The 144,179-nt window shown below is 36.6% G+C and overlaps 1 protein-coding gene across 7 annotated transcripts; it reads left to right on the top strand.

The window, feature by feature from the left end:
• Positions 1-37,849: 37,849 nt before the first annotated feature.
• Positions 37,850-124,669, top strand: TANK (TRAF family member associated NFKB activator). Of its 7 annotated transcripts, none has more exons than XM_078146999.1 (9): positions 45,734-45,817; positions 46,838-46,992; positions 71,675-71,824; positions 86,077-86,188; positions 87,635-87,765; positions 105,193-105,266; positions 105,981-106,096; positions 111,848-112,428; positions 121,127-124,669. In XM_078146999.1, exons 2-9 carry the CDS (start codon positions 46,948-46,950, stop codon positions 121,214-121,216), a joined length of 1,299 nt encoding a protein of 432 aa, XP_078003125.1. In that variant the 5' UTR covers positions 45,734-45,817; positions 46,838-46,947; the 3' UTR covers positions 121,217-124,669. The 7 variants fall into 7 exon arrangements, with proteins under 7 accessions (XP_020860539.1, XP_020860540.1, XP_078003125.1 ...); XM_021004879.2 differs by lacking the exon at positions 121,127-124,669 and adding an exon at positions 116,116-116,821 and having other exon boundaries at positions 45,737-45,817; positions 86,080-86,188; XM_078146998.1 differs by lacking the exon at positions 121,127-124,669 and adding an exon at positions 116,116-116,821 and having other exon boundaries at positions 45,737-45,817.
• Positions 124,670-144,179: the final 19,510 nt, after the last annotated feature.

Here is a 144,179-nt window from a genome sequence, read left to right as displayed (position 1 = left end):
AAAGAAAAACTTTACAGATAGTTTGGAAAAGAGGCCATGCTCATAGCCGAACAAAAGAGACTCTGAGCTTGACTGTAGCTCCCCTGAATACTTCTCCCAAGCAATGTCATCGTCATCCCGGAATAATCAGAGAATTATTCAGCTCTCAGATACAAGTCAAAATATACTTGGATCTCTTACTCACAAGGAGCCAACAGAAAATGGGTACAGAGCTGGGAGAACAGGTGTGTTTTCACTTGGAGGAAGCAGCGAGGGATATGAAAATGACTTAGCAGCTGGTGAAAAGAAGATTGAAGTTGTGCCAGGCAAAGGGTGGTGTTTTTCCCCTAATTATGCAAAAGCCTGCATTTCATTGATCATGTTGTTCTCTTCTTTCTCCTGCTACAGAATATGAAATCTGTGTAACATCATTTGGGAAGTCCAGGCAGATTACCAGGGCTTTTTAGTGAAGGACTGTGCATCCTTCTTTAAGGGCTAACCTTACCATTTTCTCAGGGTTTGTGAACTATGGGAAGCTTAATTAGAAAAAAATGGGAGAAAAACTGAGATGAGATCACTAATGAAGAATTACTCTTTAAATTTTGCTCTAGTATCATGGTAATAGTGAAGTGTCATAGATCTCAAGGTAAAAACCCATATAAAGGAACAGAGAAGTTGAAAGGCTACTTTTTATAAACGTGTTATGATAAGATAATTGGTATTGAGGTGTTACCTAGAAATTGAATTTAAGAGTTATTGGAGGGTGGCTGTTGTGTAGGCTTATACTCTACTCAGGTAAATCTGAACTTCTGTATTATCTGCAAATCTAATTTTATTTGCATTAAGGTAAACTCCAATTTCCCCAAAGTAACAGAGTCTGAATTTCAAAAGGAATCAGACAAAGGAGACAAATCTAATCAAAATGCATTCTTGGGACCCTGTGGGGCAGTATGCTAGGGTAATTGTTCCCTCTATTGCCAGCCTGGTGGTCCTCCTGCCTATCTGTAACCCAGTCATTGTAGTCTCTGTCATAACCAAATAAGCTGTAAGGGAGAGAATGAATGAAGTTCCCAAAGCAAAAGAAAAAAAGAGCAACTGTTTGAAAATATGTTAGTGATATCACTGGCCTCTCCATCAATCTTCTCCCACTCAGCAAGGCACAGACTGCTAAGTGGTGCCCCAGCCTTCAGGAAGACAGGTTACCTTTTGACTTTGCAGCTTCTGGTTGTGAACCAACATTACACATCTCTTGACACTGTCAGAAGCTGTATCAGCACTGGGAGCTGGGAACAGCAGCAGCAGTAAGAAGCTTCCATGTCTCCCTGTTTGACTCTGAAAACGTCAATCATTGTATAGTCTCAGATACACTGACTTGCACACTGTTTGGTAACATTGCTATGACAATGTGTTTTAAATATATGCTTAGAAGGACAATTTAAACATGACAGCAGTGAGAGTCAAGACAGACCATATTTTCCTTGCTGAATTGAGAATGCAAGGGAATCTGCACACATTGCCAGTATTTTATTGTCATTTCTGTAGTCTTCTATAGTGCAAGAGTTCAGTGGTGTATGAAATTGACATTGCAAGCTAAGCCGTTTGCTGTTGAATTTGTCCTTGAGATCAGTGTAACCAGGCTCGGAGCGTTGCTTAAAGAATAAATCTTAGTAGCAGAAAAAGATGAGAGAGTCTTATCTTCTAAGTGACCAAGCAACAAACCCCTCAGTTTTGTGTCTTCTCTCTACTATTTATTCCACCTACCCTAAATGATCATCTTTAAATCTGTCCACTCTGAAGTATTCCACAGAACACCCAGCTCACTTAAGCAATATCTGCTATATACATATGTCAGCGAATCAACAAGCATTTATTGTCCCAGCTATTCTACCACCATTTGGACCATTGTATCTCCAACCCCTAAGCAGGATCCCGCTCTTAGATCCCTCCACTCCAATAGGTCAGCTTTTATATATTTTGCTGGGGCTCGGGCCCCCAAATAGCTTTTCTCCTGCTCTATGCATTCCTCTTTGCACAAGCATCCACCCCCCTCCTCTAGTTTCCATCTCCCCTTATATGTAATCTTCACCCATTAGATTGTGAGTAACCAGAGAGCAGGGACTGTCTTGCTTGCTCGTGTTTTCATCCTCAGTGCTTAGCACTAATGCCTGCCACATAATAAGCTCTAATTATAAGTTCTTTGTCTATATATCTAGGTGATTATGCCATGTCAGTCCTGAAGTGTACTACCTTGACTATATTATCATGCTTTCATGACCCCAGGGCTGTCCTCCTCTTTTTCACCTCACCTGTTCCTTTTGCCTTCATTCACACACATTCATTGCACATTTAGCAAGAACCTTCTACATATAATGCACACTACTTCATCACATAGTAAACATTTAAGAAATGCTTGTGGACTTGTTGGCGTATCTAACTTTTCTTCACAACATCCTCATAAGATAGATAGGACAAGGATTTTTAACCCCAACTCAAAGGTGAAGAAAATAAGGATCAGAAAAGTTGTCACTTTTTCACAATCAGACAGCTAGCAGACGGCAAAAACTATGATTCATACCTAGGCCCATTGACTCTAAATCCAGTATTCTTTTCGTTATGCTCTGCTGCTTTCATGGAGACTAAGATCGAATAAGCTAGAGTTTTCCTTCTCTGTATCATCTGATTTCTTTCTTTCCATCCAAGTAACTTCCCCAAATCTCTCTTCCTCCTCTCCTTCCCTTTCTTTTCTTTTCCTTCCACCCTTATTCTTTCCATTTTCCTGTGTCTCTCCTTTTGATTAATGTAAGAGGAAGAGAAAAGGACAAAAAGAACAAAGAAGAAAGGAGATAAGAAAAAAATGAGCAAATACAACCTAAATGTAGGCAAGTCACTTCACTAAGTTTATTAGACCACTATTATAATTTGTACCTTTCTTGTTTACCTCACAAGTAGAGACTATTTGTACTGCTTCCTTATGTAGGTACATAGCACAACCCCCTGGGGTACCTGGGACAAGTAGAAAAAGTAGAAAAAGACAAAAATACCATGTTGGAGGTACAAGTTATCTGTTACATGACCAAAGGAAAATCGCTTAGCTCTCTATGAATCCTTTCCTGTGCTTATAGAATAGAAATAATAATACTTACATACTCCCTACTTATTGTAGCAGCTATAGCTACATAGCATAGCATATAGAATGCTGGGCCTAGAATCAGAAAGACCTGCATTGAAATCAGGCATCACTAGCTATGTGACCTTGGGCAAGTCATTTAACCTCTACCTACTCCAGTTTTCTCAATTGTAAAAAAAATGGAATTAATAACATCACCTACTCCCCAGGGTTATTGTGAGGATCAAATAAGATAATAGTTGTAAAAGTGTTCAGCACAGTGCCTGGCACATAGTAGGTATTATATAAATACTTATTCAACCTTCTTTTCATGGAGATATTTTGAAAATTAAAGGAAAAGGAATACTTTGAAAAACACTTTGGGCTTTTAGATGATAGGATCTCTAAAGCGTGCCTTTAAAAAAGTAGTGATCCTCCATGTGTACTATGCCTTTATTCATTGGTGTCTTTAGGGAAGGCTCATTAGATCTACAAAAATTTAAGGCATATATATAGATATAGAAATATTGTTATTTTGAATAAAGCAGTGAAACCTCTAGAACCAATGAACTTATATGTAGATTATAAGCAAGATGTTCTATCAGTAAAATGGGGATATTAACACTTACACTGCCAAACTCACAGAGATGTTAGAACCAAATGAGATAATAAATGTAAATTGTGTTGTAACTGCAAAATAATAGGAAAATGTAAAAAAAAATCTGATTATTAAACTTCCAAACTAACTGGACTTGTTTAATATGGATGGTTTGTATTATTTTTAAAATTATGTTTACTTTTTGGCATAGCCTTTAAACTGCATTTCAAATTGCAATTCAGAAAGGTCTGTACATTTTGTGCTACTTTCTAGTTGAAAGGGAACTTAGTTCATGACTTCCTGCTTTAACCCCTCTCTCTTACTAAGTAGTATCAAAGGGAAGGAGTTTCCTCACTACTGAAAGAAAAATGTTTTACTCCCTACCAGCATGGTACTTGTAGCATTAGACAAAGTTCCTTTTTTAAAAAAAATGGTATTAACCCACGAAGAGCTATTGATAAATTTTCAGTTTGAGCATTTGCATCTCAGAAATCAGAAAACTCTCCAAACAAGGGCTTAATCTGTTGTTTTGTTAATTGCCTAAGGGATGGAGAAAATGTTAACAATGAAGATTAAACTCAAAAGGGTGTCCTACATACATTTTTTTTTTAATGGAAAGCCAGTTGTTAAAAAAGAGTCTATAGCTGAACCTGGAATTGAAAATTTCTGCTCACACATAGCCAGGCTACTGAATGGAATCGCTATACTATAAAAGCCAGAATTGTTGAGAGGCAGCATGGTACAGCAGAAAGAGCACTGATATGAGTGAGAGGACCACTACCTGTGTGACCTTGGGCTTAATTTCCTTAAGTCTCAGTTTACTCATTTGCAAAAACAAAAGAGTTGGACTAGATTGTCTCTGAGGGCCTTTCAGCTCTAGTTCCATCATCCTAAGAAATAAGTATTGTTGGGAGGGATGACTCAATTTGTAAGTTTATCTTCCCTTTCTTGTTGTGTATTTAGATTGCTCACTCTTGGGGCAGTTAGGTGGCACAGTGGATAAGGCACCAGCCCTGGAGTCAGGAGGACCTGAGTTCAAGTCTGGCCTCAGACACTTGACACTTAGTAGCTATGTGACCCTAGGCAAGTTACTTAACCTCATTGCCTAACACCCCCCCAAAAAAAAAAGATTGTTCACTCTTACTGTCCTAGAATCTCTTTAACTTGAATTTTCAATTAATTTCTAGCTGTTCACTACCAAGTCTAAACAATAACAATCCTCAAACAATACAGAAGGCTTGGTAATCATCTCCTTTCTGATAGCTTTTATGTTCCCTGCCTAGATCTCCATAGTCTAGTAAAAGCTCAGTTAGATTCTCCATCTCTGGGAAGCCTGTACACCAGGGGTGCGCTGGGAAATGTTTAAAAGTACAAGCTCATGAATAAGGGTGAGAGGAAATGTAGCATGATACATCTTCAGTTTAATATGCATTATTAATATTTTTCCATCACTTCCTTAAGTCTAAACAATTTTAAAATACAATAAATCTAGACCCATTTTATCACTTTTATGGATTTCTGAGGTGTAAATGCTCACATTGAAAAAATTTAACAATTGGCTTTGAAGGGCTGGTTTGCTGTAACCCCTGCTACAGCCTATCATGTGAAGCCTCTTTCCTGGAAGATGTGGCAATTAAAAAGGTTTGGAAGACATAATTTCTGGGTAATTCAATCATTTTATTACAATGCCAACATTTTAATAAAAGGATGTTCATTTGGCCATCTCTCTTAAACCAAAGACAATCATGGAGGGTGGGCTCATGGCTTATATGTCCTTTTGGAAGAGCTGGTCCCAGTTACAGTGAGGAGCTGAGAGCCACAAAATGTCATCCTTGGAAAGAGAGACTATCAGACAGTCATTATCTCTAGACTCAGGTCGCCCCAACCTCAGGCAATCCAATTTAGATAAAAAGGTCTGTCTCCACCCAAGTTTGATTGAATGGTATTCACCTTAAACTAGAGATTCCTTGTAAAGTTGGGTGGGGTCGGATAGAAAAGAAGGTTAACTCAACCTTCAGAGACTAAGGTCTTGAAATAAAAAAAAAAATCCTTAGTTACTAATAATCATTTCTCTCACAGAGGAGAAAACATTGAGCTATTTGGTCCATCTTTCATGGTCTGAATATTTGTATCTTTTTAGGTTTTCAGGAAAAATAGAAAACTCCTGCTTAAATCTTAGACTAAAAGTTGGTCACATATACACCTACCTTCTCAGAAAGGAAAACCATTTTAATATGTAATGTTCTTCCTCAATCATTTTCCTCACTTTACTTTTTTTTGCATAGCCATTTTGTTTGATATTGAGTTTTCTTAGCAAAAAACGGTTGCTTTCATCTTTTTGCTTTGTCTCAGAAAATGCCTTCACAAAAAACATTTACTTGGTTCAGTGAACAGGCAATCACAGTTAGCTCCCACAAGAGCTCAGTTCTACAACCTTGACTGGACAGATACAGGGAGAATTGAAGAAGAAAAGGGAGAAGTCCTCTCCCACTTAGGGTGAACATTTAAGGGAAGGAAGATTGTCCAATTTTTACTTAAAGCCTCATGACTAAACCTATGTCTATCTAGTGTATTCCACTGAAACAAAAATGTCTCTCACAAGATAAAGAGACTCCACAAAAACCTTTAACATCAACAAACAGTTCTATCTAATTATTGCTAGACAACTTGTATCAGTATTTTATTTGGATTTTTTTTTTACCTTGTGAGATATAAAGAAAATAACCTCATGTTTGAACTGGAATACACTCTGTTAATTGTGTTAGTATAGGCCTCATGAACATATACACACATATACACATGCACACATGAACACATCTAAACAAAATATTGCTAAATTCTCATTCCAACTGAGGCAGTCTTACACTGAGCCCATATCAGTCTAACAGTACATAATCAGGCTCTAAGCACAATTTTAGCATAGCTATTTTTAAAAAATTATTATAGTGGCCTTATATATGACAAAGTTTCCTTCAGGGAAGAGAAAAGGGGTTCAGGATAACAATAACCAAGCATCTTCTACCTGCCCTGCAAACTAACTTTCTCTTTCTCTATTTTTCTTTGTTCCTCTTTCCTTCTCAATTTCCCTCTCAATTGATAGGAGTCAAACCTAAAGTTGGAGGTGGGAGATTCCAAGGTCACGAACCTTGGAATTCCAAGGTCTCAAACAGGCTACATCTTCCACCTAGCTGCTTCCTGTATCTCTTACCCTTCTCTCAGCTTAGTATGGAAAGCACAGCCTGTGACAGTCATATGTTTATGACGTTTATACAGTTGTCTTATAGAAAAGCATTACCTTTCTAATCCCTAAACCCTATGAACAAACATCTATTTCCCGTTTACAAGTGTTATTAGGACTGAACATTTTATTAACTCTCTGACCTGGTAAGGAACACATCTTTTAGCTGGTTGTTCATCACAGAGTAAACACAATATAAGGTGCTAATAAGGCAACTTTCCTTTGATTTCAGCATAATAACAATAGCTTATATTCATCTAGTGCTTCATGGATAATAAGACATTTTACATACTTTGTTCCATTTGATCCTTGCAACCATCTATGAAATAGATAGTGCAAGTGTTATTCTATCCCTTTTAAAGATGCATTAACCTCTTAACTTTCCAGTAGGCATTATTCCTAATCAGGAACTAAATAAATGATCTCCAATATGAAACATACTTTTTAATGTACATTTGTTTTATTTGGTCTTATTGTTTAGGAAGCTTTTCTTCTTGTCGATATCACATGATGCTCAGCTGGAAATTACAATGTAATTACATGAACAACCTTCTCAACATTATGTATTGTTTCTATAAATTCCCTGAAAATAATACATAGCTATTGACATATGAAGGAAATAGCAGTATAATGGAAGCCCAGACAACTTGGTTTTAATTTCTGCTTCTACAAGTTACTAGTGATATGAATCATCAGCAAGCCATTCCATTTCTCAGGGCCAAATGATTATTAAGCAAAATAATACCAATGCTCTAGTTTCTTGAATCATGTCTTTTACCTGTCTTAATTATGGATGCATCACTGACATCATTTGGGTATTTTACTATCATCTATTATCTATTTACCCAGCTCAGTGGAATTGGCTACCCAAGATCTTGATGTTAGTGAGGGAAATTCTAAGGTTCAATATCTGTGTCTACTGAAATCCATTCTTTTCCTTCAAGGAAGAGCTTAGGCCTTGAAACCTTACTAATTCTTTCAAATGATTATAATCTCTCCCTCCCCAGATTTTCTTCTAGTACTTTATCCAGATCTTTCCTTTGCTCTCACCCTTATCACAATCTATCTTGTATCATATTCATTTATGTATGTGTCTTACCTTTCTTACTAGCATGTAATTATCTCGAGGGCAGGAGCCATATTATTTTTCTTTTTTTTCTTTTTTTGGCTAAGCAATAGGGTTAAGTGACTTGCCCAAGGTCACACAGCTAGTAAGTGTTATGTGTCTGAGGCCAGATTTGAACTCAGGTCCTCCTAAATCCAGGGCCAGTGTTCTATTCACTGCACCACCTAGCTGCCCCCATGTTATTTTTCATAAGAAAAATGTAAGCACATATGATAGAAGAAAATGCATAATTAACAATAATAGTGATGAAGATAAATGGAATTAACTCGGCAATATAGAAGATTGTAGAATGAATTAGAAAGTAGAATCCAACCACATGGCATTGATAAGAAACACACTAAAAACATTAAGATTTACATAGAGTTAAAATGAGGGATACTGTAAATTGATCATTCTTCAGATGAACTAAAAAACACAAGGGTGGCAATTATCTTCTCAGATAAGGCAACTATAAAAATAGACATGGTTATCAGAAATAAACAAGGAAACAACATTATACTTCAAGGTACTAGAAACAGTTAAATTATATCAATATTTAACATATTTGTAGCAATTGGCACAGTAACTAAGATCTTGAAGGAAAATTTCAATTGAATTATAGGAAGAAATAGGTTAGCCAAACTATAATACTTGGGGATGTCAATGTGCCTCTTTCAGATTTAGAGAAAAATAACAAATAATAATAATAAGTTAAAAATCTGAATAGAATTTTAGAAAAGCTAGATGTGATAGATCTCTGGTGATTGTGATGTGGGAATAAAAGTGAATAAAATATTTTTCAACAACACATGTCATCTTTACAAAAATTGACCATATGTTAGGGTATAAAAACCCCATAAATAAGCACAGAAAAAAAATTATTAAAGACATTCCTTACTGACCACAATGCAATAAAAATTACACACAGTAAAAAATCTTTGAAGGAAGGATTCAAACTTAAATGGAAACTAAATAATTCCATCATAAAAAACTATTAGATCAAAGAGTAAATCATAAATACAACAGATGGAAAAGACAACAATGAATAATATGCCAAAACTTTTGGGATGCAAACAAAACAGTCTAGAGAGGAAGTTTTGCCTCTCTAAAAACATTCATCAACAAAAGGGAGGAATAATAAATCAATGAAGTGGGTGTGCAGCTAAAACCACCACCACCACCAAGAAAAGTAATAATTCAAAAAACCCTAAGTAAACTAGAAAATGGAAATTGTGAGAATCAAAGACAAAAAAACCAAAATTGAAAACAATAAACCTTTTGAATTGGTCAATAAAACTAAGATTTGGGTTTTTTTTAATTAATAAAAGAGACAAGCCATTAGTTAATAAAAAAGTAAAACCAAATCACCAATATGTAATATGAAAAAAAATACATCTTAACAAATGAGGAGAAAAAATTATATTATTAAAAACTCTCTTACCAATTATATTATATGCCAACAAAAATGGTAGCTTAAATGTTATAGATGAATATTTATAACAACATAAAATATCCAGATTATCAAAACAAGAAATAGAGAATTTAAGTAACTCAAGCACAGAAAAAGAAATTGGGGGTACCTAGGTGGTACAATAGATAGAGCATTGGCTCTGGAGTCAGGAGGACCTGGGTTCAAATCCAGCCTCAGACACTTGACACTAGCTGTGTGACCCTGGGCAGGTTACTCAAACCCAATTGCCTCGCGGAAAAAAAAGAAAAAAAGAAATCAAAGATACACAGGGAAACTAGTTTAAATACAATAATAATAATAGCAATAGCCATTCCTCAATAGATAGCTGGCCAAAGGATACAACTAGGTATTTCCAAGAAAAGAAATTCAAGGTAGGGGACAGAGGTGAGATGGCAGATTAGAGACAACCCAGCTGAAATCTCTTAATGTTCCCTTCAGACAATAATACCTCAAATCATACTTCAGAGCAACAGAGCCAACAAAAGATTGAGGTGAGATATTTTTCCAGTGTAAGAAAACTGAAGAGGTTGGCAGGACATGTTTGTGGCACCAGGGGGGAAGACTGTCTACAGCCCACACATGCAGCAGCAGCAACAGCCACCACAGCAGCAGCTTTAGGGACTCTCAATTTATAGACAGTAAAAGGGTCAGAAAACGAGGCAGAGAGAGAATACAGGGAAACTTTGTCAGCGCTAGATATAGCTGGCACTGACTGACAACTTTATTGCACATTAGCATTGCTGGGTTGAAGTTCCAGAGTGGAGAGGAGTGCTGACAGTTGGTCACAAGGGAGCAGGGGTCCTGGTCAAAGTTCCAAGGCAAAAAGAGGGCTAGCACTTTTGGCTACAGAGAACCAAGTACCCTTGCTGGGTAAAGATCAGAGTGCAGAGCATGAGAACAGTGACCACACCATTCCCTGTATCACACCACCTTGGAAACACCAAGAACTCACAGAGTCCAAAAATTAGCTCAGAAAACAGCAGCACCAAAAAAGCCTGAAGCTTGGCATAGCACTTTCTCACCCCAAGGTGAGCAGAGCCCAACTTTAACATAAGGTTCAAAGTAAAAAAAATAGGATGGGAAAATTAGCAAACACCAACCAAAAAATATTATTTGATCATAAAAAACTACTATGGTGGCAGGGAAGACTAAGACATAAACTCAGAAGAAGACAACAATTTGTAAACAAAGCCTCAAAGAAAAATGCTAATTAGACCAAACCCAGTAAGAATTCCCAGAAGGTAAAGAAAGAGATAATAGTGGTAGAGAAAAACTGGGAAAAGAAATGAAAGTGGTGGGAGAAAATTATGAAAAGAGAATTAACACACTGATAAAAGAGGTGCAAAAAGATACTGAAGGAAATAACACTTTAAAAAACAGAATTGGCCTAATAGCAAAATAGGTACAAAAATTTATCAGGAAAAAAGAAATCCTTAAGAAGCAGAATAGGTCAAATGGAAAAAGAGGCACATTAAATTCATTGAAAAAAAGAACTCCTTTTTAAAAAATTGGCCAAACAGAAAAAGAGAGAGGAGGAGTAAGAGAGACAGTCAATTGTGTATAGAAATGTAACTTACCCAAAAAGGAAATAGGAAATAGGAAGGGAAGGGGATAAGAGAAAGTGGGGGGGGTGATAAAAGGAGGACAGGAGGCAGTGATTAAAAAGCAAAATAGACATTTGGGGGAACAAGATAAAAAGAAAGAGAGAGGAATAAACAGAAGAAAATGAGATGGAGGGAAATACACAGCTAGTAATCATAACTGTAAATGTGAATAGGATGAGCTTACCTACAAAACAGAAGCAGATAGCAGAATGGACTAGAAACCTGAACCCAACAACATGTTGTTTACAAGAGACATGCTTGAAACAGAAGGACACACACAAAGTTAAAATAAAGTGCTAGAGGACAATCTAATATGCTGTTCAGCTGAACTAAAAAAAAAAAGGCAAGGGTAGCAAACACAATATCAGACAAAGCAAAAGCAAAAATAAACCTAATTAAAAGGGATAATTAGGGAAATTAAATTTTGCTAAAAGGTATCATAGACAATGAAGTAATATCCAAGATTTGTACAGCAAGTTTCCCTGATAAATATTTCTCAAATATATGCTGAGTATAGAACCAAGTCAAATTTATAAATAAAATTCACTGAATATTTATTTAAAAACAAAAGCCATTCCCCAATTGATAAGATGTCAAAGAATATAAACAGACAGTTTTCAGAAGAAAACATCAAAGCTATTTACAATCATGTGGAAAACTGCTCTAAATCACTATTGATTAGAGAAATGCAAATAAAAACAACTCTGAGGTATTACCTCACACCTGTCAGAAATGACAAATGCTGGAGAGGATGAGGGAATAATAGGTATACTAACAAACTGTTGGTAGAATAGTGAACTGGTCCAACCATTCCGGAGAGCAAGTTGGGACTAGGCCCAAAAGGCTATAAAATTGTGCATACCATTTGACCTAGCAATACCACTACTAGGTCTGTATTCAAAAAAAAGATCAAAGCAAAGGAAAAGGACCTATATGTACAAAAATATTAATAGCAGGTCTTTTTTGGTGGCAAAGAATTAGAAATCAAGGGGATAATCATCAATTGAGGAATGGCTGAATAAGGTGTGGCACATGATTTTATGGAATACTATTGTGCTGTAAGAAATGACAAGGGTGGGGCGGTTTCAGAAAAACATAGCAAGACCTATATGAACTGATGCAAGGTGAAATAAGAAAAACCAGGAGATCATTGTGCACAGTAAGAGCAATGTTGTAATGATGATCAACTGTGAAAGGCTTTGCTGCTCTGATCAATACAATGATCCAAGACATTTCCAAAGGACTTATGATGAAAAAATGCTGTCCACATCCAGAGAGAGAATTGAACTATGAGTACAAATTGAAATATAATTTTCTCACTTTCTTTTTCCTGCTTTGAAAAAATATGGCTAACATGGAGATATGTTTTACATTATTTCATATGTATAATTTATATCATATTACTTGCCTTTTCAGTGGGTAGGGAAGGAAAAGGAGGGAGGGACAAAATGTGGAGATCAAAATTTAAAAAGAATTTAAAATAAATGAATAAATAATAGGTTGAAGAAAATATTTTAAAATAAAAGAAATCCAAGCCATTAATAAGCACATGGAAAATGTTCCACATCTCTAATAATCAGAGAAATGAAAAATAAAAGAATTCTGTGGTTCTGCTTCATACCCATGAGGTTGGCAAAGATGACAAAGAAGAAAAAAATGATTGTTGGAGGTGCTATGAGAGGACAAGCACAATAATGCACTATTGGTAAACCTTTTTTGATTCTGTTAATTATTAGGGCTCTTTCCCTCCTCAAATTACCACATGTGTGTGTGTGTGTGTGTGTGTGTGCGTGTGTGTGTGTTGTGTGTGTGTGTGTGTGTGTGTCCATTTACAAGTTGTTTAACTCCAATAGAATTAAGTTCCTTAAGGACAGGGTGAACTTTTCATTTTGCCTTTTTATACCCTAAAATTTTATTGAATTGGACTGAATTTGGTTAACCTTATACATATATATTAATCTAACCTAAAAGCATAAAAAAAGCAGTTCAAATATATCTTCTAACATCCCTGAATGAGTACATTACCTCCTTTTCTGTCTGTTATAGTAATGCTAGGCTACAGACAAATGGAGCTTTAAATCTATTCCACTAGTCATTCTAGCATTTGGACAGGTAGCTTTCCATTAGGTTGGCACATCCAGTTTTAAATTACTCAGATTGCTTTTATAAACCTGTATTCAGCAACTAAAATAGATATAGGTTTTTAAAGTCTCTGTAAAGAATTTTATTCTTCCACATTTGTAAGAAATTATGTTGTTGACTTTTGACAGAGTGCAAAAATGTGGTTTACTCTATGCTTTTAAAATTGGCTGTATTGTCAGTGCTAATAAAATCACAGGAAAGGGCTTGGGAAGCACGTTGTATGTTGATTGGCTCTTGAATCCTTGATTGTCTAAAAGCTATAGGAGGTCCTTTGAAAGACAAAAATATTTCAGGGGAAAAATATTTCAGGCTCACTCAGTCCTTCCTGCAGAGTCACTATGGCTAAGTAGTCTTGATCTTTGTCTAGGGTCGAGGATGTCAAAACTCAAATATCAAGCAAGGGACCAATCAGGAATTGGAATCAGGTTATCAAACTTTGATTAGAAAAAAAAATCAGGTCCTGCAGTGAAACAGAAGCAAAAAGTATGAAGTCAGAAGCACAAGAGGGGAAGACAAAGGGAATAAGCATTTATATAGCTTCTACTATGTATGTGCCAGGCCCTGTGTTAAATGCTTTACAAATATTATCTCATTTTATCTAGAAGGTAGGTGCTATTATTATCTTCAATTTACAGTTGAAGACACCAAAACAAGTAGAGGTTAAGTGACCTGACCAGGCTAGATTTGAACCCAGGCCAAACTCAGACAAGAGGTCTGAGTCAGGTTGTTAAGCTAAAGTCTAGATCATAAGACGATAGATTTGGAGCTGGAAGTTAGCATAGACAATATCTAGTCCAATGCCCTCATTTAAGAAATGAGAGAACTAAGGCCCAGATAGCTTATATAACTTGCCTGATGTTGGATAGGTAGTAGTAGTAACCGGCTGAGTTAAATTCGGAACCCAGGTTCTCTGACTTTAAATCTAGTGCTCTTCTCACTCTATGAACTCACACTACCCCTTACTGAAGGTCAGAGAGAAGAAAAGTTTATAGGTTAAGGTCTGGAAGGCAGTGTAACTGGACAATCTTAAGCACCTAGTGGCAGCTGGTGTTATTTGCTCTTCCCCAGGACATTAAAATACAGGATTATTTCTCTTTTGCTGTTATCTACACACATAACTGGCTCAATCACTTGACTATATTAGTGAATTCATTAGAAACAAAAATCAGATAAATCAGTCTATAATTTGATTGAGAGACAACCTAAATGTACTTGTTGGATTATTTTATGTGGGATTATTTTTATATTTCCAGTGCAAGTGGAAATTACAATAAAAGCTTTCATGGAAAAATAAAATACTTCAGAGAAAATAAAATTCCAATTAAGTTCTATAATTTCAATATGGAATATCTTGTTGTTCTTAAAAGATTCTTTAAGCAAAATCTTATACTTAATATATTTATATACATGCACACACACACACACACACACACCACACATATATATATATATATATATATATATATATATATATATAGAGAGAGAGAGAGAGAGAGAGAGAGAGAGAGAGAGAGAGAGAGAGAGAGAGAGAGGCAGCTAGGTAGTGCAATGGACAGAGCACTGGGCCTGAAGTCAGGAAGACCTGAATTCAAATCTAGCCTCAGACACTAACAAGCTGTGTGACCCTGGGACTTAACTGCTATTTACCTCAGTTTCTTCATCTGTAAAATGAAGATAATGATAGCATCTACCTCTATGGGTGGTGTGAGGATAAAATGAGATAATAATTATAAAGTGCTTAGTGCAGTATCTAGAATATTGTAAGTATATAAGTGTTAGCTATTATTATTATTATGTACATATTATGCATATATATATATATAAAACCTGAGTTCATATTCAACCTCAGACACTAGCTGTGTGATCCTGAGGAAGTCACTTAATGTTTGCCTGCCTCAGTTTCCTCAACTGTAAAATGGAGATAATAATAGTACCTACTTCACAGGGTTGTTATGAGAATCAAATGAGGTATTTGCAAAGTATTTATTAGCACAATGCCTTACATATAGTAGGACCTTAATAAATGCTTGTTCCTTTAGCACCACAGCCCCTTATTGAATGAAAATCTAATCTAATAAGGCTAGTAAGCATTCAGCTTTGTTTTTAAAAACAACAATGTTTCCCATCTCTTTGCACATCTTCTCTTGGCCACATAATATCTAAAAATATTTGTATCCTCGTTTTGAGTCTTAACACATGTCAAATAATTAGTAATTTTGACTACATAAAGATAATTAAATTATTCTCATTAACATCAACATATGTTTAGATAGCAGCAGCAACTCTGAAGATTTCAGCCATGTTTCTATCACCAGAAAGAGATACTTTCTCTCAGAACTCACTTTGACAACATTTGTCAATAAATTTTAAAGGAAAATACAAATACAGCATTTTAGTTAAACAAGCCTCTTATTAGACCTAAAGTCTTATTCTGAGGCCCTGTTATGATGGGAAGGTAATCCAGGGTATTTAAAAGCTAGGCCATCAGAGTTCAAGCTCCCCTGCTCAGGCTGCCCCAGATCAGTGAACCAGAATTGGTAGTAATCAACAAAGCTACTAATTGACACTTGTTACCACACCTTGTACAGCATACATACCCTAGTGTGGGTCTGAGATCCTTTGTTGCCTGGTGCACAATCTCTCACTGAGTGCTTCATGAGGTCTCGACCAGACCTCATCCTCAGTGGCAATCAGCCTTCTTGTCTATCTCCCTCCGATAATCTGGGCTGGAAAAAAGACTCACTGTGACTTTTTAATGGATTTTGTTTAGATCCAGTCTGCTGTGTGTTTCAGGTCTTTCTGAAGGACTTTTGAGGGGCAGCTCACAGTACCATGTCCTGCTACTCTGCCATCTTGGTGGCACTGATGCTCCAATTAATTTTTAATCCTTTTTCAATAACCCTTTACTGAAAATAATTTTTATTTCACTGTAGCTAATAAAGATATATTTGATAGTTCTGCTTTTTACATTCATTTGTCAGATTTTTATGTACCAATATATTATCAGTTTAAGTGATATGCAATGCTGAGAAAGATGTCTATTTCTTTCTTATCTCATTCAGAAATGAGACCATATCTAACTTTTTAAAAATTCTCATCTGGTCCTTAATTTCTTTCTTGTTTATATTTTAATTAAGTTTATCTAGGTCTGAAAAGGGTACAACGAAATCTCTCCCTATTGATATGAACAAGCAATTTTCAAAAGAAGAAATAAAAGCTATCAATAGTCACATGGAAAAATGCTCTAAATCACTATTGATTAGAGAAATGCAAATTAAAATGACTCTGAGGTACCACCTCACACCCATCAAATTGGCTAATATGACAAAAAAGGAAAATGATAAATCCTGGAGAAGATGCAGAAAAATAAGTACATCAATGCACTGTTGGTAGATCCAACCATACTGAAGAACACTTTGGAACTACACCCACAGGGCTATAAAACTCAGTATGTAGTCACTGACTCATTGAGTCATCAATACTAGTACTAGATCTGTATCCCAAAGAAATCAAAGAAAAGGTAAAAGGACCTACACGTATAAAAATATTTGTATCAGCTCTTCTTGTGATGGTGAAGAATTGGAAATTAAGGTGATGCCCATTAAGTGGGACTGGCTGAACAAGTTGTGGTATATGATTGTGATGAAATACTACAATGCAATAAGAAATGACGAACAAGATAGTATCAGAAAAACCTTGAAAGACTTACATGAACTGATGCAAAGTGAAGGGAGCAGAACCAGGAGAACATTGTACAAAGTAATAGCAATATTGAAATGGTGATTAACTGTGAAAAACTTAGCTACTCTGATCAGTATATGATCAAGATAATTCCAAAAGACTCATGATGAAAAATGCTACCCATCTCCAGAGAAAAAACTGATGAACTCCGAATGTATATTCAAGTATACTTTTTTCACTTTCTTTATATTTCTTGATTTTTCTTGATTTTTCTTTTTTTTGCAACATGACTAATATGGAAATATGTTTTGCATGACTTCACATTATAATTGATATCATATTGCTTGCCTTTTCAATGGATAGAGGAGGGAGGGCCATAATTTAGAAGTCAAGTTTTTTAAATGAATGCTAAAAATAAATTAACCATTTTAAAACAAAAAAAAAATCCTTCCCTATTATAATTCTGTATTTCTGTTCCCTTGTGATTCATCTAATATTTCTTTTACATTTTTAGATGCTATGCTATTTGGTGCATATATGTTAAACATTGATATTATCTTATTGTCTATTTTAACTTTCAGTATAACATAGTTTCCCTGTTTTTCTCTTTTAATAAGTCTATTTTTTTTTCTATTTTCTTGTCTGAAATAATGATTTGCTGCCCCCTAAATTTCTGAGTTCAGCTAAGGCACTCTAGATCTAGTCCCTTATTTTAACTCTGTATGAATCTATATGTTTCAAGTCTTTCTTGTAAGCAACATATTGTTAGATTCTGCTTTCTAATTCATTTTATGAGTGAGTCCATTTCATTCACAATCATGGCAATAATAATTAATTGTGTATGTCTCTCCATCCTACTAAGGGATTATACTACTCCTTCCTTTATCTACCATCCCTCTAACTTCCCCTCTTCCTTCTTCCCTTTTCCTCCTATTTCCCTGTTGAGTAAAATGTATTCCTGTACCCCAACACAGGCTAGAATTCTACCTGAGATAATAAAGTAAGCGACTATGACTACATAGGTTTTGGGAAGATTGCTAATTTGTAGGTATTATAATTTCCTATGTGCTCTGATATAATCCCTTTTTAATGTTATTTAACCTGTAAATAAATTATTAATTCTTTTAGTCTTTGAGCTATACACTTGCAAGAGGGGATAGTAACAGCACAATGGGTGATATCAGACGGGAAACTTCCAGACTTTCAGAGTGATGACAGTAAAAAAAAAAAAGTAAGAAATCCCCCAAATTTTACCTAGGCCCTTCATATCAAGAGAAAGTTTCTGTTACAAGAGTAACATTTCACCTGGGACAGTTTTGTTAGTATTATTCACATTACCTAGGGGTACATGCAAAGCACTTTGGTGACCAAGGGGCTAAACAGTGCCTAGGTATTACTGCAGAATGGGGAGAGAAATATTTGTAGTTCCCACTACATATAGAAGGGACAATTTCACCATGGAAAAAGTCTAAAGGCTGAGGAAAATTTTTTCAAAACATTAGTTTCTGAAACCAAAGTAGTCAGAAGAACTAAAGAGCTGGTTTGACTTTCTGCCAAGATAAACAATTGCCAATGAGCCTGATGTCTTGGTTGCAATCAAATGAGACAGAAAAAAGCAGTAAATGCTCAAATTCTAGAGAAACAGATTTTCATTTTGAACCTGCTTCAAATAAACCTCAAAGAACTTAAAAATTTTAAAGTAGATTTGCTGGAGCCATAATCAAAAAGCAAATTCCAACACAGTTGTTCACAAGCTAATGTGCCCATTTTAGTCATCTAACTCAAAAAATAAGTTTGGCTTGAGAAGGGGAATAAAGGCAAAGTTCCTTGTCTATTATTTGCATGGCAGAGAGTTTAGTTGAGTTGCAACATAAAAATTTTTTGAGAATTGAAAATTTAAAAGGACTTAACAAATTCTATATTTACAAATTGTAAGGGCGGTGTCAAATTATTTGATCCAAGTAGTTTTTTCATTGGACTGAAAATTTGGCAGAAACTAAGTTTTGACTAGCACCTTATACTATATACCACAATAAGTTCTAAACTGATATCCGACCTAAACACAAAAAGTCACATCATGAAAAAAAGATTCCTTTCAGAACTCTAAGAAAAAATCTTAACCAAGCAAGGAATAGAAGTAACTATAAAATATAAAGTAGACAATTTTTGGTTACATAAAATTAAAAAGATCTTGCTCAGATGAAATCAATATAGCTAGAATATAAGAAACTGTTGAGTAGGGGAAATACCTTTACATCGAATATCTCTGACCAGAAGCATGGCACAGTAAAAAGTAAGCTGACCTTGAAGCTAGGAGACCTGGATTCAAGTCATACCTCTTATACGTACTGACTCTGTAAAATTGGCAAGTCACATCTCAGTGCATTAGACCAGAAGTGTCAAATATACTATCTGGGGGCTGCATGCAGCCCCTAATATTTCCAAGTACAGTAGAACATTAAAATGTAATAAGGAAATATTTTAAAAATAAAAATGTAACATAGATAATGTTAATGGGTGGTTTTCTAAGTCAAAAAGTATCTGCAAGGATCCTCATGTATGGTTTAGTGTTCCCCATTTCTATTTTGAGTTTGATACCACCGCTCTAGGCAACTCAATAAAAGTATAAGGTACAGAGAAGGTACCGGCCTATTTCCCTATACCAGTGAAACCACAGACTCAGACCTAGCCCTATCTCAGATCAATGTCTATTATCCAAAATTCCAAGGGAACTGATACAAATACATAAGACCAAGAGTTATGCCCTAAAAAATAAGAGGTCAAAGGATATGCACAGTACTCTAAAAGAAATGCAAATGATCAAAAACAGATGCTGAAACACAGTTGCCCCCTCTCCAGAGAGAGATGGGAAAAATAAAGAGAAAAGATAAGTATAGAATGTTGCATCCTCTGTTAGACACAGTATCAGTGTTGGCTGTTTTTTGTTTTGTTTTTTTTTTCCATTTTCTCTTCGTTACAAAGGAGGATTCATTGAGGGACAGGAACATATTAGAAAGTGACTGTGACATTAAAAAAAAAGGTAATAATACAACTTTTTTTAAATGGACAAAACACAGACAACATTAACAGTATGGACACTGCAACAAGGGCAATTTATAATAATAAACTTAATTTAATAAAGCAATGGTACTTTACAATTACTAAAGTCCAAAGGCAAAGAAATAAAAAAATAGATAGGCAGATCTAGGTTTTATTTCTGACTTTATGATGGCTCATTGTGTTTTCTTTGTTCAAAGCATTAATTTTTTTGTCTTATTTTCTTGAAACTAAGATAAAATTAATAATTCCTACAGCAATTCTTTATAGGGATTCAGTAAGAAGTGATAGGAAAAACAAAAATTTAAGTTACTTCGAGTTCTCTGAAACCCTTTTGTTGAGTTGGACTAGTCCTTGAATGTTTTTGTTGAGATGTACTATCAAACTTCTATAATACAAGTATAAGGATAGATAACTTATAGGCAGTTGACCCTAGGCTGACATTGTTATTGGAACAGGGTACAGCTGTATGAAGCAGACCCAAATGGTAGTAGAGGCACAGAAGCAAAAGACAAGGGAAAAATAAATAAATTAATAAGAAAAATAATAAGAAAAGAAATAATAGAAATAATGATAATAATAAAAAGAAATAAAAACAGGAAACCATGCAGCAGATGGGCAAGGTGAGGAAAGGCCAGAGCTATTCCAGTGATCAATACACAATTTTTGAGATTTGTAGCCATATACATGCAAATGGCCTAAGAATATAGCAGCAATTATTTTTTTCTTTTTAAAAAATATTTTAATCTATCTTATATTTATTTTAAACATTCTTTTCTTTTTAAAATTTTGAGCTCCAAATTCTCTCTCATCCTCCCACTCCTTTCCCTACTCACTCAGAATGCAAGCAATATGATATCAATTACACATGTGAAATCATGTAAATCATATTTCCACATTGGCTATCCATATTTCAAAAAAAAAGCAAGAAAAATAAAGAAAGTGACAAAATTATATTTCAATTTGCACTAAGAGTGTATCTGTTCCTTTTTTGGAGGTGGATAGCATTTTTTCATCATAACTCCTTTGGAAATGTCTTGAATCATTTTATTGATTAGAATAGCTAAGCCTTTCACAGTTGATCATCATTACATTGCTGCTACTGTGCACAATGATCTGGTTCTTCTCATTTCATTTTGCATCAGTTCATATAGGTCTTGCCATGTATTTCTGAAACCACCCTGTCTTCATCATTTCTTATGTGCAACAATTTATTGAGCCATTCCCCAAATGATGAGCATCCCCTCAATTTCTAATTCTTTGCCACCAAAAAAAGACCTGTTACCAATATTTTTGTACATATACATCCTTTTCCTTTTTCTTTGATCTAGACCTAGTAGTGGTATTGCTGGGTGAAAGAGTATGCACAGTTTTATAGGCTTTTTTGGGCCTAGTTCCAAATTGCTCTCCAGATGATTGAACTAGTTCACTACTCCACCAACAATTCATCAGTGTTCTTATTTTTCCCTTATCCCCTCCAGCATTCATCATTTCTGATAGGCATAAGATTGTACCTCAGAGTTGTTTTAATTTGCATTTTTCTAATCAATAGTGATTTAGAGCATTTTTTTTCATATAACTATAGATAGATTTGATTTTTTTTCTTCTGAAAATTGTCTCTTTATAGTCTTTGACCATTTATCAATTGGGGAATGGCTCTTATTTTTATAAAGTTGAATCAGTTCTATACTCAGTACATATTTGAGAAATGAGGTCTTTAGTAGAGAAAACTACTGTAAAAATTTTTTATATTATTTCACTGTCTGTGGTACCTTTTAGTATAATTTAGTTTCCCTGATTATCTCTTTTAATTAGGCCTATTTTTGTTTTTGCTTTGTCTGAGATGGTGATTGCTACCCTTGCCTTTTTTACTTCAACTGAAATCCAGCCTTTTATTTTAACTCTCTGTGTGTATCCTTCTGTTTCAAGTGTCACTTGTAAACAACATGTTGTCAGATTCAGGTTTCTAATCCATTCTGCTATCTGTTTCTGTTTTATGGGTGAGCTCATCCCATTCACATTCACAGTTATGATTATGAACTATGTATTTCCCCTCCATTGCATTGTCTTCTGTTTCTTCCCTCTCTTTCTATCCTGCCCCTTCTCAAAAGTCTACTTTGCTTCTATCTATTGCCTCCCTTAATCTGCCCTCTCTTTATATTATCTTCCCCTTTCTCTTATCTGCTTCCCTTCCTATTTCCCTATTATCTAAGATACATTTATATACACAACTGAGTGCATATGTATGTATATATACATATGTATACATTCTTCTCTCTTTGAACCATTTCTAATTAGAGTAAGGTTCAAGCACTGCCTACCACTTCTCTCCCCATTTCCTCCTCCATTGTAAAACCTCGTCCTTACATACCTCTTTTATATGAGAAAAATTTTCCCTATTCTTTTTCTTCCTTCCCCTTTCTCTCAGTGCATCCCTCTTTTTCACCTCTTCATTTTTTTTCAGAGATCATTCCAATGTAATCAATTCATATCCATGCCTTCTGTCTGTGCAGACTCTTTTTAACTGCCCTAATAATGATGAAGTTCTTAGAAGTCACATATATCATCTTCCCATAAAGGAATATAAACAGTTTAACTTTATTGAATCCTTATGATTATTCTTTCATGTTTACCTTTTTATGCTTCTCTTAAGTCTCAGGTTTGAATGTCAAATTTTTTATTCAGCTCTGATCTTTTCATCAGGAATGCTTGAAAGTCCTCTATTTCATTAAATATCAATTTTTTTTCCCTGAAAGATTACACTCAGTTTTGATGGGTGGGTTATTCTTGATTGTAACAGTAGTTCTTTTGCCCTCCAAATATCATAAGATCTCCACTCCTTTAATGTGGAAAGAACTAAATCTTGGGTGATCATGATTGTAGTTTCACATTATTAAATTGTTTCTTTCTGGCTGCCCACAATATTTTCTCTTTGCTTGGGACCTCTAGAATTTGGCCATGATATTCCTGAGAGTTTTGATTTAAGGATCTCTTTCAGAAGCTGATTGGTAGATTCTTTCAATGTCTATTTTACCCTCTGGACCCAAAATATACAGGCACTTTTTTCCTGATAATTTATTAAAATATGATGTCTAGGCTCTTTCCCTGACCATGACTTTCAGATAGTCCAATAATTCTTAAATTATCTCTCATTGATCTATTTTCCAGGTCTGTTGCTTTTCTGATGAGATATTTCATATTTTCTTCTATTTTTTTCATTCTTTTGATTTTATTTTATTGTTTCTTGATGTCTTGTGGTGTCTTTAGCTTCCACTTGCCCAATTCTAATTTTTAAGGAACTATTTTCTTCAGTGAGATTTTGTATCTCTTTTTCATTTGGCCAATTCTGCTTTTTTGTAAGTAGTTCTTTTCTTCAAAGAATTTTGTACCTTCTTTTCCATTTGGCCAATTCTGCTTTTTATGGTGTTATTTTCTTCAGTATTTTTTGTGCCTCTTTTGCCAAGCTGTTAATTATCTTTTCATCATTTCTAGTATTGTTTTCATTTCTTTTCCCAATTTTTCCTCTACCACTCATCTCTTTCTTTAACTCTTCTGGGAATTCTTATTGGGTTTGTATCCAATTGGCATTTTTTTCTCTGAGGCTTTATTTGTAGCTGTTTTCACACTGTCTTATTCTGAGTTTATGTACTGGTCTTCCCTGCCACCATAGTAGTTTTTCAAATTATTTTTTGTTGTTGTTGTTTGCTCATTTTTCCAGCCTGTTTTTTGACTTTGAACTTTATGTTAAAGTTGGGCTCTACTCACCTGGGGGTGGGGAAACACAGGCTTTTTTTGTGCTGCTGTTTTCAGAGCTAGTTCTGGGGGTCTGCAAGTTTTTGGTGTTTCCAAAGTGGTGTGATCCAGGGAGAGGCATGGTCATTGCACTCATGATCTGCACTCCAGCCTTTACCCAGCAAGGGCACCTAGTTCCCTGTAGCCAAAAATGCTAGCATTCCTCTTTGTTTTGGTACTGTGGCCAGGGCCCCTCCTCCCTTGTGACCAACCAATCAATACTCCCCTCCACTCTGGAACTGCAATCCAGAGCTGCATATGGACAATAGAGGTGCCAGTCAGTGCCAACTATACCCAGTGCCAGCAAAGGGTTCCCTGTAATCTCTTTCTGACCAGTTGTCCGACCCCCTAAAGATCTCTAGACTGAGAGCTCCCAAAGCTGCTACTGCAGCCACTGTTGCTACTATATGTGTGGGATTGGGACAGACCTCCAGCCCAGTACCATAAATTTCTCCTGTCAATCTCTTAAGTTTTCTTAGGCCAGAAAAATGTCTCACGTTGACCTTTTGTTGGCTTTTCTGCTCCAAAATTTTATTTGAGTGTTATTTTAAAGTTGATTGGAGGGAAATATTGGGAGAGTTAATCTGGACGGCTGCCCCTAATCCACCATCTTGGCTCAAAGCCACAGTAATAGGGGTAACTAGGTAGTGCAATGGATAGAGCTCTGGCCTTAGAGTCAGGAGGACTTGAGCCTCTGACACTTGACACTTATTAGCTATGTGACCCTGAGCAAGTCACCTAACCCAGATTGCCTCACCAAAAAGCAAAAATAAATAAAGCCTAGCAGTAATTATCAAGGGTTGGGAAAGCTAGATTTAGCCAATGCACAATTTGTTTTCACCAAATCACACTACAACATGTCTAATAATTAAAAAAAAAAAAAGCTTAAGCAGGGGCAGTAAGGTGCATTGGATAGACCACTAGCCCTGGATTCAGGAGGACCTGAGTTCAAATCCAGCCTCAAACACTTAACACTTACTAGCTGTGTGACCATGGGCAAGTCACTTAATCCAATTGCCTAACCAAAAAAAAATAGAAAAAGCTTAAGCAAAGAAAGTCTGCCTCTTTTGGGGTCCATTTCTGTTCTGTGGAATTCTCGGTATTGAAAGCTGGAGAGTAAACATTCCCTTATCTGTAGACTTCCAGGGTTATCTCTGTAGTGCTATGAGAAGAAAGAAAAATTTTCAGCCATCATCAGGAAGGGAACAATGAGCACTAGAGTTACGACTTTACCTAAGGGCAATGTGACCCCAGTTCTGAACAAAACCTTGTTCTTGCTCCTTGCTAGGTGAGTTTCTTGAGGAAATGTTTGTTAAGATCCAGGCTACAACATGAAATGTGCATGTAGACAGGGAATTACAAGTCATTTTTAGAGAATACTCAACAGTCCAGTTTGGAAGTAGTCTAGGAAAGGTTCCCAAGTGTTGTGGAAAGACCACTGCACTATAAATCCTAGGTTCTAGTCCTAGTTCTGCCATTAACCAATTCCATGACCTTAGCCAAGTCACTTAACAAATCTGAGCCTCAGTTTCCTTATCTGAAAAATTGGGAAATTGGACCAGATAAGAGATTCTTAACTTTTTTGTGTGTTGTGGACTATTTGGCATTCTGGTGAAACTTATGGATCCCTTTTTAGAATAATGTTTATTGTCTACTTTCCTAACTGAAGGAAATTTTAAATTTCAGATGTAAATAAGATATAAATTTTCCCATCTATGTTCACAGATGCCCTGAAATCTATCCATAGATCTGTTGGAGGCCCACAGACCTCAGATTAAGAACTCCTAGAGTAGATGATTACAAAGGTCCCTTCTAGCCCTAAAAATATGAGTAAATGATTTTTCTAGGAACCATGTGCCTATTAGCAACATATAGCCTCAGAGGGAAAAATACAACTTTAGAAAAGGAGCTGTGGACTACCAAATTGTAAGTTACCCAGGAGTTTAGGCTGGAAATAAAAACAAGCATTCATTCTATTGTACCTGTTCAGCCCAGGAGGAGAAATTGGGAGCTATAAGTCCTGCTTCCCTGCCCTCCTAACCTCTAATATCTGAAGCTCTTGGAGGAACCTCCATCTTTAAAAGTGGTAGGGGGTGGGGCAGTGCAACAGGTGGTCAGAAGCACATCCCTGTTTAGGGCCACAAGGATGACCTTCCATTATTCAAGATATCATTATATGAAGAAAAAGGTAAAGTTCAGTGAGATGAAACAATTAGCTCAAGATTACAGTCAGTTAAGTGTCAAAGGCAGGCCTGTCTTAATATAAAACTCAATGTTCTTTCCACCCTATCACACTGGCTCATAGTAGGTAATCAACATTTGTTAAGCAATGAATGTATGTCATAACTGTTCTAACCTTCCTTTAGCTCTAGTGCAAGAAAGTATGTCAAATGTTGTATTCCCACATGATACAAGGTATTCATACAATCATCGATTGAGATCTTTGAAGGGATTTCAAAGATCACCTAATCCAAACCCCTTATTTTACAGAGGATCATGCAGGCAGTAGATGGCAAAGACTAAATTTGAATTCTAACTCCAAATCAGGAGTTAGAAAGATAATAATCTCTAAAGTCCCTCTCAACTCTAAGATTCTATGATTCTAAGAGGAGAATTAAAGTCACTATATTTTCCTTAGAGTTATTATTTGAGAATTTCAAAATAATTACTATCTATGTCCTAATTTATCCTCACAGATCACTGAGAGAAAAATAATGGACCAGAATAACTGATATCATTTTACAGAACAGAGATTCCATAGATTCAAATTTAAATATCTTCTCCTTCTCCTCCTTCTTTCTTTCTTTCTTTCTTTCTTTCTTTCTTTCTTTCTTTCTTTCTTTCTTTCTTTCTTTCTTTCTTTCTTTCTTTTTCTGCTCCTCCTCATCCCTTTCCTCCTCTTTCTTCTTCCTTCCTTCTTCCTATTATTATTACTAGTTGCTATGGAATGGAATTGCAAAGACAATAAATGTCATTGTCCTTGGTAAAGCCTATTCAATGTCACTCTACATAAAGCTCCTACAAAGTGAAAAGACAGAACACTGACAGAGCTGGTAACTGGTACCCAAAGGATTTCAGAACTTTCAGTGTGGAGGGAAGATTATTGTATAATACTCCTTCCCCAAAACAATTCATGAGGAAAATATAAATAGTAGGAATCCAGAAAGAAGCAAGTTCTAATCAAACTGACAATGCCTTCTGTAAAACTGTTTTTGCTCTCTCAGGAGGATTGTGTCATCAGTGAAAATAGAGGCTGTACACAAAATATATCCCCAGAAATTGTGCTTCTGTCACAGTGGATAAATTGCTGGGTGTGAAGTCAAAAAGACCTGAGTTTGAGTTCTGCCTCAGACACTTCTTAGCTGTGAGACCCCAGGTAAATTGCTTAACTTCCATCTGCCTCAATTTCCTCATCTGTAAAACTGGGATAATATAGCACCTACATTCCCCCCCCCCATTGCTGTAAGGATAAAGCAAGATAACATTTATAAAGTGCTTTGCAAATCTTAAAATGTTATAAAAACGCTAGCTATTATTATTATTGTTACCCAGCCAGAGGGAGCATCCACTCTCCTAAGGTCCTGAAAATTCACTAATACAGTGCTCTACACATCGTCAGAGCTGGGTAAAAATATTTGTTCCTTTGTTGACTAAATGACAGGCTGAAAAGGAAAATCAGACCTCAGATTTTCTTTTCTGGTTCAGCAATGGTATAAAACCTCTACCTAATGAAAAGGGAGGAAAAAGAAGGTGAGCACAAGTTGTTGTCTCATAAATAGTCAATATAGACTGTTCCTTCACCACACTCATCTAGACTGCAAACCCTAATCATTCCCTCTGCTTAAATACAAACCTGCAACATATATACATACTCATCTAACACTACCTGAATTCACTCACTCTCATAAGAAGCAACTTGTGATTTAGCTTGGAATCTATGACAAAAAGAAGTTCCTCATGTGTTCTGTTCTTTGAGTCTACTGAATCTTATCTTATCCTTGAGTTGGGACTTTCTGGCATCTTCTAAAAAGTGATCAAATTAAAGACTTAACTGCTGAACCTATGGCAAACAGAATACCTGCAAGCCTTAACAATTCTCTTAAAAAAACATAGGCAAGCTTGTCCTAAAAACTCCCCTGGAGCTAACTGAGCAGTTTCCATTAGAATAAATGTAGCAGAAATGTTAAATGATCTTTTCAACATCCTAGAAAAGAGCTGGTTTCAAAGCCTAGATTAAGAATAAAGGAACTGTTTCACCAAATCATTTTCTCACCCCACCCCCCACCAATTTCTTTCTTCTCTCAGATTTGTCTATCTTGTTTTCATTGTCTCTCAAAGGTGAGAGATAAAGCTAATTTAGTTTCTCATTCCTTTATTCCTAGAGAACTATATAACTGCTTTATTAATCCTGTTAATATTAGAAACTGTGCCAGCACTAAATTATGGTGCCGCTTTTTTTTTCTATCTAAAGAGACAGGAAATGCTTGCGTTTCACAGCAGTTTGAGTTTCAAGAACTTACTGTGCTGAAATAAATATCTCCCAACTAATGCAGATTTGTTTTCAACCACATAAAAATTGTGGAGTACCATGAAAGGAGCCAGATTATTTCTATTTCCCTTCATCTGAGATCCAAACCATTCAGAAAGAATATGCCTGCCAGACTCATTCTTTTGGTTAGTGCCTCTCATTAACCTTAAGACAGACGGAATTTCCAGTACATAGATCAAAGTGAGAAGGTTATTTGGCAATAAACTAAGTGTATTGCTATCTTAACCACTAAAAAAGAAAGTAAAATATATAATGCCCCAAATGTACCCTTTCTATATTAGACTGAACTCATCCTCTGATGAAATTCTTTCACCTTAGAAAGGCTTTATAAGGAATTAGTTCACCTTCTACCTTGAAGAAAAATACCATGAACAATTGTATGAGTCTTGCAACTCTATACATTATAAATGAGAAAAGAAGAAATTGAAATATGAGTAAATCTGCAGGAAACAAAATGTGCAATGTCATCCTTCTTTAAATACTAGCACACAAGTTACAAGGCCAAACTTTCCACTCACTAGTTCTTAAGGAAGAAGAGAAAATAAGCAGTGCTTCATTTCTAATTCTATTCCTTCCATTTCCTAACAAGAGAAACCTTCTTTTTTTCTCTTTCCTCCCCTCCACTCCTGCTATTCTTTTAGTTGGCCCCATCTCCTTGACACTCATAATTAAAATAGTAAGAATGGAAGAATATGACCCAAAGGGTGGGGGTTGGGGCATAACCAGAAAAGATATGGTCAGGGAAAAACTACAACAGAGGGGGTGGAAAATGGTTAAGAACAGTCACTCTTGAATCTCCCCTTTCCCTCAGACCCCATACTCCATTGATTGCCAAGCCATGCCCATCCTACCTTCATAGTATCTAGCCTATCTGCTCTTTTCACCCCTTGCACACTGACACTGGCCTGGTTCAGCCCCTCATAACCTTTTACTTCCTAGTCGATCTTCCTGCCTCCAGTCTCTCCCCTCTCCAATCCATCCTGCTAAAGCGATACTTCTAAAACATAGAGCAGACCATGTCATCTTGGCTATACAAAGATCTGTAGTGGTTTTCTAATTCCCTAGGGTAACACACAAACTCCTTAGTCTAGTATTTTAAAATATATTAAAATCCCCTCACAAGCTGATTTCCATCTGCCTTTTCAATGGTATTTCATCTTACTCCTTCCTGCTCTCTCCATCCCAGTCGAACTGGTCTACTAGATGACATTACATGTCCTGACTCCCTGTCTTTGCTCAGGTGGTCCTTCATGTAAGGTATACACTTCCACTTCATAGTGGTCAAAGCACATAGTTTATGTGCCACCTCCTAATAAGGCCTTTTCTAAACTCCTGCCGTAGTTGGTTGCTCAGTAAAAAGTCAGCTCCTTGAGAGCAAGGGCTATTTCTTTCTTCTTGTCATATTTCAGTGCCTAGCATATAGTAGGCAATTAACAAGAATTTGTTCAGTTAAATTGAGAGGAAGAGAAAATGGAGGGAGAGGAATAATTTCAATTTTCCACGTCCTACCCAACACACACTTTTAGCTTTATTCTGAATATTTCATTTTCTTTAACAGAACAAAGTTCTATAATGATAGGTCCAAAACCTTAGAAAATCTAAAGTTCTAGTTGATATTTCTCTTCTCAAAAACAATCAGCCTGAGAAGTCTCTCATATATACCTAGTCTTGGTACTTCAGGTATTTATATCTGAAGTGTTATTTTCTAAAGAATTTGTAGAGTGTAATTTTTAGGAAAAATGCCAAGGAAACTAAATCTAGGTTCATTTAACTAATAGCAAGAATATAAATTATCCTTCTATCCTCAGAAAAATGAAAATCTGTAGCTTTAAGGGCAAACATTGGGTTATTAAGAGAAATGTTACTAATAAAGCTAAGAAAACAAGCATTAACCCACTTGCCCAGAAACCAAAGGAAATCAGAGTAGGTCAAGTGAGAATCAGACAGCTGGCCTGAAATAAATTTGATATAATTTCTTTCTTTATGTATAATATTTGATTTTCATGGGCTTAGGATGGAAACTCATGATGTCATTCATGTGATCTGCCTAACTCACAGACAAAGCTGGCATTAACTTAGGTGATATGGTTTTAGGCCTAGAATAAGAAACTAGGCTATCTGCTGAAAATCTGTACTCACCTGTGCCCTGAAATCTGAAATTATTTTAACAGGGGACAAAAAAAGTGTTTCATTATGATAAGGTTTAAAATGCAGATACCTCTGTTTTGACTTAAATTCATATTCTATTATTAATGACTAATCCCTTCTAGATAGAATTTTGTTTTTTATGGGGGAGAGGAAGGAGATAAGGAAAAACAAAGGTGGAGGCCATGGGAAAGAAAATGCTCTGGGAAGCCATAAGCAATGCTATAAGTTTAAATTCTAGGCCCTTCAAGAGAAAATTGGCAAGAGAGAGTTTTTTCTTTCCCATCCTCAGCCAATGGCCCTTGGAAATAATCTCAATTAACTCAAGGAAGGTCTCAGGCACTACAGAGGCTGCTTCAAACAATCGGAACTTGTGGAAAAAAGATGGTTTACCATTTTCTCAATATAATTATGTAAGGAAAAGAGCAAGGAGCAAAGGAAGTAGAAACCTAAGCATTTTTGAAACCCATCTGCAAGGCTAAACTAATGTGTGAAAATGATTACGTGTAATATTAAAATCATTGTCTATGCTGATAACCAATGACTTTCTTCTTAGAGAATGACAGAAGGAATAAAATTTATTTCATTCCTTTGGATCAAATGAGATTTTAAAAAAACCTTACTTCTATAAAATATATAGGCCCAAACAAAAAATAATTTCTTTCCTACTTGGCTGGGGAGATTTTGTTTTACTGCTTGCTTTATTTTCTATACCATAAAGAAAAATTACAAGTTTTATACCCTAATTTTTCATGAGAAGTATCTGTAAAATTAGCAATCCAGAAGGAGCCTAAATCAAAACATGGCTCACTGTATTTCAGGTAAAAAATAATATATATTCTACTGTAGATTAATTTAGCATTTTACTATGCTTCATGTACTATTGCATTTTGTAATTGGCAAAGTCACAAAGTAGTAACAGTTTAGTCTTATATAGTGTGGAATATATATATATATATATATATATATATATAGTAGAAGGAACACTGGTTGTATTGGGTAATAATAACTCACATTTACATAAGACTTTAAAGTTTAGAAGACTATTATTTTGGTAGGAATTGAGGATCCCAGGCTCTAATCCTTGTTTTGTTAACTATGTGACTGTGGCCAAGTTACTTTATCTCTTTAAGCTCAGAAATTAGAAGGCTGGAGTGCATAATGTCTAAGGTTCTTTCTACATCTATGAGTCTATGAAAAGCAATATACGTATATGTCTGCATATATGTATGTATATGTATTCTATGTACATGTGTGTATGTATATATGTATGCATATATGTATACTTGCATACATATATACATATATATATATAAAATATATATACTTCTTATCACCCGATTTTAAAATGTGTTTCTCTAAAGCCACTTGCAATTGAATGCAAAATTTTACAATATATTTTTCTAGGATATTAGCATATTTATTAATCTATCTTAATAATTTGTTGCAGTTACCCCAAAGTTATAAGAATGCCTCCCAAGATATAGGCTAAAGGTACTAGAAACCATCCTTCACTCTTACTAAGTTCAGTTGAGGTCAAACTGCCAAACCCACAGTTCAAAGCTAGAAGAAAAAAAGAAAAATATACGAGATAAAAATAAAATGACTCCATCCTAAATTATTTAAACAAATAACTAATGAAAATGAGATATTGAAAATAAAAGGGATATAGAAATAGACTAAGAGTTTCATATAAAAGTTTAACTAAATGTTAAAGAATAAAAAAGCTGGACCTCAGTTGGCAAACATTGAACTTACTTGCCAAGCAGAGAAATAGGGCAGCAAAGTAAGGTTGCTTGTAAATTCTTAGGAGGGAGTATTATGGAAATTTGTGAGTGATGATTCTCTCATAAAAGAGAGAAGCAGTGAAAGGGAAAATGAGTACAAAGCAAATTTAGCAAGAGACCCAACTAAGTAGTCATCCTAAGTTCATATAAGGATGAAAATAGACAAGGGACAGCAAACTAAAGAAAAATACAAAGATTTTTATAATGAGCTTCATAACAGCATCAGGGACAGGAGGGCTATCACAATCAATCAATCAATCAATCAAACATTTATTTAAGCACCTACTAAGTGAAAGATGCAGGGGATATAAGTACAAAGAAGGAAACAATCCCTACTCAAAACCAGCTTACATTCTAACAGAGGAGACAAGTACATATATAAATATACACAGCATAAATATAAAGTAAACAAGTACAAATATAGACTAATTAGATAAAACATAGTTTGGGACTCAGTTGGGGGACTCAGAAATGGCTTCATGCAAAAGATACTGTTTCAGCTGCCTCTTAAAGGAAGACAGGGACTCTGAGGTAGCAGGAAAGGAGGAGTGCATTCTAGGCATGCAGGAAAGCCAGTGCAAAGGAATGGAGATGAGGGATGGAGCGTCATGTGAGAGGAACATAGAAAAGGCCAGTTTGACCAAATTGCAACTGTAAGATATCTTACTCCTTATGCAAGTTATAGAGGAGGTAAAAATAGTACTAACTAGAACAGACAGCAAAATCAGATGAATTTTGCTGTAGGGAATACATGTTGGATGCAACACAATTATGAAGGAATTGAGAGATCAGTTCACAAGGTATATATATTTACATTTCACAAGGTATGCATCAATTCACCAACTCTCTAGGCTGACTTCTGGACTTTCTCCACCATGCCCCAGAGTCCTCCTCTTCCTAGAAGCTCTCTCAAGCCTTGGAATTCACACATTGAAAGTACCCTCATCTCTTCCTCCTCAAGGGCCACACCTTCTGAATGGATGACTTCTCTGAGAAGCTCCATTTAGGAAGGCTCCCAGACCAGCCGCATCTTCTTCCTCTCCAAGTTGAACTACTTGCTTTCTCTACCATTCGCTGATGTTTGGTGCCAACTCCCCTTCATCTTCAGTTTCCTTTTATTGTGTTGCCTTCCCCCTTAGAATGTAAGCTCCTGGAGGATTTTCCTTGTTTTAGCATTCCTGGTGTTTAGCACACTGGGTCTGGCACACAGTAAAAGCAGTTAGGTGATGCAGTGGACAAAGTACTAGGCCTAAAGTCAGGAAGAACTGAGTTCAAATCAGTGTCAAACACTTACTAGCTGTACAACCCTAGGCAAGTCAGTTAACCCTGTTTGCCTCAGTTTCCCCATCTGTAAAATTACCTGGAGAAGGAAATGTCAAACCACTCTAATATCTTTGCCAAGAAAATCCCAAACGGGGTCACAGAGTTGGATACAATTGAAAAATGTCTCAGCAACAACAACCTCCTGGGATTACTGTGAAGATCCAATAAAATGATATTTGTAAAGCACTTGGCAGAGTGCCTGCCAGATAGGAGGCTTAATACATGCTCATTTCCTTGCTTCCTTCCTTTCTTTTTTCTATACTTGCTAGGTGCTTGTTGACTGACTGAGATATGATACCAAAGGTATATGCAAAAAAAATCTCATACCCTACTGATACCAAAAAAGGCAAATGCAAGGACATTAATGACTACCAACCTATATAACTACTTTTCCACTTACATACAATATTTTTATGCAAATAAACTACATTTGCATTGAAGACATCCTCAGTGAGGGTATTGTCTTGCAATAGGCAGACTTTCATAAGCAACATTCTATAACAAACCACATGTTCATCATCACACAACTGGCCAAAGGATACATAGAATACAAGATCCCACTGTGCTTATTTTCAGTTGATAATGATGCCTTGCTGATTCTTTTTTAAAATTTTTAACTTTATTAATTTATTTTGATTTATCAACAATCACTTCCATAAGCTTTTGAGTTTTAAATTTTTCTCCCCCTCTATCCCCACCTCCATCCCCAAGACGGCACGCAATCTGATATAGGCTATACATATACATTCCTATTAAACATATTTTCACATTAGTGATGTTTTACATAAGAATTAGAACCAATAGGAGGAACCACCAGAAAGAGGAAACAAAACACAACAGAAGAAAAAAAAAGCAAATAGTATGCTTCAATCTGCATTCAAACTCCATAGTTCTTTCTTTGGTTGTGGATAGCGTTTTCCATCATGAGGCCTTTGGAGATGTCTTAGATCCTTGCATTACTGAGAAGGGTTAATTGCTAATTCTTTTCTGACAAATTTTCTCATATCCATAGATCAAAATGATTTAAGATATTACTCTCCAATCATTACTATCAGGCATGACATAAAAGATGAAGCCAAATGTTTACCAAAGGTATTTGCTACTATAACAGAGGATATTTAGCACATAGTCCAAATTGAAGAGGGCTTTCCTACATATGTTGAGGGCTCATAGATGCTCCTGTCTGCAAATGATTGTGCTGCTTGCTTTAAGCCCTGGACTAGTGCAGAGCTTCCTGGAAGACATATATAATCACCTGAAAAAGGTTGGTCTAATCAGTCATAGGAAAAAACAAATGATGAATACATACCTAGTGCTCACATTATGACATGTAATGAGAAGAACAATCTATAGGATCTATCACATCTATCTATCTATACATACATATCTATCAATATATGTGTGTGTGTGTATGTGTGTGTGTGTGTGTGTGTGTGTGTGTGTGTGTGTGTGTGTGTGTGCATTCTCCATCAAAGGCAGTAGGGCCCTCAGAATCAGTCAACAAACATTCATTAAGCACTTACCATGTGAAAGCTATTGTGCTTGGCCCTGGCATACAAAGAAAACCATCCCTACACAGAGGCAGCTTGCATTCTAATGGAGAATTATAAATTTATATGTGTAATAGCCAATGAGAGCCCAGTCCTTGAAGCATGTGCAGATATTCTCTACAAAGATTCAGTCCTTAATGCATGTGCAGATATTTCCCTGCCTAGTTCCAGCATAAGTAACCATGTGGAAAGTTGGGGAGAATCTATTTCCAGTCATGTGTAACTGAGAAGTCAGTACTATGTGATGATGAAAAATCTTCTAATTAGCTGAGGAATTAGAAGGATGGATGACTCAGGAAGTGCTGAGTTGGAACTGATTTCTCATGCAGAAGGAATAACCTGATAATCTCTCAGTTTCTTTTCCTTCCTTGTGGCAAGAGCTTCCAGGTTGGGGGTTGGGGAGAAAGAGGTGGCTGCCATATTTCCCCACTAACTACTGTGGGTCCATGAGCATATGGAACCTCTGTTTCTTTAGTTTATTCTACTGGAGCTTTTGCAAATGACTATCCCAAGATTAAATTATCCAAGCAGCAACTTTCTAAGTTCAAGAGATTCTGAGGTTCCACCCAGAAGTTCTATCAGAGGTTCTAGCTGTGATCAGAGTCAGCAGAAGAGTCCATTAGAGCAATAGTGGCTGATTAAAGAGAAAGTACCTACAGAAGAATATGGAAAGATGTAGTCACCAGAGTACAGTGACAACTTCAAGGATTGTGCTCCATTGAGATGGAGAAAAGTGTCAGCTATGCACTCTAGAAAGGCACTGAGCCTCAAGACCAGTAGAGAGCTACACCTAAAGGGAGTCCAGCTACAAAGAAAGAAAAGATTCTCAGTAAACAGGAACTGTGAGTTATTTCCTTGTCACCTATATTCCCCTGCACAGGTGCCTCAATATCTCTGTACTTTAGATTTGAACCCCACCCCCTCCATGGAGATCTTATGTATAAAAGGGGAGAGGTACCCATGACACACTTTAAAGTCTAATCTGTATTATTAACATTTTCAATTGTATCCATGACACACTTTAAAGTTTAATCTGTATTATTAACATTTCTAATTGTCACTTTAAGTCTAGACAATCAGCAAATCAAAACCTGATTTGTAGTGTTTACTGATACGTTCACACTGAAAATCTAACAATCAGCTCTAGCTGAGCAACTACAAGTGGGCTCCAGAGCATGTATGTCTTTATATTGGTTTTCATGCATACATGTAAAGTGTGTTCAAAAGTCTAATTGTAGTTTAAATGTTTAATATCTTTGTTTTTTTGGTTAGGCAATGGGGTTAAGTGACTTGCCCAGGGTCACACAGCTAGTAAGTGTTATGTGTCTGAGGCCACATTTGAACTCAGGTCCTCCTGAATCCAGGGCTGGTGCTCTATCCACTGCGCCACCTAGCTGCCCCTAAATGTTTAATATCTTAAAACTGCATGAGACTTTTGGGATATCCTGTATATATATATATATATATATGTGTGTGTGTGTGTGTGTGTGTGTGTGTTACACATGTAAAATCTTGTATAGACATTGCAAATGATTTGGGCTCAGAATTAGGAGGAAAGCAAGATGGACTGTATTGGGGAAATTGCAAAGTTCCTTTATGACTCCAAACTTTTCCAGAAACAATGGCCTATCTTTTTAATAACAATATTCCACTGGTATCGTTGTATGTTAATGAGACATGAACTATCCTATAGTCTCTGAAGAATAACTACTCAGAGGACAGTGGGAAAGTGCTTGCTAAATGTGAGCAGGCTGTAACACAAACTACAAAGAACTAGAGTGAAGGATTCCACCAAAGAAATCTGTTACTGAAAATGATGATGAGCTGGTCTGTGAGACAGAGGAGTAGCCAGCAAACAACCTCTATGCTGCACAGGGGTTTTCTTAATGTCAGCAGAAAGCAAAGAAGGCATGTTAGGTGGACCCCACCACCACCACCATGGCAAACTCACAGAAAATACGAGCAAGAGTTGAACAAGATGCACAGTGTTCTGCATCACTGAAGGGAACATCTACATCAGAAAGCTCATTTGGGTAGTTGAGTCCAAAGGAATGGCCCAGATTCTCTGAAACTGGTAATAAATCAAATCGTCATTCTTCAGGTGATGCCAGTAGGAAAAGAGTAAGGCAAAGTCAGATCATTTCCCATCCAAGGAGACACCAATGTTGGAACAAAGTCCCAAACAGGGTACTAATAGGAAAGTTTATCCTCTAGGTAGGCAGGCATCTCCAACGCCAGAAGAGAGACAAACTAACCTTTTAATGCCTCTTAGTAAATTAATCTTTACTGGGCTCCTTCTGGACATACTTTCTATATTCAGGATGAAGAAACAAAAGTCCAAGACAATTTTGGCTACTATTTTAATCTTTGCTAACTACTTTCTGCCCTGCCTTGAATGCTGAATTCACTACTCTAATTATTTCTGGAAATAATGGCTTAGAACTGATTGAAAAAGGATGTTTTACCTAAAAAAATTTTTGATTTGCAACTTTTTTGAAATTTTGTGAAATAACCTAATTGTACAAGAATAAGTTTTAGTCATGATAAATGTCTTTTGAATTGAAGAAGGAAGTCAGCTAGAGCTACAGGCAGGGTGCTTTGCAAAATATCTTCTGGTAGACTTTGTTCATTTCAATATTTTGCAGGGATTGGCTGTTAGTAGCTGCAAATAAGGAAGTCTTCAAGTTAGGGGATTTCTCAGTGGAAGTTCCCAGATAAGATACTTGTTAGACTCAGGGCAGTTTCACTGTGGGCTGCATTTTGAAAACCTGGTGACAAAGCTTTCAGACTACATAATTGCCTAAATATTTAAAGAAGAATAATCTATGACTCAGAAGTAATCAAGAGATTTCTAATAAGGTAATGAAAAGCTTTTGTGCCTGTTGATTGTCAATTACTAAATTAGTATATAAAATTAAATTGCAGTATATCCATTTTAACTACCCTCTAGCTGGTGTTAAAAGCATAATGTATGGTCTAAACCTACAGTCCCTCAGTTTCTGAGAGACTCCCTTGCCATCGAAGGGAATTTGGCTAGTGTAAGGAATGAAAGAAGAAATGAAAATAAAAAGATGTTATTATTTTTAAAATTGTTCATTCTAACTTTCCAGGGAGTAAAACCAAGAGTATCTATGGTCCTTTTTAAAACTATTTCTCTTTAGCTCAACTTTTGAATGTAGGCCTTTTCTAGTATTAAAGTTTATTATAAAATATTTCGGGAGTTGATTAGGTTGCTTTTTCTTCTTGGGATAATAAACTAAATATGGTTTGCAGTTTTTCTTTTCTGTTTTCTTTTTTGCTGAAATTTAATGGATTAATTCTAAACTGATACAGAATTTCCATTCCACTGTGAGCTTGGGTTTGCTATTTTCCATTTTATGAGAAGCATATGCTTGTTAACCTTACTTTACTATGAAGTATTATCACAATAGTCAGCTAGACTCTTTTTAGTTATCTTAGATTATTTTAATTTTCTTCATTGTAATATACTAGCCTGATTCTGGTAAAGTTCACCTTTTTATCTTCATAATCAAATGTTAATGCTATAGATTGTACTAGAACCATGGAAGTTCTATGGTTCTATGGAAGTGTTGTTTTTTTTTTTTTGCTGGGACAAGTTTATAGATCAAGAAACAAATGAAGCATCAGATGTAGGCCACCTAGTGTTTGAAGACATGGCTATAGTAAAAGGTTGAGACAAATATTTAGCTTTTTTTTTAAAGTATCCCTCATTATTTTATACGAGTGACCATACATGTAAAGCAGACTAATTATTACCAGGCTTACTGGTAATTAATATTATCTTTTCTGAGTCATATAAAGCTTCAAAGCATGAATAGTTTTGATATTTTATTACTTAGTATTGTACTAAATATAGTGCCATATTACCCACTAAGAGCTCAAAATAGATAGGCTGATGATGAATGACCAAAAGCTTAGTTAATGATTCCTTATCTTCCTCTTATACAATTAAATTTCCCCCAGACATTTCTGGGAAAGATTAGCAGGGGCCAGATTAATTGAACAAATTACATGCTATTGTTATCTAGAAGAAGACAATGTAAAGATGAAATTGGTAAATAATAGCTCAACAAAGAACAGAGGGCTCCTCTTGGAGAACATGATGTGTGCTTGCTCTGGCAGCACATAATAAAATTGGATAGTCTGATGTTTATCACAGGAAGGCAGAGCTGGTTAATGAAGGAAGGGGAGAATGATACAAAGGAGCTTTAGAAAAGGAAGACATTCTAACAGGAGTCCTGTTTTTCCTGTGTCAGCTACATTAAGCTCACCTGAAGCTTTGACAGCTAATCATGAGCAATATACAAGTGTATGATTCATCATTCATTGAATATATGTTCATTGCTGCCCTATATGCTGTTTTGAATTTGCAATGCTTTACTTCACAATAGTGAAAGATGAGGTGGACTTTAAATTACATACATGGACAGTCGTCCCATTTTTTAGAAAAGGGATGGAAATCTGAATTTAGAAAAGAACAGGGGAGTTTAGAAAAAAACTAGGGAAACTATTACTCATTTGCATAATAAAAGGAGTCTGCACTTTACGAAATCAGTTAGCAAAGCATTACTCTATTTTGACTTTTAAATATGTATCTCTTTCTATATGCCTATGTACATATGTATGTATACATGGGCATGTATACACACAAACACACTCACAAATGTATTCCTCAAAAAACAAAGTAGGCTGTTAAGGCCTACAAAAGGCCTACACAAACAATCCCAAACAAAAACAAAGAACAAAGTAGTCCCACTTAAGGGGATGGGAAAGGGAGAATGAAGGAGACGGAAAAACTTACAAGCCATTGCTATTTAAAGAGCAAACTGAAATTAGGCTAAAACATTAGCTAAAATTACAATGAAAGTAATGGTCAAATACATTATTTCACTTGCAAAAAAAATGGCAAAAGCCATTTTTCAGGAGAATAGATACAAAATTGTCCCTTGAAATGTTATTTACACATGACAATTTGGCTGTAAGAACAAATGTGTCATCCATATTCCTTTCAATTCTGCAACTACAGCAGATGTTTATGAACTGATGTTTCCTTGCCTCCAAACTCACGTTGAGATCACCAAATAAATTATCAATTAGTCTTGTAAATGAGTACCTTCTCCAAAAATTATCAGCCCAAATATTATTTTAACAGGCCTGAAGTCATCTCCAGAAAACAAAATAATTCTACTCACTAACCTGAGTAGGGCTGTACAGTGGAAACTAGTCATATTTCTAAATGTAGGTCATCAAGAATGTCTGGTTTAGGTAAGAAAGAACTTGTTATACAACTCTGTGTTACAACATCAATTATGAGAAAGTTGGATTTTTATCTGTTACAACCTTTTTCTGAGGTAGCCTGTTTAAAAAATATGTAATTCTTTTGAACCCCAGATGATGGCCTCACTAGCCCAATTCCTGGCCCATGGTGAAGAAGACCATATATGAACGTCCCAAGAAGGCGCTGAACTCCATTTTTTAAAGGGCTTGATTGGATTGAGAATAGTTGACACTTGAAATACCTCTGGAGATCTGTGGGGGAATGGATTTAGGCATAGGACGTTTTAAAAAACTGCTGTATAACATATTACATCATCATGGAGGGGCAAGGGAAAATTTGTTTCCATTGCTCCAATATTACTTAAGACTCTACAATTACCCAAGAGTAGAGGTATGTTGGTAAATGTATAACAACCAGATGCAGATGGGGGAGGGGAGAAGAGGGAACCATTAGCTTAACACACTTCTAAATTTAACCTGCATTGTAAATACTTTCTTAGGTCTACAGCCAAATAACAAAACAAGGAATCAAGCCCCAGGTTGTTACAGTTTGCTGTTTTCTAAGGTGTAAATGCTCGCTGAAAAATTAACAGGCTCTCAGCTCTACCGAGCTAGTTAGAACTGGCTTCAGCATACCCATGCCCAAGTACTTTGCTTCGCCCAAGGGTGACCCATTTAAACAGGCCACCCAATAATAAAGATATAAGGAATCTATTGATTAATTTACATTCTGCTAGTAGAATATAAACTTCCTAAGAGGAGAAACTTTTCAATTTTTTTTTGTATCATCTGAACCTAAAGAAGTGTCAAGCACATAGTTTTTATACACACACACACACACACACACACACACACATATATATGTTGAATTATTTAAAACATATAACTCCTAACATAACTTTAAATTTGGTTAGAAAAGGTTTGCTTTATTTCAGAAGGCAAATTTAGTAAAAAAAAAAAAAAGATTCAGATGAAGCTCTATAAATAACCAGGCAAGAATTGGAGAAAAGGTTGTAAAATGTATATAGCCTTTTCATGAGTGAGTATGCTGATAACATTGAATTACCTGAAAGTCTATGATAAAGCTGAAAGATGAAGAGATGGGAGGCAACTTCTAGCAAGGTTATCCTCATTTTATTGGGAAAAGATTGTTATAGAAAAAGAGTCAAGGCAACCCCCTTACCAGAATCACAATTTCTGACGTGGAAGGTACTTCAGAAAGAGGCCAACCTAGTCCAAGGACCAAACAGCCATAAAAGAAGGTGGGTAGGAGCTTTTCAGTTTGAAGAGATAAACAAAAACATCATTTTAGGGCCTCTTCAGACCTCCTCAGCAAAAGAGGAAGATTTGTAGTCTAAATAAGACTTTTTGCCATGGTGTGCCAACTAGTAAGGATTTGGCCCTGGTTAAACTGAACTAGAATATAAGAGAACATTGCTCTGGAAATGAAAAACCTCATTTTACACTTGATGAAACTGAAACCCAGGGAGGTTAGGGGACTTGTTAAATGTCACACAAGTTGTAAGTAGAGTGAAGATTTGACCCCAGATCTCTGACTAGGAGGAAGTAATTCACTTTAGGATTGTACTTAAATAGAGGAAGGGAAATTCCAGAAATTCAGTAAACAAAGAAAAGGCTAAATTTTCAGGCAAGCCCTCCCAGTTACATAATTTCCAGTTACATTGATCCATGTAAATATATTTTTTCTTAATATAACATGACCACTATATTAATTTAAGGACTAGGTAATCTCTTGACCTACTTGGTATTTACCCTACTTCAACAGGGAGATAAAAGGTGGCACCAAGATAATTTTCAGAGGTATAAAAACCATTTCTACCACTAGGCAAAATGAAAGGTAGATGAAGTTGCCTCCCATATGCTTTCTCTTGGCTGTTCCCCATAACTTCCCAAAACTCTCCATTTTAGTGCCCAACCTATCACTCCCCTTCACACACTACCCCAGGCTCTCAAATCACCTCATTATCCTCTTACACACACACACACACACACACAAAAACATCTCTCATTTTGACAAGTGTCTAGTTTTAGACTCTCCACTTTTCTAAATAAGTTAATTTTTATTAAGTTGTGCCTGGACAATAGCTTAACCTTCTCAATGTTTTTTTAATTTAAAAAGAAGTTGCTAACCTGGTAGAATTTCTAATTGATCTAGCAGAAAGAGTGGACTGGGAGCCAGGAATTCTGGATTCTGTCACTAATCAGCTTTGTGACTCTGAGTAAATCATAAAACATCTTTGAGCCCCAGTTGAATCATCTGTGAAATGAGGGTTCTTAATCTTTTAGTAGGTCATGGATCCCTTTGGTAGATTGGTGAAGCACCATAGGTCATAGAATAATGTAATACACAAAATGAAATATGTAAGAGTACAAAAGAAACCAATTCTATTGAAATAATTATCAAAATACTTTTTTTTAAAGTTCATGGACCTTACATTATTAATAGGGATGTTGTTGTTTAGTTGTGTCCAACTCTTCATGACCATGTTTGGGGTTTTCTTGGCAAAGACACTAGAGTGATTTGCCATTTCCTTCTTCAGCTCATTTTGCAGATGAGGAAATTGAGGCAAACAGGGTTCAGTGACTTGCCCACAGACAAACAGCTAGTAAGTGTCTGAGGCTGGATTTGAACTCAGGTCTTCCTTGACTCCAGGCTCATTGCTCTATCTACTGTACAACCTAGCTGCCTCCAATAATCTTGGTAGACAACCTCTAAGGCTTCTTGAAACTCTAACATTCCATGATTCTCTGAATGTAAATAAGTCATGGCTATCAGCGCCTTCTGCAAATAGCTTGATATTTTAACTCTGTAATTCCAAGGTCATACAATATATAGGATATGAGACACTAGAGGTCATCTAGTCCAATTATCATTTTATACTTGAGGAGACCTGCTCAGACCTCAATGTCACACAGGTGATAAGTGACAAGGAATAGAATACGACACAGGATTCCAAATGGTTTTTTCCATTTTCCTCTTTCCATTGTAACATGCTGCTTCTCTTCAGAGCAGGAATTTTTTAAAAAACAGAACAGAGTTCACAAAGAGAGGCTCCCCTCCCCCTTGGACTACATTTTATCGGACAATTTCTAGACAACATTATGAAGTAAACTCTTTTCTATGCCCCCACACCCTGATTTCTGTCTTTCTCCCTGATCCTTTTGTCCATATGTTTTGGCTCTAATCTGTGAATAAAGGTTTTTATAAGACCATTAAATTCCACCCCAGCTGCTCCCTGGAACCTCCATGTGAGAAAGGGCCCAAGCCAATGTCACTCACTCCTTCAGTCCTCTCTCTACTCTGCTCTGGATTCTCAGGATCTCTCCACCATGAATCTCCCTCTTCCACCAAGGCCTGAGAGATTTCTTCTCCCTTTTATGTGTTGTATTCCTCCATTATAAGCCTCTTGAGGTCTAGGACTGTTTCTCTTTTTGTTTGCATAGTGTTCTAAAAGTCTTAAAAGCTTAATTTTTTAAGTATCTAGCAGATAGTAGGGACTTAATCAATGCTCTATCTGCAATACTTTGCACTTAAGAACTTATTTTTTAAGAAATAAAAATCTTGACCATAGTCCCCTATCCTCCAAATTTACATAATGAAACCTCCATCAAAATGATTCAATTTTCCTGGTGCTTTTCTTCTGCTCTGTATCTCAGGGTGTGTCTCAAAACACTATGAGAGGATACCTTTAAAGTGGTTTGATATCAATTAACAAATACATGTTAAGGGTACCATGCAAGAGACACTGTGCTATGTAACTTAGGGAAGAAAAAGAATTTCTCACTCCTTTCCACCCACCCTTCCAACAACTTCATTTACTTAGAGAAATAAGGTACTTCAACGTAAATAGCTATAAGACAAAGAACTAAGTTTCACGTCAGTGGTACGGACAAATGCAATAGGAATTTGGAGAATCAGGGGAAGAGTGGAATGACTTCGGAAAAGATGGCATTTGAATTGGGCCCTGAAGAACCAGCAGGATTTGGATAAACAGAAAAGAGCATGGGACTTTTCAAGTCATAGATATCCCTATTTAAAAATCAGCTACCACTCCATAATCTCTCTGAAGGCATAATAGAGTAGTCTCTTTGATGGCAAGCAGCTTCTGTGTGAAGTATGTGTCTAATAAAATGAGCTCATTCTAGCAATTACAGAGAAGAGAGCAATTGCCCTTTGTAACATCAGATGACCCACTAGTTTTTCCACTTTCCTGAAGCAAATTCAAGGCAAGGGTAAAGATGGGCCTTGTTGGGAACAACCTACATAGAGCGTAGTATCTGCTGCTCAGGGAGCCTGGACTTAAAAGCATAATCCATCTTCCTCATAGGAGTGGGCCCCCCTCTTTACCTCATAACTCTAAAACCAAAAAAATTCATAATCATTTGGTGCTATATGGTTTACAAGGTGTTTTTCACATATCTGCTCATTTGATCTTCCTCACAATGACTTTGTGAGATATGTAGTATAGATATTATTATCTCCATTTCTGAGCTGAGGAAACCTCAGTTGTGAAACCACTTACCCAAGGTCACACAGCTAGCTAGTGTTAGATCTGGGACTCAAATTTATATTGTCTACTCCTTCATGTTCCAATCTTCCTTCCACCTCATCTTGGCTCCTATAGCTTAGAGAGACACTCAAGGACCATCAGGTAGTAAGTAGAATGAGGTCAGTTACCTCCCCTTTTCACTGTGTACATTTTGTATGTAAATATTTATTTGAATGTTTGCCTCCCCCATCAGACCGTAAGCTCCTTGGGAGCAAGAGCATAATTTTTGCATTTCTTTGAATCCCCAGAGCTTCCACAAGTGCCCGGCACATAATGATTAACAAATGCTTGTGGACTTTCTGCCTTGTGAACTCTCTTCTAGCCATAGTCGGGGAGGGCAAAGTTTTATTATCAAAAGTATTACAGGCTGTAAAATTATTAGATGCCATGTAATGCCAAAATGCCCCAACTTAGGATGTTTTTCAACAAATCTACAAGGACTTTTAGGAATGCTCAAGGACCCCAGTTTGAACTCCACCTCGGCCATTTACATTACGCTGTAGTATAATGAGCAGACATATGAATATATCTGGGCCTCAGTTTCCTTATCCGTAAAACGAGGGACCGGACTCTGTAAAGACCCTCTGGTCCTAGTAAGCTTTAGGCTTACTAGGCGCTGCCTTGCCTGTATCACCAGGAAGGGCTGCCTCAGCTGTCGTTTCCCTTGGCTCCTCCTGGAGAGGAAAGAGGTGTTCACAAGGGGTTAATGATTCCGCGCGCAGGAGCTGCCCTCTGAACTGGAACCGAAAGCAACTTCCGGTTAGAGTCCCTGGTTTGGGTGCTGCCAAGCTTATAAAGTTGGGGCTCTGAATTCCTGAACTGTGAGTAACGAGCTGCATTCCTCTCAGAGTGGCCGCTCCGGCCCTCCCCGCTGCGGTGCCGGGGGTCTGAGGTTGTGGGGGGAGGAGTGCGGGGGGGGCACAGGCAGGGGACCGGAGCGACGGGCAGGGGCGGGGGCGGGCCGAGGGGAGCCTGGAGTTTGTACACGAGCCTTTGTGGCCGCCCTTGCTCCCCGGGGGAAGGAGCCGAGTGATGGCACCCCGGTCCCCCAACACCCCCCCCATGTATCTCACGCACACTATCACCGCCTCTCCATCTGACACACACACAGTGTCTCCTAAACACTTGCACACTCACACACATTCTCACACACTCACAGTGTCTCACTCACACACCCACCCTGTCTCTCACAACTTCTATATCTCAAACACACTATCTCACAGACTCATACACACCTTCTTGCACACACAGTCTCATGCAAAGTGAAACTTTTAAATACACACTCCCATTCTCTGACATACACTCACACTCATTTTCTCACACTATTTCATACACTCATTCAGTATCACACACTATTATTTACATACTATCACAATCACTCTCAAACTCACTGTCTCACACTCACACACTTTCACAATACACTCACACACTCACATACTCTGTCTCAGACTTTCACACACTCATTCTGTCACACATACTAACTTACCCATCACACTCATACATTCTCACACACAGTCTCTTTCTCATACACTATCATATGTTGTCTTTCACACATTGTCTCATACACATTATCTCCCACAATCACACTGTCACACACACACACACAGCAGGAAGGAGGAGAGATTTTCCAATTAAACTTTAAGCAGGTCACTCTTCTAACTAACCTCTTTGTTAGTTTCTCCACCTCGTAATGGGCATACGGATGAATGATGGGAGAAATGAGATCCATCATTTTTTACTTCCCCTGGCTTCCTTCAGTGGCAGTGGAGGCATAGGAAAAGCAATGTATTGTTGAAATAGAGATGTGACTTATTAATTTACTGTCTGATTTCATTTAACAGATCCTACCTCACAGAGTTATTGTGAAGATCAAATGAGATAGTATTTGTAAAAAGTGCTTAGTACAGTATCTGGCACATGCTTATTTCTCCCACCCATCTCAATATTAAATATGATTTTGCAGTTAAAGAAATCACTGTTACAAGAGATTTCAAATGTGAGTATAAAAGTTTCTAGGTGTTCTGTGGAACCGTTAGGGATAGAGATAGACCTACGATTTCATTAATATAGGAAACTTTCTGATGAAGGAATGCTCTCCAACAATGAAGGTTTGGCACATTGTAGACGATTTTGTCTTAGAGAGCTGCTTAGAGCAGGTGTCAAACCCATGGCAGCCTATATTGAAGGAACCAGATTAAAATCTAACAGGAAATACTTAACAAAATAATACAATAGAATCTAGATAATGTTAATATGTGGTTTTCTAAATTAATATATTCAGCCCACAGGGATCTTTATGTACTGGATTAGTAGCCCATGTTTCTATTTGAGTTTGAATCCACTGGCCTAAAGCTCAGGAGAAGTTAAATGACAGATGATCACACAGCCAATATTTGTTAGAATTGGGACTTGAAAACAGATTTCTGGCTCCTAGGACAGCTCTTGTCCACTATACCATGCCAACCCTCTGCAATTAATATATTCTGAACCTTAATAGGTTTTGAAATATTGTGAATATACTTGCTACCATATTGCCTTTTCTTGGCCTTTACACAGTTCTTGTGAGGTGTCACCACAACTTAAATGGTAAAGAGAAACTCACCAAAGGTTGAATCAGTGTACCATTCCATAATATTTCCCCTTGGTCTGTAAAATTCACTATTAGCCTAGAATTTAACAGAGTAAAAACAGTAGTAGTCAAGGGTTAAAGAAATCTGTGAACATAATTAAACTGAAGAAAAATTAACTGTCCCCTAATGGCACATTTTAATTACCAAAAAGTACAAAAACATTGCTACTTAAAAGTTTCCTTTATCTCATAGGAGAAGCTTTTGACAGCATGTCACATGTAAGGAAGGAGGTGTAATAAGTGCCAAGCAAAATTTACAATGAGGAAGAATAAGATGGTTCTCTTTCTCAGCACAGATCAGAGATTTCAAGGGGGAAATGACAAGAAAGAATTCTCATTAATACATAGAAAAGTTATTTATCAAAAACATGAGCATAATTTATAAAAATGACAAAGTTCTCTTGAGTAAATCTAAATTAGTGAGGAAGTGATTTCCACGGTACAGCGGCAGTGGAATAACAGGAAGAAAAATGTGAGGGGTCTGGATCATTTTCATTCCTCTTGAGGATGGCTGGGAAAGGACTTTGAATATATTATTGAGAGAGCTGATGATTCTTGGCTAAATAGTCTTTCTTTTCTTCTTTAGCAACATTATAAAGGTATAACTTCTGTCAAGAATTGTTCCTCTATAGTATGACCCAAAAGAAACCAAGAACGAAACTCCTGGTAAAAGCGTCAGTTTCATTCTTTTGTCACTTGCTTCATAATATTATAAAGGAAATTTTATCATAAGGATCATTGCTAAGACTTTCCACCATAGCAGTAAATTACCATAGTAGATTTTCGAAATGTATGATAGAGAAAACACCCTATAAAGGCCATGCATTATCTCATATCCACCATGGCACTGTAATCTTGACATTCTGAAACACCAAGGTAGGACTGGGGATTGAAAAGCGTCCAACCAGGAAGATTTTTCTTCATTCAAGAGTGTGAAAACTCCTTGAGGGCAGGAATTATTTGCTTTTTTGCCTCCATATCCCCTCCCCCCAGCACTTAATAGAGGCTTAATGCAAGCTTTCTTATTGATTGATTAGACAGTCAACTGACATTTATAAAGCAATTACTATGTGCCAGTCACTGTGCTGAAAGATGGGAATACAAACAGCCCCTGCCCTCAAGGAGCTAACATTAGACCCTGTTGTACTTTGGTTTGGTTTTATACGGGGTAGAAGCATATCTTGGGAAGAGAAAAGTTTGTGAGAAAACTTCTTTTTGACTTTCACAAATGATTAATCTAAATTTTTGCTCACTTTGAAAATCATCGCCTGAAAACAGGGTGCATAACTCAGCAATTGACATCTCTAGTGAACTCTGGAGAGTATCAGAATGAAGTCAGAGGGAAGCATTGACTATAGAAAGTGAAGTTATTATTCATATTAATAGCTAAAAGAAGTTGGCTGTTGGCTAAGCAGACCATTTGGATAGTTTTCTTTATGGTATAGTAATATAATACATATGCTTTTGCTGACATGACTGAATGGTAGTCCTTTTATAAAAGAGAAACACCTGACAGCCTATTTTTATTTTTCATCACATGCATTAACCACAATCAAATGTAAAGATGGATGTGTATAGTAAAAAACCTATTAACCAAACTTGACATTATAAAAGCTCTTACTTGTTCCCATTCTGATTACTTCCGTGTGGGTTTATTGGGAATGATTCTTGTTTCTGCTTTTGTTTTCTAACTTAGACTTGCAGGATTCAGAGCTGGAAGGGACCTTAGAAGTCACTTATTTTACAAATGAGGAAACTGAGATACCACTTACCTCCCAGGGCTATTGTGAAGAAAGTCCTTTGTTAAAGCACTAAATGACAATGAGTTGTTGTCTTTATTATCTGGATTGGTTGTTTCAGTTGACTAAATTCAGTACCCTTCCTATTTTATTTGCATAGATAACTTTTTTAGTAGATACCTTTTTGTAGGTGGTTGTGAGGAGTGTTAGTTGTAAAAGACATCTAGTTCTTCACTAAGAACTGGGGCAGATTGACTTAATTGCTTCTCATAAGGAAGTGTTTCTTGGTAAAAGTTGAAGTGATGGTGTATGTTTTGATTTTGCATGCTCAGTTCCACAGAAAGTAGTAATCATATTTGCAGCCGCACAGTAGGCACTAGGATAAGGGGTGAAGCTTTTTGGTTTAGGAAGATCTGTAAAGAAGGAAATAGGTTTTGAGAACAGTATGATGTAGTGGCAACTCAACAGATATTTATTAATCACTTACTATGTATCAGGCACTATGAATGGATGAATCATTTATTTAGCATTTACTGTGTGCAAAACACTATATGTTAAATTTTGGGGAGAAAGAAAAGTAACACAACCTCCTCTTAAGGAGCTCACAATCTAATGGGGAAATAACATATAGAAGATTCAGCTGCAAGTCAGATAGAAAAGTCCCATGATTCTTAGGGTGCAGTGGCAAGCAGATGGTAATGCCTTCTTAATGTCATTTCCACTGATAAAATCATTTCAGTTTCTAATGCTGAACCATTTGACAGTGCCAAAGACTTCAGTGACATCTTCACAGATGCAGCCTGGCAACCCTATTCTACACCTTCCTTTTTCCCCTAAATTGATGCTTTTGTTTTTATATTACATGCATTTATAGATTATTCTCACTTCTTGAGAAGTCTTTTGTAACGTAAAACAGTTAAGTAAAACTAATAATAGTGACCTCATATGACATTTCATATCTGTATCACCCACACACACAGACCTGTTTTTAAAAAATTAACAGAAATCTATTTTCTCCCCCTCCAAGAAAAGAAAAATAAATTTCTTGTAATATCCCCACAGTGTAATATCTCCCACAGTGACTATATACGAAAACATGTATGTCTTATTCTGTGCCCTAAATCTGTTACATGTCTATGAAAGATGGCATGTTTCATCAGTGGTCTCCTGGAATCATGAATGGTCAGTCTATTGATAATAGTTCTTATCCCGATTCTGCTTATTTCATTCTTAAGTAGTTTATAAAAGTCCTTAGAATTGTTCATTTTATAATACTGATGTTATAGTATAAATTATTCTTCTGATTCTGCTCACTTCATTCTCTAGCAATAGCATTTAAATTTTTTCATGTCTTTCTGAAATCATCTCTTTCTTCATTTCTTACAGCACAAAAGTATTCCATCATATTCATATAACTACAACTTATTGAGGCAGTTGTTGGGCATCTTCTTAGTTTTTTTTCCCATTTTTTCTTTTGCCACCACAGAAAAGGCTGCACTTATATATGTTGTTGTTGTTTAGTCCTATCTGACTTTGTGATCCTATTTAGAATTTTCTTGGCTAAGATACTGGAGTAGTTTACTTTCCAATACTCCAGCTTATTTTACAGATAAAGAAACAGGCACACAGGGTTAAGTGATTTGTTCTGGGTCACACAGCTAGGAAAGTATCTGAGGCCACAGTTGAACTCTCCACCTTCTTGATTCCATGCCCTGTGCTCTATCCACTTACACGCACCCACTCAGCCACCTACCACTTTTCCTCTTTCTTTAATCTCTTTTAGATGTAAGACTTACTGTGGTATAACTGGGTCAAAGGCCACATAGTTTAGTAACCTTTTGTATATAATTCCAAATAGCTTTCCACATGGGAAAGGTACATTCTCAGGTTCACCAACAGTGTGTCAATATGCCTGTTTTTTCACAGCCTCTCCAACATTATTATTTTCCTTATTTTATCATTTTTTTTCCCTCTCTGAATATGAGGGGGAATTTCAGAATTGTTAATTTGCATTTTTCTAATTAGTAGTGATTTGGAACATCTTTTCATATGGCTATAGATAGTCTGGATTCCTTCCTTAGAGAACTATTTGTTCTTGTCCTGAGACCATTTATCAATTGGATATTAGCCCTTTTTCTTGTAAATTTGATTCATTCCTTATTTATCTTTTCTAGCAGGTTTTTTTTTTAACAAATAACAAGTCCTTATCCCAGTAATTTCAATCTTTGTTTTTATCAAATACCACACTATACTTCTAGATACATTTGCTTCTCTATGTTGCATACCTAATTTGTTCTACTGATCAATCTATTTTTTTTAACCAATATCAGATGGTTTTTAATAATTACAACTTTGTAATCTAGTTTGAGGTCTGGCACTCGGGCCCCATTTGTTCCCATTTCTTTTCATTATTTCTCTTGAGATTCCTGACTATTTTTTCCTTTATATAAATTTTGTTATTTTTTCTATGAAGTACTCCTTTTGTAGTTTGGTATGGTGTTGAATAAATAAATTAAGTGGTATTGTTATTTTATTATATTGGCTTGAGCATGAGCAATTAATAGTTTTCTGGTTATGTCTGTATTTTTTAAAAGTTATATATAGTTGTATTTATATAGCTCTGTGTCTCTTGGAAGATAGATTCCCAAATATTTTAACATTCTGTAGTAATTTTTAGTGGAATTTCTCTTTATGTTTCTTCTTGCTGGGTTTTATTGGTATTATATATAAATGTTGGTGATTTGTGGTTTAATTTTGTGTCCTGCAAGTTTGCTGAAATTATTAATTGTTCCACTTGGTTTTTAACTGACTCTTTTTTTCTTTTTTTTTTTTAGTTTTTTTAAATTAATTTATTTTGATTTATCAACAATCACTTCCATATGCTTTTGAGTTGAAAATTTTTCTCCCCCTTCCTCCCCCCCATCCTCCCCAAGACAGCACACAATCTGATATAGGCTTTACATTTACATACCCATTAAACATATTTTCACATTAGTGAAATTGTAAAAAAATTAAAACCAATAGTAGGAACCATCAGAAAGATGAAACAAAACCCAACAGAAGGTAAAAATAAGTGATAGCGATTCGACTTCCATAGCTCTTTCTTTGGATGTGGACAGCATTTTCCATCCCGAGGCCTCTGGAGATGTCTTAGATCCTCGTAATGCTGAGAAGGGTTCAGTTTAACAATCTTAGTCATTGCATAACGTGGCTGTTATTGTGTACAAAGTCCTCTTGGTTCTGCTCACTTCACTCAGCATCAGACCATATGAGTCTTTCCAGGTTTTTCTGAAAGTCAGCCTGTTCATCATTTCTTATAGCACAATAGCAGTCCATTACATTCATATATCACAACTTGCTCAGCCATTCCCCAATTGATGGGGCATCCTCTCAATTTCCAATTCCTTGCCACCACAAAAAGAGCTGCTATGAATATTTTTGTACATGTGGGTCCTTTTCCCATTTGTTTGATCTCTTTGGGATATAGCCCTAGAAGTGCTATTGCTGGATCAAAGGGTATGCACATTTTTGTAGTCCTTTGGGCATAGTTCCAAATTGTTCTCCAAAATGGCTGGATCATTTCACAACTCCACCAACAATGTATTAGTGTTTAACTGACTCTTTAAGTTCTTTAAGTACACCATCAAGTCATCTGAAAGAAATTATAATTTTGTTTCTTCTTTACCTACATTTACCTAAAGATGATGACTGAAAGCACTTGTTTGGAAACATTGCCATTCCCCAGACTCTTAGTTTTATGGTCTTGGGCTCACTGTCTCTTGGGGTCTGAGAAGAGATGACAGCTAAGGTTTTGGAAGATTTTGGAGGTGGCCTGAGCTGCCCAGCACTGTCTCTCCCCAGATATGTCTCACTGCTTAGTCTGGCTCCTTTGCCCCAGGGGTGGTAGTCAGCTGGCTGACCATATGCTATGAGCGAGGCATACAAGGAAAGGCAAAAAGTCTCTGCCCTTAAGGAACTTAAAATCTAATGGAAGGAGATAACATGCTGACAACTATGTGCAGTTATGTGTGGGTGTGTATGTAGATTAGATATGGAGAGTAACTGTTATATACATATACACTATATACAACATATGGAAAGAGAGTAACACCTGTTTGGGGCAAAATTCTTTGGTGTGATGTTTAAGAGGATTCTTCTGCCAGCAGGTGGAATTAGTTCCATGTGCCCCTACACTGTCATTAGTTTCTTGGATCTTGCTGCTTACAATGACTTTCCCCACTCACACAACAGGTGTTCTCTCTAACCCCTTTCTGCTTGGACCACCAGTCTGGTTTTCAGATACGTATAAGGAGAAAAGCCAAGATGCTGATTCTTCTCAAAACAAAATAAACAGCTACTAAAATGAGCCTTCATTGGACCTTAAAATTGTGCTATATCCTACTCTAATATATTTTTAGTCCTTTCTCTCCTCAAAATAATTTCACATGTGAACTAACCTGTCAGTAAAGTGAAGAAAATCTACCCACTCCAAATCAGTAAAATTCCCAATTATAAATGTTTTGCTTTCATCTACATCTGATTTCAGCTTTTGGAATGACCTTTTAAATGGCCTTCCTGCTTCAAGTCTTCAATCCACCCTTAACTCAGATGTCAAAAAAAAATCTTCCTAGGTTACAGGACTTACCATGTCATGCCCCTTGTACAATGTCTTACTACTAGTAGATGCTTAAGAGATTTCATGGATTGAATTGAATAAAGAGAAACAAGGATTAAAAGTTGAAGACCAAAGGTAGAGCCTTCTAGAAGACTCAAGTTACCAAGAGCAGACTCCTAAAGAAACAGTCTGGAATATGGAATAGTTGGAAGAAGAGCCAGAAAAGGGAGACTCAGCAAAGAGATTAAGAGAAAAGAGTGGAGGGAAAACAATTCCTAGGAGCAGTTACATTTATCTGTGTACATGTATCCTTTCCTTCCAGCTTCCCAAGTTCCCCCAATCTCTCCTCGTAAGTTCCTTATGGACAGGGCAGTGCCATTTTGTATCTGTAACCTGCCCTAGTCACTAACACAGAGTCTTATACATAATAAATGCTTTATTACTGTTAGATGAAATAATCTTTAAATTTTTTTTACTTTTTTAAAGCTTCTATTTAATGATTTTTTTCCCAGTTACATGTAAAAACATTTTTTAACATTCATTTTTAAAACTTTGAGTTCCAAATTCTCTCCCTTCCTCCCTCCCCCACCCCCCTCATTGAGAAGGCAAGCAATTCAATATAGGTTATACATGTGTAATCATGCAAAACATATCCATAATAGTCATGTTGTGGGAAAAAAAAAAAACATAGACCAAAAAACAAAACCTCAAGAAAAATAAAGTTAAAAAAGTATGCTTCAATCTGTGTTCAGACACCATCAGTTCTTTCTCTGAGGATGGATAGCATTTTTCGTCATAAGTTCTTCAGAGTTATCTTGGATCTTTTATTGCTGAGAATAGCTAAGTCATTCATAGCTGATCATCTGATAATATTGCTTTGTACATAGTACATTTCACTTTTCATCAGCCCATGCAAGTCTTTCCAGGTTTTTCTGAGAGCATCCTGCTCATCATTTCTTATAGTATAATAGTATTGCATTGTAATTACATACTACAACTTGTTCAGCCATTCCCCAGTTGATGGGCTCCCCCTCAGCTTCTAATTCTTTACCCCCAGGAAAGAGCTGCTATAAATATTTTTTGCACATATAGGTCCTTTTCATTTTTGTTTTTTTTATCTCTTTTGGGATACAGACCTAGTGGTGGTATTGGCTAGGTCAAAGAGTATTCATGGTTTTATAGCCCTTTGGGCCTAGTTCCAAATTGCTCTACAGAATGGTTGAATCAGTTCACAACTCTACCAACAATGCATTAAAGTCTCATTTTCCCCCACATACCCTCCAAACATTTGTCATTTACCTTTTCTGTCCTATCAGCCAATCTAATAGGTGTAAGATAGTACCTCCATTTTAATTAGCATTTCTCCAATCACTAGTGAGAGCATTTTTTCATATGGCTATAGATAGCTTTGATTACTTTATCTGAAAACTGATCATATCTTTTGACCATTTATCTGTTGGGGAATGGCTCTTATTTTTATGTCTCTATATGTTTGAGAATGAGGTCTTTATCAGAGAAACTTGTTTCAGAATGTTTTTTTTCCACAGTTACTGTTGCTAACTGTATTTCCCTCCATTCTATTCCTGCCTCCATTTATTCTATTTTCTCTCCTTTTACTCTTTCCATCCTCAAAAGTGTTTTGCTTCTAACCCCTTTCCCAATCTGCCCTCTCTTCTATCACCCTTTTCCCCTTTTTCTTATCCGCTTCCCCTCCTGCTTAAGATACATTTCTATACCTAATTGAGTGTGTCTGTTATTCCCTCTTTGAGCCAGTTCTGATAAGAGTAAGGTTCAGTTGCTTCCCCTCACCTCCCCCCTCTTTTCCTCTACTGTAAAAGCTTTTTCTTACCTCTTTTATCTGAGATAATTTACTCCATTTTATCTCTCCCTTTTTCTTTCTCCCAGTATGTTCCTCTCTCTCTCTCCCCTTAATTTTATTTTTTAGATCATCACTTCATATTCAACTCACACCTGTGCCCTCTATCTGTATAATCTTCGTCTAACTACCTTAGTAATGCGAAAGGTCTTATGAGTTGCAAATATCATTTTCCCATGTAGGAATATAATCAGGTTAAAATGACTAAATCCCTTATGATTTCCCTTTCTTGTTTACCATTTTATGTTTCTTTTGAGTCTTGTATTTGAATGTCAAATTTTCTATTCAGCTCTTGTCTTTTCATCAAGAATGCTTTGAAAGTCCTCCATCTCATTGAATATCCATTTTCCCCCCTGAAGGATTATACTCAGTTTTGCTGGGTAGGTGATTCGATTCTTGGTTATAATCCTATCTCCTTTGCCCTCTGGAATATCATATTCCAAGTCCTCTGATCCTTTAATGTAGAAGCCACTAAATCTCGACTGTTCCACGATACTTGAATTGTTTCTTTCTGTCTACTTGTAATACTTTCTCCTTGACTTGGGAACTCTGGAATTTGCCTCCAATATTCATGGCAGTTTTCATTTTTCTCCTTTAGGAGGTGATCAGTGGGTTCTTTTAATTTCTATTTTACCCTCTGGTCCTAGAATATCAGGGCAGTTTTCTTTGATAATTTCTTGAAAGATGATGTCTAAGCTCTTTTTTTGATCATGGCTTTCAGGAAGTCCAATAATTTTTAAATTCTCTCTCTTGGATCTATTTTCCAGGTCATTTGTTTTTCCAATGAGATATTTCACATTGTCTTCTATTTTTTTTTTCATTCTTTTGGTTTTGTTTTACTGTTTCTTGATTTCTCATAAAGTCATTAGCTTACATTTGTCTCCATTCTAATTTTTAAGGAATTATTTTCTTCAGTGAGCATTTGGACCTCTAATCATTTGGCCTAGTCTGTTTTTTAAGATGTTATTTTCTTCAGTATTTTTTTGTGTCTCCTTTACAAGACTCTTTCTTCGTGATTTTCTTGTATCACTTTAATTTCTCTTCCCAAGTTTTCCTCTGACTCTCTTACTTGATTTTCAAAATTCTTTTTGAGCTCTTCCATGGCCTGAGACCAATTCATATTTTTCTTGGAGGCTTTGGATGTAGGAGCTTTGACTTTGTTGTCTTCTGGGTGTGTGTTTTGATATTCTTAGTCACCATAGTAATTTTCAATATTCATCGTTTTGATTTTTTTTCCTGTTGTTTGCTCATTTTCCTAGCCTGTCAGTTGACTTTTAACTGTTTGTTTAAGTAGGGCTCTGCTTCCAGGGTGAAGGGTGCATTGTCCTAAACATCAGGGGTTTTGTGCAGAATGAGGATTGTTTTACAGTGTTCCAATGGTATCTTTATTGAAGGCCTCTAGCATAGAAAGTGGACGTCTATTTCCCTCAACCAACCATGGATTACAGTCTTCATTTCTAAAGAGTATCAAATGACAGACTCTTGGGAGTATCTGAGTCCTCTGCCATCGATGTTTCAAGACTTTGGACAAGTTGATTCACCACTCTGGGCCTCAGTTTTCTTCTCTGTAAAATGAGGGGACTGGATGGGATGACATTCCAGTTCTAACATTTCCCTTTTTGTTTAATTTTCATGTTAATTTGTGTTGTGAAGAAACTTAATGTGTCAAGGCAGATACTTAGATTCTCTTAATGCAATACTAGAGTGTAGTTGTTTAAAAAATGTGTTAACACTTGGGAAGCCAATGCTTTGGAGAAAGCACATTTTCAGTGGAAATACTGAGAAGACTCTTATTAGGTGCCTACTGTTAGATTATGAGGATTGGGGGGGGGGATTGGATTTGGCAATTAAGAGACCATTGGTAACTTTGGAGAGGGCAGTTTCAGTGGAATGATGAGATTGGAAGCTGGGTTATAAGAGGTTAAAGAAGAGAATGAGAGGAGAGAAAGTGGAAGCTCCTATTATTGTATCTGACCTTTTCAAGGAATTTATCCACAAAGGGCAGAAGTGATACAGGATGATAGTTATGTGGGATGAATCAATATAGGGTTTTTTGAGGATGAAGGAGACATGGGCATGTTTGTAGACAGTAGGAAAGGAGCCAATAAGGAGAAATTGAAGAGGGGGAAAGACAGAAGGGCAATTAATTGGAAAAGATGGGGATGGAAAGATTTGTTTTGCAGGCAGCAGAGTTAGCTTTGGGATAGAATAAAGCTATCTCTTTGTGTGTGAGGAGGAGATCGTGGTATAAGGCATCTGAATAATATGAGATGAGGAAAGAGGAAGCTCAAGGCAAATGGCCTCAATGTTTTCTATAAAATGCAAGGCAAGGTTCTCAGTTTGAGGAGGGATGAAAAGGTTTAGAAGAGCCACTTTGAAGAGTGAGATAGAGAGTTGATAAGGGAAGTGTTGAATGATTACATAACAGCAGTGAAGGCCCAGTTGACATTATACAAAATAAATTGGTTGTGAACCCAGTCAGAATGGTTACATGATTTTCTCTGCTTTCTTTCAACAGTGCATGTATGTGGACAGCTTGATGGTGTAGGGGTCAGTTAGGTGGTGTAGTAGATAGAGCAATGGCCCTGGAGTCAGGAGGACTTGAGTTCAACTTTGGCCTCAGACACTCACTAACTGTGTGACTCTGGGCAAGTCAATTAATCATGATTGCCTCCACAAACAAACAAAAACACGTGTTAAAGCAAAAGTGGCAGAAGTTGGGAATGATCCAAGACTGGGAATTATATGATATACATATATTGATATGATAGAGGGACAGTGGAGGAGGACCCAAGAAAAGAGGACAGTATAGAGTTGAATTGATTCAGCAAAGGATTAAGATAGGGAAAAGAGGAGAGAATGGCTGTGCAGGGGTGATGAGAGAAGTGAAGGGCTCAGGGATTAGAGTTCTAGGTGTGGATGAAGAGTAGGGGTTGGTAAGAGATGGCCGAGGGAAAGGCAGAAAGCCAATATGTTATGGTCAGATAAGGGGATTTCGGAATTCTCGAGCCTGGAGGTGGGTGGTAAGATCAAGGGTGTTACCATCTTTGTGTGTACCTGAGGTTGGGTGGAGGAGTAGATCATGGGAAATTAGTAGGTGGAGGAAGTGAGTGGTTAGGGTGTTTGAGGGAGAGTCACTATGTATGTTGAAGTCCCTAGTATGAGGGCAGGAGTTGTGGGGAGGAGAGAACAATTGTGAGCCAGGTACTAAACTCAGTGAGAAAGAACAGGGAGTGATATGGAGGTCTGTAGATAACAACTACCATGATTTTGATTGGGTGGTAGATATGAATAGCATGAACCTCAAAGGAGGAAAGGTAAAGTGGCAGTGGGGAGCATGGAGTATTCCAACTCCCCCACCTCAACCAGTAAGCTGAGGGGAGTGAGTGAAATTGCAGCTAGTACCAGAAAGGGCCAGGGAGGCTGTGTGGAGACCCCAGGTCTCAGTGATTGCTAGCAGATGGGAGGAGTGGGAAATGAAAAGATCGAGGATGAAGGAACATCAGTTGTCTGTGGAACCAGTACTCCAGAGGGTACACTGGAAGGAGTGTGTAGGATTTGCTCCTGACTTTGGGGTGGGAGGGTTGAGGGGAATGGGAATAAGGAATCAAGTGGTGGGGGATGGATAATGGGGTTTGGAGGATGACCTACAGAATTCCAGAATAACTGGGATGTGTAGAATATGACTAGATGTTCATCATTGAGTAGAAGGAGACACTCTTCTTTCCAGAGGAGGCTGGAGATCAGACAGGAGAAGCTAAGCACAGGGTGGGAAGTAAAGGGTCAGATGGCAGAGCCCATTTCACTTATCTTCCTTCTGAAAACTGGGGGCAGAATTTGAACCTCACTTCTGGAGATGGAAGTTCTGCTCTCACCAGCCTTCCTCTTCCTCTTCCCTCAGGGAACAGGTGTAGGAGATGAAAGAGGCAGGCTAATACAAAGGTAAAAACAGTTCCTACCCTCTGGAAAAAAGCTCCTGGCTCAAAAAGGAAAATCTTTTATAAACTTCCTTAAGAACTAAGAATGAAAACAAGATGGTTATTATTTTAAGGTAGAAGAAGGAGAGTGACAGCTGTCCCCCTTCCACTGAACCACTTCCAGAATTAAGTCCTAAGTGGAATTGACATCACCGTCTACAACTCAACCTTACCACTTTCTGGCTTTAAAGAGCTTTATTGTAATTCAGAGCATCATTATTCAGATATCTTAAACTGAAAGTCATTATGCTAATTAGAGTTGAAGAGCTTTAGTATGGGCATACTGCCATAGGGCAGCTAGATGGTGACATGGGTAGAACAGGAGGCCTAGAGTCAGGAAGACCTGAGTTCAAATCCAGCCTCAGGCACTGCTGTGTGACCCTGGGTTGGTCACTTAACCCTGTTTGCCTCAGTTTCCTCATCTGTAAAATGATCTGGAGAAGGAAGTGGCAAACCACTCCAGTATCTTTGCCAGGAAAACCCCAAATCAGCTCATGAAAAGTCAGAAACAACTGAATAATAGCAACAACAGTATGGAAGAGGGGTGGTCTGGTCAGACATAATAGGAGGAAAGGAAAGGGGACTGGGTTAGGAGGGCACTGATGACAGACCTTTATTTACCTACTTTCACTTTTGCTGAGGGCTGCCAGTACTAATTAGCTAATACCTAGAATACTGCCAGACTGCCCTTTGGCACAGATATCTGTAGTGTGCTGCCCCTTGTTGTGTATCTTCTTGAGTTTTATTTTAGTGGCTGGTATAGTAAAGAAGTAAGGCTGACTTACTCTTTCAAATTGGGCCTCACTGGATATCTGCCCTTTGGGGTTATTCTAATTAAGGGTCTGGCCTTTTGCAGCTTTGAAAAGTCTTCTTTCTTTCTTCTTTTTTTTTTTCTAAAAGTTCAGCCATAGGTGATAAAACTCTGGAGGCATATTCACACTAACCAAATTCACTAGGGACATACAAACAAGAATCCAGTTTGTTCATTTATAATGAATGCTATTTTAGGCATGAGCACTTAGACTGGTTGTCTGTACAGCAGATTCCAACCTGGGAAAAATGTCAGCTCAAGACCAGATAATGGAACCAAAGATGGCATGCTGAGCCCAGAATTAGGGCTGAGAGAGCTGGCTCTTACCAGGGGCTGTTTCTGTCAAACTGCTATGGCCTGAACTGACCCTTTCCCCTCCGGGGATAGACATTTCTTAGTCATCTGGAACTGGTGTCCCCTGTCCCCCTGTAGGATGCCTTATTCTAAAGGAGACAGGCTGCATCCTTGACAAATATTTTCTCCAGCTGCCCTTCAGGACTCACAAACAAAGTGTTAGTCTAATTTGTCATTGTAATATCACCTGTTGTCATATAAAATGTTAAAATTTTCAGTCATTGGGTTAACAAGCATTTATTAACTACCTACTATGTGTCAGACACTGAGCTAGTATAAGTGCAAAGAATGAAACAATACTTTCTTACAAGGAGGTTACATTCTAATGGAGGGGACAACAAGTACATACCAAAAATATAGTATAAACATACATAATAACAATAATAGCTAACATTTATATAATACTATATACCAGGCACTATGCTAAATGCTTTACAGTTATTATCTCGTTAAATCCTCACAAAAATCTGGGGAGGTAGCTGCTATTATTATCCCCATTCTACTGATGAGGAAACTGAGTCAGATGTTAAGTGACTTGCCCGGGTTCGCACAGCTAGCGGGCATCTGAGGCCAGACTTGAATCAGGTCTTCCCGACTTCAGGTCCAGGCTCAGCTTCACAGAGTAGATAAACAAAAGGTAGTTTGGGAGGGACATGATATTTGAGCAGGGACTCTTTTCAGCAGAGGTGAGGAGGAAGTGTAATACAATTATAATTTAGGGTGGTGGCTTCCTGATAACACTGTGAGGCCCTTTTGAATTCTTATCTCCAAAGGAAGTTGCTCTTTTGAGTCTCTGTCCTCTTTCCTAATCCTCAGGCTTTAGTTTTGCTGTATAGAAGTCCTAAGAGTCCAAGTGGGATGGAGGTGATTGGGCAAATTGAATTGAGGAAATTGCTGCTTCTTTGAGGAACAAGTGAATTGTCCATCATACACCAAAAACATTTTTCTTAAAAGAGAACTGGTGTCCGCAGACAAACTGAAGACAAATATTTGTTGTACAAGGTGATGAACTGTGTATCATTCATTATAAGCAGACCAACAAGGCACAATTACTATGGGCCATCTGCTGGGATATGAAAGTAGCTTTGTTTTAGTGATATTTTTTCTGGGCAGTATAATGGATATCACGATTTTTAACTTCTGTGTGCTACTTTTGTAACAATGTAAGATTTTACTTCTTGTTACAGTACATTATGATGCTAAATGAAATTTTTTTCAGGGCAGGTTAGCTTTTCATGAGTCAGATACGACTGAAACAGCACAGCGTCTTGTGTGTACATAGTTGTTTGCATGTTGTTTCTCCCTTAGATTTGTGAGTTCCTTGAGAACAAGGATTGTTTAAGGGTTTTTTTGTTTTGGTTTGGTTTTGGTTTTGGCCTTTCCTTATATCCGCAGTACTTAGTCCAGTGCCCGGCACATAGTAGCCCCTTAATAAATGCTTGTTGATGACTTCCTGACTTCAGATCCACTGAGCCATCTACTGTGCCAGCTTTCTCTTATCATGTATCACTTTGATAGTTCAGGAATAGGTTAAAGATATAAAAGGAACTCCTAATGCCAAATTTCCTGCTTTTCTACAGACCAAGTGAGCAAAATTTGATGGATCTCTTAAATTTAAGAAACTCACCCATCTCCACTGTTAAAAAGGATAATTGCTGTTTGCTAGAAGAGCAATAGAACTCCGACTAGCCCAGCTTGAATTTTCATAGCCTGTTGATAAAATAATGGATATGAATTGGAGAGTGATTGTGGCCTTTCACTTAGAAATGTCTACCATATTATTCCAAATGTTTAACAACATAAGTAATTTCATTGAGCGTAGCAGTAAAATTATATCTGATTTTTAAACTTTTGTTAAAAACGTTTGTAGTTAAACATTAAACGTCTTTGCTGGAAATGGAGCTGTGGAAATCTTGGAAACCTCATTTAGTCTCTCATTGGACTCATCACAATTACTTTTAATGAAACGAGTTGTAACTTGCAAACGTTTTCCTAACAACCTATAGGTGTCCTCAGGGAAATTAAAAGCAGGACAATTAGAAACAACTTCACAGTCCTGTGCCAGTGATCGGAGTACACAGTACATCTTCATAATTATGCAGGATTTTGCTAGTTCCCATTTATAGCTGGAAAGATTCACAAAGCTAAATGACTACTCAGAAATTTTTAAATTGTAACTTAAAGTCTTTCTGTGGAAATCTCCCTGACTTCTGTCTGTCCCTCTTTCTTCTTCCTTCCATCAGCTACTCTTTACAAATAAGCTTTTCCTCCTCTAGTATGTATTGCCTCTAAGAGGTTAAAAAACTGCAAGGATGCCAGGGGTAGGAATGAGCTAGTAAGTGAGGGGACAAAATTTACAGCTACTTTAATTTCACTCGGGTTTTGCAAGTTAAAAGCTGGGAGGAGACAATCCCCAATTTTACTGATGAAGAAACTGAGGTTATTTACCCCAGAGAAGAAGTGACTCGTGCAAAGTTACACACAGGTAACAAGTAGCAGAGCCAGGATTTGAACTCTGGATCTTCTAACTCAAAATTTAGTATTCATTCACAATGCAATAAAGCAATGTTTTATCTATTCTACCTCCACAATATCATCTGTAGAATGGAGGATGATTATACTCAAAAGTACTTTACTTTTAAAGCATTATAGAAATAATAATAGCTAACATTCATATAGCACTTATGTGCCAAGCACTGTGCTAAGAGCTTTACAATTATTATCTGAAAGTTAATGATCACAGATCTTATTAATAACCAAGTCATTGTGGTGGTTTGGGGTTTTTTTTTAGTGATATGGGGTGACATACTAGAAATAAAATGTAATAGTACAATGCAGAAAATGTATTTACTAGTTTATTTAAAAATTCATATTTAACTAAAGCTAAAGAGGGCCTTGTAGGATGGCTGAAATTACTTTCCCAAGTTGTGCTTAAGCCAAGAACAGATGCTGACACATTTACCCTAGTAAAAGGTCTAACAGCCTTAGTCGACTTAGCATCCAGTCTCTGGAAAGAAAAAGCAAAACTAAACCTCCAGTAACCTGGTTGTATTATTTTCCTAATTATTTTAATTCAGTTCAGCTAACAGTCACAGAGCTACAGAGATTTGGGAAACTGGTTAGGGAGAATAATCACATTTCTGTAGTAAGTACTTTAAGGTTTATAATGCCCTTTCCACCCATCAGTCTTCTGTACTAGGCAGTAAGGTTGCAGGCATTTATTGAACAGTATAAGGTTTCACTGAATAGAGAATTAAGTCATGTTCCTAACTATTGGGTTCGTGATCTTTTTAGCCCAGGATTAAAAAAAAAAAGCCATAAAGACCCTTTTTGATAAATGCCCATAGCACTTCCAGCTCCACTTTTCTTCTATCTTCCAAACAATAAGTAGGCCTAGCCCTTTGTGTGGTTTATGATATCTGAAAAAATAAAAGGGAGGGACATCCTGTGGCAGTAGGTTGTGAGACAATGAGTACTTATTTAATCTCTGTTATTTCCGTTTTTTACATAGCATGTTTCAGCATTTATTGCTGAAAGATTTGGGGGATTTTACCAGAGTTAAAGATTCCCCCTGAGTACATTCAGTGTTAGAAATAGAAGGGAAGTTCCTGATGATGCTTAGTCAGTGTTATCACTTCCTCCTTTAGGAGCTATTGTTTATAAGCTCTCAAAAATAATAGTAATAGCTAACATAGTGCCTACTATGTGCTGTGTTAAGTGCTGTACAATTATTATCAAATTCTTCACAATCTCCCTGGGAGGTAGGTGCTAATTATTATCTACATTTTACAGATGAGGAAACTGAGGCAAACAAGTAAGTGGCTTTCCCAGGGTCATACAGATAGTATCTGAGGCTAGATCTCAACTCAGGGCAGGCCCAGTGCTTTATCCACTGCTTAACCTAGCTGCCCAGCATATGCTGCCTTCTCTGGTTATTTCTTTCTCTCTCCCTCCCTGTCTCTCTCTCTCTCTCTCTCTCTCTCTCTCTCTCTCTCTCTCTCTCTCTCTCTCCTCCCCCCTCTCCTCTCTCTCTCTCTCTCTCTCTCTCTCTCTCTCTCTCTCTCTCTCTCTCTCTCTCTCCATATATATATATATGCGCCATCTTCCCAATTAGAATATAAGCTCCTGAAGAGCAGAGACTAAGCCTCATGCCTCTTTGTATATCAGCATTTAAGAAAGCACTCTAGTTACAGCAGGTGCTCAATAAACATTTTAGTATTGTGAGTTTAGCGCAGTGCTAGAAATTGCAGGGGGAAGAGGAGCAGCATCCAGGAAGGCACTGCATGCCATTAGGCAAATATCCAAATGGCTGTACTTATTTCTGTAAATTCCAATTAAAGAAAGTTTGGGGTACAACCAGAGTCATCCTTACTTACTCTGTGACCAACACCAAGAATTACATGGGGTAGATATAGGTATGATGATGCAGGTCAGAGCATCATACAGGTGGAAGAGATCATTTGATCCAAACCCTTCATTTTACACATAACAGAACAGGCCCAAAGATAACATGACTTGTCCACTGTCATACAAGCTTTAAGTGTTTGAGACAGGATTCTAACCACAGGCTTTCTGACACCAAATCAAGAACTTTTTATACTATTATTTGGAAACCTCACTTGTGATCCATGTTTTGCCCATGGATCTTGCACTAATTTCCTACACTAATCTTAGATCAGACTCTCTAAGCCCTGGTTGACCACAGACCTGGACCAGATTCTTATAAATAACCTATTGTTAATTAGTTTCTATGCCAGTAAAAAGTCTACTTGAATTGAAATCCTAAATCCCCTACAGAAACCATAAATCTGTAATATCCAGGAATGGAAAGACAAGACTGGAATGCCCATGGTGGCATTTGACCCATTCACTATTAGGAATTCTTGAGAAGAGAGCAGCAGTATGATATTGAGCAGTAGTGTTTAACTCAAATAGAAATGGAGGCCCTAATCCATATGTGAGGATCCTTGTGGGCCACACATATTGACAGCTTTAATTTTATTGCATTTACTTTTATTTTATTAAATATTTCCTAATTACATTTTAATATGGTCCCAGCCACATCCAGGAGTATTGTGGACTGTGGGCCAAAGTACTAGACTTCAGAAGAGCTAGGTTCAAACAATGGCTTTGCCATTTCCTACTTCCAGATCTTAAGGCAGTCACTTTCCCTGTTGGGACCTCAGAGGTTGAACCAGATGATCTCTAAAGCAATTTTCAGTTTTAAATCTATGCTCACATTTCTAAGGAAATCCTTCTGGACCCTTTACCCTCCTTTCCTCCCCGTGTCTTTGACCCTCTTCTGGTATTCCCTTTCAGTTGGGAAAAGACAAGACAGTTTTGAATATGAAACTAAAACAAAAGGAAATGAAAATGAGTTTTTAATCTTCCTGTCATTGTTATGGGGAATGGTGCATCTTCATATTTGTAAAACAATAATGCATCCTATATTTCTGTTTGGAAATTCCATGTTAGACTGTTTTTCTGCCATTTTTTCAGACACAGCCACTAGTCTTATTATCTAATCATTTCTACAGCAACCTTAATTGTTGTATTTCAGTACGTTCATAATGCTAGTTTGTCATGGACAACAAAATCAAAAAGGATACCATATATCCAGTACTATACTTTGTCCAGTGTGTAAGACCCCACCCCACCCCTTTTGGGAGAAAACATTTGAAAGACCTGATGTCACCTCCTAAATGTCTTTTTCTTTTTCCCTGTGATATGTTCTTAACTTTATTCAGAATATAACAAATGGTTACTTTCTTATAAGAAATAACACGTATTCTTTAGGTCTTGTCTATTTAACCCTCCATGTAAAAATCACATACTTGAAATTCATTGTGTTCCAAATAGACAATTTTGGGCAGAATGCTGTAGTGGAAAGAGTACTGTCACACTGGGAGTTAGGAGACCTGGGATCAATCCCAACTCTGCCACTGATTAGATGAGTGAATTTCAACAAGTTACTTCACTTCTCTTGGCTGCATCCTGTTCTGTAAAAAAAAAAAAGTCTCCTAGTACTAGTTGATCATTAATGTCCCTTCATGCAATAAAATTCTGAGGATATGTTAAGTGCCAGTAGTAGCTATCCATAGTAGGACCTGATATACTAACAATAATAGCTACCACTTATATAATGCTTTAAGGTTAATAAAGATCCTTACAAAAATTATCTCATAGGGCAACCAGGTGGTGAAGTGGATAGAGCTTTGTCCTTGGTGTCAGGAAGACCTGAGTTCAAATTTGGCCTCAGACACTTAACACTTCCTAGCTGTGTAACCAAGGGCAAGTCACTTAACCCTGATTGTCTCACCAAAAAAAAAAAACCCAAAATGATCTCATCTTCATAACAACCCTATGAGGTAGGTGCTATTATTTTTCTGATTTAACAGATGAAAAAGTGAAGGCAGAAGTTTAGTGACCTGTTTAGAGTCACAGAGCTGGCTAGTGTCTGATATGAAATTCTCTGACAGTGTCTCCATTTGTTTGTCTCCATTAGATTAAAAATGTACTTTCAATGGCCTGTGAAATTTAACCCAAACCTGCCTTCTTCTTCGGATCTAGTGATAGAGAAGTGACTTGGTGATCAAGAGATTTAGGATCTAGTTGGTCTCCCAACTGGCTTGTATGAGATTGGGCAGTGAAATTTTGCCTTTCTGGGCCCTAGTTTTTCATCTGAAACAAAAAGGGTGTTGGACTTCAGGGGTGGGGAACCTGAGGCCTGCAGGCCACGTTATGGCCCCCTAGGTCCTCAAGTGTGGCCCTTTGACTGAATCCAAACTTCACAGAACAAATCCCCTTAATAAAAGGATTTGTTCTGTAAAACTGGGACTCAGTCAAAAGGCTGTACCCAAGCACCTAGAAGGCCACATGGGGCCTTGAGGCTGCAGGTTCCCCACCCTATCTTTCCAGGCCTTGGAGGAGGGAGCAAAGGGGAGATTTTCCATTAATTCTAAGCAACTTGTTGCTTATCCTTCATAATGACATGTGACTACAGTGACATTAATGCTAGGTAAGTGGCAGAAAATCCACTTAGTATTTAAAGTTAAAGATCTTTACTCTTCACTTTTGGGGGGAGGCAGAGTAGTGCAATCAATGGAAGGCACCCAGGATTTGGACTTGGAGGATCCCCATTTAAATCCGGGCTCAGGCAATTCACTCACTTCTTTCTCTGGGACTTATTTTTTTCCTCTTCCATAAAATGTAGGGGTTGGACAGTATGAACTCTGAGGTCCCTTCCTGCTCTAAATCTGTCCTCTCATTCAAGTGTTTTGGTGGTACGATCATAGCATTCTGCTATTTAGAGCCATAAAGTAGCTTAGAGAAGCCTCCTGCAAATCTCCACCCACTCATCCCTATCTTACATTTGAGGAAAGGAAGGCCCAGATGTCTTTGCTGAAGTCTAAGCCATAGGGGTGGTCTGTGTACTTATGGAAGATCTTGCCTCTGAAATGATAAATTAGAAGAATGAGTTCCTGCACCATTGAATTTCTGCTTCAAAAATAAAACTACAGTTGAAGGAGCACCATCACCCTGGGTCAGGAGAACTTTCTATGCGTGCGTGTGTGTGTGTGTGTGTGTGTGTGTGTGTGTGTGTGTGTGTGTTACTAACAGAGAGGTTGGCTCAAACACTTGAACGACCTGTTTTAGTGTGCCTGGGAAACGGGCAGAACAGGATTGAGTCATAGGATACTGGGGCTGCTTTCCCCGCCGGTGACAGGGCCCTACCTAGAATGGGGAGGGAGGCCCCAATCCTCCGGTTACTGCTGAGAACACGGAACTGCAGACCTCTCTGCCTCGGACGCCTCCCCCTCTCCTTCACTTCGCAGGGTTTCCTTTTCAAGCTGGTGTAGGGGAAGAGGAAGCACACGGCGACCGAGGGCGGCTATTTTCCTTGCGCTTCTTCCTCGCCTCACCTGTTGGAGCTGGGGAAACCAGGCGGGCAGGTGGGCGGCCTCCCGCCCCATCCTCCCCCGGGGTGGCCGGGCCCCGCGCCAGCTGTGCACGGGCCAGAGCCCGCCCCTCCCGGAGCCGCGGGAGCCTGGGGAGGCCGGACGGGCCACCCAGAAGTCCGCAGCCCTCTCAGCTCTCTCTTCCTTCGCCCTCGGGGAAGAGAAGCAGCCACGCAGCCGAAGAGACTGGGAACGTTTGCTGTCATTTCCTAGCCGGGCTGCGAAGTGGGTCGAGGTGTCCGTCGGCCCAGACGGTCCAGGTCTGAGCTCCGAAGGCGCGCGGCCCAGGCCTGAAGTCGGTTTCGCTTCCTCTGCTTGGGCCAGGGGTCCATCCTAGTTGCTCGCTGGTTCCCTGTAGAAATAAGCCCCTGAGGACACTCCTTTCCGGGGGGAGGAGGGAGACCCTGCAAATCGCGAATGTGTGAATTTGAGCAGCGAATAACTCTTTAAAAAACAAACAAAACTTGGTGATTTAATAAAGAGTAAGCCCACATTCTGGCCTGTGACTGACTACTCGCAGAGGGTCTTTATACCTGTAAGGCAGAGGAAGCCAGAGTTCGTTAATCCTGCTGGGCCTTAGGGTTTTCCATCCCAACATTGAAAAAGCAAAAGCCCGATTGAGCCTTCAAAATTGTGGGGAAAGCTGACCAAAATGCAGTGGAAATATGTTTCTTAAATTGTGAAATTAATTTTGCACTTAGCAAATGTAAAACAACAAAAAAATTGAAGGACCGGTGGCATTAAAGTTCAGGGTGTTAGTATTTGAATTTTGTCCAATTTAATTAGCTGCATCCTGGAGACAGTTTTTTTGTTTTGTTTTTTTTTTTTAATGTCAGTGTCACTGATACAACACCCAATTCTTTTTCCTGGCTTGAGATAGGAATTAAATATATAATTTGTTTAGTTGCATTGACCTGAAGTTTGTTTCCACAGCATTTTTTTCCATTTGGGGAAATGGGATGCATCCATGAGGAAATTGTTCAATGGCTTTCTTCTTGAAGTGGAATTTGTATGATACAGTTCAAAGACTACCTATCCCCAGGCTCCCTAGAATGTTCTTGTGGATGATTTGTCAGTTTTAGCATGTACTTTGAATTTTATAGTCAATGTGAGCCTTGCTTAAGGAATGACTGGATTTTTTGATCTGATATATAATTTTAGGACATGTATTTCAATCAATATCACATTTGCAGTAATATTTAGACTAAACGGTGGATATTTGTTTTTTACATGCCTCTTGCCAGTCTTCAGGACATGTAGTAGTCAGGGACTCTTTAGAGTAATTATCACAAATTTTGCTCTAACGACCTAAGAATTCACATTCATATAGATAAGAATAGCTAGCATTCTACAGCACTTTAAAGTCTGCAAAATGCTTTACAAATATCTTACTTTATCCTCAGAACAATCCTGAGTGTTTTTTTTTACTGATGAGGAAACTGAGGCAGAGGTTAAATGATTTGCCCAAAGTCACACAGTGAGTAGGATTAGAACAGCATTATAACCATTTTGCCACCAAGCTGCTTATAGATGTTTTAGGGTTTTCAAGGCCACTTTCTACCAGCTTGACCCTGCTAAAGACAGTGATTCTTGAAATGTTTCAGTTAAAAAAGAACCACCTTCTGTGAATCATTAGATAAACAGGATAAATGAGTTGATATTAAGGGGCCTTCAGTTACTTGGGTGGGAGTGAAATAATAATGATGTACAAATCTTACTCTTACTGCTGTTAGGAAACAGCTGATTGGTCACTTAACTATTTGACACTTGATATCCTGAAGTGAGATGGCATTTTTTCCCTAAGATTGGAATGTTCCATGTAGGAAAATATTTATAAAGGACTGATGTTAGGATAAAATGGAAAATCTTGTGCCCTATCAGAACCTGAGATAATGGAGGGTTTCTAAAGAGGTAAAATAATTTGACTTTGACAGTGACAGCTATGGCTAATAGAGGACTCCTTCCCCCTCATTGTGCCCTTCCCAACTGGAAAGGAGAATCATCCCTTAGGTGGGCCTCTACCAAGGAAGGCAGGCAGCTGGAGCTGTTATACCAACTGATAGTATAAAACAAGGGCATTCTCAAATTACCTCTACCAACCATATAACCTGTAGTTCAGAAGCAGCAGGGAGGTTGGAGAGCTACTATGGGAAGAGGACTGAAGGGATGTATTTTTTTTTTAATGTACTATCTGACAACAGCTCTCCCTAGGTTTTGTGCTAAAATAAGAGCATTTTCACACATTTTAATTGCTCTGAGATAACAACAGTATGAACTCCATCTACAAACATTTATTATCTATTTAATTTTGCTCCAATTTCAATGTAGCAAGAATTTACCTTATAAGTGGAAGTAACTGTCCGTTTAGTAAGAGATATTCCTCCCCACATTGCTACCACAGTTGTGCTTTTTTTTTTCTTCTAATGAAATGCACCGTAATGTGAATAAAATAGCCCAGCACATTTCTATAGGTTCAGGTGGCCTGGTCAGTTACCATTTTAAAAATGATGTCTTTGTGAATGTGAATGCCCCTTGTTTCTTGGACGTTTGTGAAATGAAAATGCATGGTTTCTCAAATACTGCTGGCCACATTTCTAGACTATAACTACTACATACATAACAGAATACTCATTAAGTCTTATTAGATCTATAAAGTGCACAATAAAGTTGTGTTTATTCAATAATGATGCCATTCTTTCTTGATTTCTCCCCCCTTTAGATCTTTGTTATTGACACTATCCTTTTCAGTGATGCTACAGGACAGAGAGGAATGGATAAAAACATGGGAGAGCAGCTCAATAAAGCTTATGAAGCCTTCCGTCAGGCATGCATGGACAGAGATTCTGCTGTAAAAGAACTACAACAAAAGGTATGTGATGCTGGTTTGGAAACTTATCTCTTGAAAATCTTGATATACTATTTGCTACTGAACTATTGGTACAAGTAGAAATCACTGAGAAAAACAGTTCGAAATACCAAAGAGGCACATTAATCGATGCATGAAATTTGACATTTTTGCATAGTATGTTAAAAAAAATTGAATCATGTGGAATGTTTATGGGTTAATTAAAAGTTACATGTTTATGAATGACCAAAAATGTGGTCTCTCTTAAATCTAGGAATGGAAATGTTAGTGCTACCATCGTATATGCCACATAGATGAAATGTAAAACAAGATTTTTTTTTAAAAAGAGAGTCAAGAAGTATCAGTGCCTTAACTGACTTTTTATTTATTTACATTGTTGTTTGCTTGGCAGAAAGACCATACAAACCTTAAAATAGCATGTAGTTTAATTTATTATGAATTTCTGTTTATAGACCTCAATAACAGTGTATATAATAAGGGTAAACTGCTTAAGGGGACACTTCACTAATTAATGAAAGTTTAGGTATTTTTGCTTCTTTTAAGTATTCTGATAAGAGTAGGGAAATCACATTCTTTAACACATTTACCAAAAAAGAGTTGTGTTATTGTGGAAGGAGCTCTGAACTAGTGGTTTGAAGACCTGGGTTGTAGCCTAAGCTCTTCTAACAAACCTTTTTTTGGAGTAGTGAAGGCAAGCTCCCTGGACCTCAGTTTTCCTGTCTGTCAAATGAAGATTGGATTAGATGAAGACTATTCCTTCCAGCTCTGATATATACTTCTTTTTCCTGTATACTTCTGATATATGCTTCCGTTTTCATTCTAAAATGGAGTGTTGTTCAAGTATCCTAGTTATCCAAGTATGCCTGCCACTCATTAACAATATTTGAAAGACTTATTTTCATTTACAAAAGAATAGTCAGTGGCAAAATTAATTGGAATTGACATCTCTTAACATTAAAGAAAATGTGAGCTCTAAGAGAAAAAGTATATTATTTGTAAAATGATTGGAAGATGATGTTTAAATTTAAGTTTACATTTTAAATTGCAGTCTTAAATCAGTTTTAGTACTGGGGAAGAAAATCTTGACAACTACACACGCACATGCACACACACACACACTCTCACACACTCTTCCTGTGTTTACTTTGCACAGAATTGTATGTACAGTTAAGAAATCTGACAGCCTGATCTTGATCCACTTGAGGTGAGAGCAAGAAAGGATGAGAAAGGAGGGTAAAGTTGGAACAGGATAGAGGAGTTAGGTTTCTGGACTTTCCTCCCCAGCTAGATACAGTGCTAAGCAACTGTCTACTCCTTTAATTTATTCCCTTATCTGCCATGAAACTAGCCTCAGATAAAGTTGTAGGCTTTAGTGTTCAGAAGTTCTGGACTTTAAGTCAAGAGGTTATTTGAATACTGGCTTCGGCACTTACAGCTTATGTGATCACCAATAAATCATTTAATCTCTTTGAATGTTATTTTCCTCATATGTAAAATTGAAATATTTTCAATACCTACCTCAAAGTGCTGTTATAGGCAATTTGTAAGTGTTTCCTAAAACTTAGATTATAAAAATGAGCTGTAGTCAGTAGGTACTGTTTCAGAAGAGGAAGGAAGAAGATAAAATAAGCGGAATTTTTTTTTTCTGATTTTCCTCTAAAAGCTGGGAGGTATCAAATACTCAAATATATAATAAAGAAAAATATAAGTAAATATAATGTTCGTTATTTTTATCGCCTTATAGTCCTAGCATTAAAAATACCTCCTAACACATTTGGATAAAGGTATTATTATTCCCATTTTACATACTGCGCACATTAATTTTCAGTCATTTTTCAAGTAATAAAACAATAACAAAACTGTTATGTTCTCAAATATGCACACAGTCTTTAGGCATTCTCATGAAGTTTTTTTGTTGTTCTGTTGTGAAATGAAAAGATTTCTTAAGGACATTTTTTGTTGTATCCTCTTAGGTTCTGATTTAATCAATACACATCTGTTGTTGCAATAATAGAATTGAAGTTACCAAATTGTAATGACTGAGTTTTCATCAAACTTTGGAGAACAAAGCATTGACTGAGAAAAAGTAGGGTCAATACTCCTTTCACTACAAATATCTTTTTTTAAAGGGATAGGATAGAGGGGAATGTGTAATAATTAACTCAGATTTGTAGGGTGCTTAAATCTTCCATTCTACTTTCTGTCTTGAATTATATTTAGTGGTAGATAAGATTACCTATTTTAAAGTTTTTTTACATTAAAAATAGTGCCATACAGCAGAGTATGCTTTTTGTAGTCAATCACTTTTATAGATTGTTATGATTTTATGGTAAATAAGGTATAATTATAGCTACTTTGAGCAACACAAAAAAGGTATAACATGGGCTCTGCCCTTTGAGAGCTTGATATCTCCTTAGAGAGAGATAAGACAGAATCTAATCATGGTAGAGCCAGATGTTCTTTTTATTTCTGAGAAATACTTACTTTTAAAGGTGATTCCTTAAAAAAAAAAATCTTATAAACTGTTAAAAAAAAAGTAATGCAAAGACCATTATACTGTTTTCTCTCATCTAGTAAGAAAATGTTTATTTGTTGTTTTTTTTCTTGCTTGAACTATTCCTTTGTAAAATTATTACTGTGTCTGAGACTGGATTTTTAAAAGTTTTATAATCATATATTATTTAAGTCAAGAGCTTCTTTTATTTAAGGTTTGAGTAGCAAAGAAAAAAAAAGAAGCATAAGCAAGTTTATCTAGTGTACTGATTCTTAGCCTTTTTTGGTGACTGGATCCTTTCAGCAACTAGCTGAAGGCTTTGACCCCTTTTCAAAATGTTTTTAAATGCATCAAATACAATTTATAGAATTGCAAAAGAAGAAAATACTGAAGTACAATTATCAAAATGTTTTTTAAAAACCATTCGCAGACCCACTGAAATCTATTTATTACCCTTTGGGAGTCCATGGAGCCCAGGTTAAGAATCCCCACTAATATCTGCCTCAGTACTGCTCAGTGATAGCAAAGCCATAGGTTGGCTTCCTGTGCCAGAGGTGATGCTGAAATATCATGTAGAAAATAAGGCAACTGTAGTGAAAATCATGCTAAACTAAAACAGGATACCCAAGTTCAAATCTCACTTCCAAAACTTTAAAAGCAGTACCCCAGAACCGGAGTTTCAGTTTACTTATCTGTCAAAAGGGGGTAGCACACTACCTATCACACCAGGTTGTGGTAGGGAAAGCAGTTTGCAAATATTGAGGAATAATATAAATGTAAATTGTTAATGATAATATATTGATATCTTACCTAATAGTAATTACTAACTGTATGTGCAACTTTGTTGAAAAGACTTCTCAACAAGTGGTCTTGTCCACTGGATATGCCGAAGAACCTCATTTTCTTCATTTGCCAGATAAAAAGATTGGACTAAATCAATTAACAAGCTCTTAGTAAAGCACCTGTGTGTCAAATACTACACTAGGAACTGAGGATACAAATACAAAATGAAATAATCTCTACTCTCAAAGAATTTCTGTTCTGTTGAGTGTGGACAGCTTTACACATATAAGTATGGAAAAGCATATACAAAGTACATCCAAGGTGATTTTGGAGGGGATACCCTAGCAGCTGAAAGGATCAGGAAAAGCCTCACGTAGGCAGTGGATTAGGCCACGTAAATTGAAATCTGAAGGAAACAAGGAATTCTAAGAGGTAGTGGTGAGGTGCATTCTAGGGGGACAGCTTATTCAAAGTCAGAAAGATGGAAGATGGGGTGTCCTCCACCTTCCATCAGGAGCAGCAGGAAGGCCAGTTTGGTGAGTTAGTGTCTGTCAAGGAACATAACAAATAGTAAGGCAGGCCCTTCCAGCTCTAAATCTGTGATAGTGTGATCTCTGTTCTTTGTTTCATGGCACCAATAAGCATGAGTCAAGAAAAGTAGGAGTACTTATTGGCCAATGTACTCCTCTCACTGAACCGGGCTTAGAACGTCTGATGTATTGCTGGAAGAGCTGATTCAGAACTCCATTTGATGACACCACAAATTAGAAGGAATGCAGTTTAGCGTTTTCTCATTTGTAAAATGAAAGAATTAGACTACAAAGCCTCCGAGGTCCCTTTCAGTTCTACAGCCATGATCCTATGATCATATATCCCCTCCTAAATCTCTTCAGGGTAAACAAACCTTGTTCCTTTAACCAACCTTATGGCATGATTGTAAGACCCTTCATCACCCTAGTCATTTGTCAATGTCCTTCCTACGATGTGATGCCTAAAATTGGATACAATACTCCAGATGTGGTCTGATCAGGGCAAAGTACAGCATAACAGATGCTTCCCTCTTTCTGGACACTATATCTGTCATAATGCAGCCCAAGAGTCTACTATTTTTTTTGGCTGCATTATTGTACTGTGGCATAGCTTATTGGATCAAGAATAGGATTTGGAATCCCAAACTAAATTCATTTCTCTCACCCAAACTTTTTGCTCTTCCTAACTTCTCTATTACTCTTGAGAGTACTTCTATTTTCCTGGTCACCCAGGCTCACAACCTTGATATCATCCTTGATTTCTCATCTCTCTTACCCCTTACCATATCCAATGAGTTGCCAAGTCCTGCCATTTCTACCTTCATAATATACCTCATATATTCTTCCTTCTTTCTTCTGACTACTTCGGACTGCTGCCACCGTAGTGCAAGCCTTCTTTACCTTATGCCTGGAATGTCGCAATAGATGATCCCTGTCTCTTCCCCCCATCCTCACCCCCATCTCAGTCTCTTCCACTCCAATTCATCTTCCATTCAGCTGTCAAACTGATCTTCCTAAAGTGCAAGTCTGATCATGTCACTTCCTTAGTCAATAAATTCCTTATTCCCTCCAGAATCAAATATAAAATCCTCTCTCAGTCCTCAATCCTAGTTTTCCCTCTGAGATTCCCGCCAATTTATCCTGTTTGTGTCTTGTTTGTACATAATTGTTTGTTGTCTCTTTTCCCTCCTGTTAGACTGTGAGCTTCTTGAGAGCAGGGCTTGTTTTATTTCTTGTCTTTCTTTGTGTTCCCAGTGTTAGCGAGATGTTTTGGCACAGAGTTAATACCAATTGTCTTGACTTGGCAGACTTAGGTTCAAATATCACCTCTGACACTTGCCAGCTGTGTGATCTTAATTAAGCCACTTAATCTCACTGGTCTCGGTTTCATCATCAGTAAAAGTGGGAGTTGGAATAGTTGGTCTCTAAGGGTCTTTTCTAGCTGCAGAAATGTGATCCTGTGATTCCTGGTGAGCTTGGGGTCCAGTAAAATCCCCAGATCTTTTACAGATGAACTGCTGTCCAGCCATGCCTTCACCATCTTGAATCAATCAGTATTATAATTGTGAAAATAAATTCCTTCAATTTATGTGTAAGGCTATATGTTTATCCTTATTCCTTTACATCTTGTTAAATTCTAGTCTGTCAAGATCATTTTTGATCCTGATTCTGTCATCCTGTATATTCATTTATGCCTATTCAGATTTGGAAGGATACCAGGTATATCTTTATCCTAGCCCCAGATAAAAATGTTAAATTAATACAAGGCCAAGGCCAAATCCTAGCGGCACCCTCCTAGAGACCTTCTAAGTTGACATTTAACCATTAATGATTACTCTTTTGCACGCACTACTTAACCAGTCCCAAGTCTATTTCATTGTACTATAAACAAGTTCACATTTATAAGATGGTATATGTGCCCTGATTTATGGCAACCTTGGAGGACAGGTGAATTTCAGCTTCTCTTAGTAGCCTGGGTGACTGGGAGGATGGTGGTATGGACAACAGTAATGGAGAAGTTAGAAGGGATGGTTTGGGTAGAAAGATAAATTCAGTTTTGGACATTTTGAGTTTAAATTATCAATGGGACATCCAGTTTGAGAAGTCCAAAAAGCATTTGGAAATGCAAGCCTATAGCTCAGGAACAAGTTAGGGCTAGATAAATACATCTGAGAATCATTTGCATTGAGACAACTGAACCTATGAGATCATTAAATGAGAGAGTACAGAAGAAAAGAAGAGAGCCTAGGAAAGAGCCTTGGGATACCTACAGTTATTATGGGCGGGAGGAAGAGGAGGAGGAATGATTGGTGTCAGGAAGGTGGGAGGAGAACCAGGAGAGGGAAGTGGGATGGAGCCCTAGAGAGGGAAGAGTATCCAGAAGCAGGTGATCAGCAGTGTCAAAGACTGTGGAGAGTTCCAGGATGAGGATTGAGAATAAGCCATCAGATTTGGCATTAAAAGGATTATTGGTAACTTTGGATAGAGCAGTTTCAGTAGAATGATGAGGACAAAAGCCAGACTAAAGAAGGTTTAGAATCAAGCAGGAGGAGAGAAAGTGGAGGTGATAAGTATAAATGCCTTTCTCAAGGAGTTTACCAGAGAAGAGCAGGAGAAATGTGGATAGACCAAGTGAGGGTTTTTAATGATGAGTGAGACATGGACATGTTGACAACAGGGAAGTAACAGTTAGGGAGAAATTGAAGAATGGTGAGAGAGTGGGTAATTTGCCAGAGAAGACAGGATAGAATGTGGATTCTATATGGACTGTTTTGTCTTGGCAAGAAGGTCCACTTCTTCCAATGAGAGGGGTAAAAGAGGAGATAGTGGGGGAAGTAAGCAAAGGGCTCAATAATATAAAACATAACAAGAATTCTGGGTTGTTTTTTCCCCCTTACACCATCCTGGTCATTAATGTGGGGAAAAGCAGAATTCAGATAAATCCTACTACTTTTTCCTAATGTCTTTTTGACAGTGGAATCAGGGACCCAATGGGAAAAAAAAATCCTTAAATTCTAAAATAAGGACACATGTTTCTAAAGGATACAATTAGCATTTTAGAGGTTCACATCCAACAGAAATATGGGTTGCTTGGTAAAGCAAAAAGGTTTTATTTTAAAAGAAATAGAACATTTTGACAGATTAAGGAGAGATACTCATAGCTACTGGTCTCTCTCTCTCTCTCACACACACACACACACACACACACACACACACACACACTCTTGCCCAATGACTTTCCTTACAATAAAGATAAAGCTAAAGAACTAGCTTTCTTCATCCAGTTTCCTAGTGTAAACTTTACTTAGCCATATTTTACCATATATTCAGTCCTCAATCCTATTTGGCTCCCTCACCAAGCTTTGAACATCCATATTTCTTTGATGGAACACCCTTGGTTAAGTGAAGGTGTCACACTGGCCCTTTAAACAAAGATTTCTGGATCTCAGATTTCACTAAACTAGAGAGGGATGAATGAGAAAAGATATGATGTAAACTGAGGACATTCAGAAAGGGAAAGACTAGAGGTGCTTTGTGTTCAGTGACAGTCATCAACTTTTGTTGAGTACTCATAGCATTTGCTATCTAGAGTAGATGATAATTGATGCCATATGAATAGTAAAACTTTTAAAATTAATTATTGAAATTAATTGAAATTGAGTAAATTATTGAAAGTTAGAATGAATTAGCAAATTATTTGTAAGATAAAATTAGTTTGTCAGAATACCAATTTGACATGTGGAGAAAGTGTGATCACTCTAATATTGTATAGGTGGTTTGTGATCAAATTTCAGGTATTTTCTTATGTAATTCCCCAGTCTTCCAAAGTGAGTTTTCTAAAGCACAGGGCTGGCTTTGTTACTCCTCTGCTCAAAAAACTTTGGTTTTAATATTTGGAATCAAATATGGACTTCTCTAACATTTAAAGCCCTTCTTAACCTGGCTCCCACCTCCCTTTCCAACCTTATACTGTCCTTCACATTCTCTGTAGTCCAGCCAAAATAGCTTTCTTGCTGTTGCTGCTACATTCCATCCTGACTTCCATCCCCATGCCTTTGCATAGCTGCTCCCCCACCACTGTGCCTAGAATGCTTTCTTTCCTTACCTCTGCCTCTCAGAATTCCCTAGTTTACCTCAGAGTTCAGCTCAAGAGCTGTTTTCTACATGAGCCTTTCTTAATTCCCCCAGCTGCTAGTGCCTCCTCCTAAAAAATTACAGTATGCTTATTGTGTGTACACATATATATATGTGTGTGTATATAAACATAGATGTTCGGTCCCCTGATAAATTCTTTGACAACAGGCACTATTTCATTTTTATTTTTAGTCTTTTATCCACAGCACTTGGCAGATTTTTAAAAATCAGATTGGTGATTGTATTGGTATAGGGAACTCCCACTGAGGAATTGCCTCTACCAATGAAAATCAGCATCTGCTATGCAACTTAGTCTTAGAGAAGTACCTGCCTGGGAGACTGAGAGATGTTAGGTGAGTTGCTCAGGGTCACACAGAAAGTAACTGTCAGAGGCGGCAATACTTGAAAGTAGGTTTTCCCAATCCTGAGCCTAGATTATCATCCATTATAAAACACTGTCTCTCACCTATCACATAGAAGGCATTTAAATAAATGCTTATTGATTTATTGGGGGCACACTGGTGGTACAGTAGATAGAGTACCCTGCTTGGAGTCAAGAAGACTCATATTCCTGAGTTCAAATCTGGCCTCAGATGCTTACTAGCTATGGAATCCTGGGCAAGTCACTTAACCCTGTTTGCCTCGGTTTCCTCATCTGTAAAATGAGAAGGAAGTGGCAAACCTCTTCAGTATCTTTGCCAAGAAAACCCTAATGGGGCCATGAAGAGTCGGACATGACTGAAAAATGACTGAACAACAACTGATATTGATGTATTGATTAATAAGACGAGGGGCATGGTAAGAAGCTGAAAATAATTGTCTGCTATAGACCTGCATAGCCAGAAGCACTAGAGTAGTAATCTTGGTTTGGATGATCTCTTACCATTTTTCTTCTCTTCAGTTTGCTCATCTGTAAAATTCAACATGATGCTTAGCTCACTGAAGTGTCAAGATGAGACACTTAGTTAATTAGTTGATATGTCTAACATGCTATGCAATAAGATAATTACTATTTAATTATGTTCCTTCATGAGCCATGGAGCTTCATATTGTGGGTCCCTATAGTAGCTAAGCAAATCTTATAATGAAGATTCAGCTCCCTTTGTTAATGGGTGGCCAATTTTCTAATAATTTAAAAGATTCTGAAATTTAAAGTCAGTTTTGGGAAGAGAAATGAAGAAAGAAATTGTTTGACTTGTACCTTCAGTGATATGGTATCATTTGTAATATTGAAGAGCTTGTATCTTAATATAAATTTTAAGATTTTTGTTTTAGACAGGATAAAAAATGAAAGCTAGTTCAATATCCCTGATAAGGGAAAATTTCAACTTGTAGAACATAGCATCATTTTAATGTTATTTGTATTCAGCAATGCTTGTACAGCTGTGTGTCCAAAATTATGTGGCAGTTTGGAGAGTGCTATCCTAGAATCTTGGAGATTAATGATGTGACCTTTGTTCTATTTAGGAAAGCTTGGTATATGTGTAGAATACTGTCGTGATGGAATTTGAGACATGTCCACTGTCCCTGGTCATTGAGAGTTACCCCTGAACTTTGTATCCAGTGCAAGATTCATCATTGCTTTAGCATGCAAATCCAGTCTCTCTCTTAAAAAAAAAACCAAAAAACCACTATTATTTATTTGACAATTTTAAAAGAATCTAAACGGAAACAAAGTAAGAGGAGAACTCAACCACGTAAGAATTATTTGCTTTTTAAACTACTTTAATAAATCAATAGCAGCAGCGCATTGATTCAAATCTCTCCTACATCTGTATGCATGTAAGGTTTTTTTATGCTCCTGCTTTTTATAATCATAGTAAATGTATATGCTGTTCTTCTAGTTCTGTTTTCTTCCTTTTTGCATAATTTCATATGTCTTTCCATATTTCTTTATATTCCTCGAGCTTGTCATTTTGAATGGTGCAGTAATATTCCATCACACTGCTGTGCCACAGTTTGTTCAGCCGCCCAGATCCACTTTCTACCAGGACTATGTAGTACCTGTTTACTTCTTCAGCTGCGGTGGACCACTTGTTTTGCTAGTCTTCAGTATTGGGAGGCGTGTCAAACACACAGAAGCCAGAGTCATCTTGGCCAGATGGTGTTTGATACAGATGGATGGTTAGTTGTCATGCAGATCTTCTAGTTGGTAACTTGTTGCTGCCATCTGACTCAAAGAATCATTCACACACCCTGGCTGTCAAAAGCATCTTCTCTTCTGTCTGTTTTAGCTGTCATGTCTGTGCTCTGTACAGAAGTGTTGACAAGACATTGCTGTTGTACATTTTCAATTTGGTTTAGTGATTTTTCTGCTTCATGGGGTGTTTGATAGTTGCTGGAGTATACTTACTCTGGGATTGCATTTTTAAAAAATATGTACTGACAGTGCGCCAATTATTTGACCTGAGTAACATTTTCAGGTTTTGTTTTGTTTTTTTAGTCCATATACTAGACCTATTCATATAAATGACAACCTTTGTTTTCCTACAAATCATTTCTGTTTCATTGTTTTCAAATGTTACAGAATAGCTAAATTCTACTGATAATTTTCCGTTTAGGTGTAATATATTTTTGTGGCCTCTCCCCTCCCAAATTCATGGCATCAGTCATCTTGCTTTTTTTTTTTCTGAATCTTCCCTCCTCTTGAATCTGTTCTTTTAGTAGACAGTATAAGCATCTTGTTTTCTTCTTCAGAATACTTAATCTTATTTATACTTCAGTCCTTATTTCCTCAAAATTAATCTTTATTGACTTATCACCTTGTGACCTCACTGTTTTTTCTGCTTCCTCTTAGTAAATGGACTTTATTTTTTCCACAAATTACTTTTGAAAATCCATTTTATTGGCATTTTTGTCAACTTCTGCATCTCAAAAATGTAGCAAAAAGAATATTGTTCCAGATTTTATATATGATTATGCAGGCCACCAGAACAAAGTAATAAAATTCTTCAACTTGTAGCACTCACTGCTTCCTTTAACATTCCCATTAAAGCATCATTCATTTATGTTTACATGTTAATGTGCTGACATCCTAGAGAGTGTTTTGTGTCAAAGGCCAGAAGACTAAAATTATTTGACAAGGGCTTAGTTTTCTGCTTGATTATTTCTTTTATTTTGGTAGACTGATATTGACATAGAGAAGTTTTAACAAGGTATAGCAGATTTAGAATTGGTCAAGATTTGAAAATTTTTGACTCTTGTCCTGGCCATTATTATTAATTGAACTGAGTGATTGTTTAACCAATTATTCAACCACTGTAAATGTTAAGGATTATTCAATAAGCAAGCATTTATTGAAGTGGATACTATGTGCCGGAAACTACAATAAGGCACTGAGGGGTACAGATAGAAAGAATGAAACAATCCGTACTCTCAAAGGGTAAAAAGGATAGGATTTAGAGTTGTATAGGCCCCTAGGGAATGAACTAGACTAGTCTCTTATGTTATGAAAGAAGTTGAGACCCTGATGGTAGTGAAGAGCAGATCTAGGATTTTAATCCAGGTCTCTTTTATTCAAATTAAACCTTTCCACCTTAATTTAAACCTTATTGGCTACTTTCTTGTCATGCATATTTTCTTATCCTTTTAAAAGATAGCTGCTTAGAGTTTCAAACTCCTTTAAGAAAGGTTCATTCCATATAGAACCTACTATTCTTTAGGCAGGAATAGATGTTGAAGATGCAAGCTGCTGATTTCCCAGATGGCAGTGTCCCCACATATCCTCAGTGCTTTCATAAAAATTGTTACCATCAGATTCCTTCCTCTAGTTCACACTCTCAGAACTCACACCTGTTCTGAGATCCACTGTGATGTGAGTCCAGGTATCATTAGATAGTTTGGCCTTGAGTTTGACTAGATCGTTTCTTAGGTTTAGACTTGGAGAATACAAGCTGTTGGACAAACCAAATGGTCTCATGAATTTCACCAGAATGAAAGCTGCTTGAATGTTTTTGTGCCCTTTCATGCATTTAGCAAATATTTACTCATTGCCGTCTATGTGTAAGGCACTATGCTAGGTACTTTGAAGAAAATAAAGATGTATGACACTATGTAGGATTAGATTCCTAAAGTAATATGTCTCCAATGTAAAAACTATCCATTCTAGCATGTATGTATAAATGTAAACATAATCTCAGGCTAGTGGGTCTCTAAGAAAATAAAAGCTTTATCCGCTTTAGAGCTTAATTAGATGTTACTTTTACTATGTCTCCAAAGATAGCATGGGCAATAGTCAAAAGTACATATTCACAATGGTAACAGTAATCCTCTTGAAGTAAATTTCATCATAGTGTCATAGAAAGGACTGCAACAGCCCATCGTTCAGCCAGCCTCCAAGATGCAAGCCAGAAGGTCATTGACAATCCAAGTAAACACTTGAACCTTGTGTGGCTGATTCTCATCACTATCAGTTTGTTCACTTTCACCATTTTACTTATCTTTAGTTTACAGATAAAGATGTTTTTCTTCTAGAATTATATTATTTTTACCTAATAATTGTGTTTTCTTACCACTAGTCAACATTGTTAGCTTGGGTTTGCCAGTATTACTTTCCCAATTAGATTTTAAGGCATTGTCCTAAATTGGTGGCTCTGATGCAGTTATTTCAAATGTTGGGGTAGGCTTTTAGTATCTACCCTGCCATAAAGCTATAATTACATGTTGTTCAATTTTCCATTGCCATTAAAAAGCAACAGGATTAATTAAAGTAAAAATCCAGGCGAATGTTATGGAAACACCATATGAATAATAAAGTAAATAGAACAACAGAGACTAGTAATGACATTTATGACTTTCCCTTGAAACTTCAATTCCTTTAGAAAAATAAGTCTGTTTAAATCAGTTTTTACTTTGTTAAATTACTTTTTCACAACTCCTCAGTTGTGATTCTTCTATTTTGAAACTTTGCACTGTATTTTTATTCCTTTTGTGCAAAAGCAAATAGACATGGTCATAAGGACTTTTGTTAAAATAGTATTTTTTCCAAATTTAACTTTATATATTATTTAATGGACATTATTAGAGAATTTTTAAAAATTATTTCTGTTTGATAGTTCATGACTTTATATGACAGAAGATTTATCAATAGAAGACTGATCAGGAGGATATAAATGGATGTACTGTTACTAGAAAGCATATTGGATTTGGCATAAGTTCAAATCCTGGTCCTGCCACTTGCCACCTCTGTAATCTTAGAGAAACACAACTTCTCTGGACTCTCCATTCCTCATCAACAAAATTAAGGGATTGGACTAGATGATCTCAGTGGCCCTGAGTTGGATGGGACATTCAGGGTATCCAATCCAGACCTCTTATTTTATAGATCAAGCTCCAGAGAAACAAATGACTTGTCCCAGGTCACACAAATAGCCAAGCAGGTGTGAATGTAGATCCTCTGATTGCCAGCCCCAGCCCTATACTCCTTCCCTCATGTCACACCCTTTCTCTAGGAACTGTCTGCAGAACTTGGCAATCTACCAGATTTTCTCATTTCTGCTGCTTTCTTGGGTTTGGATAGCAATAAGCCTAATGTAATCCTCTCCTTTCCTCCAGATTACTTTGTATCTAGTTTATATTTAATTTTCTACATACGTGTTGTTTTCCCACAAAAGAACAGAAACTCTGTGAAAACAAAGACTGCTTCATTTTTGCTTCACAGTGCCTAGCACAGTGCCTGGCAAGCTGTACGTGCTTGATAAATGCTTGAGAAGTGAGTGAAAGAATGAATAAATAATGAGTGAATGAATGAACTCACAACTGTAAATCAAGGATCCGGATTCCATGAAATTGTAGGGGGGTTTGTAGTTATTTTTTTAGGAGGGGAAGGCAAGGAGTTTAGCCATAGCAACTCAGGTGAAAAAAAGCACACCTGCTAAGGAAGGGAAGGATTACAATCTGATTTGGTGAAGAGTGTTCCCACACTAATGAAAACAAGGATCCTTGAAGTAAATGAAGGATTTGTGTAGATCATTATAACTAAGGAATGAACCTAGGTATTTCTGGATGTTCAATACCAACTTTAAAGGACCGAGGAACCTTATTTTGAACTCATCATAGCTAAACTTGTATTTGAAATATTCTCATTCCTTTAAATGTGGGTGGCTTGCAATAACAGTCACAGTTATGGGTGATGATTTTAGAGACATATCTCAGAAGCCAAGTGCTAGCTAAATATACTAAATAAAATTCTAGGAAAATAAAAATTCAAGTAGGCAGACCATATCCAATTAAAATTATTTGATTGGAGCCAGACCATTATATATGTTTTATTTAGCTGTCAGTAAATATCAGGCTAAGTTTTTTTTTTATGTCAGCAGACTGAAACCTATGAACAGAGAATACGTGAACAACAGGAACAGCTGTCACTTCAACAAAGTATTATTGACAAGCTAAAATCACAGTTGCTTCTTGTGAATTCCAGCAGAGGTATGTCAATGTTAATTGTTTTTATCTTTCTTGAGCTACTTAGAGGAAAGAAAGGTGGAAGTTGTGATTCTTTCTTCTGGTTTGCTACAAAGTTTTGATATTTTGGTGACTGTGATACAAAATCTTCACATTTTTATTAATGACATTTAAGGAAAGAAGACTTGAAACCTTGATAGATGACATAAGTTCTCTAGCATTATCTTAGTACTCTGGAATTTTCAAATGTTTCTATATACACATGTATATGTATACATGTGTGTATGTGTACATATATATTTAAATCTGGTATACATATATATCATATTCTCTGTCTCCTTCATATTTTGAAACACTGATCTCCTACCTGTCTAACTGCTTTTCCCAGTCTTCTTTGAATCATCACCCATGTTCCACAATCTCCTTTCTCTTCCTTCTCTTTATACCTTCTTGATGATCTCATAAGCTCCCCTAGCTTTCACATCTGTATGCAAATAAATCCTAAGTATGTATGTATACGTGTGTGTCCATTTGTATATATAATTGTGTGTATATGAGTGCACATAGACATACATATGTGTATATGTACATATATATATGAAAACATGAATCTTTGCTACTGCCCTAATTGAAGTGAAGGTTGATGGCTGTCCTTAATATGTGTGTATATATTTAATATAGATTAATATATATGTATACATAGTAAGTAAAAGATATTAAATGTATGTGCATATGTATATATGTATATGTATAATTTGGCTTTCAAGCCTTTCACATCTAACTCCAGCCTAACATCAGATTTATTTCACGTCATGCCAGACAGACTGGTCTTCTTGCTGTTCCCCAAACTCAGTATTTCATCTTCGGCCTCTGAGCCTTAGCCTAAGTTGTCCCTCATGCTGGAAATCCACTCCCCATCTACGTTCTCCTTTTCTAATCTTTAACTTCCTTCAAGGCTCAGTTCGGGAGCCACTTCTTATGAGGAGCCTTTTCTGATTCTTCTTGTTGTTAGTGCTTTCTCGTATCAAATTATTTAGCCTTTACTTTTAGATGTACATGTAGCACCACTCTATTCTCTCCACTTCCTTTCCAGTATAAGTTTCTTAAGGGCAAAGACTAGATTTCATTTTGTTTTTATATCCCCAGCACCTAGCCACAAGGCTTTACATATAGAAGGCCATAAGGTGATAAACAAATGCTTGTTGGATTGGGTTGATTCTGTACAAACCTGGGTCTTTGAGTGATTAAATTACTAACATAACTGGATCTGTGAGTAAAATTATTTTTAACAACTTCTATAAAAATAAGAATGTTTAACATATAATTTATTTAATGTGTTATAAATTTCTTATAATTTTAAAGTCTGAATTAATTTTATCTAGTCAGAATTATTTTGATTTTTTGGTTTCTGGATTTCACCCTTTCACACAGTTTTATGCTAACATCTGAGAGGCTGTTTTTGTTTTTCAGATAATGTCCATGGCTATATTCCTATGCTGGAAGAGGGTGAAATAAGGAAAAATGACATACCTCTTAATGTAACTTTCGATCAGCCCCATGACAGAGTGAAATCAGGAATCCCAAGAGAAAAACATTCAAAGGTAGTCTTCTCTGGCTTCATGTGGAATACTAGGCTTATGCCCTAATAGATGTCTAAAAAGAGAAATCAAGTTTCACAGTCTTCTAGAATGGTTCACTTATAAAAAGAAACAACAAAAGAAACCTATATGCCATGATTTGGAATTTCCTGCAGTCTCCAAATTATTTCAGCAAAAGCTGAAAGTCAAGTATAGCTGTGTAATAAGTATAAGTGAGTGTATTTTTCCATAATCCTCCACCAAGAATATTAAGTAGAAGGTCTGTGCATGCATTTTCATCTTATTTGTGTGTTCTTATGTAGACTGCATTCTATTTTCTTGAAGCTTTCAAATTAAATTATTATTATTAAGGCTAACATTTCAGATCCCCCAACTATTCTCCTCACTAATAGACACCATAGGTGGGTGTATTAGAAGCCACATCAGAAAAGATAAAGATGGAGTCAAAATAAGAGTGATGCGACTAAATAAGAGACAGCAAAATGTTTGTATGCTACAAATGGTCATTAGGTTATTTAAAAAGTGTTCTAGCTTTTTCCCCCTACAATTACCTTGGCTTTTTTATTTTTAATTTTTTTTCAGTGAAGTAAATTAGTTCCACTTGTAAAGAACCTAAACTTAAGTACTCCTTTTTCATATTTTCAAGTCTGCCATGTTAAGGTACTATTTACAAAATCACAATCAATTTTTTAAAGGTTTTATTTTCAGTTAGTTGCTAATTACAATTAAGATATTATCCCTTATTCCAGTTTTTCTTTGTGGAGCCAATGGAAAACTTTTTTTTGAGGGAATGGAAAGATTATATCCATGATTCCAGCCATCTAGTTTGAAAGATCTTCTTCTTGGACTAATTTGGGGAGAAACTTTACTTAGGCTTGGCCAGAGGATAAGAAAAAGATTGAACAGATTGAAGGTAATCCAATATAAAGGAATAAGCACCAGTACCATCATTTGAGACATGAATTCTGGGCTACTGCCCTTCTAAATGAAGTGAAAGTAAATATGCTATTCTTAAATTTTTGCCTAGATCCCATTTTTCTCTTGGTAGAGCCAGGGAGGATTTGAAGAGGCAACAGAGAACTATGACTAATAATTAACTTATTAGAAAAATCATAGTTTATTTCTATGAATTTATAAGGCCTCTGTCACTTAGTACTTTAAACTGTAGAAGCAGAGCATAAATAGAAAGCAAGGATTAAGGGGAAAATGTCATTTTACATAGCTGAATACTGAGTTTTTTCATTAATTCTGTGATCAAGGCCTTGTACATCAGAGATATTGACATTTAAAGATGGCCCCCAGATTCAAATTTTAATAACCCACAGAAGTTCATAATTTTAAAAACTTAATTCCTGTATTTATTCAATTATTGCTAAATTTGAACCATGAATACAGTTGCTTGCATTTCTGTGAACTAAGTAAATTATATCCAGAAGTGTTAATTTGAAAATGATTTTATCAGATTAGTGACAAATACTAATTACCTTGAAGAAACCCAATTTGAAGCTTTAAATTTTCTGCGCACATCTACAGCTTATTTATATAAGAGACAATTTAAGATGAAAGAACTCCTTGGTATTCTCACTTTGGGTTTTTCCCCCCTAATAAAGCATTCATTGCAAACCACCGCCACCACTACTACTACCCTCAGAGCTTCCATTAATAATTGTGTTTTTCAGTCATGTCCGACTCTTGGTGACTCCATTTGGAGTTTTCTTGGCAAAGATACTAGAGGGGTTTGCCATCTCCTTCTCTGCTCATTTTAGAGGTGAAGAAATATTGGCAAACTAGGTTAAGTGACTTGCACAGGGTCATACAGCTACTTAAGTGTCTGAGGCTCAATTTGAATTCAGAAAGATGAGTGTTCTGGACTCCAGACCTGGCACTCTATCTATTGCGCCACCTAACTGCCCTTCCATTAATAATAGCTAATAATTAGGTAATACTTTATGATTTGCAAAGCACTTTATATATATGATCTCATTTGATTCTCACAACTCTTTAAGGTAGATGTTATAATTATTTCCATATGACAGATGGAAGAAATCAAAACTGAGAATAGTGTAAGTGGCTTGCGCACAGTCACCCAGTTATTAAGTATTGAATTGAATTTGAGTCCTGACTCTAATCCCAGTGATCTATCCACTGTACCATCTAGCTGTAAATAAAGTGCTAAGAATTAACTACTAGTAATCATATCTGTGCAAAATGATGAGAAGCAATCTGGTATAGAGGAAAGAGTTCTGCCTCTGCATTCAGGACCTGGTTTCCAATCCTGTGTGACCATGGACATCATCTAATTTCTCTATATCTCAGTTTCATTTGTAAAATGAGAAGGTTGGACTATATGGCTTCTGAAGTTCCTTCCAGCTCTTGTTAAAATAATTTTTCATAAAAAAAGAATTCAACAACAATGATTCTTTCAGAATGGAGTTCTTTATGACTGGTTCACACTGACTGTATTATAGAGCCTATGATTGTGCCTATAGAATACACTTTTACAAACTTGTTCTTTGAGTAACTAATAGGGGGAAAATTAGATTTTGAGACAGAATGCTGTTCCCTACATCAAGTAGGTGGTTCAGTTGATAGCGTGCCAGGATTGGAGTCAGGAAGAGTCATCTTTCTTTCTTTTTAGCATTGTAAAGTTCCCATTTTATTTATTTAGGTTATGTATGTGTAGTCTTGCAAAACTTTTCCATAATAGTCATGTTATGAAAGAAAACACAGACAAAAAAAAAACCTTCAGGAAAAATAAAGTGGGAAAAAAAAGTATGCTTCAATCTGTATTCAGACACCATCAGTTCTTTCTCTGGGGATGGATAGTATTTTTCATCATAAGTCCTTCAGAGTTAAGACATCTTTCTGAGTTTAAATCTAGCCTCAGGCCCTTACTAGCTATGTGACCCTGGGCAAGTTACTTAAATGTTTGCCTCAGTTCTTCATCTGTAAAATGAGTCAGAGAAGGAAATGGTAAACCACTCCAGTATCTTTGCCAAGAAAACCCCAAAATGGATTTTTTTCTGGTGGCAGCTAGGTGGCACAGTGCTGGGCCTGGAGTCAGAAGGACCTGAATTCAAATGTGGCCTCAGACACTTACTAGCTCTGTGACCCTGGGCAATTCACTTAACCTCTGTTAGCCTTAATCTGTTGGAGAAGGAAATGACAAACCATTCCAGTATCTTTGCCAAGAATACCCTATACAGGGTCATGAAGAGTCGGACATGAACAGCTGAACAACAGCAAAGCTGTCCCTGTGTTATCTGAATAATTATAAATGTTGTTATTTATTATTAGATAGCAGTAGGCAAAATTATCTTTCTCTCCTTAGTTGCTGAATCTCTTTGAAGAAAATAGAAACTCCTCAGGTAAGGGGAAAAAATTCAGCCAGCTTGAAGTATCAAGGAGCATTTGAAGAAATGAGAATTTGGCTTAGAACCAAAGTGGAATGTGTTCTTTCAGTGAGGAGCCAAGCTAAATGTTCTATATTATCTTCACTAACTTAACTCGATTTAAAAAAAAAAAGTTTGTATAATTTTTAGGTTACCCATGCAAGCTTTGTGGTTTATTTTTCTTTAAGAGTAAGTATTTAAAAGGATACATATACAATGTTGTAGAAATCTTCTATCATATACACTTAAATGCTGTTTAACACATTAGCATAACAGTATTTTTCTTTTAACTTTGGCTTCAACATTAATGCCAGCATTCCTACACACAGAATAACACTAAGTGAAAGGTAATTAAAAGTAGTATATTTCCAAATTAAAGATATTTTATAAATCATAATTATAAGTAAGAGTAGTCAATAAGAAAAGCTTGGGAAAAAATAAAGGTTTCCTAATTCAGCCAACTTTCACAGTCATCTTTACAGATTGGGAAAGCTATACATGATATGCTAAATAAACCTTGCACAAAATATTAATAGCTCCTTCCCAACTAAACCTCTCATCAGAGTCACTAACAAAAAGCAAGATCAACATAAGTTTCAGATTATCTCTCTTTCCCCTATAGTAATGGGAAGCTAAATATCCAAAAGACAAAATGGAGAAGGAAATGGCCCCATTTGGCAGATAATCCATAAACTGGATTATGTGACTAGGTGAGAGTTGGACATGCACGTAGCATAAAATGTTAGATTATCTTTAGAGAAATATCCTTCCATCAGAGAGTTGGCGTTGACTTAGCAAGTGAAAAATATTTTGAGTGATGGAGGAATTGTATTTGCTCTCTTAGCTTTGTCCTTTTAGCTTATGGGGATTAGGGAGGGAAAGAAATAGATGAGGACTGAAGTCATCATGGACAGGGATACTTTGGGTTGGTTGGAGAGGAAATCATAAAAAATAAGAAATGCAGAGAATAAAATGTGTTAAGCAGTGAGAACTGCTTTCAGAAATGTTTGCTTTGGAAGACTGAGATTTCTACTTCTACCACTGCTTACATCATATGCTGTACTGTGAACAAATATAAAATAAGGGATTCCTCACCTCACTCTTAAGTTTTCTGAAAGGATGATAAAGGCCTTAATTCAGAACACATAGCTTTCACTATGTTATTCTGGTTTGGATATACATTTTCCTTAACTAACCTGGTATTTGAGAAGTGTTTTTTGGGAGGAGATAGGATTTGAGGGAGAGGTGGCTTGATAGGTTAGTGAAAAGCCTGGCATGGAAGAATGACTGGTTTACTTTCCATATAGGTTGGGATTATTGGATCATAAGGGCCAGATCCTACCTTGGCAGTCCTAACTTCTAGGAATTATCTGATCCTAGTTTGTGGAATTTGTTTTTCAAAAATGATCATTATTTCAGAAATAACAGTTTGTAAGGAAGCATCAAATCTGACAATGTATACTGATCATCAAAAAGTGAATGTAGGAACTTAATAATCAGTAATAATGATGAAGTGATCTAGATTGTGTCCACATACTTCTTTTCATCTGGGGGATGCATCTGTTAGATATACTGGTTTATATTTCTGATATGGACATAATTACTTCTGCAGTTTTGCAGTCAAGTATTTTGCTGATTATATACACACACACACACACACACACACACACACACACACACACACATATATCTCTGAAATATATATCCAAAACTGCATTGTAGAATTCACTTTTTAAAAAAAGTAACTTTTTTAGCTGTGTGACCCTGGGCAAGTCACTTAACCCCAATTGCCTAAAAGTAAAAAAAAAAAAAGTAACTTTTTGCCTGTACTGTGAAAATAACTAGTATGATTTCTAAAATAAAATAAAAATTACAATAACACCTCTCTGTCAGAATAAATTCATCCATTTATACTAAACACCAGCTTTTATGCTTTAAGCCTAACCAAAATATTTATGTTCATCTATACCTTCATGTGCCATTTTTTGAGAACATATGTTTATATAGGATACTCCTAAATATATTTGTGTAGCACACCTTATTACTCACTTCCCTAAGTTTAGTTGACTCTTTTGGAATACAATAAACACAACAATAATAATAACAGCTACCATTTATATAGTGTTTTAAGATATTCAAAGAGCTGTACAAATATCTTATTTGATCCTCACGACACCCTTAGATAGGTAGATATTTTTATTACCTTCATTTCACAGACAAAGAAGTTGAGATAGGTAGAAGGTATGTGGCTTGCTCAGGGTCAAACCACTAGAAAGTATCTGAGCCTGGATTTAACCTTAATCCTTTCTGACTTCATTGTGCCACCTAGCTGGTTTAAGATTCATGGCCTAAGTCCCTTTTTAATCCATTTTCTGTTGACACACAAGAGACACATAAATCCAACAACAAAAACACTTAATTAAGACACAAAGCAATGAGGAAAGAGAATCAAGTGGTAAACTATTCTCTATATTCATGTACATATGGATGCCATTTGATACAGCTCCAAATTCCTCAATGAGTTCCCAGCATAGAAAAGAAGGAGAAGGACACAGTCACTCAGAACCTACCATGTAATAATAAACTTAGGGTGCAGTACCTTTTGCCTCTGAAGTTTTGGGTTTGTTGATCTGTGGGGTTTTCCCCCCAGAAGTCTCCTAAGGGCAGACATGAACCACTAAAACTTCTGGCTTTGCCCTGAAGTTATAGGATGCATCTGCAACTCCTCCCATGTTTCCCTTCTGTTTTTCTCTCAGCTCATAGGCCTAAGTGCCCCTAAAGCTCTAGAAACCCTGCTTTTTAAACCTCCCACCTTGTAGCGTACCCCAGCACCACCTGTTGACACTGTGACTATGACTAGATATATAACTTTCTGAGAGATGCAGTCCATATAATTTCTCCCAGTAAGCAGTGGCATTATGAGAAATGAAGTCCAAATCATGCCCACTATATTCACTCAAGCCAAATATTTAAGAATCAATAATTTGAGGAATTGTAAAAAAAAGATAGTTGATGGTGGAGGCAAAGAGAATAAGGATCCTAAGTGTGGGTAAAGCCAATGAATTTAGCAAAGAGATTATAAAGAAGCTGAAATAAATGATACTAAATAAATACCAAATGAGTTCCACTACTTTTAACATCGTTCACAAACTTTTAATTAGATTAATACAGTTTTATAGTATTTCATGCATTTTCCTTTCTTATGATTTGCCTAGAATTTCTTGAATTCTTTCTGTATGCATTTTGTCTGCTCAAACTTTTTTTATTTGCTTGTACTAAAACCCTAAAAATAGAAAGAATCTGTATGCAAATATATAGTTGAGCTGCTAAAGGAGGAGAGTTAGATAATCTGCAGATTTCCATTATAATAACAGTGGCACTGTCAGTAAGAAACCTAGAAACAAAGCTCACTACTGTGACATCCAAAGCTTCAACCTTGCATGTAAGATCTGGACCCATTGTTGAGACTTCTGACCTTGCCAAGTGTCTTAGGTTAAATTTGTTGCTCTGATTCCTACAGTTCCCTTCATTCTGTGGTGCATTAGATAGAGTGTTGGATTTATTTGGGTTTAGGAAAACCAGAGTTCAAATCCTGCCTTAGATACTTGGGACATATATGAGGCTACTCACTTAACTTCTCTCATCCTCTGTTTACTCATATCTAAAATGGGTATGATAATAGCATCTTCTTCCCAGGGTGGTTGTGAGGATCAAATCAGACAATATATGTAAAATATTTTGCAAACCTTAAAACACCATATAAATGTTAGCCATTACTATGGTAAAGATAGAACCTAATCCTTCACCCAAATCCTTTCAGATCAGTATCTTTGGGCTTGAAGAGGACCTGGTAAATGAATGGCTAGTTTAGTGTAAGAGCCTATAAACCAAAGTTTTAGCAGACTGGATGGTAGCCCAAGGCACCAAAAAAAAGGTATCTCTTAAAGAAGTGGTCTGTCTTAAAACAGATGTTTATTTTTACCTAATATGCCACAAAACCTGCAAGAGTTTAAACTCAGTGGAGGGTAGAGACTCTCTAATCTAAATTTCATGTCTGCTAATCTGCAAACAGCAGGTTTTTAATAGATTGAGATGTCTCAAAAGACTTAGTGTAGTATTGGTAGCTTTAAACTTCATTAAGACTTTTGGTACACCTTGTATTTAAATGAATGAATAATCCCTAGGGCTGACTGTCCCTAGGAATTGACAGAGTTCACAGTTTTTAGCTCTTCCCCCCACCCTCACCCTGCCTCTCACCCCTTTCAAGAAGAATTAAAGAGGCATTTTTGTCAACAGAGCCTCTAGGCTGTATTCTAATTGGCTTTGTGATTTTGCCAAGTCATTTGACTTCCATAGCCTCAATATTCTCGGGATTGGACTGTTTGAACTCCAAGGATCTCTCTCTCTCTCTCTCTCTCTCTCTCTCTCTCTCTCTCTCTCTCTCTCTCTCTCTCTCTCTCTCACACACACACACACACACACACACACACACACACACACACACTAGCTGGATTCATTTGAAGAATCTGATATCTAAAAGTTTATTAGTCGGTTGGTCTGTATTTATTGGGTACCAATGATATACCTAGATTTGTAAGGTCCTGCAAGGGAGATGAGAAGTTTCCATATCCATAGGGCTTAATATATAATCAGCCCTAAAAGAGAAAGACGTGATGCCCAAAGTATTTAAACACATATAGTGAAAACTTTGTTGATGACTTTTTGTTTACTTTTCAATTAGTACCCTCTTATACTTGGAGTATTTATTTTCTACTGTGGGTCTGCTTCTAGTATCTTCCAGGATATTATTTTTAATCTTTTACCTTGTAATTTTGCTGTAAACAAACTTTATGGGAGAAAATCATGGAGTGGCACTAATTTGTGGCTTTAATTCCACTTTCTTCTTATGTAAGAACGTAGTGCAACTTAAAGTTGCAGAGATTTCATTTTCATGTACACTCTGGGAATACCTATAGAGTCATTGAATGTTAGAGCTAGCTAGTCTAATCCAGTAATTTTAAAGATGAAGAAACTGAGACCCTCCTACCACCTTTTATTTTTCTCCTTTCTTTCCTCCATGTCTTCTATCTTTTTATCTCCTTCTGCATTCTCCCAAAAGTCAAAATGTTTTATTAAGTGTTTTTAGTAAAGGTTGGGGGAAAGGGGGAGGATAAAGCAGCCAGTGGCTAGGTTTAGAAGGAGTACTTATCCTTTCAATCTAATATTCTAGGATTTGATGAATATTTAATTCTCCGTTTGATAGATTTTGGTCATAACCTCTCTAAGCCATGATCTTTATGTACTGGAATCCCAGTGTTTTCAGTTTATCCTCATGTGGTAGTTCCCTGTCTTCTTGATGAATATAGTTGCTTTTTTATACTCTAGATTGCTTTTTTCTTGATGTTGCCCTGCATTTGGTTGACCTTTCTAGCCTTAAGAATGCATATAGCCATTGCTTTCAGTCATAAAGTACAGCGACTTCCAAGTCTCTTTTCTGTGTCCATTGTCCTAGATACATAATTTGGGCTACTTTTCACTTATTTTAAAACAGCCCCATAGAGACTTATCTGCAGTTTTTCTAGCCAGTCACCTAACCTTAGATCTTGGCACTTCATTAGCTGTAAGAACATAGTGTTATCTAAAACCTTAGAGAGTTCATTGTGTATTCACCCGTCTAGATTATTGATTAAACTGTACATGTCATATACAATTTATATGTCATGTTGTTGTTGTTGTTATTCAGTCATGCCTGACTCTAAATGAGCCCATTTTGGAGTTTGCTTGGCTAAGATACTGGAGTACTTGGCCGTTTCCTTCTCCAGCTCATTTCACAGATGAGGAAACTGAAACAAACAGGGTTAAGTGATTTGCCCGGGATCACACAGCTAGTACATGTCTACAGCCAGATTTGAACTGAGGAAGGGGAGCCTTCCTGACTGTAGGCCTGGCACTCTATTTGCTGCGTCACCTAGTTGACCTATGATTTCACATATATACATATGCACATGCATATACATACACACATACATATGTGTGTGTGTTTGTGTGTGTGTGTGTGTGTGTGTATTCCTTTGTATCCATATTTTTATCCATGTCAGTGAGGCAAAAAACATACACTGAACAGTTATTCTGTGACAGTCCCTCTCAGAGGGGTACACAAGAATGACAGGAGATTCCTGTTCTCAAGAGTTTGCGTTTTTTTTGGGAAGACAAAATTTTTAAGAAATGAAATGATTACAAATACTATACATGATAAATTGTGTATTATCAATAATGTGCACACAAGCAGTTCATACTTCTTTCAAAGAATTCTGTTGAAGTATGATTTCTCTATATAGAAGCCATATGGCATTCTCCCAAAAGGTTATGTTTACTGAAGTATTCAATTATTCTACTTTTTATTATAGATTCTACCAGCTTATGCTGTGTGGAACTGAATTCCAAGCAGTAGTTCCCAGGTTTCCCTCTTGAATCTTTCATATGACAATTTACCAGTAGCCTCAGGTATGCTGACCATGTGTTGTGTGTTTTGGCTCTTTAGTTCTTTTAAAACCCTTATGTGTATACTATTCATTCCACTTAATTTATCCACTTGATTTATTATATTCTGGAATATTCACTTCAAAAACCACTATTTTGATCAAATACCTCTGCTATTCTACTTCAGAAGACAGTTTAATAGTCACCAAGCATTTAGTAAGTATTTACTCAGTACCAGGAACTGTGCTAGCTACTGGGAATCCAAAGAAAGATTCCAGGTTGTGATCTCCAAACTTTTGCACCCCTATCATTAAAAAAAAATTTTGAGCACCCACCTCAACATGTATATACTTATTTATAAATTATATGCATGCTGTACTGTACTAATAATTAGGTTGTGAAACTTTTACAAAAAAAAACACCTTATTTTAAAAAAGATGAGGTAAGATAAAATTTTTGATCCTAGAGTCAATAGGGAGCCACTGGTTGCAGTTGAGTAGGAAGGTGACATGGACCTGCATTATGACATCTGTTTGGAGGATGGATTAGGGAAGGAAACACTTGAAGCAGGGAGATAAATTAGGAAGTGATTTGCGTCAGTTCACGCGAGTTATGAGAGGGCCTAAACTAAGGTGGTAACTACATGAGTAGTGAGAAGGGGATATAAGAGATGCTGTGGATGTAGAAATGGTAACATTTGGCAAACAGTTGTTTATTTAGGGTGAGAGTGAATAGCCAAAGATAACACTGAGGTTGTGAGCCAGATGGAAGGATCATGGTATCTTTAGCAGACACAGAGAAGTTCAAAAGAAAGAGAGATTTAAGGGGAAAGATGATGAAGTGAGATCTTGTCACAACCTATCTGTGCCTACTCATTCTGGTGAGGCTCACTGAGTTCTCTCTAAAATGAAAAGTAAGGATGGGGAGATGGGCACTAGACAGTGCCATGGACCCTGCCAGCTAAGGGGCAGCCACTGGGTGACATGGGGGATAGGGACTAGTTCTGCTGTGCTAGTGAGGGGGGATTTTTCCAATGTCACTTGTAAAGCTGCTTCTCTGGGTCCCTGGGTAATGGGTCATAACTGCTGATGGGGAGATGCACAAGTGGAGGCAGGGGATAGAGTGAGGAGAGCACTGGGTGGAGTGTGGTTATTAGAGATATAGAGTATGTTAGAGCTAAGACTCACAGCTGGGAATACTTTGTATATCTGATGCTGAATGAAGTGAGCAGAACCAGGAGAACAAGCTGTAAAATAATGGCATTGTAGCAGCAGCAATAAGAACAACAATAATAACTAACATTTGTGTAGCATTTTGAGACTTGCAAAGTACTTTACAAATTTTGTCTCATTTGACCTTCACAACAACCCTGGGAGGTAGGTGCTCAATAAGAGCACCCCTTTACAGATAAGGAAATGGAGGCAGACAAAGGTTAAGTGACTTGCCCAGGATCACATTTCATCCTGACTCCAGGTGCACAGTTTTATCTACCTGTGTGCAGGATGATAGCTTATACTGATTTTAAGAGAATAGTTAGAGAGGAGCAGCTAGGTGGTGCAGTGAATAGAGCACTGGCCCTGGAGTCAGAAAGACCTGAATTCAAGTACAGCCTCAGACACTTACTAGTTTTCTGACCCTGGGCAAGTCACTTAACCTGATTGCTTCCAAAAAAAAAAATAGTTGGAGGCTGATATAGTTGGACACTGACAAAGGCCTAAATTAGAGTGGTATCAGGAAGAAGCAACAGTGAATTGAGAAAAAACAATATTGATGATAGTTTCAAGCCTAGGCAAATGGGAGAATGGTATTATTAACAAACAGTTCATTAACCAATTTGGGGGAGGTAGAGAAGATGACTTCTCGTTTTGGCATATTGCATTTGAAATAAAATCACATCAGACAAGTTAGTTGAAGCTGTAGGTCTGAAGTTCAAGAAAAAAGTTATAGATTCATGAAATTTCCACATAATAGGAGTGATAGTTGAAGTTGTGATGGTAGATAAAGTCTCTCACAGATTAAGACTATATGTAGAGAAACATAGGGCAAGGGCTGAACTTTGAATAATGCCTATGTTTTAAGAATGAGAATGGGAGACCGCACCGGGCAGTTGATTGCGGGGGAAGGAAGCTGGACGCTGAGATGGATGTGTTCCTAATGATCCGGTGCCACAAGACAACGATCTTCACAGATGTGAAGGAGTAGAGCACAGTGTTTGAGCTGAAGTGCATGGTGGAAGGCATCTTCAAGAGGCCTCCGGATGAGCAGGTGCTCTACAAGGATGACCAGCTGCTGGATGACAGTAAGACCCTGGGCAAGTGTGGCTTCACAAGTCAGACAGCCAGGCCTCAAGCACCAGCCACTGTGGGGCTGGCCTTTCGAGCTGATGATGTATTGGAAACATTGTGCATTGAGTCCTTCTCCAGCCCTCCAGAACTGCCAGACGTCATGAAGCCTCAGGACTCTGGAAGTGGCACCAATGAACAAGCTGTGCAGTAAGGGCCCAAGGCCCCACCCCCTGTAGTGACCTAATACAGTAAAAAATTTTGGTGTTAAAAAAAAAGAATGATAATGACAATGATGCATTTATAAAACAATTTTAGGTTAACAAATAAGTGTGTATGTGATATTTGATGATCATAATAACCCAATGAGGTAAATATAACAAGTATTATTATCCTATTTTAATGATGAGACAACTTTAGTTTGCAGAGTTTAAGTTACGTGCATATAGTCACACAAATAGTTAAGGTTGGGAGTGGGATTCAAAACTGCATTTCTCCTATTTTTAATTCTTATTCTCTTTCTACTATCTCTCCACTACTCTTCAGTAAAAAAGACAGAGAAGACATTGTCAAAGAGGAGGAAGAGGAGCAGGATAATTTAGTATGTCATAGATGCCAAGAAAGAAGTGTTTTCAGGGTGTTGATGGGCAGTGTCAGGTGTGATGGAGAGTCAAAGAAAGGGCTGTCTTTTTAGAAAGGGCCATAAGCTTTCAGTGATTATGTCACTGGTGATCTAGAGTATGTTTTCAGGAATGATGAGAGTGAAAACCGGTCATAGGAACCTCACTACTGAACAGGTAATAAGGAAGTGGAGACAGCCAGTATAAAACCATTTGTTCACAAATACTGTTTTTAAAATGGTCAGAATTCTGAATGTTGGAATAGAAGTAATGACCAAATTTCCCTATGGGTGGAATTTCAGATATAAAGGTGTTAACACTGAGTTAATTTCGACAGAATATGAATAGATTTACATAAGGTGTTTTGGAGTTAAATTTTCTGTGTGGTTACAATAGACCACAGAAAAAAAAATTAGGGAAAGCTAATTAGTAAAAAGCCTGTAAATATGAAGCTTTGGATTGATCACTAATTCTAATCTTTTTATAAATAATCATTTTTTTTTCAGGTGCAGTGATAGACAGGAAAGTTTTAGACATTGGAAAATTTTAAGTTAATGAACATTGGTATGGTCTATAAATTTTATCCCTTCTATGACCTTCCCCTACTTCGGGTTGATGTGTGTGTGTGTGTGTGTGTGTGTGCGCGCGCGCACGCGCGTGTGTGTGCGCGTATATCCATATCCATAAATCTGCTGCTGATTAACCTAATTTATATTTTTTTTGTTTTTGTTTTGGGGCAGGGGAGGAAAGACTTGTGATTTCAACACTGTAAAGAATTTCCATTGTAGAAACTCCCTTTACCGTTGTAGATCACCCACACTCTTGGCAACTCTAAGGTTGACTGTCTGCTCTGTCAAGTTCTCTATTAAAATCCTACCTAAACAAACAACCTCGGCCGGGGCGGGGGGGGGGGGGGGGGGGGAATCCTTTTTCTAAGTGATTTCATTGATGTAATTGCCAAAGAGCAAAATGTTACTGTTAAATTGGGCATGTAAATTGCCGAATTATCATTTTGTATGAAAAAGCATCATAAAAAATGAAATCCAGGAAAATGCATACCAAATACCCCTTGCTGCAGAGTATTACACTTAAAGCTAATGTTCTTACAAACACAGACTAGAAAGTGATAAACACTATAATTTGGTTAACTGTAGAAGGCTTTGAAAATCATTTATAGCTTTAATTTTTTAATCTCAATATACTAATAAAGACTTTTTTTCAGTTAAATCAGCCCTCTATAAAGAACTTGGAAGTAATTAGGGTGTTTAATTTTATTTCCTTATTGTTTATTTTCTCTCCACTTCCTTCAGAACTCTGGGATGTATCCCATTTTGTCCTGGAGTTGTTCCCATACTGACAGTAGGTTTGCCTAGCACACTGCTTTGAGGCAGTGCTCCTGTGATTTGTGTTCCTCTTGCTTTGCTAGATTTTCAGGAATAGCAAGGAGCCTGTAATGAGACCTACAGATTGTATATGGTCTGAAAATTCCTATAGATTAAATATAGCTTCTTAGTAACTTTTTTATTCAGCCTTCTGTTCTTTACTCTTTTGCTTTGCTTCGTCTTTATGTTTACTCTTATCAAATCTCTCTCTGTAATTTTTCCAGTCCTCCTTTCTTTTACTTTACTCTCTTCAATGTTGCAGCCCTTTCCACACTTTCTCCCTAATTCAACCGTTTCCACTTCCTGGCTTCACCATAATGTCTTTGGTCTCAACCTATCTAAAACTGGTAAGGATATATTTAATCTTGGTTCTTTTTTCTTGCTTTTTACTCTTAAGTGTCAGAAATCTAATTGATAAATGAATCCAGATTGTAATTTTCTCTTACCCTATGCCTGTTTTTCCATCACCTGCTCAGCATTATTGAGAAACCATTCCATAGCTGATATTTTCTATGCTTTCCATTCCATTTTTACCCCCCCACACACACATTTTGTTTTCTTCCTTAATCTAGGTACACTTTTTTCACGTGACTTTATGTACTTCACATATCAGTCAAACTGATCCTCTGGCTGTTGCTTAGCATGCCATCTCCATCGCTAAGCCTTTGTACAGGCTGAGAGTCTACACCATCTCCAGAATGTACTCCCTCCTCATCTTGACCTTTTTAGAACCTTCAAGCTCAGATGTCACGTCCAATGGGAATCCTTTCTTGATTGTACCATGACCACTAGTATTGTTAGTATACTCTCCCAACTGAAATGACCTTGTATTTACAGAGTGTATTGCTTACTATTTAATGAACCTGGGCTCCTAGAAATGGACATTAAGGTTATTGTTGATAGTAGCAAGCTTAGTATTTTAAAGAAAAAAATTAGATAACTCTGTTTGGACCTTTATTAAGAACAATTCTATAATAATAGCACAACCTTTTACTTATTTCCCCTCCCTCCCATAGCCACCCCCAAAAGAACACCAGCAGTAGCTATAAACCCAGTTAAATGGAAAGCAGTTGTAAAATTACTGACTAAGCTGAGTAGAGTAGGTTTTCATCATTTTCTTCGTCTTTTCTGATTTTCCCTTCTTACATTCTCTGACCCATCTCAGGTTCCTTTCTGTCATTCATTCATTTATCTTAATGAAACACACATCTTTCAAAGTCATATTTTTCCCTTCTGATCCACAAACACATAAAAATTCCTGCCCCTGAACCAAATTTTGATTACCCTCCTGAAATAGCTTAAGGGGGTCATTTTATACACTGCTAGATATGTATCAAGAATGAAAAGATTTGGGAAATACAGGGTGTCCCAAAGTCTGTGTGCAGTTTTTTTTTTAATTGTTAAATTGTTTGGATTCATAGGGGATACTACTGTACCCATTAGCTTAGTTAAAAATAGTAAGCAAAATTGTGTAGGTCTGTTGGACTTCAAAAGTAAGAGATAACTGGAGTATTTAAAAAATAAGACTGAAAATTTTGATCATCTTTTTTGTTCCTTTTAGTGATTATCATGACTGTTACTTCAAAATAAGATACTGCTTCTTTTTGGTTCTTTTTTATTTTTCATAGCGTTTTTTCTAACAATGAAATAAAGTCACATAGTTCTGTTTTTAAAAGCTAAGGGAGAAATCATAACATTTTATTTTTTTTTATTTTATTCATAGCGCCAAACTTCCAAATGCATTCTCATTTTCTTTGTAATTCGTTCTTCTGACCCTTGTTTACAGTATGTAAAAAAATTTTTAAAAATCCTGGTAGGATTTCCAATAGAAATCCGTTGTTGTTTGTGTTTGTGGCGTTTTGAATGGGTAACTTACTTTTAAATATAACTACTAATCTCCAAATTATTTGACTTTCATTTATTTCCAAAATAGCAATCTTTGCAAACTTGACCATGTTTTGATCAAGAAACTTTTCTCCTAGTCCACCCTAAAATCCATTTGACAATCATTGCATATAACCAAAGGAAAACATTGTCTGCCACTGTTAGAAACAAACTGATAATGAGAAAATATTTTCCAATCTGATTTTTTTTGTTAATAAACTCAACTGAAGCTTTTGAGTAATTGTCTATAAGCAGATAAATCTCGATAAATATGTTTTACTAAGATAAATGTGTGTCAGGCAGACAGCACAGAAGAGCAAATGGTTTTTATTTCACCTCCAGCTGATGATAATGTACTATATAAAGTTGAAATCACTTGAGTTGCCAAGATTTAATTCAACCTATCCACAACGTTTGCATAATGATATTCCTCCTCATTTAGAAATGTGCACCAATTCCTGTTATTTTAGGAACAGTTGGAAAATGGGAGCAGTAAATTAAAACAAACTAAAGAGAGTTGTCTAAAGAAAGAGGAACTTGAGTCAATTCCTGCCTTTAGAAAGAAATAAGACTCTTAAAAATCAGATTTAACAAAAAGCAAGATTACAGACATATGTGTGCTTATGATAAGATAAGCAACGAATTAAAATTTCCTGTTTAATACCACTTATAGTGTACCTAAATGATGATTAGTATTGCATAAGAGGTCTTTTAAGTATGAAGTCCTTTATTTGAAAGCATGTTTGATTTTTATACCTATCAGCTTTGTATATCAAATTTTACTTAAATGGTACTAGATATGCATTGTCTGCTCTAGGTTTCTAAGTTGTAAGTTATGATTCTCCTAGTTCATAAAAAAGTTTTGAATTGATAGATCATTAGAACATAATCATCTTTTGGTAGTCATGTTCCAGGTCTGTGTAATACCAATATAAGCCACAAGGTGGTAGTGAAAGGTAAGATCTGGTATAGAAGCAGTTTAAATACATAATGGGGCTATTTTTACAAATCTTTAAAATGCTTGTTAAATGCTACGAATCAGCTGCTGGGTTCTGTGGATTTTCCCCTCTTCTCCTACACAGCTGCATTCTTCCACAAAGAAGTTGTAAGTTAATACTCTAAGGAATTGATTTACATGTTTCATCCAGCATTAGTGAGCACTAAAATAGAAAAAAAAAATTCACAGGCAAGATGTCTGGTTCATTTCAGTAACTTGGGCAATCAAAATTGGAATCTTGATCCATAAAGGGTATGACTCCTTGAATTATCAAAATCAGGGAAAAGAGTAGTTACAGTTGTTAATATATAGCTCATATTTTGTTAGCTTCCTCTTATTGAAAATTAGAAATATGTTAAAGTGAAATCACCATCATCTTGTGTCTTCTTTAAGGTAAAAAGACCAGAAACTTCACCTAGACAGGAAAATTCTCCAGGGAATCCTGACTTTCCTTTATTCAATAAAAGGTACATGTGCATTATTTTTTATATTTTCCCCCAGTATTTACAATTGCTAGGAAATGGAGTTATAGAGCCATAGAATGTTACAGAACTTTAGCAACCATCTAGCATTACTACTTTATTTTTAATGATAAGGAAACTGAGACCCAGAGAAAGATTTGGTTGTTTGTTTTATGTGACAGGGATAGTAAATTCCCAAAATGGGAAAACTAATTTCTTATCCTAAGCGCTTCCCACTGCAAATAATATAGCAGCACTATTCTATAAAAGATGAAAATGTTAGTTTTGCTAACATGTTGAATAAGGACTTGAATTTTACATAAGTTTCAGGAAAAGAAAAAATGTGTGTGTGTGTGTGTGTGTGTGTGTGTATATATATATATATATATACACACACACACACACAGAGATACACATATGTGCTTAGGCTTCCCCTAACAGAAAGGTAAGAACAGGTCTAACAACTTTAATATTCTGTATGAGTAAGTGGGAAATTGGCAGTCTGCAGTCCCAATATAAAGCTGAAACTAATTTTAAATGAGGACTTTTATTTGATTTTCTGCTTTGAGACCATTCCTCTTACCAGCGTTTTTAAAAAATGGATTTTGGTCATTTCTGTGGTACATGAAAACATGGAGCACATATTGGAAATGTTTTATTAAATGTAATATGATGAAAGATCAGAATAATAGGTTGATATCCAAAACATTGCTCTTCCAGGGAAGAAATAGAGAAGACTTTCTATGAAATGAAAGAAGAATTCCATAGGATATGCATGTTAGCAAGAGCACAGAGAGACCATTTAAACAGACTTAACATTCAAGAACCTACATCTGGTAAGGTTCAATTTATTTAACTACAATATTAATGTTTCAGGGTTTGGAATTTTTTTCTTACTGTATGTAAATATTCCTAACTATCTACCAGTCAAATGCTTTCTTTCATATAAAGTGGTTTCTTATTTCAATATTGAAATGCATAAAGTGCTATTATAAGAATAGTTTATTATTTTGATTTCATCTCCCTTCATATGATTGATATTGTATATGTACATACAATTTAGTTGCATAAATACTTAATGAAAGTTTACTAGTCACTAGGGAATATAAGTATAACATGGCCTTAAATTATAATTTGCTATTTTGGGTATTGCATAAATCATTGGTTTAATAAATCACTAAACTGCAGTGAAGTTCCTTCTACCTCCCATATAAGTGGAAAAAAAATTTCAGGTACATGAATTTTGTACTTCTGCCTAAAAATTCATTGAATAGTTGGTCAAGGTCTGAGATAAGGAAGAATTTATTTAATATAAAAGAATGCAAAGAAAACATCTGCTTCGTATAGCTATTGTAATATGGTCAAAAAGTCCCACACCTTCTGAAGGTTCAATTCTTAATCCTTCTTCACTGGTTCACTTATTGTAACGTACCTCTTCTGTAGTATAGTGCTGATAGCAAAGTATAGAGGAGAGAAACTAGTATTCAAGCACTACAGGGGACAAAAAGGAAGGTAAATTATTAGTAATTTATGTGCTAAATGCTTATACTAACTCTGTGATTTGGGCATTTCAAAGTATAATTCCAAAAGATGTGATTTTCTTATCTCCTTTTGGAATATACTGAAGCAGTACTCTCTGGCAACTCTATATATATAATAAATTATGTGATTCTAAATTTTGTATCCTGACCGTTTAAATGATTTCATAATGATTTCATTCTAATTTCAGAATTTTAATCATTTTGTTTTCCAAAAGGTTGTAAATGAATTATCTATGGTATTGTTGAGAAAAGTAGCTTTGGTAATCAGTGGTGTTTCCAAAAATAATTTTCTCCAGGTCAGTCTTTGTCAGATATTATAGGAGAGTTAACCTTTTGTGCTTACTGATAATGCTAGGTGCTTCTGAACTAGAAATATATTCATTTATAATTCAGTAGCTGCAAAAATGTGGTACCCAGAATGCATAGGCATTTTTCCCAACCATCAGCATCCTATCAAAACATTATAATGGTGTAATATTCTTTGTTACACAGAGAACTTATCCCATTATCAATGGCTTAATACTCTGATCATTTAAAAATTGCCGGGTTCTAAATCTGAGTGTGCATCTGTCAGCTAGAATACTGAGTGTTTAACTTTATTTTTGCCCACAAAACTGCTTTTGCTACTTTCTTGCAATGTACTAACTGTGCCATAAGCAACAAACAACGTTTTTTTAAGATGTTTGTTAGCTGCTGTGCTACAGACTACAGTGGGAGTTTGTAGAGTGTAAGCAACACACTGAAGTATTGAATATTATGCTCCTGGCACTAATGGATCATGTGAAAAGAAATGTACCAGAAATTTTGGGACAGATGCATAGCATTTATCTAGTCAAGACTTCTAGTCATCCGTATCACATTCTATAAACTTGTGATGGAAATATTTAACATGCTATCTAAAGAATCACAAAAAAGAATATATTTTACATGAGAATTTCACCTGTACTTTTTGACTGTTGTTATGTAAACTTTAAAATTTTGTTATTTTTGGTCAAACCAGTTGCTTCCCAGGAACAATTTATAGATTGCTAAGTTTTTGGTCTCTGCACCTGCAATTTCTTCAGAATGGAGAATTCCAGGTGTGGAAACTCCCTCCACCAATGCAGATCACCAACTCATCCGTAACTAAATCTATACTTAGAAAGTTTCTTGGAGAACTAAAAGGTTAAATGAGTTTCCCACGATCAGACAGCTTGTGTGTGTGTGTGTGTGTGTGTGTGTGTGTGTGTGTGTGTGTGTGTGTGTGTACAGGTAGAACTTGAGCTCCAGGTATTTCCAACTAGAAGACTATAATGAGGCTACCAGTTCTCAGGTCTTCCTGCCAATATCATGTCCACTGCCAGAAGCAGAGTTAGTGAACTTTGAGAGTTGCCTAGTTCAGAAAATGTAAGCTCTGTCCAAATTTAAGCCTTGTTACCTCTAGAACTGTGTGTATTCTCTCCCCTTTTCATTATTGCATGTCTCTACCTTTCTCATTTCCTCAAGTGTGCTGTCACTTAAGGGAACATATGCATGTAAGTAAATATGACAGTAATATTTGCCTTAACAAATTAGGGGTCAGTTTTGCAAGAGTAAGGAAAGAGGCCTATGGTCAATGGCATGAGGGTTTATTTTTTTCCTTTTTAGATATAAAAGGGAACTAAAATGATAAGTAACCTGCACTTTCACCTGATTCCCCAAGTTTGTTCTAAAGTTCAAAAATGTTTGCTTATTGTACCTCTCCTTGCTTTCCAAAGTCAATCTTAAAGTAAAATGAGTCAGAAAGCAGTTTTGCTGACTTGAAGGATGGAACTCAGTATGGTGTCAGGATGGTCAGATCATGTGATGGACCAAATTTGTTTCCTAATCTCTCTACTCAGGCTTGGAGTTCTGGTGTCTGCACTGATGTCTTGAATTTAAATTCCACTCTGGAAAACATGATTTTCTTTGTTTAGACCAGATAATTTAGACTATGCTATTGATGGTAGTTCTTTTAGCTTTGTTTCTGAGAAAAATTCTATTCCAAAACTATCACTCTCCTAACATAGAATTACTTGGCAAATTCCTCCTTCCATTGTTCACAGTGGCACTGGGCAAAAGAAATTGAGTGATCCCATAGTGACTGGAGCACTCTCCACTGGAACAAACTTGGAGCACACCTGTCCCGATGACCACATGGACCTATAATATTACTTTACCTGTGAAAATCTTTAGTTTTAGTGGTTTCTTCCAGCCTTGTGTCTGTTTTTATAAAAGACATTTGACAATACTTTCTTCCTTCTGATTCATCAGACTTGGGTTATCTTTTCAGATGACTATAGGCTCATAGACTTAAAATCAGAAGGGATATTGGAAGTCATCTAATCCAACCCCTTCATTTGATCAATAGAGAAATTGAAGCTCCAGCATGGTTAAATGACTTGCTGTGGTCACAAGAGTATTAAGGGGAAGAGCAGGGATTTGAACTCAGATTCCCCCAGTTGACAATTATACTACATTTCCTGCCATCATCACATACAGTGCCAGAAGAGAACCTGATGTGTTTGAGAGTTAGTAGCCTTTGGGAGCTTCAAAATTCTGAAAAGTTAAGCAGAAAAATTTAGTATATGGCCAGAGCATTGTGGTTCTCTTACAAGCATACAGTTTACTAACAAAAGAGAAGAAATAATTCTTGCCATTAAGAAGACTGATTAAGGAAATTTCCAAGTTTCTTTTATACCTCAGATTATAAAATTAATTTCAGTGAGATCCAGCAAACATATTAATCACAGTGTATGATGTACAGTGCTAGGCAATAGGTTTACAAAGAAAAAACAATGTAAATGCCCTCACAGAACTTATATTCTGCTAGGAAAATGCAAAATATAAAAACATAAATGAAAGCATAATAATCTGAGGTGAGAGAGAGTAATAATAACCAGAATTAGGAAAGACTTTCTCTAGGAAGTGGTGCATGATTGCTGAGCTTTGAAAGAAGTGGATTTCAAATCAAATACCTCCTTTTAAAATTTAATCTTAAATTGTACTTCTAGCCATCTATAAATAGAAATTACCACGGGTTGTCAAGTACAAGTGTGAACTCTACTTTGTTTTGGCATAAGAGAATAAAAACCAAAGTACCATAAAGCTTCATTTGTCTAAGATTTTTCAGGGAATGAGGATTCTATGTTAGTGGGATTTCATAATTAACTAAAACTCCTTGAAGTGCTAAATTTTTTAAAACATTAGCTATTTTTGAAGGAAATCTATCTAAAATGAGTGGTATTCTGCTCTATTAAAGCCTACCCAACAAAATTTCATTCTTTCTTAATAAGGTATGGGGAGAAGGGGTGTCATAATTATGGACATCACTTACTCTGCAATGCTGTTAATGAAGTAATTCCCATAGAAGTCTATTGAAATGTGTAGGACTGTTTGGCCCTATGTGGAATTACCTCAGAATGTAGGGCTTTGAGTTCTTATTTCTGATTCTTAAGAGTTTTTCTCTCGTTCCTCTCACTTATCAGTTGTCACGATTTCTGCTTCTACCATCTTCATCCATCCTATAATTTTCTGTTTTTAATTGTCTATAGCCTGGGAAACCAGATAAAGTAAACTTATTAATAGTTTAGCCTAAAATAAGAAAAGAAAATTAATCAGAGTATGAAGGGCTCTCCTGAATTAAATTTATGAACTTTAGTTCATGGGCTCTGTAGCAGTTGTTTTGTCTGCCCAGAGGCTTATGTTACCTCCTTTTTGGCTCTCAACTGGCTTCGAGATAGTTGAGGTGATGGAATAAGTGACCTAAGTGTTAGTGAAGCCTCTGTTACTAAGCTTAAAGATTTGTAAGGGCAAGAATTACATCCTATGTAAATTTGTATTTCCCTCAGTGCTAATAGAGTGCCCTGCACACAGCAAGCACTTAACAAACGTTTGTTGAATTTAAGTAACTTTAAATGTCTTTCCCCATATAATCTTCTAGATGAAATACTGCTATCGAAAAATATTTGGCAATATTTTCAGCTGAATAACTATTGACTTATTTTTATTTTTTTTTATCGTGAACCAGGTAGATAATCCACAATAACTTTAGGTCATTATCCATGTTAAATCTTACTTTCAGATTCAATACAATCAACCTGAATAGTTGTTGATAGTAGTTTATTGCATAATTCAGTATCTCTGATACTTCTATTCCTGTACTGTAGCCCAATAGACCTTTTAAGCAAAAGTACTTAATTACCTCCTTTGATTCAGAGAAATTGTCGTAAATACAGTTTTTGTAAGGGTAGTTTATTTTAAGCTGTCTGACATTTTTGGAGTAGAGCTAAGGAGATTGGACAGTTTTCTAAATCTCCCTAAGTAAGGTCTTCAGAGGGTAAAATATTTTATTTTGTCATGTGAATTTTAAAATGGAACATACCTACATTCCCATGTAACTTTTAAAAAAGAAGCATTAGAAGTTCTAAAGCTTTAACATTTATTTTGGATTATCACTATATCTGTGTCCATCAGTTAACATAAATAAGTTGAGAGTTGACTGTCAGTGAAATATTTGCTGTGCTTAGTGACTTAGTAACACCTGGGGATAGGACATCCAGTGTGTGTAGCTGTTGGTCTATATACGTGCTCTTTTGTGTTTTCTCCTTACAGATTTTTTATAGTAAATTTATTAATAGTTGCTGCTTTGCTTACTGACAAAAAATTTAAGTACATGTGAGCGTTTTATGATTGTGTTAAGCACCATGACTGAGCAAAACTGTGACTAGTGCTCCTACAAATAGTAGGTGTTTGATTAATGTTTGTTTAATAAATGCAAGAATGTTATGTGAAAATGCAAAGAATGATAAAAGTTGTTCCACAGAAACTAGTAGGCTTCCTTTTAATTCACTTTCCAGAAATGGGTTAATATTCCTGAATAATGATATTATTAGTAACTACAAACATTAAAAGCATAGTCATATCCAGCCATCTTAAAAATGACTAAAACACTGAGAGAACTCAGGACCTACTTGACTAAACAAATTTTCAGAAATGAACTGAATATGAATGTGATCCTCTTGTGATGGTATGGTTTTTGCCCTGCAGAAATACAATTCTCTTTGCCTATACAATGTACTGATGAACGACAACCCGAAGAATCTTTCAAGGCTCCAGTTAAGGATGTTATAAATAGAGGGTCATCATGCATCACATCTGTCACACCAAGAGGACTGGGTCAAGAGGAGGAAGACAACTCTTTAGAATCACTTTCCAAATTTAATGTCAAATTTCCGCCTACAGATAATGACTCTACTTTCTTGCATAGCACTCCAGATAAACCCCAAGTTATGGGTCTGGCCAGAACTGGGCCTGTGGGTCAGGATAAATTTGATAGGGAACTTAGGGACAATTCGATGAACTTTGTGAAACCAGAAAGTACTCTATTTGAAATTAATAGAATTGACCTCATAACTTCAGCGATGCAAAACATTACAACTTGTGACAAGACAAAACCCTCAAACCCTATCAATACATGTATGAAGACAACTCTGGATAAAGCAACATGTTTACCAGCTGGAGACCATGATATCATATATGTAAATAAATCCCTCCAAGTTCAGGACACCCCAGAGGTACTGTTTGCACCAACAGATTCCCCAGGAAGAGCTGTCCGAGGACCGCAGCAGGTAATTGTTTTTTGTTGGTCACTGTTACGTTATGTTTTGACACATATTGATAATCCTATATTGGCATACCTTTATAATATTAAATAAGTAATTAACCGAAGATAAGACTTGATGTAGAAAACACAACTATTTCTACAGTGGGACCTAATTAATATTTTTTAAATATCTTACATATCTTAACATTTGTATATGTTAACCTCTGTGAAATCTATCTCTTGCTATAGCCTCAAAAGTCCGTAATGTGACTATTACCTCGTTAGACACTACTGTTTGTAAATTAGGTTGTGTTTCAATAACCAGTGTGGCCTTGGACATGTCACTGCCTTTCTAAGCCTCACCTTCCTCATCTGCAAAATGAGGGGCTTGAGCTGAATGATCTTGAGAGTCCCAAATCTAAAATTCTAGATTGTTTAATTTTATTAAAGTTGATGGCATTTTTAAAAGTTTTTTTTTAAAGAAAACAAAAATTCAGTTATTTACCCTATTCATTAATTACAGTGTTTTATAGTAAGTAGTTATAGTATTTGCTTATATTTATCATAATACTAAAGACCTATACATTTTAGTTGTGCCGTTTCTCAGCTGTACAGTGCTAGGCATTGTAATGATGTGGGATTCGAGGAGTTGGGGAGTGGTAAGAGAACATTCATCACTCCACTTTCAGACTTATCCATTAACTATGTATTTTCATTCATGTTAAGTAGTCCCTGCACGTTTGAGATTTTAATCTCATGTTTCATTTAAATCTTTTAAAAAGCCTACATACATACTACTTAAACCCCTTTTCACCCTCCCTTTCAAATTTAGGTTCAGTCACAGAATGTTTCTTTTTTAAAAAATATTCTAAAACTGCCTGGAGGCTATGACAATCTATAATTTCAAAAATAATAATAAACAGAAGCTCATGAAAATACAGATTGATGTGAATCTCTTTTAGAATGCAGGCATTTGTTTAGTAAAATGGAACCTAGTTTCTGTTTTCTGACTTAAGAAATTTATTTTCACAAAAGCTTGGCTAATGAATAAACCCCTGGCTTTTCAGGACTTAATGTTAGTGTATAAATTAGATTATGGTAATATAAAATATTCAGAAAGTTGTGATGTATTTTACTTAAACGAGAATTGCACTTAGCTGACTGATACTAATTACACACTCACTTTAGTTCTCCCCCTGTACCATATTTTAGATCAGATTCTCAGTAATGGTTGTGACTGAATGAAATAAATTAAACAATTCCATTTATTACTAGTAGATTTCCTGTGGAGCTGTGAAGCACATCCATTCTAATCCTTGTTACTTTTCCCTTTTTCTCCATTATCTCATCTGCTTGTTCTTTTACTAGTTAGTCTGTGCATTCATTTTTTCAGTAGATGGCACCCTGCATTGTGCATTTGCTTTCTATACTACAGCAAGTGAAACAGCTGGTATGTGATTACAAGTTGATAGGGAAGTATGCAGCTTAAAAAAATGTAGGAGAATTGGTGTTGAGCTGTCACAAGACATGGGGCATAAGGTTAGATAATTGATATTTTGGCAGGAAAGTAAGTAAGGAAATTATTTTCCTTTGAGGGCCACGTTAGAATATTTGAGTAAATTTATATTTTGTCTCAATTTTTTTACATTAAAAATTTAACTATTGCATTTGTACACAAGGAAATAATACTAGTCAATTTAAATTGCACCTTTTTATTTAGATGGCATTCAAAGAGAAATTTGTTTAAAATCTTTTCAAAAATTAATTTTACACTAAACAATGTAACTTAAAATAGGCATTTGTATTGACTGAATACTGTCTATAATAGAATGTCAAATATTTATACATATTATTCCAGCATATGAATTTGTTTTCTTTAGCATACTTCTAATGAGTCAAAAATATAGCTTCCCAACTGAGTTTAATGGAAAGATGAATCCAATTTGTAGCTTCCTTAGCTTGGAGTACAAGAACAAATGGGTACTTTGAGAACAAAGTGGAAGTCTAAGCCTGTTTCAGCAAGTCAATCAACCATAATTTATCAAGTGCCTACTATGTGCCAGACACTATGCCAGGCACTAATAATATAACTCCAAAAGCAAGACAGTCTTTATGCTCAAGGCATTTACGTTCTATAATGCTGACATTTCTAAGCATTTTTTCCAGAGCTCTGAATACACACACAGAATTTTAAAGTCTAAACCTTTTCCTTCTAAACCCATGTATTTTACTTTTAAATGTTTTAACCAGTTATTCTTTTCATTTCAACTTGCATAATAAAATAAAATATACATTTTGCTAAAGGGAATTAACCAAGTTTTTCACTTGTGTACCTCTTAAGTATAACAACTTTTCTCACAAAGAAGAGAAATTTATTTAAAAAAATATTTGAGCAAGATAGCTACATAGTAACTTAGAAATTTGTGTCTCACTTCCTAGACAGACTTCATTTATTTACACTAATTGTTTGTTAACAGAGGAAGAGGATACAATCATACATAAAATTATCAATTAGTAACATAGAACTTAATTATGTGGATAGACTTCTGACCAGAACGGGAGGGCTGTGATTGTAAATCAGTTAAGGTCTTATGACACTCTAAACAAAGGTTGGTAATGACATATAAATGATCTGTTTAAATTGACTAGCCTAGCAGCTTGAGGAGATTCTCTCCTCAAAGTACATAAGTTTAAGAATAATAGGCCTCTGTATTGAGAGAGATAAAAGAAAAAAAAGTCAGATGAAAACCGAAGACCCAGAGTCAGGAAAATAAATTTTGTTACCCTTTGTAATAATAGTTAAAGTGTGTCATTTCTTGCCCTCCTAGCTACAAGAAGGATCCACACAGTTCTTTGTGGGTGTGATTATAGTCAAAATAGTCATTTTGAGAATGTTATTACTTGTATTTCTTCAATTGGACAGTTAGTCAAAGAAAAACTTTTAATTTTATTCTGGGCCAACTAAGGATGAAAGAACAGGCTTGTATATAAGTAAGGAAATAGAGAAGCATTATGTTTAACAAAATCAAACCAGATCTGAGTGAAGAGTGGCAGGAATATACTTTTATATATTGGATATCAACCTTTGTTGAATGATTGATTTAGATATTTCATATTACAAAATGAAAAGCCATTGACCAGTGAGATTTTTTTTTACCTAGTTTAACTGGGGAAAAAAACAGGTAGGTAGGATTTTTTAAAAATTAGACTTTTTGTAAATTTATTATATGATTATTAAAGATAAAATTTGATTTATAGTTTACCATTGATGACCTAGAAAAATGTGTGCTAATGTCCATTAACCCAGATAGTACTAAAAGAACTGTAGCTTAAGGTTTCTGTAATCAAATAAAAAATGTAAAATTTCTAGAAAATTCCAAAATATCAGAGATTAGCATCATTAGTCAAAAAGTGGTACTGTTATTAACAATTACAGGTATGTTTTAAAAGGACTATTACTAAATCTGGAATATTTCTAAATATATAAAGATAAAAATAAATATACATATTTCTTAAATGTTCTTGTCAATGTTTAGTTGATTTTTTTTAAAGAAAATGTTAAGTACAGATTTAATTATTGTGCCTATTTTAACCCAAGAATAATTTGCTTTTAGTGGTGGGTTAAAACATATTCCGATAACTTAATATTCAAAATGTATCAGATAATTTTAAAAAATAAGTAAAGTAAGCTTTTTTTCCCCCCTCCTTACAGCCCCTCTGGAAGCCCTACCCTAATCAAGAGAATGACTTATTGGCACTAAGTAGTACAGACTCAGAACTGCATAAACCTCAAGTATGTGAATTCTGTCAAGCAGTTTTCCCACCATCAATTACATCCAGAGGGGATTTCCTTCGGCATCTTAATTCACACTTTAATGGAGAATCTTAAGACATTTTTAAGGCACACATGGATGTGGGATTTTATGGAATGATTTTTGGTTTGTAATCCTATAAGTACTTGATTGTAAATTTAAATATTCATGTAAAGTTTTTAGAATGGGATGTTTATAATATAATTCATTGCTCTAAGTGTTTAGATCATTGTCCTAAATATATTTTTTTAACTTTGTTGTAATCATTTAAAAAAAACATCTCATTAAGAAATCCTATAATTTGGTGTATTTGTATTTAAAGTGTCATTGCTGGAAATCAATATGACCTGTGTAATTTAGAGAGTAGCATAATCATAATTAAGTGTAGCTTCAAATATCTAAGCATATTGCTTAGATTCTTAGATATTTTCGATTTGAAAATGCCAAATATTTATAAGGGATTCTTTTGGTTAAAATAGCTAAAACTATTTATGCTGTATGGAATGTCCTTTTCAGATACACCTGCAGTAAGCAAATAGACATAATAAAAATCCATAATAAAAAGCCAAGCTTAAGATATTTGTTGGCTGGTGGTAAAAAATTTTACTTTGGTCTACCTGTATTGTTATTTGATATATTTTTTTCTAATAGAAGTAATGACTTGATTGACTATTTTGATAAGCTGTATAGTCTTCATTTTATGATGCATACATATACTTGATAGAAATGTATTATTAAATATTAAATTTGTTACTTATACTGTGATCCATATTAACAAAAGAAATATATATTCTATTTAAGTAGGAGACACCATTTGGAATGAAAGATTTAGTTTTAGCATGAAGTCTAAATCCCTGTTTTCTTTCCTTTAACAATTGAAGGGGTGATGATAAGTCTGGGAAAAGTATGATCAGTGTTATCCATAGCATTTTATTATCATATTTATTGCTTTACATTTTAAAGGTTACATTCATGCTAAAGTAACTTGAACTATTTTAATTTAGTTTGGCTTATTCTAAAAAGGACTGCTGTAGCTTTCAGTATTTTAGTTGGGAACATTACATATTATAGCTGAGATATTCTCTCTGCTTGGCTCTGGCAGTCTAATTCTTTGCCAGTGGACAAGATTTTGAGACTTGCAGGAGAAAAACATGCAATACGGACAGCACCTTACAATGAAGCTTCCCATAAGTTTGCCTTCTCTATCACATTGGCCATTTTAAAACTTAACATCCCTTCTCTCTTGTCTTAAGAGCTGCATGGAGATTACTTTCTCATTTTATCAAGTGAAAAAATAGATTTGCATCACCTAAGAACAGGAGTTTCTTCAGCTATCTTGAAGCTAGACATCATATGAAAATCTTTTAATTCTTTGGTTTTGGCTGCGAGGAGCCTCAGCCTGACGCTGCGAATAGAACTAAATAGAGAGGCTCATCTGTGTGAAAGAATGAGAGCCCCTTCTCTGCTGAGAGGTGCCAATGGCATTGGATTGACATTTCCCTCACCTCCATCAAGTTAGGTTGATTATTACAGTATTTTTACTGTATAGGGTTTTGAAGCCTTCAGATCTTTATTTCATTGGCAAAGGAAATGAGTGGAAATGCCTGGATATGGTTATTATGGGCCATTTCCCCACTTTATCTGACATCGACCACTCTAAGCTTTTCTTTCCAGCACGTGTAATCTGAAGTGTCTGCTTCCTCAGCTGACTGTTCCAGAAAGGGGGCCTAAAGAAAGAATGGCATTCCTCACACAAAGCTGACCCCCTGCACACATACCTGCCTTTTCCTCAGAGAAGCAAAGACTTGGAGGTTGTTAATAATCTAATAAGACTCATATTTACCTTTTTTTTAAGCTTGTCCACTTATTTGGGTCATATTACATTGATCCCCAGCTACCCCTTCTTGTCCCATCCCTCCAGAAGTCTCAGTAAGAGGGTAGGGAGAAGGGACTAGGGGACAACTTTTTATTGACTCTTGTTCTGGGGCCCTGCAAGTGCAGATCTACACACCACGAAGACCCACACTTCCAAGTCGGGCGGGAAGCTCCCCAAGGAGCTCAGCATTTGCTGGGAGAAAGGTTAGTTGCGGGGTTTGGGGAGCAGCACGCTTGAGCAGAGGTGCCGGTGGCAGGAGCAGCAGCAGCAAGAGCAGTATCGGGAAAGGGAGGAGTGGGTAACGTTCCAGATCTGAGATCTTCCTTCCTAACTGAGTCGTGCAGGGGATGCATCTTGGCATCTGCTGAGCGTGGCCGGGTAACAACCGCTCCCAGGTAAAAAAGCTGCACTCGCCAAAAGCTGAGTCTGAAAAAACCACCCCCGCCAAGGCGAGGTAATTGTGAGCGGGATGCCTGAGAAGTAGGAGGTGAATGTCCTCGGGAGGCACCCCCTCCCCCAGCAGCTTTCCCTGGAGGCTAAGGCTGCTGCCAGCGGGGACATCTGCTTTCTTACACTTGAGCCTGGCTCACCCCGCCTCCTCAGTCCCGGGTTGGGTGGTTATTTTACCAACACGGGGGGAGGTGGGGAGGTGGGGACGGGGGTCGAGGTAGGGAAGTGGGATGGCTCGAGAGAATTTCCCACTCCCCCACACCTACCCTCCTTTTTTCTTCATATCTTTTAATCTTAAAGGTGAGGATTTTCTTTTAAAAAAAGAAAAGAAAAATCATAAACCCGGCTGCTGCCAATGTCAGGTCTGCCTTGGTGGTCTCCAAAGCCTTCCTGACCCCCCGGGTCCGGACCCCACTTTGTCTCCACCCCGAAGTCCAACCAGCCGGGCAGCCTTTGGCAGCTCGTTCCGCTGGGTGCAGGGGGTTGGCGGCGGGGCCGGGCACAGCCCGTGGCGCCTTCTCTCCCTGGCTGCTGCCTCGACAGCTGCTTGTAGCTACGGTAATTAGACTGTCAATGCTCGTTAGAGGAGAGAGGGGAAAACACGCCTCTGACAGATTCCGAGACTCCCCAGTTTGTTAATTTCTAAGAGATCTTTAAAGCATTAATTGAGGTCTCTCCCCGGCTCTCCTCTGCTCCTACCTCTCCCTCCCCCCCAAAAAAAAAATCTCGGCGGGAGAGGAGGGAAGTTCTCTCTTGCAAAACAAACTCTTCCCCCACCCCATCACCATCACCAGCATTGCCACACGCACTACACACCCGTTGCCCCTTTTTCTGTATCCTCTGTGCATTATCCATACGTACACAGATAAATAAATATATACAGGAAGGTTAACTCAGCGGAGGCTCCGACCAAATGGGAGCTCGGATTGCATTTAAAATAATAATAAATAATTAAAAAAAATCTAAGAAGGAGAAGGGGGGAGGGAAGCAGAAGTCGGGAAAGAAAAGAGAAAAGCAGCAGGCTGATTACGAGGTGTCAAAACTGCCAGGAGCAAGAAGGTGATAGCAATCAGGGGTGAGAAGAGTGCGGCATTCGTGCGGGGCAACTAATTATCCGTCTCATTTGAGAAGAGCAGCATTTGAGGCAGCAGCGTTCGCCTGCTGAACGGTGACAGATTGGCGCGGAGGAGAGGGGAGGTGTTAAAACAATGGAGCCGGGCTTGCGAGCGCTGCTGCATGCTAATCAGCCCTCCCTCCTCCTGCCTGCCGCGCTCCCTCCTTTCTCTCTCTCTCTCTCTCTCTCTCTCTCTCTCTCTCTCTCTCTCTCTCTCTCTCTCTCTCTCTCTCTCTCTCTCTCTCTCCCCCTTCCTCTCCCTCTCTCTCTTTCCTCCCTCCCTCTTCTTTTCTCTCCTCCTCCACTCCTCTCCCTCTTCCTTTGCGGTGCTCCCTCCTTTCCCGCGTCCGCCCCACAGCCATCCTCTCCTTTCTCCATCTCTCCTCCCCTTCTTCATCCTTCCTTCCAGCCGCTGGCAAAGCCGAACCCAAGCACCACTACTCCCCATCTCCTTGGCCAAAATACACGCGCACGCACACACACATACAGTCGCTGTTACACTCTTCTAGCACACCCCACATATTGGCACCACCGCTGCGCCTCCCAGCCACCTAGAGCCGGAGTTCCGCTCACAAGCAGCCTGGAAAGAGAAAAGCGCCAGCGGACCCCGAGGATTTGAAAGGGGGGCCCCTTCACTGTTTCCCCTTGCAAAACCTGTATTACTTTTTGTTTTCTTTTGAGGGATTTTTTGGGGAAAGGGATGGGGGCAGAAGAGATATTGGTCAGGTGGAGTATACTGGTAGCAAAATGTAATTTGAAAAAAACAAGCTAAGGTTTCTTTCCCTCGTACTCCCTTACGTTCCCCTGCTGTTGGACAAACACTTTCTTAAGACGTGTTGGGCAGAGTGGGTTCATAAAAGAATTTGGATTAGGACAAGCAAGTATTGGAAGATGAGGACTGTATTGGGTCCAGTAGCCCTTTCTACAGGAGTGAAAGAGCATCATCCTTAGACTCATTGCTGACCAATCCTAGCCTCACCTCTGAATCTATATGAAAAAAGATTCAACCCCATCCACAACGCCTGGCCTTTGGTGGCCTCTGGTGTGGTGACAAACAACACTACCTTTCTGCCTGGTGAATTTTTTTTGGGGGGGGGGGCGTGGAGCATTATAGGGATCCTATGTAGTGTTCGGACAAGACAGTATTATTGTACTAGCTGGCCTTCAGAAATAGCTGTAGGACAGCCAAAAATACAAGTAACTTGATGATTAAGTGATACCTTCCTCTTAGGGCCCCTCAAAGCCCCCAAATCCTGAGGAAGCCTCCCAGTAGCACACCCTCTCCTCTCCCATTATCTCTAGGGGAAAATCTGAAGGGCTCTTTTCTACCTTCAAACGGGCGTTTGTCGTTAAGGGGTTGGTTTATACAGATTTTGCTCTTCAAGATCTAATCTAGCTAGTACAATGATAACATAATTGTGAAAGAAAGGAATTTTAAAGAAATGCATCTGTCCCTCCTTCACCCTCCCAGGTTCATTCACTGCCTCAACAGCTTTTGCCGAGGGCAATACAGAACATCTTCAAGAATGTGGACAGCTCCCCTGCCAGGCTGCTTCTCTAACTTCTCTAGCCCTGGAGAAGCAGGTCAAAGACTGGCGCCCTCAGGTGCCAAACAGCCAAACCTTCAAATCTTCTAACCTTCAAAAGTGAATTTAACCAAGGAGTCTTCAACTTTCAACCTCTATAATGTTACTTGTTCGTCTTGTGAGGCAGGAAGCAGAGCTCTGGGCTGTTTACTGTCAAATGTTTCTCAGTTATCCCATTATTGCCCCTAAAGCTTTTTGCTTACTATACACTTTTCCCTTTAATGTTTAAATGTTGTTTATTATTGTAAATTTACATAAACCGCCTTTTATGTTAAGAAAATAACTTATTGGCTCTGCTGTGATTTAAATGGATTATCAGAACTGAGTAGCAGAACAATTTCAGAGGCCTTAAAGTGTGTACAGCAAAGAATGAGATTCCAAATTCCCGGTTCAAATCTATTCAAAGTAGCTCCCAGTACCCTGGACAAATCAATTTCAGATTAAACAGTCAGATGGTATTGAGGTAAGCAGGTGTCTAAATTAGCATAACAAAACTATCTTCTCTCTCCTCTTCCCCTTTCCCAACCCTATCCTTTAACCCCATGCCAAGACTGAACTCAGAAACAATTTTTCTTCTGCTGACCTCCTTACCAATCCCAGGGAAAAAACAAAACAAAACAGTGTCAATAACATTTGGCCTGAGAGGCTTTTGACATTAATAAATCTTTAATATGTGAAAAGCTTACCTATTATAGGAAGAGAGAATTCTTAACATTTTAAATATACCTACATATCATGCACATTTATAAAATGTGTAACATATATGAGAATTACAATACTAGTAGAAGGCCACAAAATTGTGTAAAATCTGCTAAAATAATATGGAACATGACAATCTGAGGTGTCTCCACAGGAATATTTTTTTACCTAAGTGTATACTAGTGAGAGTCAGTGTTTCATTGTTGTTGTTTTGTTTGTTTTTGTTTGGTGTTTTTGGTTTGTTTTTTGGGTGGGTTTTTTTTTTTTGCATTTTAGGAAGACTAATTGACCTGTCCCCCTTTGCTCTATTGAATATTGTGTATATCTGTGTGAGTCTACATGCATGTGCTGGGTTGGTTATTTGACAAATTCCCTTGTTCCTGAGTGTTAAAATAGCAATATATCTAAAGCATAGAGTTTAACTTTGTACCAGGCCCTGAGGGGGACTCAGAAACTCTGTCAGTCTCAGAATTTAGTGGTTCAATAATTTTCATCAGCCTTTTATTCACCAATGATATAAATATGAATGTATCTGAGAATGTAATGTTTGAAAAAGCCTAGTACCATACTAATGTTGTATAATGCCCATCTAATAGTAATTCAAATTTCAGTCTTCCAACAGCCTGGTTTCTTTGGGGCCTAACCTAATTTCTTTCAGGCCTATGGACTTTACTAATTTGCATGGTTGTTTTAATGGCATATTTACAGATGAGTTTTTATTTGCACATAAGGACAAAAAGGTGAAGTGAAATTTAGTCCCTAGCGGAAACCTGTTAGGTTCCCTGAACATATGGCTCATTGGGCTGTTACTTCCTTTCTGAGATAATATTCCAAGATTTTTTAATATATACATCACTTTGACACCACTTATAAAGAAAGGATTTTGGCTTTGAAGATAGCTCCACCTGGGGCATATCTCTTAATAACAAATTATGCAAACTCAAGCATACCTATAGCTTTATATGTATTTCATGAATGTGGGAACAAGGCATAAAATGAAATCAATCAGAATTGGTACTTGGCTAGCACTGTCCTAGGAACAGCTATTTCCTTTAGGTTTTGAAGACATTGCATTGAATTAGTTAATTCACCCTAGAAGTAACTGCCTAAGCTCTTTTGCAAAAGATTGTGCATTTGGAACCTACTGAATTGCAATTATTTCTCTCTCTTGGTATATAAAGAGTGATATTTGTCTCATTTGCTCAAAGTGTGCAGTGCCAGTTTAAGACTTAAGGGGGAAATTGCAGTACTTTGAAAAGAAAATGTAAATGCTCAAATGGTAAAAAGGGGGGAAAGACTTGTTAAAATGTGTCTATTTCCATTACGCTTAATTTACTATTCAAAACAAGTTTTTCCTAATAAGCTCTATTGTTTCTTTCTGTTTTGTAAAATTTAATATGTGTGAGACAAAAACCAGATTCAGAATGTGAATAAAGTCTGTTTAGCAATGGATCTTTATGGCACGGATGGCTCAACAAGAGACCCCAAAGCAAAAACTATAGTTCAAAGAGAGACCCCAAAGCAAAATAAGTTATCAGTGGTCATTCTAAGAATATGCTTTTGATGGAGCAGGATGCAATAATATCTCTTGCTCTCTCCTTTCCTTTTTCTTTTTCCTTTTCTCTTTTTTCTTAAGGTAACTAACTTGGCAGCCTCTTCTAGGCCCAGTTGTAGTCACAAATCTATACAGGGAAGAATTGTGTCAGGTGTTTGAGGGTATTGGGAGTATGAGGGGAGGAGGAGGTTCACTTAGGCTACACTATTTCCAACTCCATTTTTTTTGGTATCTCTTTTTATCCTGGGATGTCAGGTAGGCCTCACTCCAACAGAATGCTATGACATTACTTAAATTCCCAGGATTATTATAATATTACCTCTTGCCCACAAAACAGTGCTTTCCTCAAGAGTTAGTATAGATTCTGGTTATATAAGTTAAAAATAAAAGAAGTCATTGCTAGAAAATTGACCTGGCTATGGGCCTTTTCTGACACCCAACTAATAATAAGAGAAAACTTTATTTTTTAGGAATCACCTTGGCCCAAATTCCAGGAAATTCCCTGCCCCCTCACTTTCCTTTGGTAATCAACAACAACAACAACAATAACAAAGAGTTATTTATTAAGCCAAGGAAAGCTATTGCTTGCTTTGAAAAGTCTACCTATAATCTTTGTGAATGTCTTTGTCCTTTCCCACATGGAGAGCTAAAATTATGATATCAAATATCTTGCAAGATATAGAGTCTGAAAGGATAAGGAAGAAATCCAGTTTTTCAATATGCTCCCCTAATTAGAAATTTGGGGTTTTATAAAGGTCCCATGCACTTCTATTGAAAATGGCCAGTCAAATTATCTTTGTAAATGAGAGATAATGCATATGAATGTGTTTAAGCACCTGGGGCCATTTCATCATTTATACTAAATATAAGAAAGATGTATTTATATGCAGCAGCTTTCTGATAATATTTATCACAACAGTGGGTGCACAGACTTCTGGCACATCCTCTATAATAAGAAGACTACAGAAGACAGAACTAGATCAGCACAAAAGGCAATTCATTCTAGGGATAGGGAGGTATAGTTACTACTTTGAGCTGGAAATGAAAATAAAAAAGCAATAAATAATCTCTAGAATTAAGAGGTATGGGATATTGAATCTCTTGCAGTTTGCCTTTTAAAATAATTGTCTTTACCAAGTCATGTATAATGAATAAAACTTAGTTAATCATTTTACTTAGCTGTGAATATTTTCATAAAAATATTTGTCCTGTGCTGAGTGTGTTTTTCATAGAATGACATAAGACACAGGAACTTGGGTAGGAAAAAACACCAAAGGACTTAGAACCTTAAAACTGAACCATGAATCAAACTGAATCCAGTTGACCAGAATTATTATTAACCAGAATCCAGAACAAACTGTATGAATTTGCTGATCCTTAGACCAAATCAAAATGCCATTTTTATAGAACTGCAAACTCAACCAATATTGCTTAAAATAACAAACAAATTCAACTTGTTGGTGAATCAGTTCAAACGGTAAGTGAACCTAAATATTTCCTAAAAACCATTGAACCAGAATAAAAATATTCTCTGAACCAATCCATTTGAACTAAGTAATTGATCTAAAGCAATTCCATGATAGTCCTGCAGCTCAAGATAAAGTATGTCATTATATCATTTACTTTCTTCACCAAACTACTTGTGAATAAATCTTGTTGTCGCTGGACAGACCAGTGTCTTCTTCTGCAGTTAAGTAGCATAAACAGCCAGTGTTAAAAGGGCATCTTGGGTGTATAAACTTCCAAGAATTTATTTAAAAGAAAGGCTAGTACGCTGGGATTCCAAAGTATCAATAAGGATAATAAAGCTTGTTTAATAAAAGTTTTGGAGTTTTGGGGTTGTTGTTTTTTAAACCAAATCATTAGATGCTCCACAGCATGGTCCTTTCAAATAACACACACACACACACACACACACACACACACACACACACACACACACATACACACACACAACAAAACTAGGAGGTCCTATTCTTTGCACAGCTTTATGAAAGATGAATAACCACACACACACACACACACACCAGGGCCTATTCTTTATGGCTTCATTATGGATATTTTGAAAGTTCTTTCTTTTGGCATCACTGAGATCTAGATGAAATCTGTTTCTATACCACTGTATTACCAGAGTTCAGGGAGGACAGTTAGCTTCCCTTATGGTTTTAAAGTCACAATTTGTTTATTTCCAAATTAAATATAAATTAGTATTGTGATTTCATAGTGAATGCTCAGAACAGATATGTTATGTTGACATGGAAATACTTGTTATAATTGATACCCTGTTTGCAGATGTTGTAACTCTCTGCTGTCGAGGAAAAAAATAAAACAGCTCCTTTGATTCCTTTTGCTCCTAAGGTCCATTATGCCACCCATCAGAGGGTTCTCTAAAGCCTTGTCCATTTCTAATAAAGAGTGTAAATTCCATGCCATGAGATATATACTGTCACCTGAAAATTATCAAAAAATTCCCATAGCTACTTTAGACACTTTTCCTGTAGCTTCCTTTCTATTATATGATCCTCTTTACATATAGCTTCACTTTTGATAGGGTCCATTAGAATTTTCTGTTTGTCCCAACTTACTGTGCTTGTGTAATTTTTAGATCAAGCCTTGTTTTGTTATGTCTTATAATCTTTTGGCTCACTGGCATGATGTCTTGTACAACATGTTTGTCCACATGCCTTCTCTCTTACCAGTATATTCTACCTTTCTTCTATATCCCTAGCCAACAATGATGTTTCCCTCCTCTGAACTCTTCATAGCAAGGATTATCCCATAAATGCTACATTTAATTTACTGGGACTCTTCCTTCCTCCACCCCAAGTGCTACTGCCATCCCCTGGGAAAACACTTTGTGTTTCCTTTGTGTATATTTTATCTATCTGCACATAAGTACCCTTCCTTAACCTTTCCCCACCATATAAGGAAAGCTCCTTGAGGGCAAGGATTGTTTTTTGTCTTTGTATTCTCCGAACACTGCACAGTGCCTTGGCATATGGTTGATACTTAATGCTTTTTGATTGACTGATTTTCTTTATGCCTGGGAAAATAAGCTAATCTTTTGACTCCAGTGTTCCCTACAATTCCAGTGTCAAGAAAGGTTGTTATGTTTTCTTTTCAGGGAGGGGAATGGGGAGAATCACAAGAGGTGAAAGAGGTCCTAACCCAAGGCATTTATGGAGGCTTCACTGAAGGATCTAGAGAGAATGAGGAAATTCCTCCTACAAAAGAAAATTGAAAGCATTGGAGATTGCAGTGGAGAAGCTTTGTGTGTTACCTCTTGGAGGGAGAGTCCTTGACCCCTCCCATCTGTCCTGGCCCAGGTCCAATAAGCAGTGGTCATTTCCTCCTCGTTAACCTTTCCCTAGGGTTCAGAGCTGGCCTCACCGGTGGGTAGAGCTGCTGAAGACTAGGGGCAGTTCTAGGAGGGAAGCAGGAGGCCCAGAGGGTAACTGGGGCCCAAAGCCACCCAGCTGGACTTGTCTCCGGACTTCTTCCATGGGCTCACTTCAGTGTGGCGATTTTTCCCCGTCATTTGTTGCATTGTTTGCATTAATATGAATATCTTGTTCTGTTTGTTTTGTCTCCTGAGAGCCAATAAAGCTGTGAGGTTTTTCTTTACACCAAATGCAGCTCTACGGGCGATCAATCAATGGGTAGTCTTTGGATAATCTGTGAGAGTGAGAAGTCTAATAAAGCAGGCGACTAAAAAAGGAAAACAAAATCTATTTTCTGTTAGGTTAACTACGTCAGGATTAGTGTGTTCCACTTCTGCTTTGGGGGTAAATGTAAATGTTTTTACAAATGAAATTTAAATTCGAGAATCTAAAGGCCACAAGATTAGAGGAAAGGGAACTGCAGTGAAGTTGTTTAAGGGGCCTCTACAGTTATATATGTACTTATATCTATATCTATATCTATATCTATATCTATATCTATATCTATATCTATATCTATATCTATATCTATATCTATATCTATATCTATATCTATATCTATATCTATATCTATATCTATGTGTCTCATGTTTGTAATTGTTGTTTGGTTCTTGCATGAAGAGGAAATATAATGCTTGTGACCTCCCAAGCTGTTTCTGGAATTTAAGATCATAATTAGATTCTCTTTGGCACTAAGATTTCTTTTCCTGCTCTTTTTCAGATAATTTCCCAAGTTCCCAACCAGGAGAGGGAAAAACTAATAACAAGGCAAAAGAATGAGTTTAGACATTTAAAGTCACTGGTTTCCCTCACTCCACCCCAAATGACTTGTTTCCTTCAGCTAGAAGTGAAACTGTACCTCAGATATATAATACATTACTTCATATCATATCATATACATATGCACATATATATAAAATGTGTGTCTACATATTTATGTGTGTACATATGTATGTATATGTATACACATATATGAAACAAGGAGCCGATGCTACTCCCTGAGCTGCATGTATGAGGGAGAAAGAAAAGAGGAGGATCCTTCCTAGCTCAGTACTGCAGGCGGCACTTCTCCTACCAGCACAATGCAGCCTAAATCATTTATAAACAGATCAAAATAACAATCTGAATTATCTAACATTAACAGCTGAACTGAAGAGCCCAAGATTATGTGATGAATTGTTAAATTGCAGTAGCATTGTTTTGGATTGCTAATTAAAAAAAAATAAGCAAACCCCATGACTCTGGATATGACAACTGAAAATACCCACAAATTATTTAATAAATGAAGCGTCTAACAACTTTAACACTTCCTGGTCGCCTTGTTAATAAATGTAATTTGAGGTAGATTTAAAAAATCTTCAATCTAAACAGTGAATTCATTACGCGCCATTCAGATCTCTAGATGCCTATGGACTTCTTGGAATTAGGTGTTAAATAGACAAAAGTGAACCAAACTGCCTTTAAAAGCACAGCATGACCATGTAATTCTTTTTCCAGTTTGTGGTAAAAAATGATGAAACTTCTTTCCAAGTAGCTATCACCCAGATTTAGTGTGAAAAGTAGTGTAATTGTAATTCACGCCATCAGGGTCTATCGCTGATAGACTATCAGCTGTTCTGTAGTTAGGAAGAGGCTTTCTTTTCAAATAGGAAAGCTGCCAAGTGCTCTGCGATACCTCCAGCAAGCTTATCGGATTGAGTTCGGAGCCAAAACAGCAGCTGCACACATATGCAAATTGGCAATTAATAGTATAACATTCTGCAAAAAAAAAAAAATGTTTTTTTAAATTAAAAAAAAATGTATTAAGGAAAATAGAGATAAGCTACCTGAACATTAACCTTAACAGTTAACTGGGAACTTCTCATCTGAACGACTGAGGATTAATTACCCTCTGGAGAGGACTTTCTCTTTATTACCTTCCCTCCTCCTACAGATCAAGTCTTTGTTGTCCTGCCGAGTTTTGTCTGTTTAATAGAATACAACAATGGGATTTATAGGAGTTAAAAAAAACCAACAACAACAACACACACACACACACACACACCACACACACACACACACACACACACACACACCCTTATGTTTGGTTTCCAAAAAAGGTGGGAATGGAGAGTGGGGAGAGGGAAGAGGGAGAAAGGTTATGTCATTTTCATTTATTGTACTTTGTCTTTATAAAGCAAAAGCGTCATTGCCTTTGAAAAAAAGGACATTTTGTACTAGATGTAATGATGTCTTTCCATTACAGCTCACATTACACACACACTTAGCATCCCAGGGGCTACTGACTGTGTGTCTCTCCATCTCTCTCCATAGCTATCTCTTTCTCTGTGTCCCTCGTCTCCTCCCTCCCATTGACATAGATGCTGTTTGTGAGTTTCAGGCAGCAGTTTGCAGAAATTCAGCAAGGTTTATGTCACTCAGCATGTATAAACACGGCATTATCCAATGGGGAGGGGACGGAGGAAAAGGACCATAGAAATTTGTTAAATTCCATACATTTTAAAAAATCCTCTCCCTTATTCCCAGCTTCCACGTGCACACTCTCTACCTCATTGCTAAAACAGTGATACAACAGTGGTTGGGATGGGTTTGAAAGCTTAAGGCCCTGGGAAAGGCATTATGTTTTCTCAGCTGGCTTTCCCCAATGCTTCTCGCTTTCAAGTCTCCCTCTCCCTTTCCTCTTTCTCTCTAGCAGGGGGGTGGGGCGATTAGCTAATGTTTTAGATAATCTGTGAATTCTTAATAGTTATATTTTTACGTATAAAGCTCTCCCTGTTTCTGGGATGTGGAAAAGCAGACAGATTACAGAAATCTTCTTGTTGATTTTTGGGTAGGTATTAACTATCCTAGCCTTCAGAAGTTTGAAATTTAGGTCATGACCTTTAGTCCCCATAGAGTAAGGAGGTAAAAAAAAGTTTCTTTTCCTTTATTTTCCTGGAAGTTTACTGAAAATTTTTGTTGTTGGCATGTGTTCCATCAGTGCATAATTTCAACTCTTATTTCTGCCCTTCTCCCCGCCTTTGCTACCTGTGCTTCCAGTTACTAATTTCCATTTTAGTACTAATTAACTGTATCCTTAGTTGAAAAACTTTCTTTTTCCTACACTCACATTACACTTCTTTTATAGTAAGAGACGTAGTTTTGCTATGCTAGCATTTCAGTTGAAAGATGATGTTATCTTGCCATCAGTAATGTAATAGTCTTGGAATCTTGTATGTCTCTAATAATGGGTCCTATGTTTCCTCAAAATTAGAGTGATAATTCAAATATAGTTATTTTTGCTTTCTGAAAAGCACAAGGTCGTTGATGATGGTCACTTAAATTTTTGTTGAAAAAAACTTTTCTTTATGATTCAGTCTTCATTTCCTGGAGAAGAATTCAAAGGCCCTGATTCCAAGAAAAAAGGTCTTTCCTTCACATAACTAACTTTAGGACAGCAGGTTGCATTTTCTAAATATTTATGATTCATGAAATTTTAGCAGAGAAGGGGGAAAAACTCCAGAAATACTTTCCTTATTGCTAAAATCTTATTGTCTTGGTCTGATTCCAATGGGACCATCTTGTGTTTTCCTGAAGATTATAAAGGTATGGAAGAAAAAAAAGTGTCAAGCCCTCACAAGATTTGAAGTTTTATTCACAATAAAAATATTCCTATTCTTGCCTTGCAATCCAACTTGGATGAATTGTTAGGCTTCCTCCCCTAGTTTCAATCATATATACATATATGTGTTATATATATATATATATATATATATATATATTTATCTATCTATCTATCTATCTATCTATATATACACACATATATATATATATATTATCTGTCTATCTATCTATCTATCTATCTATATATATATATATATACACACATATATATATATTTATCTATCTATCTATCTATCTATCTATATATATATATATATATACACACATATATACACACACAGCCCTAGTGATATGGGATGATACAATCAGAAAATTGAAAAGTTTGGAGTTACACACACAAAGAAACAGGAAAACATAACCATTAATATTGTTATGAAAACTTTTGTGGACAAACTTTAGGAAATAAGTTTCATGTTATGTCTACCTTTATAGTGAAATGGGACAGTTCTCCTTAGTTTGAGGGATCCTGAGGATCTTGGTTTCCAATATAAAAATATAGTTATACCATGTAGCAAGGTTTCTGTTACATCTTTGTGCATAAACTAGGAATTATATTTATTTTTCTAAAATTGTTAGCTGCTAAGGTTGAAAATTACAATTATGTAATTATCTCCTTAAAAGTCTGTCTGTCTTTAGATTATTTTGGTGCACTTGCAATTACAACACATTCAGAAATTCAAAAGCTCCTAAGTTTAAATTTTCACAATCTCAAGTTGGTTTACATTAGCTATAACTATTACATTACAGACTTTATCTTGTACATACATATTAAAGCATGTAGGTGATATTTAAAAATATATAGCACTTCTCAACCTTACACACGTTGTTCACCCTAAATATCTCTAGAGGAACAAGCTTTGCTTTATCTTCAGACTGAATCACCTTAAAACGTTCTGATGGATTTACAAGTACAGAATATTAAGTTACTGTTGCACTACCAACCCTTCAATGCAATATTAATGCATTATGGAAACACTGGAAATGTTGTTGGTTTTGACTACTCACACGCTATGTGGTGCCTGTAATAAGTGTTGTTAATAGGATAAAATGAAGGACGATCTAAAGAGAAATTGTTGTTCTCTTCACCATCCAGTATAGGAAAGGTTTTTTTTAATCAATTTATATGCTTCATAGGCTCCTAAATGGGAGCAGTTATCTTAGCTAATTAGAAGATAGTGCCAATATGACCAAAATCAAGTATTAGACTATCTATAGGGTTCAGTTACCTTACCTAGACAAAAACTCAGGTTCAAGTTCACATTATTAAGCCTGGCTACTAATCTCAAAAATTCTGCAGCTGTACACATGGAAGACTAAATTAAATGAGAATGTGGATAATAAATAATGCAGAATCATCACCATTACTGACAAAAAAAAAGTCAAAGCAGTAACTTATGTACGCTAAGGCTAGTGAATTCTTCTAGGCAGGTAGGTGTCAAGGTAGATAGTGTGCTGGGCCTGGGATTAGAAAGACCTGAGTTCAAATCCAGCCTGAGGCACTTACTAGCATTTAACCCTGGACAAGTCATTTAACCTCAGCCTTAATTTCTTCTTCTATAAAATGGGGAATAATAATAGCACCTAGTTCCCAATGTTGTTGTGAGGTTTGTAAACGTCAAAATGTTATCTATAAATGCTGGTTATTATTACAGGGATTATTATTATTCTAAAGAAAACATAATTGTCTGTTGGAAAGTACTTTTTCTAAGAGATTACGAGATAAAATGACCAAAATAGTTAAAGCTGGGGAAACCTGTACCCTAACCACCATTAACTATTTTACTCACTAAGATACATGCAAATATCACATTTACCTAATAATAAGTATTTTGTTTGTTTGGCAACTTTTAATCCTAGTGTATTTCATAGACCCTAGAGTAGGTGTGCTATCTTGAGGAGTAATGAGCAATGCCTTGAGAAGTCATTACATTCACAAGTGCTGAGAATTTTATTTTAGATGAATGTACCAGTTTTTAAAGGATTCATCTCAAAAATTCAAATCCTGAATAAACTAAAAGTTACAATCTAGAATACTAAATTCCAGTCAGTATTAACCCTACTTTAAATACATTTTTTCATCATTTGCAGAGATGGCAAAGTGCAAGAATATTTGGTTGGTCCATATAGCAGAGATGATGCCAAAATACAAATGAGGTTTACTTAGGAAGGGAATGTAGAACGATAATTTCCCCCTTTTAAAAACCTATTAACCTATTTGCCCCCTTCACCAAATTAAAAAGAACAATTTGAGTGATCCAGTAGATTAAAAATTTGCCAAGGGCCCGTTTGAATTGGAAATATGAGTTAGGGTGAAGGATGTGGACGATTGGAAACCAGGATGCTTTTGCAAAAACATATTCTCCATGCAGCTGTCCCCTGGGGGTACGGTTAAGGAAGATTTAATAAGTAGAGCATAATGATATTCAGGATATATTGTTCTGTGATGTATGTGTATGTATCATATATCTAAGACAAATCTTCTCCCCCTGCCTTTGTTTTCCTCATCTAGAAACTTCATAAAACCCATGGGATTCAATGATTAAGTGAGGTTGACTGAACTCACTTTCATATAGACAGATGCCAAAAGCTGCTAAGGCAAAACTGATAGCAAAAATAATTAAACTTTAAAACACAAATTATTCCTGTGTAATAACATTTATATCTGTGAAACTGGATAAATGCAATTCAGACTTGTCTAGTGGCTAGTCACTATAGAGAGTTAAGAACAAAATGCCTTCCTTAAATTTTAGCCACAGTATAAAACAAAGCTAAAATTTCTTTGTGACCTCCTTGTAAGACAAAATGCTTGCTATACACTAATTTAGCACTTGAAACATAGTTAGTTTATATGGACAGTTTTGTCTGCATTGCTAAATGCAGACCCAAAAACTGCATTTGCAAAAAAAGAGGAAACCCAGTTAAACTGGGCTGCAAATTTGGCCCTAATTTAGCGTAGCATTTGTGATACATATAGGTTAGAGTGACATTTCTATAATGGTGTGAAATATGAGAAAGTTCCAATGCTAGACACAAAGACTTTTTAAAACTGCTTTTGCTTACTTTGGTTGGTTTAAGAAACAGGAGGAGGAATTTGATTTTTCAAGTGATGGAAGCCTTTAAGGATGTTGGAACACTATTCGGTCCCCTGGGGTTCTGCCTGCTGTACAATTTTAAATGTCTTTTAGCTAAAAAATTGGCCAACAAGGGAAACATAAAGATGAAATCTCTTCTTCTTCTGGGCAATGAGGTGCCTAACAAATCTGCTTCTGATAGTCAGGGCCTCTGGCAGAGGGCAGAGAGCATTACGCATTCCCTCTAGCTGCTGCTACAGTTCCATAAAACTAGAATACCTGCCTGTCAATTAGAATTCGCTATGGAAATTATCCTCTACCTACTCTTATAATGCTGCAGGTTTAGGTGTCAGCTTAAACAATAGCACCAAGAAAAGGAATAAATGAATCCAGTAATTGTGCACAAAAATACTGCAAGTATTCTGTTACACAGAATTTGGCCAAATACTCATAATCCAAAAAAAGTCATGTACCTGAAACGATTTTACTTTCTTAAGCGAAGACCACTGGAGGGCAGTATCTTTCCCTTTGGCAATGTTCCCTCATATTAGATGGTGAATGCACTGATATGTCAAAAATGTGTCTCAGTTGTATGAAATGCATTACACTTCTTAACTCGGGCTGTGCTTGGAATTCATCATATCCTGTGTTACATGTGGCTCAGTTTGTTTTTACCACAGAGACAGCCAAATTATTAGTGTCTAAAATTAGATCCCTAATCTACAATCGCCTACTATATTTGTCACTTTGAGGCTAGGTAAAAATTATTTGTTAATAAAACTTCAAGGGATAGCATAAGAACTATACTGTTGATATGTAGCTAAATTGAAAGAGAAAAAATATTTGAGAATTATTGGTTAATTAGGATTAGTTGTTTTGCATTTCAAGAAAGGAGTATTTAATTAGCCTTAAAATTCAAAGACTGTTCTGATTCTGCCCTTTTTTAACTTTAAAATTTTCTTCAGTTATGAACTTAATAATAGTCCCCATACAAAACAACCAAAAACAAAATCAAACAAAACCATGTGAAGAAATATGTTCACATTTAAAAAGATTATAGAGTTTAACAAAATAGTAAAAAATATTTACTTTGTATCACCTTCTGATCCCTTTATCCATATTCTTATGTGATTTTATAATATCGTATAATGGGAATTCAATTTTAAAATTTCACAATGTTTTATATAAGCTTTTAAATTCAAAATAAGTTCTTTTCTTTTTTTTTTTCAAATGTGAAATATTTTGCCATGGCAGAATAGACACTCCCAAAATAACTCCCAAAGAATCTACCTTCCAAAGTATATTCCCTGAAAAGCTGTTGGTTTACCAGTTGTTAATACCAAGGAGGGATATACTCCAGGTATGGTGGTATGCTCAACAAAGAGGGAGAAATTTGAGGGTAAAGCCACTGGAAGCATAGTTAGTTTGTTGGGAGATGCTTAGATATACTGAGTTGAGGTGCAGGTAGACTATCCAACAAACAATTAAAGGAGTAGGTTTGAAGTTCAGGTGAGAGATAAGGACAGATGACATCTATAGTTACCTGTTTAAAGATGATCATTGACTCCATTGGAGCTGATGTGATCACTAAGAGGGAGACTGTAGAGTAAGTAGAGATGAGAACTCAGGTGAGAACCTTCAATATTTACATTCAGGGGGAAGAAAATGGATGATGATTCAGCAAGGGTAATTTAGAAGGAGCAGTGAGACAAGTAGAAAAGAGCTATATTATGGAAATCTTGGGGAAACGTCTAGAAGGGAATTACCACCAGTGTCAAAAATTGCAAAAAGGATGAGGGTGAGAAAAAAATGAGGCTAGAATATTAGTGTAAAACTTTAGGAGAGCAATTTGATAGTGAGGACAGAAGTCAGACTGAAAAAGATGGAGAAGGGTGTGGATAATGAGATAGTAAAGGCAGTGATTCTAGAAAAAGCTTTCTAGGAGTGTACCAATAAAAGAGGAGAGCTATAGGATGGCAACAAAAGTTGAATGACAATTTGTTAGATATATTCTAGAGGTTTTCTTGTTTAGATTTAGTTTGTATTGCACAGTCTATGCATTCCCTTCTAACTCTCTATTTGACTAGATTTTTTTTTTGCCTCTCAAAGTTTCATATCTATCCATCTATCATCTCTTTTGGTTCATCAGTTATTTTCCCACTAATTCAGAGAAAGATCCATTTTCCCAGGAGATTACTTATACTTTTATGATATTATGCTATATTACTGTCAATCATGGGATGGTACAGATTCCAAAGAATTTAAATTTCAGGAGATCCACAGGGAAATGGAAAGACATGTTAGTTGTTAGGAGGCTGCTGCCTCTTACCAGTGAAGATTTATGTGCAAGGAATGGCATAAATGACCTACACAGTATAAAAATTAATAAGGAAAGTAAATAGGTCAGTCATGTGAATAAAAGTGAGAGTAAGGGGTAACAGAATAGCTCACATGTAGCTTTTCATAAAATATGAAAAGGTCTAGAGGAAGGCCTCCAAAATGTTGAAGTGAAGCTCTATGAAGAATTTCTGGGAGGAAATGGGCAAAAGTAGCACAGGATGAGATGGTATTTTTGAGATAAAATATGTACCACTGGAAGAAGTTGTCATATTACTGAGATTATAGAATCATTCCTAAGTATTATTGCAAAGGTATGGTAATATGCAAATTTACTTATAGGAAAAATGAGCTACTGCTGAATCCTAACTTTTAAAAATGCTTTGTGCTGCAGTCTTTCTCGCTCTCCAAATAAAGATATGTTACTTTGTGACTGAGCGACCCATTTGAAGGAAAGCTCATTTAAAGCCAAAATTAAGTAAGTCATAAGTTAGGATTTTTTTTAAACACTCAAGTAAATTAAGATTTTTTTTTTGAATTTGAAGCCGAAGGGACAACTAGATGGCCCGGTAAATAAAGCACCAGCCCTGGAGTCAGGAGGACCTGAGTTCAAATCTGGTCTCAGACACTTGACACTAGTTGTGTAACCCTGGGCAAGCCACTTAACCATGATTGCCTTGCCAAAAAAAAAAAAAGATTAAAACACAAGATGCTTTAATTGTGTAAGCTGTACTAATGTAGGATTATTATTTTGACTGAAGTGGTAGGTCCATTCAGTCAAATGACAAGTGATTAAAAAAAATTAAAATGATTTGTTGGTTATTTGACTAAGGTTGTGTATAAGCAGCAATAAAGCAATTAGAAACTTCAGTACAAATGGAAAATTAGATATTTAATATGAAATACATTTTTAAAAAACTAGGTATTTGGCTGATACTGGGAATCAATAAACACTTATGAAGTACTTACTGTAGACAATAGCAGTTTGACTGACACCATAGTAACCAATATGGCAAACATGTATTATTCAACCTGGGCTTATGTTGTGGAGTTGTAGGAAAACTTTACACAGGCATGGGGAACAACATGGGAGATGAAATATTGAGTTCAAGTAGTGGCTTCTGGGAAGGTCATTGGGAACCAGATCATAAAGGGCTTTAAATGTCAAGCTGAAGAGTTTGTATTTTATCCTAGAGGCAAAAGGGAACCACTGAAGATTTTTTAATATAGTTATATTAGTATTAGCATATTAGTATTATAGTCAAAACTATGTTTTAGGAATATTAATTTTTCAGGAGAGGGAGAGAGGCATAATAAATGGAAGGATGGAGTTGTAGTCAGGAATTCAAGGCTTACCTCTGCTATATTGTAGTAGCTGAGTAAGCATGGGGAAAATAACTTAACCTCCTAACACCCAAGGCAACTCTTTGAGATGGTAAATTATGGACATACTGCTGATCTGTACTGGTGAGGGATTTTGTACATTGCTCTTTCCTGATATAAATGAAATCACTGGCTCAGACAAAAAAAAGGAGCAGCTGTGTGGAGGATGGATTAGAGAGGGTAGAGACTTGGAATAAGGGTAATCAATTAAAAGGCTACTGCAATAATTTAAGGTAAGTAGATGAGGACCTTAGTGATGGCAGTGGCAACATGAGTGGTTATGAAGGAGATAGATGTTAGGTATCTAGAGAAAATAGAATCAACAGAATGTGGCAACCAATTATAAATGGGGTAGAGTGAGGTTAAGAAGACCCCAGAGTTGAGAACATAAGGTACTAAAACATAGTGGGGCTGAACACAATCACTTTATTATACTTTTTAAAAAAAGGTGGGGAGAAATTGATGAGAGTGAAGAGGAGAACAAAAAATTACTTAAAATGATGACAAATTTGTCCCACCAGTGAAGATTTAAAAACTGAAGATAAGAGGTGCAGTGAGGCGGTTCAGTGGATAGAGCACTGGCCCTGGAGTCAGGAGGTCCTGAGTTCAAATCTGGCCTCAGACCAAACACTTGACACTTACTAGCTGTGTGACCCTGGGCAAGTCACTTAATCCCTGTTGCCAACAAAACAAAAAAAAAACCCCTGAGATTAAGAACTGGAAACAAAGTATATACCCATCATCAAGGGCTATACACATTATGTTACACTAATATAATGGAATATTGTTGTATCATAAGAATTAACAAATATGAAGAATACAGAGAAGCATGAGAAATTTTATATGAACTGATATAGAGTGAAGTAATCAGACCCAGAATGTCACATAATGTCTACAACTCAGTGACTACAACAACAAAAATAGAATAAACAGCAATGAACAAACAATATATTTATAATTATCACACTTAGAAGAGATGAGAAAATATTCCCATAGGTGTGGAATATTACATACACTGTCAGGCTATGTTGATGTGTTGGTTAATTTTGCTGAATTGCTTCTCCCAACCCTTTTCTTCTTTACACTTTGTTACAAGGGATGCTTCTGTAGGTAAGAAGAAAAGTAAGTAATATATCTGGAAATGGAGGTGATTAAAAACAAAATATATCATAATTTTTTAAAATTACATTTTAAAAAATGTGTGATGATTACTGACTTCAAATATGTGATGCTTTTATAGGGATTTGTTTTGTCATTCTCATAAGACTGAATTTAAAAAAAATGAATTGATACAAACTTTTTTAAGTTAGGGTGATTGAACACTGAACTGTGTTATTAAGACAGTTATAGAGTTAATTCTCAGGACCTTTCATGAATTCAAAACAATAAAATAGTTATGGGTGAGAGGTACCTAAAAGCTAGAGGAACATAAATGAGAAAGGATTCAGTCACTTGCCTCAATGACCTTACCATCGAAAGGTCTATTTGTAGTAGAAAGAGCACTGGATTTAAAATCAGAGCATCTGGTTTGAACTATAACTCTGCACATTTGACCTAGGGCAAGTCATTTAACCTTTCAGGTTTACTTTCATGGTTTGTAAAGCCAGGGGATTGGAATAAATGTTTGCTATAGTCCCTTCCAGCTTTATGATTCCATGAAATCTCTTACCCATGTTACCAAGGGTGTGGTGCTTCATTTCTCTAGGTGCCAGTTTCCTCTGTAAAATAATGGGTTTGTGCTAGATGATGTCTAAGGTACACTGTAGTTCTAAGTCTTATGGCTCTATAACTTTATTATGGGGTCATGAAGAATTGTACACAACTGAACAACTGAACAGCAACACCATCACCACAAATACATGTGATATAGAGTAGAATGAGATAAAGGCAAAAGAAAGATCCAGAGAAAACTTCCATGAGAAAATTTAAGGTGGGAGAGATACCTAAGTGGGAAGGGAAGGGATTGTATGGGGCAAGAGGATGTAATAAAGTCACCTTGTTTCAGTCTTATTTTTATTTATACATTTTATTTTGGCAGAATATCCAATACAAAAAATTCTCCCTGCATCTCAACAAAGTGAATATGCTGGAAATAGGTAGCAAAATCGCCTTGTGGCATAATTGAGACTAATCATAGGATCCTAGACGTAAAGATGGAAGAAACCCCAGAGGCTACCTAGTCTTGCTTTCTCATTTATACATGAGAAAACTGATAAGCAGGGAGGTTAAGTGATTTGCCCCAAATCACAAAGGCAGTAAGTGTCAAAGGCAGGATTGGAACCCAGGTTTTTTCTATACTTCAGTCAGTGCTCTTTTCTCTTTACCATGCTGCCTCCTTATATGTACTGCATCACAGTCTCTACCTCTGTTGTTTACTAATAATTCACAGAGAAGAAGGACATGTGTTTTTAACTTTGAAAATATGGTATCAATATTAATGGTCTTACTTCTCCAGACTTTTTCCCTTTCCGTGTTGTCTTCGTCTATATCACTGAAATTGTTCTGTATATTGTTCCTCTGACTCTTTCTCTGATTTACTTAAGGCAAGTCTTATGCTTCTCTGAATTCTTTATATTCTTCATTTCATACAATGCCATAACATTTCCTTACATTCATGTATTAAATTCAGCCAGTCCCCAATCAATAAGTATACAGTTTGTTTCTGGCTTTTTGTTATCATAAATAATACTACTATGAAATTTTTTGTTCATATGGATCTTTACTTGCTGTCACTAATCTCTCGGGGCAGAAACCCAGCAATGTGGTCAAAGAGTATGAACACTTTAATAATTGTCTTCCATATTTCCAAATTATTTTCCATAATGGTTGAATCAATCTAAAGCTCCACTAAGATTGAACTAACATTACTGACTTCCCAGACCTCCTCCAACATTAATTTTCTCATCTTTTACCTCTTTATCAATTTTAGGAGTATGAGGTGATATGTCAAAGCTATTTAATTTGAACTTTTGTGCTTATTAGCTATTTTGAACAATCAGTCAGATGATTGCTGATGGTTAATATTTTCTTTTGAAGACTATTCGAAATCTCTGATCATTTGTCTATTGGGAAACAACTGTTAGTCTTATAAATTCATGCCAATCACTATAAATTTTGTATTGCCAGAATCTTATTACTTATTTTCATGATTGTAGTCATTCAGTCATATCTGACTCTTTGTGACCCCATATAAGGTTTTCTAGGCAAAAATACTGGAGTGGTTTGCCATTTCCTTCTCTAGTGGAGTAAGGCAAATAGAGGTTAAGTGATTTGCCCAGGGTCACACAGCTGGTGAGTGTCTGAGACTAGATTTGAACTCAGGTCTTCTTGATTTCAGGACCACTAAGCCATCTAGATGCCTCACTTTCAAGATTAGAGCTGTTAAATTTGTCATCTCTTTTTCATATAAGAATATGCTTATTGTTGCAGGATAAATTATCCTTTGATATGAGCAATTTTTCTACACTTCTTAGTATATCATTCTATATTATCTTAAATTTCTCATCATCAATGAGTTATCTTGGAAAGTGTAACTGACATTCTTTGATATGTAAATTGCCTCCTCCTGGCAGTCTGCATGACTCTTTTACCCAGTAGCTTTGGAGCCTGGCAACTACATTACTGGGAGAATTACACTTGAGGTATTCCCCTGATTGTGACCTATGGATACTATTGATTTGAACCTTGCCCTCTAATTTCATTATTTGCCTTCTAATTTCATTCTTATGGTTTCCTAAAACATGGTATTCATGCTCTCTGTTTTATTGTTTTTTTATGAAGTAGCGTTGATTCTCAGATTGTCTAACCCACCTCTCAGGTCAATTCTTCTGGTTTGTAAAGACCAGGTGTGTCCTTCCAGTTTTGTTATATTTTAACTTGGTCTTAATATTTCTAACTGCATCTCTTCACTTTCATGTTCTGTCTCTGCCATTTTGTTTTTCAGATAAGAATATTTATTGGTGTATAAGGCTTTTTTACCTACTTTCCTATGTTGTCAATTTTCTTGTTTATCTTTTCAAATTCCTCTTTAAGAGTTACAGTTTCCCTTCTTGCATCTTCCACTGACAAGCAGAATGGCAGAGTGGACAGAGGGCTGGCCTTGGAGTTAAGATAACCTGCCTATGACATACTAGCTGTGTAATCATGGACAAGTCATTTAACCTCTCAGTCCTTTGGGCAAGTCTGACAGAGAGACAGGGGGAGATGGAGACAAAGGAATTACAGAAAAGGGGCTTATCTTTATGAAATTATTTTCCACCAACAATTCCCTATACTGATAAAATCACAGGTCCATATTTGTAAGAGAAATCTTTCAATATTTTTATAAAGCTTCTCAATGGTTCTGAGCATTCCATTCTTCTTTCTGGAGGTTGAGTTGTCATTATTTCTTGCTTCTGGAGACTTCTGCTTGCTGCTTTCTTTTATTCTATAATAGCTTCACCTATGAGGACCTCTTTTTTGTTTACTCATGTATTCAGTTCTTCTCTGGGTTTTTCACTGAGGTTTTCCTAGAAAGGATTTTTTTTCCCCTTTTTCCTCTCACTTCCATTTTTTTTGTTCTTTTATTTTTTGTTCATAATTCTATCTGCTTTGAGATGATGAAGGGAACTTGGCATTGACAGGGCCACTAACTTGGCCATTCTGCCAGAAGTCATTTTGAGACATTACTTCAAACTAAAGCAGGTATTCTTAATCTGGGGTCCACCGATGGGTCTGTGGATGAATTTAAGGGGGTCCATAAACTTTAATAGTAAAAAAAATGACTTAATTTCAATATAATTAATTTCCTTTGTAATCTTATGCAGTTTGTTTTATACAACTAAAAAACATTATTCTAAGAAAGGATCCATAGGCTTCACTAGATTGCCAAAGAGGTATATCATAGCAAAAAAGTTAGGACCCCTTAAGCTAAAACATTAGGATAGGCTTCATGGAAGTGATGATATCTAACCTGAACCTTGGAATAAGAGAAGGATTTCAAGAGGCAGAAGTATGGAAATAGTATGTTACATTGGGGATGGCTATCTGTTCTGTATAGTTTAGATGTTCACCTTCCTGAAAGCTAGATCATAGATACACCTGGACTAAATTATCTTTCAATATCTCTACAGCTCTGAGAATTATTACAAGACAATTGTGCAATATTTTAAAGTAACTAAATGCTAATTATTATAAAGTATCATCTCTAAACATATTACATGCTTTATAATAATGCAGGAATATTATAGCCTATATTATTTACATATAACCTATATGTTATAAATAAAATTATGGATTATATGTATATATGTAGTATATATCTCACATTTAGTGAGAAATAGACTATTATACATATAGTGAAATTAAAAAAAGCAGTAAACCTGGTGTGAGAATCTTCCTCTGCCACTTAACTAGCTATGTGACCTTTATACTTTTTTTTTTGTTTTTAAATTTATTTTAAACTTAAGTACAAAATAAGGAAAGAAAAAAAAAGGCACTGCTATGTACACAGCAGAACAAGAGAGGACTTAATATAAAGCAATAAATTTCCATTTCAAAAAAACCTATATAATTATTTTCAAAGCTGTCCATTTTTTCTTTGCTTCCTTGTTTGTTCTCTTTCATCCTCTGCTCTTTTATGTGACCTTTAAACCAGTTAAAATCTCTGAACCTCAGTTTCCTCATCTGTGGTATTCAGATTATAATATTTGCTCTATCTTGAAAGGTTTTTTTTTTTAGGCAATTGGGGTTAAGTGACTTGCCCAGGGTCACACAGCTAGTAACTGTCAAGTGTTTGGTCTGAGGCCAGATTTGAACTCAGGTCCTCCTGACGTTAGGGCCGGTGCTCTATCCACTGCACCACCTACCTGCCCCCTGAAAGGGATTTTGTGAGGATTAAATGAAAAAATGTGAGAGTGCTTTATAAACAGAATGTGTTAGACAAAGGTAAAGTAATATTATTAAAACTTATTGTTTCATAAGAAGGCCCACAACATGTTGGGTAGATTGCCTAAGGCAGATCTACAGAGGACATTGATGACAGTTTTTAGGTTGGGTAAATTGATTAGGGAATGGCAAAACAAATAGTGTCACATGAATGTGATGGAATATTGCTGTGCTATAGCAAACCAATGACTATGATAAAATGAAGGTGAATGAGAAGACTTACATGATCTGATACAAAGTGAAGTAAGTAGATCCAATAAAACAGCATACCTAGTGACTACAATTTAACAGGAAAGAACAATCACAAAACAGTTGAAAATGAATGTTGCAACATTTCATGGAAAAGGCTCGGCATTAAATAAGAAATATGAGAAGACATTGCTCCCTACTCCTTTGTAAAGACTTGGGAGGAGGTAGGGGAAGGTCCCATGGGTGACATTACATATAATGTCTGATATTTTCATATCTACTTCAATTTATTCTCTCTTCTGCCTCTTTGTCTTTTTCCTTTAAGAAAATCCTTCCTTATAGGGGAGGTTCTCTGAGAGAAGGGAGAAGAGGGGATACAGAGAGAAATCTAGTTGATGTAAAAACAAAAGTTATCAATAAAAATCTATCATCTAAAAAGAAAACAATGGGCAAGTATAAGTTGTATTCTGGATCGCTGGAGGAAACTTCCATATTGATAAGATCAGTTTCACTGGAATAATGAAGAACAATGATTTTAAAAATTGTTATTTTATGTAAGTAATTATTAATACTTCTCAGCTTCTTATGTGCATATACATAAGTATACATATATGTGATATAGCTATAGATATAAGGAGGGCATTGAGGGTCAGTCCTAAAAATATCTATAAGAGAG

The sequence above is a fragment of the Phascolarctos cinereus genome, unplaced genomic scaffold, assembly GCF_003287225.1.
Source record: "Phascolarctos cinereus isolate Bilbo 61053 unplaced genomic scaffold, phaCin_HiC Scaffold_726;HRSCAF=1367, whole genome shotgun sequence".
Taxonomy (NCBI): domain Eukaryota; kingdom Metazoa; phylum Chordata; class Mammalia; order Diprotodontia; family Phascolarctidae; genus Phascolarctos; species Phascolarctos cinereus.
Note: the sequence above shows the minus strand (reverse complement) of the source record. Positions and strands in the feature narration are given on the sequence as shown.

What these genes read in the sequence shown, in the direction of transcription:
- TANK (XM_078146998.1), top strand. Translation starts at nt 46,948, where the DNA reads ATGATTTTGCAGTTAAAGAAATCACTGTTACAAGAGATTTCAAAT. An exon ending in TGTTACAAGAGATTTCAAAT is followed by an intron (nt 46,993 to 71,674) that starts GTGAGTATAAAA and finishes TCCCCCCTTTAG; the next exon opens with ATCTTTGTTATTGACACTAT. An exon ending in CATTCAAGAACCTACATCTG is followed by an intron (nt 106,097 to 111,847) that starts GTAAGGTTCAAT and finishes TTTGCCCTGCAG; the next exon opens with AAATACAATTCTCTTTGCCT.